At 41.7% G+C, this 144,179-nt stretch overlaps 1 long non-coding RNA gene across 1 annotated transcript; it reads right to left on the bottom strand.

The window, feature by feature from the left end:
- Positions 1-32,661: 32,661 nt before the first annotated feature.
- LOC125936170 (uncharacterized) lies at positions 32,662-94,210 on the bottom strand. Its single transcript, XR_007461950.1, has 3 exons — positions 94,090-94,210; positions 84,002-84,050; positions 32,662-32,809 (listed from the first exon to the last, which is right to left on the bottom strand). It is a non-coding gene; the product is annotated as an uncharacterized LOC125936170 (long non-coding RNA).
- Between the last annotated feature and the right edge of the window lie 49,969 nt (positions 94,211-144,179).

The following is a 144,179-nucleotide window of genomic DNA, read 5'->3' as shown; positions in this document are numbered from 1 at the left end:
CACAAAAACAGACACATAGACCAATGGGATAGAATAGACACTCTAGAATTAGACCCACAAAAGTATGGCCAACTAATCCTTGGCAAAGCAGGAAAGAATATCCAATAGAAAAAAGACAGTCTCTTTAACAAATGGTGCTGGGAGTACTGGAGTTATGCAACATGCAGAAGAATAAAACTAGACCACTTTCTTACACCATTCACAAAAATAAACTCAGAATGGATAAAGGACCTGAATGTGACAAGAATCCTTCAAAACCCTAGAGGAGAAAGTAGGAAAAAAACCTCTCTGACGTCAGCCACAGCAATTTCTTACTTGACACATCCCCAAAGGCAAGGGAATTAAAAGCAAACATGAACTATTGGGACCTCATGAAGATAAAAAGCTTCTGCACTGCAAAGGAAATAATCAACAAAATTAAAAAGCAACTGACGGAATGGGAAAAGATATTTGCAAATGACATATCGGACAAAGGGCTAGTATCCAAAATCTATAAAGAGCTCACCAAATTCCACACCCAAAAAACAAATAATCCAGTGAAGAAATGGGCAGAAAACATGAATAGACTCTTCTCTAAAGAAGACATTCAGATGGCCAACAGGCACATTAAAAGATGCTCAATGTCACTCCTCATTAGGGAAATACAAATCAAAACCACAGTCAGATATCACCTCATGCCAGTCAGAGTGGTCAAAATGAACAAATCGGGAAACTACAGATGCTGGATGTGGAGAAACGGAAACCCTCTTGCACTGTTGGTGGGAAAGCAAACTGGTGCAGCCACTCTGGAAAATAGTATGGAGGTTCCTCAAAAAATTAAAAATAGATATACCCTATGACTGAGAAATAGCACTGCTAGGAATTTACCCAAGGGATACAGGAGCTGATGCATAGGGGCACTTGTACCTCAATGTTTATAGCAACACTTTCAACAAGAGCCAAATTATGGAAAGAGCCTAAATGTCCATCAACTGATGAATGCTAAAGAAATTGTGGTTTATATACACAATGGAATACTATGTGGCAATGAGAAAGAATGAAATATGGCCCTTTGTAGCAATGTGGATGGAACTGGAGAGTGTTATGCTAAGTGAAATAAGTCATACAGAGAAAGACAGATACCCTATGTTTTCACTCTTATGTGCATCCTGAGAAACTTAACAGAAGTCCATGGGAAGGGAAGAAAAAAAAAGAGGTTACAGAGGGAGGGAACCAAAGCATAAGGGACTCTTAGAGAATGAGAACAAACTGAGGGTTGATGGGGGGTGGGAGGGAGGGGAGGGTGGGTAATGAATATTGAGGACGGCACCTTTTGGGATGAGCACTGAGTGTTGTATGGAAGCCAATTTGACAATAAATTTCATATTAAAAAATAATAAATAAAAATAAAGAGAAAAAAAATATATTTAATAAAAATATATTTTGAAAAATGTGTCAGACTCTTAATTTCAGCTCAGTCATGATCTCATGGTTCATGGGATCAAGGCCCACATAAGGTTCTATGCTGATAGCACAGAGCCTGCTTGAGTCTGTCTTTCTCCCTTTCTCTCTCTCTGCCTCTCCCTTGGTCATGTGTGCCCTCTCTCTCCCAAAAAAAGAGAGAATTAAAAAAAGTGAGAATTCTAAGAACTGGTAAGTAATATAAACTAATATACAAATCTTTAAAAATTCCTAAACAAGTTATATTTATGTATTTTATATATTTATCTTATATAGTTCATAATATACTAGATATATAATATATTCTATATCTCACAATAAAAGTTCTTACCAACTATAATAATTAGAGCTAATTAAGTCATTCTAATAATTTATTACTGATTTTGGAATTTTTGTGTGACCCTTTGTTTAAGTCAACTGTTACGAGCTACATGACAAATATTACTGAGCACCTGCTCCAGCTCAGGTATTCCAGTAGGTGCTGGGAATTCTACAGTGGAAATGATAGACAAGGTTCATATATAGACAGCCTTTGCATGATATAACACAGAAAGCTCATCAAAATCTCTCTTATTAAATTGGTGGCTATTAGGTACCCAGCACTGAGTCATTTTTGCAGTTGGAGGGAACATTGTACCTTAGCCTGCGTATCTGGCATGGCCACAACCTGGAGCCTTAGCTCCTGACAACAAGACTACCCATCTGCTTTCCCTGAAGTTCCCACCTGCAGGTTCACCCCAGGGCAATGGACAGGCCCAGCCCCTGCTGCCTTGCTGCTATTCCCCCTTTAATCTACACAGAGTTGCCAGGGGCCACCCACTTCCACTGGAGACCTGTTCCCAGGTTCTATTACCCATGGCCAAATCTAGTTACTTTTATGTCAATCAGACTGGAACCATTTCAATAATCATCCATGCAAGGAGTCTGATGTTTTTTGTAAAATATCATCCTGTGCTCACATGCAAACTTTATGCAGATCCAGATGGTTACTGACCTCTAAATCCCCCAGGATAAAATGATATGGGGGTCAATGATATGCTAGAAAACCACCTGGGAGCATGGATAGATGTCCCCTGTCCTAGCTGCCCTGGTATCCACAGCCTGGAATGTGGCTGTTGCTCTACAGACATCAATCAACTGATTGACACAACTTTCACCTCATTGATTCAATGGCATCAGAAGAATGGTTTAGCTACAGGTCTGTCCAAATCTTCAAGTTCACTCAGCTCTCTTATAAACAATAGTCTTTCCTATAGGAGAGGCTGCCAATACCTAATGGCTTGGATTACATCTCTCCTTTTCCTTTTGGACCTCCACTGCAGTCTTTTAAAAATATTTATTTGGGCTCCTGGGTGGCTCAGTCGGTTAATTATGTCCAGCTCTCAATTTTGGCTCAGGTCATGATCTTGCGGTTCATGAAACTCAGCCCCGTGTAGGGATCCTCACTGACAACGTGGAGCCTGCTTGGGATTCTCTCTCTCTCCCTCTCTCTCTGCCACACCCCGTTCACTCTTGCTCTCTTAAAAATAAGTAAATAAACTTTTAAAAAATTAAATAAAAATAAGATAAAAATGTGCACTGATCCTATTCTCACATCTGATGGATTTAAACTTTCAAATTCCACTGGGGGCTCTTGAAGTGCAAATTAAAGAAAGTAGTACAGTTGAGTTTACCATTTGAGAGGGATTGGAGCTGGGATGGAGATTGGACACAAATCAGATAGCACTATTTTAGAAAAAGCCTCAGGTTTGGAGGGTCTTTGTTCTGGCTTGTCTCACATGGGAATGATAGTATTATGAGCTGAATGTCTTAGGTAATTGATCCTACTCACAAATTACAGATGCAATAATTTTAAGGTTGGTCAATTAACTTATCAAGCCTGGGAAATGGTTCCTAACTCTGCAAAAAGAGGAGCTTTCATGAAGATGTTTAAAAAGCAAAGAGAAGGACAATGAATTCTCAGCTGCATTCCTCCAAGGTGTCACAAGTGTATCAGACATCAGAGCCCAATGAGGCCAAACCCAGGAGGTAGGGGAGAGCAGGGGCATCAACAATAGCAAAGCCGGTGGGGGCGGGGGGGCAGTTCCAGATCAAGGCAGGCAGATCAGATAATACATAAAGGAAGATAGGAAAGCAAAAGACCCTGTCTATTGTCCACATGCTCAGGCTGAATTATTCAAAGGCAGATTTTTAAATATGTATCAGCATTCCAGTAAACAGGGTAAGCTTGCTAATAACAGTGCAATTCAGCAATCGCTACTCCAAATAAATACGTTCGAAATGTCATTACCGTAATCAGATTAACTGCTGTCTTTCATGTTATGCCTTGAATAATCATCAAAATTATTCTTAGAGAATTTGGCAAAAAGCATTGTCTAGAAATGCACAGAAGAAATAACGGTGTCCTAGTATTTTTTTCTCTTTTAATAAGTTCCCTAAGTACTTGTAAACGCATTGATAATTTTTCTCCCACATAGGCAACTTCATATGACAAAACCAACTGTGTTCAGTTTCATGATTTCTACTGCCAGGATGTAATTTTTATGCTGGATTTTATTATTCATTACAACAGTTCACACTTTCTATGAGAACAATTGCTGTAATAGGTTAAAAGTCATTATTTTCAAAACTACCCTCAGAGATTAGCTGCTACATCACCTTCTGGACACTTGCACTTGAACATCTGAACCATAGCTCATAATTGTATTATTCACTAGGCTGATTCTTCTTGCTAAGAATGCCTCTAAATGCTTTTTCAATAGCCAGAGATACAGTCCTGTGAACCAAACCATCTCTACCCATTTTGGCATTGGGTGACAGCTGGGATCATTTGTAAGTAAATTGAGATCTAGTGATGAGTTTATTTTCTATTGTAGTTGTATTCATGATGTGAAGGCCATTAAAATTCAGACTTGGGTTATCTGGCAGTCAACATTTTCTTTACCTCAAGGAATTTAAGAAGAACAAGTACCATCGTGATCATTCATTGAAAGAATTTGCCTATCAAAAAAATGTTCTTTTGTGCTAGAAAATATTTAGGAGATTAATATTTAATAAACAGATATATTAAAGGAAACTTCAACACATCTAATGAACACCTACTCTCTTCCAGACAAAGGCAGGCACTTGTACACACACTAATAATCAGTCTGAGATGGGGAACGGAAGTTCTAATGTGACTTTTATTTATTTTGCTTTTTTTTGGTAATCACTTGATTTTTTTCACCATGCTTTTCTATATTGAAAACATCTAAAGTCATTATATTCAGTCCATATATAGGGACTACAGAAGGAAATAGTTGGGAATTCAGCCAATGGCGGTTGCCCAAAAGTAGCAATAGGAACAAATCACACAGACCTGCCCAAATAGTCTATTTCCTTCTGCAAAATTCACCCCTGTCCCACATGCACTTTTATTCTTCAGCTTCAACAATGACATTTCTTTGTAACTAGCTTTCTTAGGTACTTTGTGTCTTTGTTGGTCACACTTATTCCCAATAGGAATCCCTGCCATCCCGTAAGGTCTTGAAATGAAACAGCACAGTCTTCCTTTTCAATAGAAATTAATGGGGATCTAGAGCCAAAGTCATTACCAAATAGAGCAAAATGGGGGAAGTACAACCTGGCCCCAGGAGTGAGTTTGGAAATGTTCAGAGGTTCTTTCATGAGAAAAGTAGACCAATATCTTACTTTTCAACTTACAGTACCCTAACAAAGATCCTTTGACTCTAGTTTTTGGAACCACGAAGATTTCTTTGGGTTAACTAACCATTCCTCCAGATTTCTAGGATGAAAGAGGTATAGATGGGAAAGAAACCTTCAGTTAATCCATGTAGGCAAGTGACACAGGGTTCAGTAGAGGCAGGACTCAACCCAAAGCATGGGTGTCCTTGAGTGTAGTTCTATGTACCTTCCTTCATCCTAGTATTGTCTGTAATCTTTTACTATGTTGCCTCCCCCTATTCTCTTACTCCTGAAGTCTGTAAAATGTGCCCTCATCAAAACACAATTAATCCAACAACCCCTCCCACTTGGGTTTCCCAAGTGGTTGTGCACACCACCCCATGAGCTCAAGCTCTCAGCTGCCACAACCATGAGGCCATACTGGCCACACTTAGAGCTGCTTTGGCAATTTCCAATTGGAGTGGGGACATTTCTCCTTCCTCTTCCTCTTTCCTTGCCAAACCAATTGAGTTTGTTGTATCTTTTCTTAAAAGAAGGCAAGATGCAGTGTACCCAGGTTTCCTGGAATTGATTGTTCATTTTCACAGGATTGTCCAGTCAAATGAATTCTCATAGCTGCCAACAGAAGCTTTTCAGAAAAATTGGCCTCGGACGATATTTGTAATTCCCTCTACTCTTCAAGTCAAGTATTTCTTGCTCCTAAGTAGAAGCTTCCCACTTTCTCCAAAGCGTCAAGTTTTCCTCTCATCCCATGGGCAGTTTATTGATTCTTCCAGACTCTAAAGCCAGGCTTCTTCCATCCAGTCCTCTTTCCATGACCTTAGACCAAAGATGAATCATTGAACTGGAATCTCAAATTTATCAAACCAGGATGCTCAGCTGAATCTATACTACCTCCAACACACATCGCTTAAGGTCATATTCTGCATGTGGGTTAAATTAGCATATATGTGTTCATAAAAATCAAAGGGTCTTTGAATGAAGTATTCTTATATTCAGTGGGAATTTATTGATCATAAATTATATGAGGCTCTGAGCCATAAGCTTGGGCTAAAGCACGAAGGGCCATGCTTCCTGACCTCACAGAGCTCATAGTCCAGAAGAAAAGTGCATATAAATCTCCAGAATCCCATGGAGTGCAAACTATCCACTCAAAATATAACTGATATTAAAAATATTTCATTGGTCAAAAGGTCAAGTCCTCTGAATTCAACAGAAGCCACTTATAGATTGATTTTCCTAGAGTGTGTTTATTCCTGTGGGGGGAAGAAAACAGAATTAGCAGGGAATCCTTTTTATTGCTTTGTATTGAATTCAAAGACTACTTATGGGGAAATTCAAATAATAAGGTGAAAAACAGGAGGTTAAGGACAAAAACTAAGAGAACAAGTTGGGGTTAATATGTATAGGAAAACAAATATAGACCTAGCATTTGTGTGCAACTAATTATTGGGAGATCATGAGGTTAGGCAGAACAAACCACAGGTATCACTATGTATATCTTACCCCTGGAGCTCAATGTATAAATTTTGCCGAACATCCATTTTGAGCATGGCCCTGAGTGCGCTGGTAGCTTGCACAACCCATGTGGCCCTGAAGTCATTTTGTAATAAATGGCATCACTTCTGTAAGGCCATCCTGCAATTTAAAAAGATCCCAGCATGATTCCTCTTGTAAGGTAAGAAAATCCTTTTTGAAAGCCAATCTTCAGTCCACTATCATTAGAAGAGGCTCTCTGTTGGAACAAACACCCCCCAAACTTCAGCACGTTAACACAATGGAAGTTTTTTTTTTTTCTCACTCACATAATGCTTCCATAGAGGCAGCTTTCTATCTGGTGATTCTGAGACTAGTCTCCTTCCAGCTTGTAGTTTCACCATCCCTGAGAACCTGAAGTTCTCTCTCAATGCTTCTGCTACCAGCTGGTAGGTGGGAGGAGGGAGAGAATGTGGCAGATCCAGTGGGAGGTTTCTGTGGGCCAAACCCAAAAAGGCATACATCATGTCTACAGTTTTCTATTCACCAGAAGTCACAACCAAACTGAACTCAAGGAAGGCTGAGACACACTAGCTACTTGCCAGAGGAAAGGGAAAATGAGTCAGTGAAAAACTCACCAGTGTCTGCTAAATATCCTAAATGTCTCTACTGTGGTTTTCCTAAGAGAAAAAAAATGCATCTGCATATTAAAATTGTAATAAGCCAAATTCATTTATGAAGTATGTGCTATTGGAAATTAATCTTTAAGGGTCTTTATGGATTTGTTTTTAAATTAAATTCAAGTTAGATAGCATATAGTGTAGTGTTGGTTTCAGGAGTAGATCCCAGTGATTCATCACTTACATATAACACCCAGTGCTCATCCCAACAAAGCACCTTCCTTAATGTCCATCACCCATTCAGCCCATCCCCCCACCCATCTCCCCTCCAGCAACCCTCAGTTTGTTCTCTATAGTTAAAAGTCTCCTATGGTTTGTCTCTCTGTTTCTTTTATTTTTTCTTCCCTTCCCCTGTGTTAATCTGTTTTGTTTCTTAGATTCCACAAATGAGTGAAATCATATGGTATTTGTCTTTCTCTGACTTATTTTGCTTAGCATGATATGCTAGTTCCAGCCATGTCTTTGCAAATGGCAAGATTTCATTCTTTTTGACGGCCTCTGTGTGTGTGTGTGTGTGTGTGTGTGTGTGTGTCATTTTCTTCATCCACTCATCAGTTGATGGACATAATTTGGTTATTGCCAATAGTGCTGCTAGAAACATCGGGTGCATGTGTCCCTTCGAATCCGTATTTTTGTATCCTTTAGATAAATACCTAGTAGTGCAATTGCTGTGTCATAAGGTAGTTCTGTTTTTAACTTTTTGAGGAACCTCCATACTGTTTTCCAGAGTGGCTGCACCAGTTTGCATTCCCATCAACAGTGCAAAAGTGTTCCCCTTTCTCTACATCCTTGCCAACATCTGTTGTTTTCTGAGTTGTTAATTTTAGCCATTCTGACAGGTTTGAGGTCGTATCTCATTGTGGTTTTGATTTGTATTTCCCTGATGATGAGTGATGTCGAGCATTTTTTCATGTGTCAGTTTGCCATCTGGATGTCTTCTTTGGAGAAATGTCTATTTATGTTTTCTGCCCATTTCTTAACTGGATTGTTTATTTTGGGGATATTGAGTTTGATAAGTTCTATAAGTTTGATAAAGTTTGATAAGTCCTACACAGATTTTGGATACTAGCCTTTTGTCTGATACGTCATTTGCGAATATCTTCTCCCATTCCATTGGTTGGTTGCCTTTTAGTTTTGTTGTTTCCTTTGCTGTGCAGAAGCGTTTTATCTTTTTTTAAAATATAATTTATTGTCAAATTGGTTTCCATATAACACCCAGTGTTTATCCCAACAAGTGCCCTCCTCAATGCCCATAACCCACTTTCCCCTCTCTCCCAACCCCCATCAACCCTCGGTTTGTTCTCAGTATTTAAGAGTCTCTTATGGTTTGTCTCCCTCCCTCTCCGTAACTCATAACCCTCCCCCATGGTCTTTTGTTAAGTTTCTCAAGATCCACATATGAGTGAACACATATGATATCTGTCTTTCTCTGCCTGACTTATTTCAGTTAGCATAATGCTCTCCAGTTCCATCCATGTTGCTGCAAATGGCCAGATTTCATTCTTTCTAATTGCCAAGTAGTATTCCATTGTATATATAAACCACATCTTCTTTATCCATTTGTCAGCTGATGAACATTAGGCTCTTTCCATAACTTGGCTATTGTTGAAAGTGCTGCTATAAACATTTGGGACCTCATTAAGATAAACAGCTTCTGCACTGGAAACAGTCAACAAAACTGGAAGCTTTTTATCTTCATAAAGTTCCAATAGTTCATTTTATTTTGTTTCTTTTGCCTCCAGAGATGTATCTAGTAAGAAGTTGCTGCATCCAAGGTCAAAGAGGTTGCTGAATACAACCCTCAGCGCTTGCCATAACAAGTGTCCTCCTTAATGCCCATCACCCTTTAGCCCATCTCCCCACCCAACACCCCTCCAGCAACCCTGTTTGTTCTCTGTATTTAAGAGTCTCTTATGGTTTGAAACAGATGAACATGGGGAAAGGAAGGAAAAATAAAATAAGATAAAAACAGAGAAGGAGGTATTCATGGATTTGATCTTCAAACCAATAAACCAACTAATAAAAAAAAAGGTCAGGAAATTATTTTGGTCAAATTACTTTGGCATCACCTAGCTGACAGCCTAAGACCATTATCAAGTGCTGCTGCTACTGAACTTTGATTCGTGAAACATAATCTTCTTTCGGAAAGATCTCAACTAATCAGCTGGCAAACAAACAGTTGTTCATAAGCAGGGCTAAAGGAAGTACTGATTGTAATCATCTCCAAGATGGATTTTTAAGTGAGTCGGGGGGAGGGGAACAGGAAAGCTACAAAATAGTATGCACAGTACATTACTTGCATTAGCTTTTTATTACTGTGTAATAAATTACCACAAAGGTAGCAGCTTAAAACAACACAAATTTAGTATTTCACAGTTTCCAGGGGCCAGAAGACAGAGTATGAGTTGGCTGGGTCCTCTGTTCAGGGTCTCTTGATACCAGATTGAAATCAAGGTACCAACCAGGACTCCAGATCCCACCTGAAGCTCAGGCTCCTCTTCCAAGTTCACTAGTTGTTAGCAGAATCTGGTTCTTGCTGGCACACAGTCAGGAGTTGCTCTCAGCTCCCATGGACCACCCTTAGTCCCAGTAATGTGCTTCTCCCACACATGGCAGCGGCTGCTTCAAGGCCAGCAGGAGCATCTTCCTCTGCTCCACTATGGCGGAGTCTTAGGTAAGGAGACTTACCTAATCATGGGAGTGACATCTGTCATCTTCATCGTTGGCCACATTCAAAGGGGATTACTCAGGGTCCTGTAACACTAATGGTTATTTTTAACAAACAGGAGAAACGTATACTGAATATATATAAAATATATCTATAGGAGTCCAGGAGAAACTAAAACCAGGCTTGTCCTGGAAAGCAGAACTGGAAACCTGGAAACAGAGCAGGGGGATGTCTCTGCTGTTTTTATTATTCCTGTTTGAATTATTGTATCATATTCGTGTATTACTTGTTCACAGGAAGTAACCAAATAGAATAAGATTAGCTGGTTCGGGTCTTCTCTAGAAAGCGAGTACTGTCCTCTCAGGAGCCCACAGTGTGGCATTGATCTGTCCCAGAGAAAAGGTTGCAGGAGGGTGGGCACATGGCCTCTCCTAGTAGGTTCCTGCCTGAGTGTGTAGACACAAGCCCCTAATGATGTGGAAAGAAGACTTGCAACTGTCAAGGGCTTCTCTCTGGAAAAGTCTTTCTAAGTGCTTGTAGCTGCCTTAAATACAAACCAAAGTAGTAAAATAAGGCAACAACTTCTTATGTGCCCACATTCCTCAGTTCACCAAAGCTAGGTGAAAGATATCTTAGATGAGCAGGTGTCTCATTTTAACAGAACCTTTTAAAAAAATTTTAATGTTTATTTTTGAAAGAGCAGTTGGGGCAGGGGCAGGAAGGGGGACAGAGGATCCAAAGTGGGCTCTGGACTGACAGTAGTGAGCCCAATGTGGGGCTTGAACTTGCAGACTGTGAGATCATGACCTGAGCCAAAGGCGGATGCTCAACCAACTGAGTGACCTAGGTGCCCCAGCTGGTGTCTCATTTTGGAGACTGCCTTCCTAGGGGCACTTGGGTGGCTCAGTCTGTTAAGTGTCTGACCCTCAATTTTGGCTCAGGTCATGATCCTAGGGTCATGGGACCAAGACCCACATTGACTGGGCTCTGTGCTGAGGGTGGAGCCTCCTTAAGACTCTCTCTCTCTCTCTCTCTCTCTCTCTCTCCCCCTCTGCCCCTCTCCTCTGCTTGTGTTCTCTCTCTCTCTAAGATAAATAAAATGAAGGGAAAAAGAGACTGTCTTCCTACATGCAAATGTTTATGTTCTCATTTTTTTAGCATGTATTTTTCAAATTTTAAGTCCTTCCCAGGTGGAGTATTCAGTGCAACTAAAGCTGCACCTAGGACATTTGTCCTGTTGACTAATTTGGGAATTTATTTGGTTTTTACATCTGACTTTCTAGTGAGGGTGCTGATGGTAAAGCGAGTGAATAATGCTATATGGTAGTGTCTTTCTGTGGCTCCAAAATAGCCTTTGAAGGGGGAGTGCAGTTTGTCCTACTTTGTAATCCTAACCCTGCATAAGAAACAGGGATTTTCAATAACTCTATCATAAAATGCCTATAAACCTTTTTTAAATGTTTATTTATTTCTGAGGGAGACACAGAGAGAGAGACAGAGCATGAGCAGGGGAGGGGCAGAGAGAGGGGGAGATACAGAATCCAAAGCAGGCTCCAGGCTCTGAGCTGTCAGCACAGAGCCTGACGCGAGGCTTGAACCCATGAGCTGTGAGATAATGACCTGAGCCTAAGTTAGACACTCAACTGACTGAGCCACCCAGGCACCCCACCTATAGACTGTTTTGATCAGGAAATTAATAACCAGTTGAAGGACTTTAATGTTACTGCCTCTCAGAGGCTCTCATGGGGACAGGCACCATGCGTGTGAGGATAGTCAGTCAAGAAGCATATACAAGTGTGCTTTGGTTTCCATCAGAGGTTATGGGGAGGCTTGTGGGCAGCTCAGTTGGTTGAGTGTCCAACTCTTCATCTCAGCTCAGGTCATGATCCGAGGGTCATGGGATCAAGCCCCACATCAGGATCCACGCTAAGTGTGGAGCCTGCTTGAGACTCTCTCTCTCTGTCTCTCTCTCTCTCTCTCTCTCTCTTCCTCTGCCCCTCTCCCCTGCTGTCTCTCTCTAAAATAAAATTTAAAAAAAGATAATGGGAGACAGGATCCAACTAGCATAAATCCACATCTGCATCTGCTTTTCTCCCAGACACTGATATGAGTGAGGAACAGTAATTGACAGTGAACTAAGGAAACATCAGGAGAGCATGGGGAAGTGAACCAAGGAGAGGAAGGGACTTAGTAAAGGGGCATTCACAAGAGGGTTTCCACAGTGGGCAGTGGGGGCTCCATCCCTCTGGGAGGCCCACGTGACAGTGTAGAAAACACGGAGCCCCCTACCCAGGGGCACAGGAGCTGGCGTTTCTTCTCCAACACCTCTCCATTGTTATTTGAAGGCTGCTTCCAGGGAAGAGGAAATAATTGCTTAGTATTTCTGGCTTACCTCACACTATGGACCAGAAAATTCCCAGCCAAGAGGAGCAGATGCCTGCAGATGGAAGGCATGGGCTGGGTGTGTGAGTTGTGAGGAGCACCAAGGGGGTACAGGGGACCAGCAACAGTGTGAGCTGGCACGCTGTAGCTACAAATTAAAAATAAAAATTCTCTACCTTGACTGAAATTCAACCCCATGCTTTTTGTTTACTTTTATTTTTTTAAGTTTATTTATTTATTTTGAGAGTGAGTGGGGGAAGGGCAGAGAGAGAGGGAGAGAGAAGAGAATCCTAAGCAGGCTCTGCACTGTCAGTGTGTGGAGCCTGATGGGGGGTTTGAACTCACGAACCTCCAGATCATGACCTGAGCGGAAATCAAGAGTTGGATGCTTAACCGACTGAGCCACCCAGGAGCCCCTGTTTGTTTGCTTTCAAAATAATAGACTTCAGGTGTGGAGTTTGGTGAGCTCTTTATAGACTTTGGATACTAGTCCTTTGTCCGTTATGTCATTTGCAAATATCTTTTCCCATTCCGTCAGTTGCCATTTAGTTTTGTTGATTGTTTCCTTTGCTGTGCAGAAGCTTTTTATCTTCATGAGGTCCCAATAGTTCATTTTTGCTTTTAATTCCCTTGCCTTTGGGGATGTGTCAAGTAAGAAATTGCTGCGGCTGAGATCAGAGAGGTATTTTTCCTGCTTTCTCCTCTAGGGTTTTGATGGTTTCCTGTCTCACATTCAGGTCCTTTATCCTTTTTGAGTTTGTTTTTGTGAATGGTGTGAGAAAGTGGTCCAGTTTCATCCTTCTGCATGTTGCTGTCCAGTTCTTCCAGCACCATTTGTTAAAGAGACTGTCTTTTTTTTCCATTGGATATTCTTTCCTGCTTTGTCAAGGATTAGTTGGCCATACTTTTGTGGGTCTAGTTCTGGGGTTTCTATTCTATCCCATTGGTCTATGTGTCTGTTTTTGTGCCAATGTCATGCTATCTTGATGATTATTCCACACCCGAAAAACAAATAATCCAGTGAAGAAATGGGCAAAAAACATGAATAGACACTTCTCTAAAAAGACATCCAGATGGCTAACAGGCACATGAAAAGATGCTTAACGTCGCTCCTCATCAGGGAAATACAAATCAAAACCACACTCAGATATCACCTCATGCCAGTCAGAGTGGCCAAAATGAACAAATCAGAGACTATAGATGCTGGAGAGGATGTGGAGAAACGGGAACCCTCTTGCACTGTTGGTGGGAATGCAAACTGGTGCAGCCACTCTGGAAAACAGTGTGGATGTTCCTCAAAAAATTAAAAATAGATCTACCCTATGACTGAGAAATAGCACTGCTAGGAATTTACCCAAGGGATACAGGAGTGCTGATGCATAGGGGCACTTGTACCCCAATGTTTATAGCAGCACTTTCAACAAGAGCCAAATTATGGAAAGAGCCTAAATGTCCATCAACTGATGAATGGATAAAGAAATTGTGGTTTATATACACAATGGAATACTATGTGGCAATGAGAAAGAATGAAACATGGCCCTTTGTAGCAATGTGGATAGAAATGGAGAGTGTTATGCTAAGTGAAATAAGTCATACAGAGAAAGACAGATATCATATGTTTTCACTCTTATGTGGATCCTGAGAAACTTAACAGAAGTCCATGGGGGAGGGGAAGAAAAAAAAAGAGGTTAGAGAGGGAGGGAACCAAAGCATAGAGACCCTTAGAAACTGAGAACAAACTGAGGGTTGATGGGGAGTGGGAAGGAAGGGAGGGTGGGTGGTGGGTATTGATGAGGACACCTTTTGGGATGAGCACTGGGTGTTGTATGGAAACCAATTTGACAATAAATTTCATATTTAAAAAAATAAAATAAAATGGAAAAAAACAAATAATAGCCTTCATTTTTATTTAATTTTTATTTATTTACTTATTTTGAGACACACACAGAGAGAGAGAGAGAGGGAGCAGGGGATGGACAGAGTAGGGGCAGAAGAGAGAGAGAGATTCCCAGGCAGGGAAGCTCTGCCAATGCAGAGCTTAGTGTGGGGCTCGAACCCATAAGCCATGAGAACATGACCTGACCTGAGGTCAAGAGTCAGACGCCCCAATAGATTTCATTTTTTAAGAGAAGGTTTACAGAAAGGTTTACAGAACTTATACAGAACCTTTATGGCAAGTTTATAGCAAAGTTGATGAGAAAGTACAGAGTTCCCAGTAGCTCCTCCCCACAGTTTCCCCTATTATTTTTATTATTAGTGTGATTTAGGTGTCACAATTGGTGGTCCAATATTGAGGCATTATTAACTTTAGTTAATAATGCCTCAATATTGGACCACCAATAGTTTACATTGGTGTTCACCACAGTTTACATTGGGGTTCACTCGTTGTGTTCTATACTTTATCGGTTTTGATAAATGTGTGATGGCATATATCTGTCATTACTGTATCATACAGAACTCCCAAAGCTTTTTCAAAACTGCTAGTTTTAGTTATTCTCGCAGGAAGACCCTTCCCATGAAAATTTGAAAGAAATACGAATCCAATTTTGATTTGTTAAGGAAGAAGCAATTCTCCCGAAGCAATTATTTTGGCTGAAAATGAAATTCCCCTTAATTCTTCCAGAATTTCCAGAATGTGTCTGCTTTGGCACCTTTCCAGAAAATGGTCTGTTATTTACTGATTTGTGTCCTCATCCCATATTTGTATGTTGAAGCCCTAACTCCCAATGTGACTCTATTTGAGGTGGGGTCTTTAGGAAGGTAATTAAGGATATATGAGGTCATAAAGGTGGGGCCCTGATCTGATAGGACTGGGGTCTCTATAAGAAGAGGAGGGGACACTAAATATCTCTGTCTCTCTCTCCTCATACTGACAAAGGAAAGGCCATGTGAGGACACAGCAAAGAGATGGCTGTCTATAGGCCAAGGATAGAGTCCTCATTGCAAACCAACCCTACGGACATCTTGGTCTTGGACCTCCAGCCTCCAGAACTGTGAGAAAATTAATTTCTGTTGTTGAAGCCACCAAAGTAGGTGGTATTGTGTTATGGCACAGCAGCTCAGGCTGGCTAAAGCAGGGTCCCTTAAAAAAAAAAAAAAACTCCTAGCAAAAACGTTCTGTTCTTGGAGTGCCTGCATGGCTCAGTCGGTTAAGGGTCCCACTCTTGATTTCTGCTCAGGTCATGATCTCACGGTTCCTGAGATCGAGTCTTGTGCCAGGCTCTGCACTGACAGCGTGGAGCCTGCTTGGGATTCTCTCTCCCTCTTTGTATGCCCCTTCCCTGCTCTCTCTCACTCTCTCAAAATAAATAAATAAATAAAACATTAAAAAAACCATTCTGTTCTTCTCTTTGAATCAGGAAGAGGGTCTGAGGGGCCCAAGGGAAAGCCTGTGGCAGGGGTTTCTTAGACTGACATGGCAACCCTGAGTAGGAGCAGGACGAGCACAAGCTGTGGCCTGCACCCGGGTGGGAGTCTCCAGGTTTTTTTCTGCAGCCTGCCAGTCCTGGAGAGGGACACATCAACATGCTGTCAAGACAAATCCCAAGATCCTAAGTAAATCACAGAATAAGTCTGTCAGTCATCCTGACTGGATGACATGTGGCCCTAAAAGTACAACATCCATGAAATGTCACTGTGTCACTGCCCGATAACACACACCATGCCCCCTGCCAAGTCCTACCCCCTTTCTGGCACCTCCATCACCAACACTGCTGTGGTCTCGGGCCCAGCTGCGTGGCACCATTCTTCCCAAGAAATGTTATCTCTTGACCTTAATTGTAAGAAGCGATTTTGACTTATAAGCAGTCATACGCACAGATACCCCCTCACTGAAACACCTCATGTGTTGCATATTTCCCTACAGATAGCATGTCCCTTTTCCTGTCTCTGATTGTCACTCCAGACAGGTTCTTTATGAAACCAAGAACCCACTTTGCAAACTCCCATCATGAATCCCATGGGCATGTCCAAAGTTCCAGCTGGTGCTGTATTTTCAAAGCCATGAAGGCATTTGCCTGAGGAAACAGTGCACTATTTGGGTTGGCAGCGGCATTACTGACTATTCCAATGGTGAAATACGTTTAGCAATGAGGTGAACTCCTTGGAAAAAGGCATCGGGTTTGTTTACTCCAATCAGTAGATGGGAGATAAATCAGCATCACCTAAGCCAAATGCTGGACTCTTGCAGCAGGTGCAGACACAGAGCTTACAAGAAGCCGAAAATACATCCCACCCAGACAATTCTTGGTTTATTACGTCCTTTCCCTGGGTCTTAATAAGTCATTAAGTCTTTTTGAATCAAACAAGTCTCCTCATTTTGATGTTCCTATAAAACTTACTTCCTGTTGCTCTGAGAACTGTGGATAATGGCTCTGATACATGGAAGTTTGAATACACGTTGATAAAAATCAGATTTTCTGCATGCGATGGATATTAAAAATACCAAACTTCTATGATTTTTGAATGCTAAGCAGCGTCCACAGGGCCGAAGTGACCTTGCGGTGTGCAGGATGGAGAGAAGAAAGAAGACAGGGCAGATACCCTCATGTCTCACATAGTTAATAATTTGCCCGTTCAGCCTTCCACCACTGTGGTTTAATACAGACACTGACTGGCCGCAGTTGTCTTTGGGAAATACTCCTGAAAGAGGCAGTTTTCCAGCAGCCTCATCCATCTGCAGTCAGCTCGCTTTCTTGAGCTTCACAGGAGGTCCCACCAGACCAACTTTCATTTTGGTTTCCCTCCTGCAGCCAAGTTAATCTAAATTCAAGAACAATAGCATTCATATTTGTCCCTGTATGTCCAGGATTACCATTATTGAAAGGGGTTTCTACGATCAGCTTGTCACTTTCTTTGCTCCTTAATCTCTTTCTTTCTCTTGCTCAATGGCCTCCTCTTACTTTCTCTCCTGATGAGAGGATTTTTTTTTAGTCTCTCTCCCTCTTCCCTTTCTAAAAAACTTAGGAAGTTAAAAGGCCAGCTCAACCCGACCACCTGGGCAGCAGGAGGCTCTGTCACCAGGCACCCTGCCAGCAGCCAGCTGTGACATTGTGCCCTGCCAGAGGGATTGTCCTGGCTCTGTTGGCAGCCACCTCCCACCTGGCCAGTGTCCTATTCCCATTGTCCTCAACTTCCCTTGTTTAATGCTGTTTTGCAAATTACTAAGCATTGGAAGTCTGTTAATCACAGTTCATGTCCCATGTGAGGCCACACAGGAGAGGCAGAGCTGGGTGGGGAGGCCCGCTGGCAAGGGTGAATGTCTTGGTGGCGGCCCTTTCATACCCCTAACGAGATCATTACAGCTAACTAAATACAAGCCTGGCCTCATGACCCTCTGGGGAATCAGAAGGGCCCGTGAGGGATATCAATATCGTCCCGAAACCCCACTTTGCTGCCTTCCCATGCTGGAAGCTAACCATGTGATCAAAAGGTCTCTAAGCCCTGCTCTGGTTCCATCTGGTCCCCAGGGATCAGGCACCTGAGTGACACTGACTGTGGGCATGTCACCTGCCCCAGGGCATTCGGGAACTGTTCAGCCCAGCATAGCTCTGAGTGGACCACCTGGGAAGCCAACTATACCTTCCACAGAGTAGACAGAGCCTGGAGACATGCCTAGGCGACTCTTGGTCCTGAGTATGGGCCGAACATGATCTAGGTGGTAAAGTCCAGGAGATGGGCCAGGAGTGAGGGCTTTCTTGTTCACAAACTGTGGGCATCTTTGAAAAGATTGTCAAGAGTGTCCTTGGCATAATTAGGTGTTTTATTCAGATCTCAAGGTACCTAAACTGGCAGTGAATTTCTTCCTTCACTGGAGATATGAAGATGGCCACTTGGACCCACTCATGTAAGAAGGTAAAGTGTGGGTGTGTGCGTGAGAATGTGTGTGTGAGCATGTACAAGTGTGAGCATGTATGAGAATGTGAGTGTGAATGCAGGTCTGTGTCAATGTATGTGCACGAATATGTATGATTGTATGTGAATGTATACAAGTGTGAACATGTATGAGCACATGAGTGTGAATGTATGTCTGTGTGAACACATGTGCGTGAGTGTGTATCATCGTCTATGCACATTTGTGTGTGAGTGTGAACATGTGTGAGCACGCGACTGTGAATGTAAGCCTGTGTGTGAGTATATATGCCTGTGTGGGCATGTATACAAGCGTGAGTGTGTGTGAGTGTGTAAGTGTGAGCATGTGGGATGTGTGTGTGTGCGTGTGTGAAGAAAGGAAAGTCTCACCAGTGTTGTTTGCTATTCCACAGTAATGGAGTTTCAATGCAGCATTTCTGCCCACCTGCTTGATGATGACAATCCCAGTGTGACACGTAGATTTCCTATTGAAGGAAAGAGCTGGTGATCAATTATTTCTCTTTCCGTCTCTCCTTCCTTCTCAAAAGAAACGATGAAATGCTGCATTTAAATCTGTTGAGCTGGAACAAATAATGCAAGGAAACCGTATAACTGAGAGAAGAAAATAAAAGGCAGGCATGAGGTGAGGGAATGGTTCTTAAATCTAAAAAAGCACAAAAATGTGGCACCTGGGTAGCTCAGTAGGTTAAGCCTCTGACTTTGGCTCAGGTCATGACCTCACGGTTTGTGAGTTTGAGCCCGGCATTGGGCTCTGTGCTGACATCTCAAAGCCTGGAGCCTGCTTTGGATTCCAAAACAAATCTAACTTCTTCCATGATCCAAGATGGGTTGCAAACAGAAACAAACAGGAAAGTGCTGAGCATCTGTTTCCCAGGTACCACGCAGAACCACACATTGGTGGTATCCTTGGCTCTAGGAGAGGACATCTGGAGCAGCCCTCTCAAGAGCTCATCTAAGGTATTCTTGCTCCTCCCTCCCTATCTCTGTAGGGACAGGACTCAGCAGAACTCATGGCACCAGCAGGGGGCTAGTGGCTGGGGATGGGTAAGTGATGCCTGCTAGAGCATTGCTTCCCTCTCTGTGCAGGGGAGAGCCTGACTGGAGCTAAGTAATGTGCAAATGGTGGCATGATCTCCTGTACTCTCCTCGGCCCTCTTGTGAATTTACAGCCCCGCATAGGGTGTGTTAATTCTATGTTTCTGAGCATCTCATTGCCAGCACTGGCTCTGGCTGTAACAAGGAGAAGGTGAGCTCATGCAGAAAATGACTCTGTGGTTTGATTGTCCTGGACCAGACTCTGTGAGGAGGACAGCAAAGGGTTGGGCCTTCCCACCCAAAGCATTGGATGGTGGTTACTGAAACTGCTCTCCCTCATGGCCAAAAGGCAGATTCCCCAGGGCTGCTCAAATATTAACCTTCATGGCACGCCAGCCAAGCTGCACCATTTTCATTTGGATGATGGAATCGGACAGAACTTAAAACTTAAACCCTTCCTTGACCAAACTTGAACAAATGAGTTTTGCTCTCATAGGTTACGACAGGGCATTAATGGCAGCATGAACCATGAAATTGCTCTCATGGCCTGTGCCTCCCCATTTTGCTATGCAAGGTTGCAGGAAGCATCTTCTGCAGAAAGCCACATATGCTTTAAATAATTATTTAATAAATAAATATCATGGTTTTCATCAACCTAAAGTAGCTTTCCCCCCACCCATGACCTAGCAAAACAGCATCACTCTTCACAGAGCAATGGCATTTTTAAAACATTAAGCTTGCTTCCTCTCCTTGCCTGACAACCTCCGAGGAAATAGCTAAACCAGAACAGATAAGGAAAAGAGTAAAGGTTTTTCATTAAATCCCTTTCAAGTTTTATCTTGGGCGTAGGAATTTTCATGAAGTAGAAACACAATTTTCAGGTTCAGGGAACTGGAATATAATTTTGGTCAGTGTTTTAAAGAATATAGCTTTATCTGAGTGGGTTTATTATTTTATAATGCACACCTACTTAATCTCATGCCAGGCTCCTCTTCGTTCATTTTGCTATGGCCACTCCAAGGCTGATCCCACCCCAGGGCCTTTGCATTTGCTGTTCTATCTGCCTGCCTCTCTTTTTCCCCAGATCGCCACGTGGTGTCTCTTCCTCCCAGTCAGGTCTCAGCTCAATGCCTCCTATTTGAAAAGGACTTTTGACTATCATAGCACAATGAGCTCCTAACCCCACTCTGTTGTCTTGGACTTATTTCCCTCTTTCAATTTGTCTTATCTGATTGTCTTCCCATGCATTGTCTGTCAATGAAGGTCTCTTCCCTTATTCTCTTGGAACAAAAATGCCTGGTGCATAGTAGGCACTTGATAAATATTTGTTGGGACAACTCTATTTGGAAGATAAGGAGAAGCCACTTGACAGTTTTGTTTGGGGCTTACTTGGATATTTCTTGGTTCTCTATTGAAATTCTGTTTTATGGTGGCAGCAAGCAAACTAGTCCACTGGATTTGACCTTATGCAGGGCAAATTTTTATATATGTATAATTTTATATATATAAATAAAATGTGTATATATATATATATAATTTATATGTATGTATATGTATGTAAAATCTTAGTATCACTCACCTTTAATAACCAAATGTCTGCTGTGATCTTTACCCTCATGCTATTACCTATAAAGTTGAATCCATGTCCGATTGCCCCTACTTTAAGAACCTGTGAAAACATGTGCTACAAGAAGAGCTTTGAAGGATCATTTCAAAAATCTGTACTACCAAGTTTTTCTTCCCCTCCTCCAGAGCTTTTTTTGTACCATTTCCCATGCTAAAGTGGGCTTGTAGGGAAATAAAGTACTTCAGGCCATAACAGGTTTGGACCCACCATTTCGCCCTTCACCGTGGCTGGGCTATTCGTTTGAAATGCAGTTATGTTTATTTGTTTCTGTTTATATTTCATTTTAGGGTTTTTCCACATTGTTGTTCATTTAATGTTTTCCCCTGAGTATGAAAAAATTAACATGGTTCCAAAGTCAAACCTAGACTCCAAGATATCCTTTAAAAAAAAAGTGGTATTTCCAGCTCCCATGGCTCCAGCTCTCTCTCACCCCCACCCCTCCACTCCATTCTTACCCCACCAGCTCCTTCACCCTGTTCCAACCAATTCCCTGTAGGTAACTAGCCATGTCAGTTTCTGGTTTTATCCTCCCTGTATTCCTTTCTGCCAAAAAAAAATGCAAATAAATGCATGTTTTCTTATGTCTCTCTCTTCCTTACACAAAAGGAGGTAGACGATAGATACTCTTTTGCACTTTGCTTTCTTCACTAAACAGCATATCCTGGAAATCACGGCATAGCAGTTCACAGTAAACTTTCTCAATAATTTTTACAGCTTCCTAGTACTGCGTTGTGTAGATGGGCCACAGTTGATGCAAGCAGTCTCCTATGATTAAGCTTCCAGGCAGTTTTCAATATTTTGCAATTATAAACAATGCTACAAAGGATAATCTTGTGTATATGTATTTTTGGATTGTTAAAAGTGTGTGAGTTCATAGGGTTGGTACTGCTGCATAACTGGCAAGGGCCTACACAGTGTGTTAGCTATTGCTAAGTTTCCCTGCTCCAGAGTGGTAGCAAGTTATATTCTCACCGACACATGGAGACTATCTACTTGCCCCACAGGCTCCTTAACTGTGTTGTGGAATTTTTGAATGTTTTCCAATCTCACAGATGATAAGTGGTGTCTGTGTAATTTTAATTCATGGTTCTCTTAGTATGAATAAGGTTGAACATCTTATATTTAAAGACCATTTTTACATCTTCTTTTGAATTGTCTATTCATGTCTTTTACCTATGTTTCTATTCAATGCTGATCTTTTTCCTTCAAACGTTAAGAAATGTCCCTATGTTAGAGACACCAGTCCTATGTCTGTAATACATGTTGAAACCACTTTCTTCCAGTGTGCCATGGTCTTTTGGCTTTTGTTACAGTGTATTCTGTCAGAAAAAGTTCAAAATTCTTTTCCGTAATCAGTTATTGATGTGGTCCTCTGTTGCTTCTGGATTTAGGGACACAGTTAGAAGGCCTTTCCTTGAACTGCAAATCATATGGGAACTCATGCATTTGCTCCAAATGCTGGTATAGCTTCATTTTTACATTCAGCTCTTGAATCCTTGGGGGTAATTATTCCTGCATATAGTGTGAGATATGGATCTAATTTTATTTTTTTTCCAAAACTATTGTTTGTCCCGCACCACTGATTAAAAGCCCCATTCTTAAGAAGGGCCTTTGGGAGCAAGGAAGGGAAGAAAAGGAAGGGGGGTGGTGGATAGAGACAGGAAGACAAACCTTTACACTTTCCTCTTCATGTCCCTTATCCCAAACACATCCCAGATGAGGAGCACGCCCAGCAAGCGTGTGCCCGATTTGCAAGGGGCACCACAGAGCAGCCGTTTCTACTCAAACCTGAGCTTGTGTCCCAGACCTTATGGTTAACAGCCAAGTTCAGGTCACCAGGGGAAGAGAGGCTTGGGGTCAGTGGCTCTGAAGTGACAAAAAGTTCCCTGCAGACTTGATAGCATCCAGCTGGTCACAGCTAGCATTTCTAATTTGCTGCCCCCAACTAATCACCACATCTTTAACTGCAGAATTGGAAGAGTCATAAAAGTACACTGGTCCCCAGGGTCCAGGCTGTAAGGCTATATGCAGTGAGCTATTGTCTATGAAGAGCTTGGGAGCAGGGACCTTTGTCTCTGCAGGCATCTGGTCTCCCTGTCCTTTTCAGTGACTCACCTTCCCCTCTCTGATCCATTTTGGTTTGGAAGCTTAGACTGTGGAAGCTTCCAGAGATGTTCTGATTTTTGGTTTATTTTGTTACCTTGATTTCTCTCATGGGTCAGAATCTCGTTTCAAACTAAACTGTCATCCAGAACTATCACAGTCTTGCAAATAACTAACCTTCCCTGAGGACTTGCCCTAACCAGTTACTTTATGGACACTGTCTCCTTCACCTTCCCACACCCTGTGAGCATTGCTTAATTATTATATCTATTTTTCACATGGGAAAGCTGAGTCTCAGACAGGTTGCATTACTTGCTGAGGTCATCCAGTGGATGGTGGAGTTGATGGCGGAGCAGAATTTGAACCCAGCACCCACCTTCATACCTACTATGCCTGCTCACTGGTGAGACCTGTTTCTCAATGTCACTGTGTGTAATGAGAAAAAAAAAGTCTGGTGGATTTAAGATGCTGAATTTTCCCTTGCTCATTTCATTACTGGCAAGAGGCCAATTGTGTCCCCTCTAATTTACACCACAGCTCTGGGTTTTATGAATAAACTCAGGCCAACCCAGCAGGAGAGTCTGAAAGAAATCGACAGGTTGAACTGTCCACATGACATCCTCAAAAATTACTACTAGACAAAAGTAATATAATATTAAGTGTAAAAAATGATGTTTTAGGTAGACCAGGTACCAGTTATAAATTTAAAACGTAAATGGTGTGAGCTAGCTACACTTAAAAAGTCCTGGGGTATGGCAGACTAATGTTAAATATAAAATGTCTTTCTGTCTCTGGCATTCATCTGCCAGTCACATTGTTGGTTAAAAGTAGTCATTTTGAAAGCAGTAATTCATTCTCTACAGTCCTTCCTTAACACAATTTCAGCCTGCAATTTAGATGATAGGAAAATTACAACCTCAGTGCACTATATTATGTGATATAAATGTTATTTCAATTAAGCCTTGTAGGAAAACATCCACACACCACACACACACACACACACACACACACACACACACACACACAAGACCCAAATACAACTGGCCCATGATTTAGCTAAGTAAGTATTTCTTGTAAGCCAAGAGACTGTTGGGCAAAACCTGGAAGCAGGTAGGAGATGTCCTGAGAAGCTCTGAGTTTTAGTTTTACCGGTCATGATAAGAGTGTATTACACTGACCCGAACACCAAAAGGGTTACCAGCCAGCCAGCCATTAAAGCTAGAACCACAGAATGATCCAAGATGCCTTTTCCCTCATCCCCAAAGCCAGCCAGGCTCTGTGACTTGAACCTTCCAGATGTCTTGATTCTGCCCCATCCTTTGCACCCTACACCCATCACCTTTTTTTCTAGAGCATCAGGATCACTCCCTACCACTCTTCTTTGGCAATGTTATATTCGCTCCTCAGTTTATTCTTAAGGCTATTGTTCAAAAGATAGCTCTCAATCAGAAATCTAGGGAGGTTATCTCTAGTTCAAAGTCCTTCAAGGGCTCCCTGACATTGTTCCGTGCCCGAATGTCATTGTCAGGAATCCACCTCCCCAACTCATTTCCCACCTGAACTTTCCACTTGGACATTCCTTATCATCCTTTATCAGCTGGTTCAGACCCCTCTTCTGGGAACTTCACTCCCCAATGGAATAAACCTCTCTCTTTCTCTCTCTTTTTCTCTATATCTGCTCCATATGTCCATTGCAATACTTAACGTAATTGTGTGTGTTCGTAGCTGGATACTTCTTGGGAGCAGGGATTACAAGACCTGTTCCATTTCACAGCATTCCTGGTATATTGAAAAATAAGAAAAAAAATAGGAAATGCCAAAAAAATATTTTCAAAATATTTTGGGTGTTGCATGATGAATGTCCTCTTTTAATCTTGTTGGGTTAATTTTGTGATTATGTGTATAGCCTTACTTGGATATAACACCAAGAAGCTAAATATAAAGTCTTGTAAAGGGCAGTTTAAGCCAAATGGCTCTCTTGTTGCCTGCTGTGACCTCCCACACACAATAGGTCCTAGTCTTCATCATTCTCCATGTAGGTCACCCGGCCTGGTCTGGAACATCATAAGTAATTGATAAATGTTAGTTAAAAGTGCACAATTATATTATATAATTTAATATATATTTATATATATCAATACAATGATATAATGATATATAATTACAGATAATAATATATCATATTATAATATGTGTATTAATCATAACCTTTCTCTCCAGACAAATTAGACAAAGCTATCTACTATGATAAATAAGCTGAAAGGTATAAAACGACTTGAAGACTACACAGTTTTTCCCCCATGCACAAAGCCCAAAAACAGTGATCTGACCATCAGGCATCTGTCCTCCAAGCAGTAAATCTAGGGCCCAGGATCCTTCCATCCCTGGACTCTTCCACATGTGGCTTCTGAAGTTGTCTGCATCAAGTTAGAAAAGGGAAACAGAACATGGCTGTTTTTAAGTGGGAGATTTCTATTAGCATCTCGTTGGCAGAATGCAGTCACATATGCACACGTCACTGCAAAGGGTGCTGGGAAATGTAGCAAAGCTCTGTCAAGTAAGATGAGAAGACTGACTTACCAAGGGCTTAGAGTCAGCCTAACAGATTTTTTTTTTGTATATAAAATGTGTGTTTCTTATGGCAAAAGGCAATTGCAAATCTTAGCAAAGAAAATAAAACAGTAAAAACTATGATTTCCAGACTGTTTACTGCATACCAGGCTTTGGTCTCTGGATACATTGCCCCATTTTTGTTCTTGAATAACCTGGAACGTAGATATTCTTATCCCTTGAAAACACTGAAGCTCAGTCAAATTCCTGAGGTCACACGGCAGAGCAGGAAGTTAAATTTGTGTCTGACTGAGTTCAGAGTCCAGGGTTTTTCTTTGTTATCATGCAGTGTTTCCTACAAAAATTAACCTTCAAAATGGATTATAAGGTTCAACATATATTAGAGTGAATTTCAAGGAGCAACAATATGTAACTTGTGAGAGAGGAAAGAAATTTGGAGAAGACATTCACTTAACCTCTTTATAGGAGAAGATGACAGTTTAGAGAAGACAGACCTCTGATTGGTGGTATAGCCACAACTGACACCCACAGTCCTGACTCTCAGGCCTTCAAGTCTGTCTTGTCTAAAAAAGTCATGACACCAATAGATTAAGCAATAGTTGTATTGTTTGAAGCGGCAGGTGCGTCTGTCCACGTTAGAGACTAAACAGGTTGCCTGTTGTAGTATACTGTTCTAAGGTGCATCTTTTTATCTTAATGTTTATTTTTGAGAGAGAGAGAGAGAGGGGAGGGGGAGGAGAGGCAGAGAGAGAGGGAGACACAGAATCTGAAGTAGGCTCCAGGATCTGAGCTGTCAGTGCAGAGCCCAACACTGGGCTCCAACCCACTAACGGCAAGATCATGACCTGAGCTGAAGTCGAACGCCAACCAAGTGAACCATCCAGGCACCCCAAGGTCTTAATATATATGACCTTCAAGACACCTCTGGAATGACTAAGAGAGATGATGTGGAATGACCTCAAATTATCAAACTTTCTGATTACACATTTATTTGACTAGGAGAGACTCAGAACTTCTGCTTTCCAACATGGCAATGACCTTAGATTTCCTAGTTTGGGCTTAGGACGAGATTGTTCTTAACCTACCAAGGGACACAGTGGCTTGATTCATTGGGACTCCCCCAGTTTTCCTGAAGGGCGGGACCAGGACATTTCCATACTTTGCTTCTTCTTACCACTCACCATTCATACTCCATCAAAACTCTAAATATGACATATTTACTCAGGTAAGTGAATTTGGGAGGAGGAGATAGAAATGCCAGGGACATACACCAAGGAAATCAGAACTCCCTGCATAAATAAGAGAGACTCTAAATTTGCTTAGTCTCCATACTTCAATATATATATTTCTTATTCTAATACAGATGAAATAGTCTCTTCCTACCCTAGCTTGCCTGTCATATAGTCAGATCTGCTTTATAGAATTTCCAAGAATAATAGCTAATTATTAATTATCTGTTTCCACCTCCAGCCTGTGTTTGAGCTTGATTACTTTTTTGTCCTGATTTATAAAAGAACAGATTTTTATTATGGCCATATGTGAAAGTTCAATACATTTCACTGCATTTCATATTCCTCTTGTCGTATGAATCTAACATATTTAAATGGGGAAATAGCAAAAAGAAAAGAGAATGGCATTAGACAGGATTTTATTCTACCTTTGTGTCCTGCCTTATTCTCTTCTTCCAACCCAAGAACCATTTTTGACCAGGCTGAAAGTTAAGATTTCCAAAGCTGTAAGCAATGTTATTCATTCTGAAAATGAGTCCTGACTTACCTGGTTTTCAATTAGTCCACAGGAACTGAGCTATTTTGGATTCTGTTCAGACTTGTAAACCTTTCACTGCAAACAGGCACAGCACACTGCTGGAATGACAACCAGCTGAGGTTTTTTAGTTCACTAGGAAATGTGAGTGAATGTATGGTGTAAAAGGACTCAATTTTTGATAATGGATGTGCCTTTCTGAGCTTTTAATTCTGTGTTTAATTGTGCACAAAATTCAGTCTCTCAGATTTAGCATTGATGCTGGCCAGAATAATCAAAAGAGCGATGAAATGAATGGAATGCCATGGGACTTCCAACTTTGATTCAATGGCACCAAGAAAGCCCTCAAGTGAAGTCCAAGGTTTTAAAGTATATTTCTAATGACCATAAAATTGTGAGAAATTGTCTTGATTGGGCTAAGTGCCTTGCTGACATGGACGAATGTTAAATAATGAACAAGGAACTTTCTGAGTCCAGTTTTTAAGGAAAATCTGCCACATTCCAAGCCACTGAAGCTGGTCAGTTGTGCACTCCCAGCTTGACCTAGGTATGCAAAAGGGCCAGTGACAGGCTGTCCTTCCTCCACTTTTGTCTCCACTTTGTAACTCCAGCATCATGACAGTGAGACGCAGACCAGCTGAAACTCTCGTTCACCGTACAACTTCTTTATGATTAAACAAACAGAAATGCTATTTTGAAAAGACTCCCCAATCATGGTTTGAATACATGATTTTTAATAAACCATTTAGCATAAACCATTACTCAGTAACCATAATTTCCATGGAGAAACATAAAATGACTCATTTCATTAATTCCTGGTTCTTTTGTAATTCTTTCCATCTTGCCATTCTTCCTCTAATAAGTGAGATACACTTATTTCTTATTTCCTAGTAACTACGTTGAAGTTTAAAGATTATCTTCTCAGTATAACCTTGGCTCTGCCACACCTGTTGTGATCTGTAGTCTTTTTATTACTCTGGTCTGATGAATCTTTCACTGTTCTTGTAATAGTGAATACTATAACGTGGATCTTCACTGTTATTCTTTCTTTAAGAAGAAGGTAGGTGGGTTTTTTTTTTTAGTTTCCAAAAAGTTGAAGAGGTTTTGGCTGTCTTTTTCATATTAATTTCAACCTGAGGTTTATCTTAGAGAATAGGCTTCCAACCTCTCAATTCTTTCAGGTTTGCTGAGAATTTCTTCTTTTAAATCTTCTGTATATGTTTGAAAAAGGAAAGCATATTCCCTGTACTGTTGAGACGTCTGTGCGCATCTCTCAGATACAGCTTATTTGCGTTGTTTATTTGTGTTATCCTGAGCGATTTTCAGGTTGCTTTAATCTTTCTGCTTCTAAGAGTTGGGTTACAGTTCCTCATTAAGTAGATTTATTTATCCCTGCATCTTGGCCACCCTTTGCTTTATATATTTAAAGGTGAAATTATTAGATTCATGAATGTTTTATCATACGTACGGATGTTTCCTTTCTAAAAACCTGGCATGTCTATCTTTTCCTGTATGAAAACTTTTTTACCCCAAAGTCTACTGTTGTCTGCTATGAATACAGCTACCAGCTTTCTCTGGTTTAGTACGAATCCGGGGTCTTTCCCAGCCCCTTTTTTTCAACCCTTCTGTGTCATTTTGGAGTAATATGTAAGTCCTCTTTGACTTATTTTGTTTTTCAAAAAACACAAAGAGCTTTAAGACCCTTCAGTAATAAATCTAGCCTAAGGCTTGGAGATAAAGAGAACTGCCCTCAAAGTGAGGTTCTTCAAATACCTTCAACAACCTGAAAATCTATAGGAATTATGGAAACAAAATTAGTTTCTTCTTTATTTGCCCATCTGGACTTGGGAGTTTTTGAAAGCTGGAGACACTGACTTATTTTCTTTCTTATCTTTCAAGGAAGCTGGGAAAAAAGCTCTGGGATGCTCAGTCCTAAAGATCATTTCCCCAATACAGAAGGCAATAATGGTGTAACAGCTCTCCACGCCCTTCAGGGAGTGTTATGTTTAGAAGAGAAAGCATCCCTAAAAGCATTTGTGAGAGATGACTGAGTGTTTTTATCATCAGTGATAGGGACTTTTCCCCCATAAATATGTGGCATTCAATAACACAATCTCCCTTCCCAGCTACATGCACGCGTCCTTCAAAGCCACTCTCCCTCCAACCATGTGACCATTCAGCAGAGAAAAATCAGCCCGTTTACATAACAGCTGTTAGTGCGAGCGTTGACATATTACTTCAGGGCCTTCCGCCTATAATGGGTTTTTCAAATGTGTTGCCATGTTCAGTTGATTAGTTGTGGGTGATCTGAAATGTCAAACTATTAGCCTTGACAACTACTGCCAAGGTTACTATCTTCGGAAAATATCTTTTTAATAATATAACTGTTTGTAAGTGGAAAAGGTGATGCTCAAAATACAAAGTAACAATAAGTGTGGATTACCGAAGCACTGATGTCTTCAGTTTTTCATTCTCCTTGGTGATGCATGGTCTGGGGGCTTCTTTTTAATGAGCAAGCACCACCAGCACACCCCTAGGTTTCCAAGAGCTGCAGAGATGTGGATTTCAAGATAGGAAATAGAAGGCAGGGAAGAGAGGAAGACTGACAAAAATAGTTGGAGAGTTCTTCCAGTTCCTGTGGGTAAGATGTCGGAAAGTCACTTCAAAACCTGCCCACATGAGGATTTACAAACCCAAGATTTGGTATAGAGGAGGCCTTAATGTTCATATGTGCACATTTCAATCACCATGATGGTCTCAGCAGTCAGGAAACCTGGAAGGAGGTCAAATTACTCATTGGCCCCTTCACATATTTGGTCCTCCATGCTCTCCCGTACACCATCACCAAAGGGCACCCAGTGTTTTTACCAATGTCCTCCAATTAGTGATATTCCTAACGATAGTCGACTCTGTCTCGGACCTTTCCTCTACACATAAACTACACTTCACCACATTCCATTTCTTTTGCCCCATTCTTTTTTTTTTTAATGTTTATTTATTTTTGACACAGAGAGAGACAGAGCATGAGTGGGGGAGGGGCAGAGAGAGAGGGAGACACAGAATCTGAAGCAGGCTCCAGGCTCCAAGCTGTCAGCACAGATCCTGACACAGGGCTCAAACTCATGGACTGCGAGATCATCACCTGAGCCAAAGTCAGACATTCAACCAATTGAGCCACCCAGGTGTCCGTCTTCTACTCCATTCTTATACCTGCCTGCATGACAGTTATTCCCAATAAGCAAGCAGCTGTATAATCTGTCTTCCAACTGAGACACTTTCAAGAATGAAAGCACTATAATATTACACCAGGACATTGAGGTGGGCTAGGACTCTGCCAGACATACAGGATTATGGTCCCCCAGTAAAGGGTCAGCAATTGTCAATGTATTCGTCCCTCTTGGGAGAGATATTCCATTATAATCCAGGCTTCCTGGAAATTGCACTTCAGTCCAGAGACATCTGTTAGGCTGGGAAATGCTGGTGGAACAAACCAACAAACGCCTACCAGATAATCTACAATTACCAGAGAGATATTGATGCTTAGTGAAAGAAGTTGAAGTCCACAAGCAGACTCACCACCACCAGGACTTCATAGGCCTGTGCTGGGACCGACCCGCATAATCAAAATTTCAGCGAAAGGGAAAAAACACATATCATGTTGTTTTTGTGTTAAACAGCACTGAGAAGTGGTGATGTTTTCTTTTTCTTGCTTTCCACAACAAAATCAACTGAACTCTTCCACAGGAATCTGTATTATTCAGTGGGTGAAGTGGGGAAAGAATTTATACAGAAGAGAGGATGAAAGGGGCATTTATTTTATAATGCCCCTAAAATATGAGAAATGGTGCCTCTTTTCTGCATTATTTCTTAGAGCAGTGGCTCTAAAGCTATAATGCCTTAATCCAAAATAAAATTAGTAGCGGAGATCTCAGGCACAATGTCAGGCTGGTGGGGAAGATATTTGGACAGAGGGTCATTTTCTGTTATAGTTTAAAGGACCCTAAAGAAGGCTTCCAGCTCCTCAAGGAGGCTGAAACTGTGACAAACACTCAAAGACAAGTGATGTTTCAAATCTGTCGCCCCTCCCCCTCCCTCCCCAGAATACCTCGACACGTAGAAAAATGACTCTGATATATTTTTTCCCTGTAAGATATATGCAAATTTCAAAATGTGGTTTATTTAATCATCTCAATACAAAATGGTGGCTAATTAAAAAATATTAATAGGTATAGGTTCTGAAGTTTGTTACAGATTGTAGTTAAAACAGGCACATGGATAGAATTTGAAGAAGTATTGAGTTACACTGAATGAAGTCCAAAGATCACCAAACAAACTGCAAGATAGCTATAATTTTAAATGTGCGTTTTTGTTACTTGTTCCTAAGCAGGGATCCTGACTTCATTTTGTTGAAAATAGTCTCAAAATAATGTTTTAAATGCATGAAATACATAGAACTACAAAGAGAACCAATACCTTGCAATAGTTATCAAAGTATTTAAAAAAAAACAGATGTGTGATATGGCATGTGCATACTTCTTTATTAGTGCATTAAATAATAGTACCTAGTCATAAATTCAGTTATGTCCATCATTTTGACAAAACGATGAGCACAAATGTTGGTTTGATATCTCTGCAACAACCACAATGTGATGCGAAAATGTCTGATATCTATTGGTGACAGGTCACAGGCATTGTTGATACTAATGTAGTTTGTCTTCTACATTCATAACTAAAGGAAATGCTAAATTTCAGTCACAGTTTTGTGAAAATAGTGATATAATTTTTTTTCCTTCATTCAGGTTCACAGATTCTCTGAATTCCAGCCATGGACCTCTCTCTTCAAGGACCCGTAGACCTCAGGTTAAAAAGCAATGCAGTTCTTGTAAGGCAACATTTACTGAGCTAATGCCCTGCTTTTATTTATTTTTTTTGAAGTTTATTTATTTTGGGAAAGAGACAGCACGAATGGGGGAGGGGCAGAGAGAGGGAGAGAGAGAGAGAGAGAGAGAGAGAGAGAGAATCCCAAGCAGGCCTTGCACTGCCAGCAGCAGAGCCCAATGTAGGGTTTGAACCCATGAAACCACGAGATCATGACCTCAGCCAAAACCAAGAGTTGGATGCTTAACAGACTGAGCTATCCAGGTGCCCCTGGCCTGCCTTTATTTTTAAAGAAGGCACCAGGCACTTGTTTGTTCCATGACGTAAGTGTAAGCCCTTCCCACTAAGCCCCATGGAGGTCATCTCGGAAACACTGCTCTACTCAGTCTCCATCCCCCAATGGGGCAAAAGTGTCTAATCATAAATGTTGACAACACTTCTCCATGGCATACCAACCTCACCAATTGGAAATATCTGGAAAGTTTAATCATTTCATCATGGCAATAAAGTAAAACAACATTGTTCACATATATAGTTCCTTCTGGAATAACTGTTGAGCCTGGAAATTTCAAATTTTCCCAACTCTTGATCAGAAGCTCTGACAGAAAAGTTTTTTTGGTTGCTGAGTTTCTGAAAAAGAAAAAAAAAAAACATGGTCTGTTCAAAAAACTGAATCTCACTGAGCCTCAATTTCCACAGAAGTAAAAACTAGATAGTCGCACATATCCTTGAGTGGCATTGGTGGATGAAATGAAGCCATGACATGACGCATATACTCAGAAGGGTGCCTTAAACATAGTGACCAGTAAAGTAAGTGCCATTCTTCCTCTCTCCAAAACACAATCATCCGTGCCACCTCCCTTTTTGTTAGGTAGCTCCTTCTAGAAACAGTACCATTGTCAATTTCCTCATCTGAAAAATGCTGTGCTCTGTTCTTTAGATTTTTTATGAAAATATCAATTTGAAAACATATTTTCAGGAGCACCTGGGTGGCTTAGTCAGTTAATCGTTTTTCTTTTGATTTCAGCTCAGGTCAAGACTTATGGTTCATTGAGTTCAAGCCTCTTGTTGGGCTCTGCACTGATAGTGTGGAGCCTGCTTGGGATTCTCTCTCCCTTTCTCTCTGCCCCTCCCCCACTCACACACATGCATGCACATGCACATGCATGCTTTAACTCTCTCTGTCTCTCAAAAATAAATAAACATTAAAAAAAAAGAAAACATTTTTAAACCAATGCCAACTTATCAGCAAGGAATAGAGGCTAAGTTTCTGGCACAGAGAAAGAATCCCAAATATCCAGGAGAGGGGGAATCAGAGCAAGTGACTGATAAGAAACAAAAAGATTCTGTTGGTGGTCCAGTAACAAAATCACAAGGAGATAAATTGGAGTTCTCAACGCTGAACTAATTGGTGATTATTCTGTTCTCCATAGGAACAGTGCTATTGATTCAAATATCACAGTGCTATGTAAATTGCTGTGTTTTCCTTCTTTTATTGTTATTATTTTTGATGGAGGGGGCAGAAAGAGAATCTTAAACAGGCTCCATGCTTAGCTCAAGCCCAATGTGGGGTTTGATCCGATGACCATGGGATCATGACCTGAGCCAAAATCAAGAGTCAGTTGTTCAATAGACTGAACTACCCAGGCACCCCTCCTTCTTTTTTATTTTTAGTCTGGCAAAATTGATTGTTTGAAACATTGTACACCTTAAAACTAATATAACATTGTATGTTAATTATACTGGAATTTTAAAAATAAATAAATAAGTAAAAATTTAAAAATCTATTATTATGGTAAGAGGTGGGAGCATTGCAACAGAAAGAACTTTATAAGAGATGAAAAATGATAAGCATTGTCAGCAGAGAGTTAATTTTGACAATGAGGACACACCTTCCAGAGAAGCTTTGAGTTTCTTGAGCTACCCACTCTCCTTCCCCCAAAATGTGATCTCATACATAATTTTCCCCATAGAAATGCTAATGTCAGGTGAAAATCTAACTTTGGGATCCTGGAATTCCCACCAACAGCCAACATGCTTGCCCTACAATGCTACCAAAGAAAGGATTCCCTTCTAGATTTTCAGAGTGAGAGGTTCATTTTAAAAACCACCTATATTTGCTGAGATGAAGTATTCAGGGCATTGCTATTGTTTTTTCCTATCGGTTAAATTAGGCTTACTTATGTAAAACAAGTCAATGAAATTGAGGCTTTTTAAATTAACATTGTAGTTGTCTTTAGTTTGGCTTTCTGTGATGTTAACAGCTGTTTCTAGGAGAGCAAAGTTTAGTATTTAATTTATCCAGAATCCTCTCAACCCACTGAAGAAAAATGACGTATGTTTTCATTATATGCTGAACCTTCATCATCTTACCATTAGTACTAAATATATCCCACCCACATATAGAAAATGGATCAAAAATCAATGAAAGAAAGATCAAGATCATTAATACCATGTAACAACCATTCTACTTCAGTTGGTAGGTGGTTACTTATTGCCTTCCAACTTCTTAACCTTTATGTAGGGCACTGAGGGATGAATGAGGAAAAAAAAATTCAATAAAAATATAACCCTAGTTACCATTTATTGAGTATTTATTACGTGCCAGGCACTACTGCTCACACTGATTTCTTATTGCTCCTCTGGGAGGTAAGTATTTCCATTTTAGACACAAGGAGGCTTAGATTCAAAGAGATGAGAGAATTCTAACTCCCATAGCTGGTAAGTGGCAGAGCTAGGGTTTGAACCTATGCTCTTGACCATGGAGCCTCACATAACCTCTGTCCTGAAGAAATGTATACATAGCCTGGGGAATAAAACTCTATGTGCACACAAGCTGACTATGTAACCCACCTGGAAAACACTCAGAGGGCAGTCTGGAGATATAGAAAATAGGTTGGCTTTGAAATAAGCAGATCTGTTTGTGGCTTGGCTTCCAGAAGCATCTCGGCAGGATTTTAAAGCCCAAGTTTCTGACATTCTGCTGAGTCCCAGTCAGAGGTAACCTGATATTTGTATTTGAATTGTACTAATTTAGTGGAGGTAGCTTTTCCCATTTAGACCATAGCAAATAGGCTTTAAAAACTTCAAAAGTGATGGGGCAGTTAAGCGTTTGACTCTTGATTTTGGCTCAGGTCATGATCCCAGTGTTGTGGGATAGAGCCCCATGTCAGGCTCTGCACTGAGCATGGAGCCTGTTTGGGATTCTCTCTCCCTCCCTCCCTCTCTCTCTCTCTCTCTGCCACTCCCTGTTCATGTGTGTTCTCTGTCTCTCTCAAAATAAATAAATAAACTTTAAAAAAAACTTTCAAAAGTGATGATGTTCCCTTTTATATTCAGATTGACTTTTTATGTTCAGATATTCTAGAGAATTACTCAGTAATAACTATTACAGCATCTTGATGAAAAGATAATGGTATATCCATTGTGTGTCTTATTATGTGCCTTGGGTGAAAACTGAAGGCATGAAAAGGCTAATAACATTATCTAGGGTTTAACATCAAATCAGATGAAATTATAGGTGTGAGTTTTGCAGGAGTGGAGAGCACTACCCAAATATAGGACGTTATTATGAAGAATGCTGGTGCCCCATGATGTCTTGACCACCACACTCTAAGTACATTTTACTGACTCTAACTTAGGACATCCTACTCCAAGCCTGATTTTTAAACTTCATTCATTTATTTAACAAGTACTCATATGCCTGATACCGTGCTTTTGATCTAGGAGTCAGAGGGTACAGTGGAAAATAGAGAGAAAGCAGCAGAGACTGGTTTTTCTAAGTACTAGTGTAAATTAGAATTCAAGGCATTAGGAATTGTATACTAAGGAACATGCTGAGCTGAGAAACACTGGCTCCAGTTTGCATTAAATAAATGGGTATTGATTCATTGATGGGCTGAACCAGAGTCCCTGGGGCAAGTTGGGAAAGCTAGCCAATTTTAAAAAAATGCCAGACAAAGTAGTGGCCATAAATCACCAGCCATAAATACCTTTCTACAACAAGGTAACAAGGGGCATAAATAGTTTATAAATATTTTTTTTGTCAAATGATTTCTTTGTAACTCTTCCCAGGCAAGCAACGTCTATGTGGTCATAGACCACAGGCTTGGGATCCAGTTTTTCCTTTCTAAGAACTTGAAAGAGTTTTGTTTTTGTTTTAAAGTGTGACCCACCCCTAGCTCATCACCCAGCCAGCAATGTAGGATCATAGAATCAGCTCTCTTTACTTGGAGACTGAACTCATTCTGGAAAGGCTGGCTGGGCCTCTCCTCACAGCCACAGAGCCCATCCAAGCTCCAACATCTCCACCTTCAGGAAATAATGCAAAACTCGCCTCAGTGCCCAGCCCTTTTTGGATATAGGACCAAACAGCACACCCTATAGCAACTTCATCCGTGATTCCTTTTTCATTTCTTCCATCCCCAACCCCTCAGCAATATCCCCATTAAAAAACAAAAACAAAAACAAAAACAAAAAAACAACAGCCTGATTCTTAAGGCCAGTCTCAGGCCATTTGCTTCCCCTAGACATCAGAAAATGGCGGGAAGAAGAAATTCTCTGAAGAGCAGCATCTTTTAAGGGTCTTTCCAGACCATGCAGCTGACACTGAACACCTGATTCAGAGCCAGATCTCCAACTGCAATTCTGGAGGAAAAAAATAGAGCAATAATAAAGATTTGAGGATTCTACACGTTTGTCTCTCCACATCAAAAGTGTTGGCTAGGGATTCAGAAAATCGTGAAGTTAACAGTTGAATAATCTCAGAAGAGCTCAGACCAGCACTGAGGTATTCCAACGATGCACATTTCTCTTTGTCCTTTAACCAAGGTCTACAGGCTTTAGCTTAAATGAGTGAAGGATTCTACCGTGACACTCTTTCAGTAAGCTCCACCAACATCAGAGAACAAAGATCACCAAGCCATGATCACACTGCTTGTGGGACCTTATATCTACCCCTGGGGATATTCTATACCAGCACTGTCCAACAGAACATCTGTGGTGATGGAAATGTTCTTTATCAGTGCTGTGCACTGTAGTAGCCCCTGACAATGTGTGGCCCTTAGAGCACTTGAAATGAGGCTAGTGGGACAAAGCAACTGAATTTCTCATTTTCTTTCATTTTAATCAGTTTAAATCTCAGTAGTCTTGTGGAAAGACACAGACTGAATCAGGATTTTGCCACAGGAGACCAGGATGGTTTCCACCAGATGTGTCTGAAACAAACTGCTTCTTCTCTGCCTTCTCTCGGCTTCTATATGCTAATCCATTTCTCATTTTAATTTTCCCACACTGACATACTTTATAAACACACCCTCCACCCTACTAAAAACCAACCTCAGTAGGCAAACATCGCAGAAAGAACCTTGGGGTTCACAATTAAAGTCTTTTCAGGAGCTACATTTTTTCCCCACGTCCTCTATATTATCTAACTAGACTCAAGCTACCTAACACTCCATGAAACAACTTATCATTCAGCCTCTGTTGTCCAGGTGGAAAAATTTCCAGTAGCTCTGCAGCCCAGAACCCTACTAAGGGATATAGGTATAGCGCTTACCCATGGTTTCCTCCTTCAACAAAGTTCTCAGGGTCCCTCCTAGACCTGATGAATCAGAATGTGCTGAGGTAGATACCCCAAATCTTTACATTTGATGAGCTCTCCAGTGCCACAGTCACCACACACTTGCAACTGGGTCAGCCTTTGGGAAGTCCTGGCCCGTGGATCATTGGGCATGAAATTATCAACAGAGATGGCCTCCCCACTCCATGCGCAGAGGGATTAAGCAACAGGGAATTTCAGTGGTGCCATATAGGAAATGTTGTGGTTCCAGGGAAGGAAACCATATTCAGTTTAAGCTCTTATCAGGAAGAAGTTGTTTCCCTCTAAGGAATTTGGAATGCCCACTCTTCCATTGAGGTGTGGCAGAAAATTCTCAGTGCCCAGGCTAGAAGGTGTGAGAAAGCAGGTTGCCATACTGGCTGCCATTTTCAGGGTCTCAAGTAGAGCAGAAAGCTAACTGTGCATATGAGATTGAGAGCATGGACGGGACAAAATGAAAATGGCACTAACTCTCTGAACACGTCAGGAAAAGAGGAATTCCTGCCCAGCCTCTGCAATATCACCAATTCTTTTGTGAGAAGGTAATAGTAGTTCACATCAAAATCTTTTAGTTGGTTATATTTCCAGTTTAGTCTCTGTATGGTAAAATGCACATTGTTCTAATTCTCTGGGTGTGGGTCCAATTATTGTCATGCCCATTTGTCATCTTCATGGAAACTACAAGTTGATGAACCTTGTAAAAGAGTGCCATGTGTGGCTACCAGGATTCAATGAGCCATGCTCGATTCTGGAGTACAGAGCAAACCAGGCAAGTGACTGCCCACACAGAACCATGCATTAGGCTCGTTTCTATCAGGTCATGTGAAGACATAATATTAAAATGTTGAGAACTAGATATCAAAAGATGGTGCCTTTAGTTTTGAATATGTCTTTTCTCTCCTTTCCATTATATTTCTATGCCAAAGACTAAAATAGTTGCCCAAACTGTTCTGGCTCCATCTTTTCCCTCCTCTTGAGGAAATCTCTTTCTTGAGTGGTGGGAGTTTTCCAGCGTGGATAAGGAGAAAATGTATAACATCAACCACACTGGGAGTGGGTAAGGGAGCAAACAAACTAATTAGGTGGGACAATGTTGTAAGCCAGGACTATTTGTCTTAGATTTTCTTTGGTGTGTAAGAATTGAGGCTGAAATCAACACATTTGTCACTTCCTTGAATGTGGGTAGATATTAGAGACTCAATCTCTGGATCCCATTGCATGCCCTATAACTCAAGGACTTTCTCTTTATTCCTCCACTAGAAATTTATTGGGGTTTCCTGAAACCCAAAAGGGCTTCTCTTTCCCTGTGACTCTGACCTCTTGAAGAAGTTGGCCACTCGAGAGAGACGGAGATGTGGGCAAAACTGATGAGACACACGTATTGTTCACTCACCGACCGCACACTAAGATGCTCATAGTGATTCCATGCGCTCTTGTTTTCTGCCATTGAACATTTCTGTTCTTTCCATATTATGCTTCTATGCCTCTGTTATTAGATGAGTCTGCTCAGACAAGTTAGCTATCATTTATCTCACTTATAGTAACATCGAGAACACTATTAGTGTTGCTGAGAATTGCCCAGCTCCATGAAGATTCCTTAATAGTTTTGAAGGAAAGTCCCCCAAGTTACAGTGTATGGGGGAGAGAGTTCATACCAGTCTATAAATGTGAAGATCCTCAAGCATTGTGCTGCATTCTTTTTTATTCGTTTTCCCTGGAGTAGGTTAAACCTCTTGAATTAAGATCCATGCTCAGATGCCAATGGGAATGGAGTGTGCAGAAACTGATATGTTTACTTGAATGTGTTTATTAAGTATCATTTCTGCCTTCATCTTTTTCCTTGCCTTTTCGAGCTTTCAGAAAAGAATCTGGTATTTATGATTATTTTATCTTTTCCCCCAAATGTGCATGATGAGTCTTCTGGGAGCCATAACAAGTTTTTTCTTTCTTTCTTTTAAGTTAGTGCTCTGGTCAATTTGTAAACTAATGGTACTGGAAGCTTTAGTTGATTTCTAATTTTTTAAAAACAATTAAGAGATGCTACATAATGGTCTTTAGTCCCAACAGTAAAAAGAACTTGCATTGCTTTTTAGGATTCTAAGTCCACGTACAGACTGACATTACTGCTGTTCCCTCCTGAATCATGGAGGCAGGAGAGAATTGCAGTTAGAGGTAGAATTATAAGCAGGGTTTCTACTTTTGCCATGACTGCATTTGTGCGCCCCCTGCTGGCTTAGTTTATGGTAACAGCTGTTAAGGAATTTGGTCTTGTTTTAATATTTATTTTGACAGAGGCTCTAAGCAGGACTCCTGGGCATAGAGGAGGTAGCAGGGTGTGTGTGTGTGTGTGTGTGTGTGTGTGTGTGTGTGTATGAGACAGAGAGAGAGAGAGAGAGAGAGAGATACAGAGAGAGAGAGGGAGAGGGAGAAAGAGATGTAGTCCAGCTCCCACATTTCCATCAGCTCCTCCATTTCTTTTAAATATGAGCAACTAGCATTTCCTCAACCTTCTATAGGGTGTTATACAAATGCACATCCAAGACCCCTACTTCCAACACTGCCACTTCCAGTCAGACGACTGCTTTTAGATGGAAACTGTGGACCACCACCCCACTTATAATGTATTGAAAAATATCTGTTTAACTGTCTAGTTATATGAAATAGAAATGTGGCCAAATGGTGACTCTGAAATTTCCATGTGCCTCCAAAACGTTGCTCATCTTCCAAAGCAGCTATGCTCTGGTAACCAGCCAGTTCCCTGAATATGAACATCCCACCTCTAGGTAGTTGGCTGAAACCCAAGAAATGTTCATCTCTGGATTCCAACACTCCTGGGCACATTCAGAACATGGAGGACTAACATGGCAGGCACACGCTGGAATGAGACATTGGTAGTGTAAGTCAATGCTCCTATGGGGCTGAGGCCTCAGGTTGCCACAGTAGGAAAATAGAAACTCCTTGAATTGATGCAGAACTAATATGGCATCCAGTGCTTGGTCAGGTTTTGCTCCAGTGAAGCAGCAGGGCCCAGTGCAGTGGCAGCTTCTACATCTCCACCGTGGCCACACCCCAGTGCATGCTACCACTATGTCTACTGCATCCTAATAACAGCCTCACAATTGTTCTCTCCATTTTCATTTGTCCTCCTGGCAACCTGCAATTCCACTCTGAGTCAGAGTGTTCCTCAAAACACTCAAACCAATCATTTCACTCTTTGGATTAAAACTTTTCAAGGATTTCCATTGCTTTTAGAATAAAGACTAAAATCCCCAACCCTTAGCTCACAAGGCTAGTGAAGCCTCAGATTTATCTTTCCAATCATTCTCAAATCCAAAGAGCCTCCTCTGTTTGCATTGCTTATTTTGTGAGTGCATCTAACATTAGATTCTAAGGTCCATAAGGGACCTTATGTCGATATAGTCACTATATCCACAGTACCTACCTCAGAGCCTGGTAGGTTATCAATAATTATAACTACTTACTGAATAAATAAAAGAATAACTCAGGTGGTGGCATGCATAGCTTCAGCAGCATAGAGGCAGTGCCAAGAACAAGTAGCACCAGCCCCTTTGGGACTTACATACAGGAAAGAGCTGCCTTGGCAGGAACACTGGTGACAGCAGCCAGCTTCCTACTCTTGTGGCTTTATTGGCAGCAAAATAATCAGCCACAGACACTGCCAAGTGGGGTCAGAGCAGGAATGAAGAAAGATGGCGGGCACCAAGATTTAGCTGGGAGAACTTGATGCTGAGCAGAGCTCAGGCACCTCTTGGCCATGTGTGAAGAAATGCTGGGAGGAATGGAGTTCCAGAAATTTCCCTGGCAAGGGCTAGAGTTCCAAGAAATATGCTTATGCTTCTCGTTATTGCTTGCCAAGATTTTAGGAGTGGGCATTTCAAGTTACCAAGCAACAGGTATCTTTCTTTTACTAGAACATAGGGAGAGCAGTATAGCAGTTTAGAGAATGAACAACAAAGGCTCAATGAGCTTCAAGGGGTTCAGTCAATGTAGATCCATGGGATCCTACCACAAAAGCCTGCTTTGAGTCGCTGAGATATTGTCTCAACTGATTGAGGCATAAAAATGCTCACAACTTCAAAATGTGGTTTAACTGTATCTCAATCCTCTTTATAACCTATGTTTCTGGGACATTATAGAGTCTTTCAAATGTATTTTTCTTAGAGATCCTTTGTTATTTAAATGTCATATCAACTTGAGGGGCAGAGGTTTCCTTGCTTCACCTCATATATTTCATGGTAGCTGCAATAAGTTGTCTGAACCCTTAACAACATTGTCAGAGTCAAATGTACACTGTTATGTCACATTAAACTTGTTCATATTTCCTAGAGAATTTAGTAGGATTGTCTCTGGCATAATCAGAGATAACAGAAAGAGACCAATCTGGGGTCCTCCAACTGATTTGCTCCAAACATCACCAGTGTAGACACTAGAAACTACCATCTCACCCATCTCACTGCCCTTAGCACTTCCCTATGTGATCCACTGTGAATGAGGCCTGCTGGAGCTTTTCTTTCCTCTTCTTGGCAAGAATGACAGCCTCCATGGCACCTCCTCTATTATCCAGAGTCTCTTAAAAAGAGAAGCCACCGCTTTTACCCTGCTTCCAACTCCAGTGATATTCCAAAATAGCATGAGTCCTGAATTGTGCTCTGGGTACCAAAGGTCCAGTTAACTGCACACAGAGAAGACTCCAGATGACCACAAGGCTGTAATCTCTTGTATCAATCTAACCAAATTATTTAAGAGAAAAACAGAAAATGAATTAAAAAAAATGAGCAACATGGGGTACCTGAGTGGCTCAAGTTGGTTGAGCATCCAACTTCAGCTTAGGTCACAATCTCACAGTTAATGAGTTCCAGCCCTGCATTGGGCTCTGTGCTGACAGCTCAGGGCCTGGACCCTGCTTCAGATTCTGTATCTCTCTCACTCTGCCCCTCCCCCACTCTAACTCTGGGTTTCTCTCTCTCTCTCTTTCCCTCTCAAAAATAAATAAACATTTAAAAAAATTTTTTAAAGAGATGAGCAGTGCAAAGGTCTTTCCAAGCCTAGGAGGAGGGCTCAGTATGCTCTGAAGTGTCATATTGCTATTATTTCTTTTAACAAGTATCCTGTAAAACATAGGTAATAATAATAATTTATAAACATTGTAAATGTTTTTATAAGTAAATTTATATATACTTATATATTTATATATAAATATTTATACATATATAAAGTGATTTATAAACATTATAAATATTCCCTTAGAACATGAAGCTCAATATGTCAAAACACTTTCATTACCTAGCCTTTCCAAACACAGTCCACCCTCAACTGTCTGATTTCGGTTAATGATGTGACCCATCTCTCAACAAGAAGGCTGGATAGTACATTTGATTTGTTTCTTGCTTCCTTCATCCTACTGGTCCTATGGATAATTCCTCCACATCTCACTCACATCCACCTCCTCTTTTTCATTACCATTGCCACCTCCTGGGAATTCATTAAAAATACATCCAAACAGATCTTACTGAATTCAGTTCTTTCTTCTAGCAACGTGTCTGCATAAAACCACCAGATTAATGCAGTGTAGTTCTTCTATGGTTTGGTCAGGTCCCCTGTTCAAAAACTTTCAATAACATCCCATTGTTGATTTAATAAGCTCCAATCCGCTTGCAGATTGGGATTGCAAGACTCTCTGCAGACTGGTCACAATCTGTCTTTCTAATCCCTATATTCCAAAAGAAACTCATTACCTCTCATTTATAAGTCTTTCCCTTTGGAGTCTTATCTCCCCCTGATGGTAGACACTATGTTGTAACTGAGAGCACTTATGATTGAGCACCTCTAGATATCTCTTGGACAGGGGGTTAAGTCTTGCTTAACTAACCATTCCTCCAAGCAACTCCCCTATTGTCTCAGCATGAATTTCTTGCTTTCTTTGGTTTTCCCCAAATTCCTCAGTGGTACCCTCTGATGGTCTTTGTGCACCTGCCTCTCTTCTTAGAGAGTAGTCACCTTCACGGTTAGAGGCCACATTTTTATATGTTTCCACCACCACTGCCCACAGTATTTTACTCAGGAAGCCTTCATCATCTTAATAATTGTTTGCTAAAGGGAAGAATAGTCACTAGGTGATGCTCTCTGACATGAACGTCTTCCTTTCATCCCAAAAGCGAACAAAAGGGCACACCTACAAATGGCAATGCCATCCACACAATGGCAGGTATGCATCTCAATCCACAAATGTCCTTATGCACTGAACTAAGATGACCTTACTAAGAAATTGAAAGAGACATGTTTCTTTTCTCATTTTTCCCCAAGAAGCTAAGTGACAAAAATGAAGGATAAGAAAAAGTGGTTTTCTAAGCTCATGAAAAAGAGGAGTTGTAGATTGCCTTGGTCAGAGCCAACAGGAAGCTCAGGTGGGAAGAACATTGACTACCTTCATCTAGGAATTATTCCACCTATTTCAAAGGGTTCGTGTTCAAAATGGCTCTTGTGGACATTATTCTGCTTTTATTCCCTTTGGTTAAAAATACTTTAAAGTATTTTTCTAAAAATTTTTTTTAAAAATGTTTTGTTAAAAAGCCAACAAATACTTGGCTTTTATTCCCTTTGGTTAAAAAAAACAACTAGTAATAATGAACTAAAAATAATAATTCAGAGAAGACATTTTTCCAGCAGGAAATCCCTTTTCCTAACATAAGTCCACTGGAAAAAATTTCCATATGTATAGCAGCCTTTGCCTTGACTCATAGTTCCCATGTCTGTCGCTGTTAACACTGATTTTCAGGAATTCTTTCACCAACTGGAGGACAGTTAGCTAGGATTTGACAGAATCCTATTTTAAATGTGGTGCTTGAATCCACAGCCACTCTTACTTCATAAAGGTGATGATTCCACTATCCTGTCCTGTCATGGCTAGGATGCACACCTAGAAGGAGCCACCTGCTGCTGGGTCAAGAACCCACTTGGAAGAGTCGGTGTTGATGTAGCAGCTGTTCTTGTGGTTGAATCATCTCTGCCTGTCTCCTAGCCCCTCCTGATCTAAACAGTGATGGGCATTTAGATCAAACCCAAGGAAATGAGTTTTTGCTCTCTCCCCATCTTTCACTTCCTCCCTGGGTTTTCCTGCAATAGAAATCTCAACTAGGATTTCTACTAATATAAAAACTCTCAAGACAAGTTGAAAACTCAGAGATTTCTTAGTTCATTTCTTGTCCCTTGGTCCACCTGCTCTTAATCCATCTGACAGGTGGTTCTATGGACAGCTATGAAAGATTTCCATGGACACCAACAGTAACTTTCCCCTATTTTTTTGGTCTTATTTCTATAGTTTGTTTTGTATTATTTCTGATATGAGGCCACATTAAACCTTGTAATTTGCTTGTTTGACTGTCTTCATCTTTTGGCACTTAAATTCCATGAAAGCAGGACTTTGTCTCAGCTATCACTGTGTCCTCAGCACCTAGGACAGTGTCTGGAACACAGTAGGTGCTCAATCAAAACTTGCTGACTGATTGTGATCAACGAACAGAGCATCAGTACCCCCGCCCCATATTTCACACAAGATAGGGAACTATGCAAAATTATTGAACTAAGTACAAAATGATCTATCTATCCATCTATCTAACTATCTAGAGACAGACAAGCAGACTATGAGGAAAATTGAGACAGATCTGTGCCAGCTATGAGCACTAAGCAAAGTCAGTCTGCAAAAAAGAAACCCAGCCATCCAGACACAGCCTTTAGACCCATGTTTTTCCACTTTTGTGTGCACTAGAATCCCCTGGAGATCTTGTTAGAATACAGATTCTGATTTAGGATGTGTTTCAGAGAGTGCCCCAAATTCTGCATTTGTATCAAGGTCATGGAGGATGCCAATGCCACTGGTCTGTGAATCACGTTTTGAGTAGTGAGGCTGTAGCTGTAGATAACCAAACAATGTTTTAAAATAATTGAATCTTTTATCTTGAGAACAGAAGGCTGACCAGATAACAAAGTTGATTGTTTTCTTTTTTCTTTTCTTCCTTTTTTTTTTTTGCCAGATATCCTAACTCCAGAAAGTACAGAAACATATCATCACAAGAGAAATTATTCCAAATACAGAAATAAGCAGATTGGTAGTTGTCAGCCTGCTTAATACACTGGGGAAAAAATAGGATTTGAAAAATTATATGGAAGCAATTTCATGCCCATTAGACATTTTAACCTGTTTCTTTATGACCATTGATGTAAAACAAATATACTCAGATTGATCCGGAAGGGAATCTTGAGTCTTCATACATATTATTTCATTGCTTCACAGATGTTTGGAAGAAGAAGAGAAAAGTGATTCATACATGAAGAGTGATTGTCCTTCAAATCCACTCCACACAGAGATTTTCCAGTTCCTTTGCTGGTGCAGCCCACACACCATTTTGCTTCTTTGTGGGGAAATATAAGATGTATTCTTCGTTTAAGCTATTTACTATGGCTAAAATGATACTCGGCCCTCCAGATGTTGATGCAACAGAGAGCTAAAGAGAGAGAGACAAAAGGAGAACAGTTCTGCATCAGAGACACTGAGAGCTCCATTCATTGGAAAAGACCCGCTGACTTCCACGTTCAGCCCTACTATTTATTCTAGTCACCGGACTGTTGAAGCCACTGCCCCACTTTCTGGATGATCCCGGCTGGAGAAATAAGAACAGATTTATGGTACCCTTTAGGGTGTTCACCCTTTGTGAGGCCACAGAAGGGACACGAGTCTGAGGTCACTCAAAGCTCTGGCTTACTTTGGAGCCCATCCTCTCTGACAGCCAGGGCCTTATTTCCTTCCCCTGCCCAGCCCCCTTTTGTGGGGCACAGGGTCCTTCAATCTCCTGGTGTCTTGAAAACTCAGATGGAGGCCCCAGAAAGACAAAAACAAATATAAAGCATCTTATGGCTTCCCTTTATGGAGCTCTCTGTTCAGGGAGAAGGAAGTTATTTTGTCAAAGCTCACCTATCAGTTTGCCCATCTGGCAGGTGGAAATTAAACACAGGCAAGCGTCTTCTGAGAAAATGAAAGTGGACTCCAATTCCTCTCTTGATAAATACAGCCCACTGTTGGATATGGGGTTATTGTTCTCTGTCTTCTGGACACCAACATCCAAACTGCCCCACACACACTGACACAATCACACCCCTGCACACACTCATCCCTGCACACACACATCTCTGCCCCCACTCATACACATTTAGACCCTTGCACACACTTATCTCTGCCCACGCTTACACACTCACATGCCACACACACATCCATGCACACACATGCACACTCGCATCCCTGCATACACTCACACACACCCTTGCACACACACATTCCCTTACACGCACTCTCATTTTCACACATTCTCTGTGCACACACCACAGACTTTCAAATCCAGTAATGTCCAACCAGGTGCCCCAACACAAAAATGCCCCATCTGGGTCCCTACTTCTGTCTACTGTTTTCATATTTAAAACCACACAGTAGGCTTTCCTAGGATGGAAACTTAAAAGTCCTAAGAACATTTTTTTAATATTTATTTACTTATTTTGAGAGAGAGAGAGAGAGAGAGAGACTACAGGCATGTGCACACAAGTGGGGAGGGGTAGAGAGAAAGGGAGTGGGAGAGAATCCCAAGCAGGCTCCATGCTGTCAGCACAGCGCCCGACATGGGGCTTGAACTCACCAACCGTGAGATCATGACCTGAGCCACAATCAGGAGCCAGACGCTTAACTGACTGAGCCACCCAGGTGCCTCAAGTCCTAAGAAAATTTTTAAACAACTTCATAGTTCTGCAATTCTTAAGGTAATTTGGATTGTTTGCCCTCTAGAGTCTTGCCCCACCTGGATCTCAAGTTCACCTTCTTGCACCCACATCTCTTCCCCTTGTGCCACCTCCTCTTTAGTAACTTTCTTATTAAGGGAACACTGTCCCTCTCTTGCTCTTCCCATGGACTGGCATCCTGTCTCTGCAGCTGGCAGATGTCCCCAGTGCCGACCCTGCCTGGGTGTCTGAATAGTGCCTGCCTGCATGGCCTGCCTCTGTGTGCACATCATTACCCATCATCTGGGCCCATAGTCACCCCTTGATGGACATCCCCCAACCCCACTGGTTGCCTGGGTGACTGCTAGTTGCCTAGCACCGTATTTTACCAGCCAGATGGGTTTCCTGTCATCCACAGTCCTGGGTCTGTCCCTGACCTTCAACACCTGGGCCACCTGGTTTTATCTCCCAGGCCACCCCAACCCCCCATTCTGCATCCATCTATTTCAGGAGATAAAATCCTTACATAAATAACAGTAAGAGAACCCATTCTAATAACCTGCTCAGTATAATAATACTGCTGTATCATTTGAACTGAAGGACATCACCTACCAAGAAATGGATCACAAAAGGAGCCTCTCCATCTCTTTTTGTAGTCTGTAATTCTTTTCCCGACATTTGACGACAAGCAAAATCAGAGGCTTTGCATGACAAAGTAGATGGTTACAAAAGGCACACAAGGAATTCCTAAGGAAATTTTTTTAAAAAAGAACCTCTTAAAACAAATTAAGAAAATGTTTTGTCAATCCATTAATGGTCAAAGAAGCAGCACCCAATACTAAAATTATTTCATATCACAAAATAGAAACTAGCCACTGGAAATAGTTTTAATCAAAGAAAGGTATATACAGATATATTTACAAAATAGAAAAACAAAGCTATCAATAGCTTCTGCTAGAAGACATTTGATCTGCTGATCTGCTACTGTGAATCTGAGCTGTTTTCTGAAGCAAGATTGTCTGAAGATTCTAAATAATCCTTCTGAATCCACACTTTGGCTTTTAACCATGAAAATGACAAGTTCAGGTTGCTGGCAAGATAGGCATGTGTTTATATCAGTTACATCAGAAAAGAAGTGGCTTATTTTGAGAGAAGGAAGAAAGACAGGTGACTACCCACTGCAGGAACACAGAAGAAACACCAAAGGAAGGAAATGGGGGAAATGGTCAGGGAGAAGCTCACCATTTAATGACTTTGGGGGTTTTCCAACCCCTGATTCCTCCCATCAAGGCTGGGAGGTCACTGAATACATCTGTCACATATCAAGAATAGCATCCCTGCAGGGGAATGGGGCTCACACTGTCAAGGCATTTTACATTAAAAGAAAAATCATAAATGTCTACAGGAGTGCTGATGCATAGGAGCACATGTACCCCAATGTTTATAGCAGCATTTTCAACGATAGCCAAATTATGGAAAGAGCCTAAATGTCCATCAACTGACAAATGGATAAAGAAGATGTGGTTTATATATACAGTGGAATACTACTTGGCAATGAGAAAGAATGAAATCTGGCCATTTGCAGCAAAGTGGATGGAATTGGAGGGTACTATGCTAAGTGAAATATGTCAGAGAAAGACAGAGAAATATGTTTTCACTCATGTGGATCTTGAGAAACTTAACAGAAGACCATGGGGGAGGGGGAGGGGAAAAATAGTTACAAACAGAGAGGGAGGGAGGCAAACCATAAGAGACTCTTAAATGTAGAGAACAAAGTGAGGGTTGATAGGGGCTGGGGGAGAGGGGAAAGTGGGTGATGGGCATTGAGGAGGGCACTTGTTGGGATGAGCACTGGGTGTTGTATGTAAGCCAATTTGACAATAAGTCACATTAAAAAAAAACAAAAAAGACCAGACACTGGAGAGCTCCATCTCTCTCTCTCTGTCTCTCTCTCAACCAGTCTCCTTTTCTCTCTCTCTCTCTCTCTACCTCTATCCGCCATGGAGCATACAGTGGGTCAATATCTGCCTATAAGCCAGGAAGAAAGTCCTCACCAGAGGTGAATTTTCTGGTACCTTGATTTTGGATTTCCTAGCCACCAGAACTGCTGGAAAAGAAATTTCTGTTGGTTAAGCCACCTTAAAAAACAAAAAAAAAAAAAACCATAAATGTACATTCTGATGTGAAATGCTGCAATATTTCTAGAATGGTTAAAGCAACTATAAATCGTTTGAGTACTTAAAACAAAAATCTCTAAACTTCCCAGTCCTGGCCGGCAGTGCTCACAGACAAACAAGACAAGTAGAACTGCATTGTCACCTCTCCTGGGAAAGCCGAGCAGTGTCCCCTGCCCTGTCCATTAACCAGAGTTTACCAATCTGTTCCAGAGCCTGGACCGTCCACCAGGACTAAACCAGGGTCTATATTTTCTCGGCTTTCCTTAATGAAGGCACAAAATGAATGCCTTTTCTGCCCTCTTTCTAGCTTAATAGGGCATCTGACCTTGAACCTGCACAAAGCATCTGAAGACTAAAGCACCAAGTCATTGAACAGAAGCTCCATACCTCAATTTCCCACTCAAGAGGCTCCTCAGAAACCTTTTACTTGTTTCTGGGGGAGCCTCCCTGCTGGAAAAAGCTGCCAGTGTGGATAGAGGATGTCTGAAGTTACTTTTTTAACGAATCTACAAAATACTCCAGCCACATTGGGGCAGGACTTTTTCTGCATGCATAAGAAGGATTCTTTCATCTCTTTCTCCTTCCTTTAGCAGTTGTTCCTAATTTTTTGTCTGTCACTGATTCATTTTGATAACCTTATGCAGTTCAGAGCTCTCTCCCCAGAGACTGTGCCTGGGATACACACGCAGAGCATGTCACAGGCTCCAAGATGCCGAACCTTGGGTCCCATAAGCCCCAGGTGAAGGGTCCCTGTTCTTTGTCATAACTGTTGGGAGATAGGTACCTCTATCAACCTGGCATAAGAAAGCTGCCTAGGGACACCACATAGGTCGCATCATCCTGCAAAGCTCACCCTGCCGGTTTTGTTGTGGGCCTTCTCAGACCAAAGAGATTACCTTCTGGATTAAAGGGGGAAATGCAAACATGATTATGTGGTGGCTATCTGGAGCAAGAAGGAATTTCACACAGGAAGGATAGCCCAGAACCCTTCACAATTTCATTGCCCAGTACACTGTTTTCTCTTTTTCATTGTTTTATGTAGACACATGACACTGTTTGTCTGGATGCTTGTTACATTTATATAACATCTCCTCATCCCTGGGTTCATGACAGCCTGTTCTCAGGCTGTATAACTATTTTGCTGGTACTTTTGGGCAAGGGGGGCATTCTTCCCAACACAGCAAATGAGCAACTCCAATTGTGAAACAAAGGGACAAACACACAAACCAGTAATGTTACAAACACAACTTGAAAATTAGGTTAGACAACAGTGCAGAGAAATAGTCTTCAAGGGGTGTTTTTCAGGGGATGAGAATTCTTTGAGCTTTTCTATAAAATACACAACAGTTATGACTTTCTGTGTGTTCTCCCTTGACCCTCTTAGAGGATCACTTGTGGAGCCTGAAGGACCCAGTCTGGAGAGTTAAGATCTTTCCAAGCTGGGGAGGGACCACCCAGGGGGAAGCAAGGGCTGCCAGGATATAGGGGGCAGGGGTCAAGATGGCATGTGGAGGGATTGGCGGGGGAAAGTATTAATGACTGTAATAATGTCTGCCACTTAGTGGGTGTCCACCATGGGCAGACCTGTCACTCCCTCTAAAAGTAGGTAAAGGAAGGGGGTTGGGTGATGGGAGAAGCAGGAGGAAGGACTTGAAGAGTGCTGTCCTGCAGCTTCCCCTCCTGACCTTTCCTTGGGAAAAGGAGAATGTTCTAGAATGTTCCAACTGGGGAGCCTGACGCCAGCCCAAGGCCTCCAGTACCCCCATCAGGCACTCTGTCACAAAGTCAGAGGATGCAAGAACATTTTTGCAGTTTGGGAAAATAAATTATCCCCACTTCCATAATATCTTTGAGAAATGTCTAAAACCTGAAGTCTAAAACCTTGTTAACTTTCAAACTTCATACTGATGGAATATTATTTTAATGCTTCACTGTCAAACCTTGTGAGGTTTCAGGTTGTAATAGTGGAGTGCAGCCAAGGACTGAGCCAGCACCGGGAGAGCTAAGGCTTTGGGGGAGTTGCTTAGCCAACCAGGAGAAAGGGGATGTGTGCTGTCGTCACCCAACACAACATCACTGGGGATGTGCCTGTATTTTTCTGTCCTAAGTCCAGGGGTCCTGGGATTCCTCCCACTCCAGACATTGCTCCTAATTTCCATGTGGCCTGGAAACCTTTGTAAAATGATTCAAATATTGACAAATGATGTTTTCTTCTGGTTGGGAAGGAAGCTTAAGAAATACTATGTCTAAAGATGTATTTGTTTATTTGTTTATCTATTTGTTTATTTATTTATTTGAGAGAGAGTGCACACACACACACACACACACACACACACACAAGAGCAGGAGAGGGGCAGAGAGGGAGAGGGGAGAGAGAATGTCAAGCAAGCTTCACACTGTCAGCACAGAGCCCGACGCGGGGCTCAATCTCACAAACTACGAGATCAAGATGAAATTAAGAGTCTATTGTTTAACTGACTGAGCCACTCAGGTGCTCCTAAACATGTATTTAAATGAACAACAAATCCTCCATTTAAACAAGATAAAGTAATTGACAGCAAAGCCCAGAAAATGGCAGAGGAAGTGGGCACGTTTCTGTCCATAATAAACCAGAAATGAGAAATTATTTTTTAATCATTTCTTTATCATGCAAAATGTACATGAAATGTAAGCTGTAACACACACATCTTCATAGTCTTCTGAAGCTCCTGCTCTACCAGGAAACATCCTGGGGAGCCCACCCTCCCTTTCCCTCCTCTAATACATGACACCGAGTGGGGCATGGGGCATAGGTGGGCATGTTCCTTAGCTGAATACTTGGCTGTTTGCAATGCACACTTTTCCTCCCCAGCTACAGTGTAAGCTTCTCAGACACAGGGGATCTCTTTTGTCTTTTCTTGTATCTTCAGCAGCATCCCACATTGTTTTTCAGCTGTTGTAATATACTTTCCTCTATAGTAATACATTCTTGTAAAATTTGTGTTTTATTCAAAGACATTCAAACGTGGCACCTGTCATACCATACCAAACCCTGCAAAAGAGTTTGAAGGGGGAAAATGAGTTTTTGGGACTGTGGACTTTGCCAGGGGTTTGCATTCCCCTCTCACTCTAGGAAGGTGGCTCTGGAATCAGAAAAGCAGAGCTTGGTTCTCAGATCCATCCTTTATAAGCCATGTGATCTCAAGCCTCAGCTTCCCCACCTGTAAGACAGAAATGTTGATAGCTGTGCTATGTAGCTCATAGGACTATGACAAAACACAAGTAATCTCATGTGAAGAGTGCTCTGTGTATCACGACACTGCTCCAGTGAAAACACTGGAGAGTAGCGTGTTATCCTATGGGTATAGTTCACTCAGGGCAGTGTGCCTACCCACTGTCCAATTTTTATTTACCAAGAGGAATAGAGTGCCCTGAGATTTCAGAGCCTTATAGATCTGAATGAGCTGTTAACCACCTTGTATGTCATGGCTTCTCAGCGAGGTGAAGTGATTTTATGTCCTGAAACGTAATCGCTGAAAGCCAGAGAGGAGAGAGAAGAGTGCCACCTGGAAGGTGAATCAGTGTCAGGACTGCAGACAGAGAGGGAGCAGGCAGCACTGGACTTTGACCCAGGAAGAACTTGGACATGAAGCTGGAATGTAGGTCTATTCCAAGGCTGGATTGATAGCAAGAAAGGAGACTCATGTAGGGTACAATTCAGGTTCCCTGAATTTATCACTTAGAGGGTCTTGTCCCTGAGTCTAACTAGAATCGAAATGGCTTTGAAGGCCAGGGTCTGAATGGGGGATTTAAGAGAGAACTCAGGCTATTAAGGCAAGTCTTATACTGCCTCTCATTGGGTTTGGTCTGGGACCTAAGACATGGCTAGGGTAGGTTGAGAAGTAGATTTACTTAAGAAGCTTGAGGCAGGACTTCTGACAAGTGATATTAACAAGCAATGGTCTACTAGAAATTTCAAAACAAGGTTTAATTCCCAAAGAGGATGCAATGATTTAAAGATCACTAGACCACAGAAACTGAATTGCAGCCTTATATTGTAAAATCTTTGATTTTGAGCTCCCAGCAAGTTAAAGGTATTATGACTGGCAAGGAAAACATATTCATTTATTTTATTTGCATAAGAAGGTACCTGTGCCCATTAAAATTAGTTTTAGCTAGTGGTATGGAGTGGACCGGATACCCATCCACTGGAGCTATTCCTCTTAGCAAGGTTCTGGGTAAAGAAATTTCTCACCGGAACTGGTCAGCCATTTCATTCTTACGCTGCTTAACAAATTAGCCCTAACTTAGTGGTGACCAGAGCAATGGGGGTACCCAAGCCAAACATCCCTTGTCCTCCAGCAGGTTATCCTAGGCTTGCTCATGTGGAGATAAGGTAGGATTCTAAGAGGGATAAAGGAGGCATACAAAACTTCTTGAGACCTAGGCTCAGAACTGACACACCATTGCTCTGCCACATTCTATTGATCAAAGCAAGTCATAAGACCAGTCAGGGTCAAGGGATGGGAAAACAGACTCTGCTTTTCGGTGGGAAGAGTCGCAAAGTCACAGTGAAAAGGGCACGGATACAGGGAGGGGAATAATTGCAGCCATTTTTGGAAGGAATTTACCAGAGCCTCAACCCCCAATATATCCCAAGTTCTGGTTCACACCAATGAGCTCTGCTCCCTCCCTATAATGAAAATGAAGAGCTCGACCTCAATCCCCACAAAGCATCTCTCCCACCTCCCTGGGTCCTCCAGGAGTTGGGTTGGAACCTTCTGGCTTAATTGGAACCTTCTGGCTTAATTGACCTTCTTATGGCATTTGCTAGCTCACAACCTTGTGCAGGAGGACTTGTGGCTCTCTGGAGATTTTACTCTCCTGGAGGAGGAAATCATGGACTCTAAGGGCCTTATACTTCCCAATGTCACATGAGTGGTCTGTACAGATGGGAGCGGCCTCACAGCCCAGTGCCCTCTCTCTGCTGTCTGCTCTCTGCCATGTTGTCTTGTGTAAAAGCTTCATGCCCGAATGTAAGACAATACAGAAAGTGCCTGCCCATCCCAAGGTCTATCTGTGCATTCAGGAAAGGTAGGAGGAAAAAGATTATAGGTTATGATGGTTAAGTTTATGTGTCAAGTTGGCTGGACCATAGTACCCAGGTATTTGGGCAAACATTATTCTGGATGTTTCTTAGAAGGTATTTTTGGATGAGATTAACACTTAAATCAGTAGACTATGGGTCCAGCACATTGCCCTCCATAATGTGGGTGGGTCTCCTCCAATCAATTGAAGGTCTTAAAAGAAAAAAAACTCATCTCTGCAGAAAAAAAAAGGAATTCTGCCAACAGATTGCCTTTGGACTAAAACTGCAAATCTTCCCTAGGTCTCCATCCTGCTGGCTTACCCTGCAGATTTTGCAGGTTTTAGACTTTCCAGACTCCATAATCATGTGAGCCAATTTCTTAAAAATCTCTCTTTCTCTGTCTACACACACACACACACACACACACACACACTGTTGGTTCTGTTTCTCTGGAGAACCCTAAGACAGGTATGAAAACAGTGAAAGAATAAGCTCCATCATACTACCCCGGATTCTGAATAAATAAATAATAAGAATAAATAAGTTTAAGAACTGGATCTAAAAATTTCTAGTAACATTTCTAGTATCCTGAGTTAAATACTACTTTTTAGTAGGTTAATAGGGGAAAGAAACAAACAAAAAAAAATGTGCACAAGGAAGGAAGAAGAGCAGAAAGAAAACATTTGTAAATTCTATTCTCATATATTATTCCAGTTAAATAACTGAAGTGAATCAAAGCCAAGGGACGATATTTTACATTGATAGTCATGATGATGTGACCTATTTATGATTTCATTTTTGCGGCTGGGTGGCTCGGTTAAGCGTCAGACTTCAGCTCAGGTCATGATCTCGTGGTCTGTGAGTTCGAGCCCCGCTTTGGGCTCTGGGCTGATGGCTCAGAGCCTGGAGCCTGCTTCCGATTCTGTGTCTCCCTCTCTCTCTGTCCCTCCCCCATTCATGCTCTGTCTCTGTCTCAAAAATAAATAAACGTTAAAAAATTTTTCATTTTTATTCCCATTACTTTATGTTTGTTCCTTTATTATAGGAATGATTGTTTAAAAATGGGATTTCTTGTGACATTTTCCCCAAGGACTCAGTGTTTTACTTACACGTAAGTCATGTGTTTTGCCAAGAACAGGGAATCAAAAATGAACATAAAAATATATATGACCTTATTTTCATTTCAACCATCCTGGTAACCAAGATTTGGAAACAAAATTTTAAAAAAAGTAAACTTTTTTTATTTATTTATTTTAACATTTATTTATTTTTGAGACAGAGAGAGAGCATGAACAAGGGAGAGAGACATTTATTTATTTTGAGACAGAGAGAGAGGGAGACACAGAATCTGAAACAGGCTCCAGGCTCCGAGCTATCAGCACAGAGCCCGACGCGGGGCTCGAACTCATGGACTACGAGACCATGACCTGAGCTGAAGTCGGACGCTGAACCGACTGAGCCACCCAGGTGCCCCTAAACTGCCTTTAAATTGAAGATTTTTTTTTTCCCCCAATGATTGCAATACAGCTGCCATAAATCTTTGAGTTGAAGAGTAGCAAGTTTGCCAAGAAGGGAGTGAGATGGGAAGAAACCAGAAAGATCCAGAAGCAGAATCCACCAGGTTGGGCCCGATGAGCCATCCAAGTCCAGTGAAGGGAAGGAACTCAGGGAGACCACCCTCATAACTCAGGCCTTCTGAGCCTTGAGTCTCTGCTAGCTGCTTTGCTGGGTGGTCCTTTCCAGACCTGAAAGCCTTGGGTATAGCAATACTCTCTTGAGCCCCTTATCAGAAGGACTTCTGCATGGATGACTAAAAGGCCTTTTAATTCAAAAGCTCTTCAGGAGTAGTAAATAAACCTAGAGTGTCTTTACCCTAAAAGCTTGATGGCTGGAAAGAAGGCTCTTTCATTTTCTGGTCCACACTGCCACCTGCTGGTCTGGCCATCTCTCTACGCTAAACATTTGTCGTTTTCTCCCTGTGGATCCAGCCGTTTATATTTTACTCAAATACTCATATATCAGAAGTGTTACCTCACTATATTTCCCATAACATTAAGGAAAGCACTTGATAAACCAATTCATGGAACACAAGTTACTCATGTGGACTGTGGATGTGAAGTGAAATAACAGTCATGAAGCTCAAAATAGAAATAGTTGACTCTGAACATCCCAAGTCTCATTTGGATAATTAATACCTACACTTGTTGGTTGTCTGATTGCCCAGTAATTATAGTTTAAGTTAAACAGGTAAATCTGATGGGTACGTATCTGTTTGTGGACGGGGTTAACAACGCCTGTTGATTAAGCATCTTCTTGTCGTTCCTCTGGAGCTCCATGGTAATTAGTGGGCTGTTATGGGGTTTTTATATATGCAAATAAATATTTAACACGAAAATGTCTCTGGATGACAGACAACAGGTTCATGAGAAGCAGCGATTTATCATCAGCACGGACTACTTCAGGGACATCACTTAATACAGGTAGTCAGGAAACTGTCAACATTTGTTTGGAAAGCCATTACAGAGGGTTTTTGAATAATTTACCTATGTAGCTGCCAAACACATAATGAGTTTGCAAAGTCCTTCAGAGGTTAATTATTCTTGTCCTCCCCCTTTTAGCCTTATTTTTACTCTCTCTTCTTATTGCCTCTCACCACTAAATAAATAAAGGAAAAGAAACTAAGGAGGGTTAAAGGGATGGGAAAAGAGAGAAAAAAGAAAAACACACTCCTGAGGTTCCCAGGGGTAACTCTCAAGCCGTTGTGTACATTTAGGTGAAATCCCTAGCCCCCTCAATAATATATTCTGATGGGTGGGGGGACTTGGATATCCCTGTGTTTACTCTTTCAAGATAAAAAATACAGGAAGTGTTTTCAATGAACAGAGAGCTTCTAATAGTCTCTGGTGAATACACAGCATGTGTAAAGCTAAGTGTGTTTGTGGGGCAGGGGAGAAAGAAGTGGTGGCTTGACTGAGTCGTAGGCTCTCAAATGATCAGACACCAGATCTTCAGAGGGACAACTGGTTCTTCAATAGCTGCCCCTAATTTTATGTGCCCCAGTGATATGATTGCTAACGGAGGTGGAAACTACACGGCCAAAGGGACCAGGATCCTTCTCCACTTATGCTAAGATGATCAACAGGCCACTGGCAAGTTCTAAAAGAAGCATGACTTTAGCTGAGGCCATGTCCTGCTGTCCCAAACCCACAGCTCCTTTGGACAGCGGGACACAGTGTGCAGGAGATGGGCATGAGGCTCCAGGACGCTGGATTCCACTCCTGGCTCTGACAGGAATAGTGTGTGCCCTTGCACCATTCCTGCATGCCATCAGTTGGAATTATTACTGTGCCCCTGCTCTTCAACAGTGAGAATAAAGCAGCCTAAGTAGCTGCACCACTTTTTACATCAAGAGGACCTTTTAAAAATTCTTTTTCTTGAGAGGCTGGGGTGGCTTAGTGGGTTAAGCGTCCGACTCTTGGTTTGGGCTCAGGAAGTGATCTCATGGTTTGTGAGTTTGAACCCTGCATCAGGCTCTGCACTGATAGTGCAGAGCCTGCTTGGGATTCTTTCTCTCTCTCCCTCTCTCTCTCTCTGCCCCTCCTCTGCTTGCGCTGTCTCTGTCTCTCTCAAAACAAATAAATACAATTTAAAAAATCCTTCTTCTTCTCCTCAGGATAAAAGAAATATATAACCATGGATAAAGAAAGAAGTGAGAAGAAAGCAGAAAAAAAAAGTGGAAATGCAAGGATGTCTCCTCTAGCTCCCCTGCCAGTGACAGCACATCATCGCTCTTACCCTGCCACCACCTTGCTTTCAAAAAGAGTTGCCTCATGGGGCGCCTGGGTGACGCAGTCGGTTAAGCGTCCGACTTCAGCCAGGTCACGATCTCGCGGTCCGTGAGTTCGAGCCCCGCGTCAGGCTCTGGGCTGATGGCTCGGAGCCTGGAGCCTGTTTCCGATTCTGTGTCTCCCTCTCTCTCTGCCCCTCCCCTGTTCATGCTCTGTCTCTCTCTGTCCCAAAAATAAATAAAAAACGTTGAAAAAAAAAAAAAGAGTTGCCTCTTGCTCTCAGTTTGCCCATTTTCTGCTCACTCCTTAGCATCCATTTCTTCTCTCAGACCTTGCGCTCCATTCAGCTCGATCCAATGGACATTCTGTAAGCCTTGCTCTTGACTGTCCAGCCACATCTCCCCTTCACGGCTGAGGCCCCATGTGCCCCTGGTTTCCTCTTGCTTCTCTGTTTCCCTCTTCATCCTTATTTGGAAGGAATGTCCTTGTCCACCTGGTCATAATCTGGTGGACCCTTTGCTTCCCACTGGGCACCCTCTCCCTAGACCAGAAGTTCCAGCCCTGTCTGTAACTAGAATTGTCTGGGGTCTTTTTAAATCTACTTATCCCTGGTAAATCTCAATATTTTTTAAAACTTCCCAGCTGATTCTTACACTCAGCCAGGATGAACTCATGAACTCCTGGGCTCTTCCCCATTTACACTAAGATTATCAGCAAGCCACTGTCAGTTTCTAAAATTAGCAGAACTTCAGCAGTGACCCCGTCCTGTGGCCCAAAACTCACAGCTCTTTTGGGCAAGGACCCAAAGTTGGTTCTCAAAGTTGGCTGAACAGGTGGAATCACCTGGAGACTCATAAAAGTTTCTGGTGACTGGATCTTACGTGTCAGGGTTTGAGGCATCTCCTGGGATGCAGGACTTTCAGAGCAAATCTGGGAAAGTCCCAGACAGCCCTGGACAAGCTAGAACAAGTTGGTTACCCTATCCGGATCCTGGCCCCAGAGATTCTGATGTAATGGTACAGGATGGGCATTGGGGATTTAAAAAGCTCCCAAGGTAAGTTTTGTTTTGTTTTGTTTTGTTTTGTTTTGTTTTGTTTTTTGTGTTCAGAGAGAGAGAGAGAGAGAGAGACAGCAAGTGCTGGGGAGAGGGGCAGAGTGAGAGAGAGAGAATTCCAAGCAGGCTCCACACTCATTGCAGAGCCTGGCATGGGACTTGATCCCACGACCCTGGGATCAGGACCCGAGCTAAAATCAAGTCAGAAGCTCAACTGACTGAGCCACCCAGGTGCCTCTCCCACGTAAATTAAGCGTGAAACAAAGTTCAAGCTTTCCCAAGCATCTGAGTCTCCTTGGAGGGCATGTTAAAATGCAAACGACTGACCTCACCCAGCAGTTTCTGACTCTAGGTCTGGGATGGGGCCAGAAATTCTGCATTTCTAACACATTTTCTGGCTGCTGCTGCTGCTGCTGTCCAAAAATCACACTTGGGCACTCCCATCTCTGACTTCAGCTTGAATCCTCACAGTAACATCCTCACAGTAACAAAGACAACAGGTGCATCTCTGGCACAGCCCTCCTTCCAGTTCCAGGTTCATGTGACCAGCTGTGCTGGTCATGTGACTTCTCCACTGGGTGCTTTCAAGGCACCACAAATCCAGAATAATCCCAGTGGAATTCATGGTATTCTTCCCCAAGCCTGTTTCTTCTGATGGTCCCCATCTGCCATAACTCAGACAACTAGGTGGCATCCTGGAACTGAAATCACCCTCTGTCCATTTCCAGACCTGAGTCACCACCATATCTCTCAGTGACTAAGTCAGATGTGACAAAATAACTATTTCTTTAACTTTACACATTATTTTTATTTCACAAATACTATTTCTATAATCTTACAAAGAATTGATCTGCACCCTGTGCAAGCAACACCCTGTGGTCTGGCTGGCCCAAGACCCTCTGTGTCGTGTCACCTTCTGTGGATGGCCAGCTGATGCCATCCTTCATTTCTGCAAGCCTGCAAGGATGAGAAGGTGCAAACAGAAGGGTTTGACCTCATATCTGTGTATAATTTAGCTCCTGAGGTTACTGTTTGGAATTTTTTAGAGTATTTCATTCATTTGAGCCACCCTGGAACTAACATATTCTAGTTCTTAGCTCTTCCCTCTCTGATCCAATTTATATGATTATTCTAAGTCAAGGGACCCTGAAGCCACTCAAGCTTTTATCTACCTAAGAGTCATCCTTCCAGGGCATGGAATTATTTCCATGCCCTGGAAGGATGACTCTTAAAATATTCATGTAATATTCATGTAAAATTAGGTAGCCATTTAAAAAGTGCTTGGCTCACCATAGACTACAAGCAGTGTTAACGCCTATCTAGAATATGAGAAGAAGAAATACTTAAGACAGTCAACTTAAAATTTCACTTCCCTTCATATAATGCTTTGCAGTTTACAAAGTGTTTTTTTTCCAATTCCCATCTGAGTCTCAGAGTTGCCCCAGGAAGGAGGCAAGACCTTTATCATCATTATTTCTCTATTGTTGATGAGCTCACTGAGATCCCATTAGGGTAAATAAACAGCTTCACCGGGGTCACACAGCTAAGGAGCAACAAAACCAGATTTTAAGGTGGTGTGCCTGCCAATGCCAGGCACTCCCCATTGTGCACCACACTGCCTCCCTGAATTTATCATATCTGAGTGTGTCAAACCAGACTGAATCTTCACACATTTCCCCATGACTGTAGTAGTATGCATGTTAGCTTGGGTTCTCCAGAGACAAGGATTCCAGTGCAAATGGTTTATTTGGAGGGGGTGGGGTGTGCAGAGAACAGGGCACATCATGTGCACATCACACCCTGGCTCCCTTTTCTCCAGCCCCTGCTCCATCGAACCTCTGAGAGCCCATGTACTGTTTTGTACCCATCATTCTTTGAAGTTACTGGGCTTTTACTTAATGCACATGTCTGTCTCTGTGAAAGAGCCACATGCCCCCAGAACAATTGGCAGGGGCCATTGCTTTTCAAAAATTGTCACAAGGGTGTCCTTATGGATGGCAGGGGGTAGGTGGGTAGTGAAATGGCATGGAGATTTGGCAAATAAAAGGTACAATTGTTAAGCTTTGGGCTCCTCAGGGCAGCCCTACAGGGATAGTTGGGAAGCAGCCTAGAGCACTCTCCCCAGAACGATCCCACAGTTTGGGGGGGGGGGGGCGTTGATTCCCTGGCATTTCCAACCTGCGGGGCATGCACAGAGAGGTCTTTGAGGCTCTAAGCAAAGTCCAGGATGTGGACCACTGGCCTGGCACTGTCCATTCCAACCTGCCTTTTACTCCTCATCCAGCTTTGTCTCCCAGCCCAGGTGAGCTTTCTTATACATGCCTGTCACTAACCACAAGAGGCACTAGACAGAATAGGATGGGTAGCTCCAGGTAAAACCATTCCCCACTTGTAGACAAACAAATCAGCAATGAAATATCACCTCTATTTTTCCCATGGATCAATTAGGTAGAGCTCATGGTACACAACTTAAGCATCCTGGAAATTTTCTCTGTAAGAAGAATTCTTGCAAACCCAATACTTTACCCAGAGGTTTCTAAAAGGACACCCTTGTGACAATTTTTGAAAAGCAATGGCCCCTACCAACTGTTCTGGGGGCATGTGGATCTTACACAGAGATAGACATGTGCATTAAGTAAAAGCCCAGTAACTTCAAAGAATGATGGGTACAAAACAGTACATGGGCTCTCAGAGGCTCAGTGGAGCAGGGGCTGGAGAAAAGGGAGCCAGGGTGTGATGTACATGTATGTTGAGGGGACACCTACTATGGAAACTGCATCCCCAGCTGAGACAAGTCCCAGGCTCCAGGCAGATCTGCAACTTCATTTTTCATACCTTCCTCCCACCTCTCAGTCACTTAATATTGGCATGTATTTTCTGGGGCTCCCTCTGCTCCCTTCCCTTGAACTACAACTCTCCAGAGAACCTCTTCATTTTAGGTTCTCCTCTGCAGAGCCCTGCCCACCCTGAGAGCCATCTGATCTGACAGTAATCAACATTTGTTCATAACGAGAGAACATGGAAAGTGCTTTAGTGGGCCCTCAGCCTCAGTAAATGCCTTGTGAATAGGACCATGCTCTATTTTCCATTTCCCCTCCCCACTGACCCCTATTGCATCCCCATGTCTTAATATATCTCAGTGTTAGGGGGAAAGCAATCCTGGCAACCAAGGAAGAGGAGCCAGGATGCAGGGATGGAAAAAAAGAAAGAAGGAGAACCAGTATTTAGAATCAACTGTGTGCTGAGAATGTCACATGCATATCTTGTTTCTTGCCCCAAGCCTGTGAGCGAAGGTGTTACAGATGAAGAAACTGCAGCCAAGACTTGCCCAAGCTACCACAGCCAGGAAATAGGGTTAAATCACCACTAGTCTTTCCAAAGTTTAAATAAACAACTAAAGAGCTTAACTCTTCCCAGAAGTATTTGAGTCTTAAAAACAGAACTTATGGGCAGAGTTTCAGATAAAAAAAAAAGTAATCTTTAACTGGCTTAATTAGTTCGAGGGGACAGTGAGAGTGGCATAAGTGGACATCACATAGAGAAAGGATAACTCAGGGAGGAAGGTGATTTGCATTTGAATTTTGCATTTGAAATTATACATTTAGTATTAAATGAAACAGCACCAAAGAGCAAGGGTGCTGGGTCGGATAGTGCTGTTTGATTGCTGTCCCATTAACTTAGGCAACCCGGCACCTGGGACCGTGTGCCTCTCAGGTGTCCTGTCTCGGGGAGCATAATTGACTGAGAGCTCCAGGTACTGCAGCTGACTCCATGTCCTGTGTCAGCTAATGACTAGGTACAGCAGGGACACTGAGGCAGGTCTCTTCCTTGAGACCAACGTAATTTGAGCTTAAAGACAGACTCCCCATCAGATGTGCTGAAGTGCAAAGATCTTTCCTGTCCAATCTCCCTTCCCTCCTTCTTTCCCTCTCTCCTCCACAGGGGTCAGCCCTGCAGCCTCCTCTGGCTCTCTTCCCATTTTTTCCCCAATAAATCTCCTACAAATCTAATTTCATCTTGGCATCTGTTGCTGGGAGGGCACGGACTTAATATGGTCAATAAGAGGAAGATATTAGAAGACTATGTAGGTCTAAGGAAAAATCTTAACTGCTTGCCTGAGTTCCAATTGCCCTCACCTGCTTTTCTTTGTCTAAAAGCTTTGTCCGGCACCAGAGCTCCTTTGCCTGCCCCCAGCAGGCCAGGAGAGCCTGGGAACAAGCACAGCCCATTCCTTGCTCAGCAGTCCTGTTAATGACTGAAGAGTGTCAGAGTATAAATACCCCAAACCCCTCATCCCTCTGGGGCATTGCTACACTCTTCCCCAGAGACATCAGCAAGATTGAGCTCCAGAGGCCCACAATGATTCACCTGGTAACACAGCCATTGCTGCCTGTCTTCTGTTCTTTGTCTCATTCCCTCATTCACCTTCCAGGGGTTTTCCTTCATCTCCAAAATGAATTACTTACACTCAGATCCTTGCTCAGTGTCTGTCTGGGGAGAACCCAAACTACATCATGGTGTGTTGATACAATTGGATACTATACTGCAGTGATGATGAGTGATCCATAACTGCATTCAACAATACAGCTGAATCTTATACACGCAATATGGAACAAATGAAGCCAGATACAAAAGAGGCCATACGCCACCACAGGCACACCCACTGACATAAGAGTTTCAATAAGAACAAATAAGAAACTGTAAATAACGGGGCACCTGGGTGGCTGAGCCGGTTGGGCGTCCGACTTCAACTTAGGTCTTGATCTTGCGGTTCATGGGTTCGAGCCCCATGTCAGGCTCTATGCTGACAGCTCAGAGCCTGGAGGCTGCTTCGGATTCTGTGCCTCCCTCTCTCTCTTCCCCTACCTTGCTTGTGCCCTGTCTCTCTCTCTTCGAGATAAATAAACATTAAAGAAAAAAGAAAATGTAAATACATAATAATTCTAAAACAGAGAGAGCACACAAGAGCGAATACACTATGTGATTCTACTTTAAGTGCAACAGAAGACCAAGCAATTCATGCTGTCAGTGGCCACCTCCAGCGATGGGTGGTGACTGGTGTATGAGGAGGCCATCTGGGAATATTCCCTTTCTGGACCTGGGTGCTATTGACGGGGTGACTTTAATTTTAGAAAATTCATCAAGCCATAAAATTATTATTTTTCACATTTCTATGCATAAAGAAATGTTTAAAAAAGAAATAATGAGGAAAAAAAAGGTTATGTCATTTATTTGTTTTTCCATCTGTCCACCCATTCATGCATCAAATAATCAAACACTGAGCTCCAACTAGGCATAGGTATCTTTACCTCAAGAAACTTGGCCTCATGAGGGAAACAGGCAAGTAAATATGGTATGAGAGTTGTATTTTAACATGGAGATATCTTGTTCTGGGCCAAAGTTATCATACGCATGATATTGAGTGACAATCCTGGAGAATAGCACTTCTTTGACATTTGAGAACAAAAATATAAAAATAAATTCTGGATCTAATATACTTTACCCCTTAAATTTCAAAAATAAGTTGTTGTTGTTGTTTTTTAACCTGGAAGAGAGATGGGAATTGAGAGGCAGAATCCCAAGGGACATCAGGAGCTGTACTTCCTTTATGGGTGACTAATTTATCAATAATAGGGAGCCAAATAATAGGGAGGCAAAGTCGTGCACCTGGTCAACCTCTCCTCTTACGGTATCAGGTTGGCAATTCTTAGGCACCTCCTGAGATCAGACTGGAGAAAGAGTTAATTTTCCTACCCACTAGAATGCCTCCTGCCAGCCCGCGACCTGATCCTTTGTGGGAGGTGCTGGGCTTTGGAGAGAGCACTGTGAATCCATCACTATTAAAGTCTAGAAACTGAAAAATGCTCATTACACATGGGTAGTAAGTAGTTCTAGTTGTCCTCCAGCAGAGGGCACTAGAGAGTCTGGGAACCGATGACCAAAGTCAAATTCAATAAACCAACAATGCAGTCTCACTCCCCAAGGCTTTTTTTCTCCCCACCAACCCGGCCCCTCCTAATTTTCCACCTCAGAATGCAGCCCTTCCAGCCCTGCTCTTGCACGTCCGACACAGCAGGAAACAGACCTTGGGACATTTTCTGAATCAAAAACATGTATCGTGTTTATAAATGACAGTCATTGCCTTGTGGGTAAGGCTTTGAACTGTTGCTTGGTGAGCACTTTATGGTGATCCATGGGCACCCTCAATCTTCCACAGATCACACTTTCGCTACATATTTCAAAGTAAATCTCCCACTTTTTTTTTTTTTTTACCAACTTAGCCTTTTCTCTTATTCTTATTTTCTCTCCTTTGAGAAAAAATAGGGGGTTAAAGGGGAAAGTAGCTATGTAGGACAGCACCAAATACTACTACTAGAAGGATTATTCAAATCTTCACTTAATAAAGTAAGTTATTTTGACATACCCTGATAGTATTATTATCTCAAGTAGTACTATTCTTTGAATTGATTCCTTAAAAATTTTTTGTTAATGTTTATTTATTTTTGAGAGTGAGAAAGAGCAGGGGAGGGCCAGAGAGAGGGAGATAGAGGACCCGAAGCGGGGTCCTCACTGACAGCAGAGAGCCGGATGTGGGGCTTGAATTCATGAGCTGTGTGATCATGACCTGAGCTGAAGCCAGACACTTAACTGACTGAGCCACACAGGCACTCCTGATTCCTTTACTTTAATGTATGCAGATGATCAATGATTTTATGCAACATTTGCAAGAAGGAAGGAATTTTAAGAAATTAATCATTGTCTTCTCATTTTATTTGTCCTAACTTGTCTTTTTCTCTCTGGAGGCTTGCAGAATTTTCTCCATTATTGGTGGTTGAAGGGAATGCTAAGGTGCCTCCCCTCCAGGAGCAAGATGCTTGTTCCCCCAAAGGTTGGGAGAACTGCTGTCACTGCTCACAGCTGAGACACTCTGGGAACTGACCTCTGCCAGAGGGACTATTCTTGAAGGCAGCTTGCATCCATTGTCTGGAGGTAGAAGGATGGGTTACCTTTCCTCAATTCAGGATGATATTGAAAGAGACATTCCAGCTCCAGAACTCCCTGTAGGATCAGCTGAGGCTCGGCCTTGCCATACAATACCTACCCCACCCTACTCCCAGGACATGCCCACCTTCCCACCTGACCTCCACAAGAAGAACTAGGGTCAAGTCACACATAATCCAGTGGAGAAAGTGCTGGGTCTGCTGGGTAAAGAGAGGCACTAGCTAGTGATGGAGCTGCAGGACCCAGCCATTATGTACCAGCAGGAGCCAGGAGGCTAGTCATGGGACTGTGCCCTGAGGAGACTGGACCCAGGTGGGTAGCTCATGAATTTGGATAAGGGAGACTTCATTTGCATGGGCATGCTCACTCAAGACATGGGATTTAACATCCAGCAAGGATCCCAGCAAGTTAACACACTGCTAGGGTGACTTAGAAGTCTGTAAGAAGTGGTTTCCCATACTAAGTGCAGTAGAAATGCCAGAACTAGGATCGAATGGCTCAGTGAAGTGATCACACTGGAGCATATATACTGTGTAAAGTCAGAAACCTACAAGATGACCAGGTGCTGTGGACCAGCCCAGGGAACATGCCAGTTACCAAAGCAGTTAGGAGTGTGCTGCTGAAAGGGACCCCGAATCTTCAGGAAGCTTCATAGCAGCTATCCCCCGGAGGGCAGGGCAGATGGCAGGAAGTGATCTTACAGAAATGGGCTCCCTGATAGCAATGATGATGAAGGGATCCCGAAATGACAGAAGCCAGGTGGCAGCACTTAGGCATTAGAAGTTATTAGGTGGGCCCAATTATTGTAGTGAGTGGCACGACTGGCAGGGCAGCCAGGGTCCCTTGAGAGCCATGGGGATGACCAATAAAACATGGTGTTTTGAGGGGTGAAATAATTGGACAGATGTGTCGGTGGTCTGTAAGACCACCCTCAGATTCAGTGATTCACTAGGACTCAGAGAACTCAGAAGAGCTGTTATACTCACGATTACAGTTTATTACAGTGAGAGGATACAGATTAAAATCAGACACAGGAAATGGCACATAGGCCAGAGTGCAGGAGAGACCATGTGAGAGCTCCCAGTCATCATCTCCCAGTGGAGCCATAGGAGCAGTGCTTAATACTCCCAGCAACACATATGGAGTTGTGCCAACCAAAACTTGAGCCTTGATGTCTAGACTTTTTCTGGGGGGGTCGGTCATGTAGTGCTGGGGTGCCCACATGACTGGGACGTTACTTGCTTAGTCTCCAGCCCCTCTCCCAATCAAATTGATACAATGTTGCCTAAGACCCCCACCATAAGTCACATTGTTAGACAAACTATCGGTGAACCAAAGCCCCAGAATAAAGACACTTTTACCAGGCAGAATATTCCCAGGGCTTAGAGGTTATCTCCTAAGAGCCAACCAAGGACCAATTTCTTTGGAATATGCGCAGTTTGAACATTCCAAACTTGCTGAGTTAACCTATTATTGCACCCGAGGCCAAGAGTTGTCCCGCTTACTTTGTACAGCTAAAAAGAAAGCAAAGATGGTTGATCAGGAGACTGAGAATAGGTTTCCAAAGAAAGGTCACAATCTCTTGCCAGTTTCAGGATTTGGACCAATTCTAAATCCTGAAGCACACTGAACAAAGAAGAGGCTAGGTCCCTGGGTGGAAGGACTCTTCTACTCTATGACAATTGTATATGCCAGTACTTAAGTGATCTACAGCCACTTAAACTCAGGTAATTGTAAACTGGAGAAAAGGAAATAACCAAACTTTTAAAGGACTATTAAACACAGGGTCTGAATTGGCACTGATACCTGGGGACCCAAAACATTACCATGGATCCTTGTTAGAGAGGATGCACATAGGGACCCAGCTACATATGGAGTCCAAGACAGATCCAGCTCACAGGTGGGTCCACTGGACCCATTGACTCACATGGTGGTCATATTCAAGTCCCCGAAAGTATCATTGGCGTGTATACACTTGGTAGTTGGCAGAACCTTCAGATTCCTTCCTTGAACTGTAGGGCAAGAGGTGTGATAGTGAAGAAGACCAAGGGAAAGACCTGAAAACTGCCTTGTCTCAGGCTGATCAAAGAAAATTTAAATACCCACATTCCAGTGATAAAGGCAGAAATTCATGCCATTCTTAGAGATCAAAAGGATGCAGTGTAGGTGGTCCCAACGATATTCCCACTTAATTCATTAGTCTGTCACTTAATAAAGCAGACAGGTCTTGGAGGGTAACTGTGGACTAACATAAAATTAACCAAATAGTAACCATGATTATAGTTCTTTGCCAGATGCAGTATTTTCCTAGAGCAGATTAGCTCAGGCTAAGGTACATGGTATGTACCTTTGATCTGGGAAATGTGTTCTGTTCCACTTCTATTCAAAGAAGGGTCAGAAACTCCTTGCATTCACAAGGAACAAATAATTTATACATTTACAGTTTTTCCCTGGAGCAGTGTTAATTCTCCCACCATCTATCATTACCCTCTGAAGAAATATAGGAAATCTAGACATCCTGCAGAGCATCAAATTTGTCATTGATATTAATAATTTAATATTAATCAGACTAGTCAAGCAAGAAGATCAAGGCATTGGTTACACAGGTACATCTCAGAGGGTGACAGATAAAATATATGAAGAGTCAAAATCTTGCTGTATCTATAAAACTGTTAATGGCCCATTGGTCTGGGGCATGCCCAGATAACCTTCAAAATAAAATAGAAACCATTATAACATACACCCTTCATCACTACGATGAAATCACAATGCCTTGTAGGACTCTTTGGGTTCTGGAGACAGTATATTCCACAACTGGTAATTTTCTCTGATCCATTTATTGAGTGATGTGAAAGAATACCAACTCTGAATGTGGTCCAGAACAGGAAAAGACTTAGCAGCAGGTGAAATCTGCAATGCAAGCCACTTTGCAGCTTCTACCATACAACCTAGTAAACCTCACTTTTCTGTGGAAAAGCTGGCATGCAAAATTCATGGTAAGATCCAATGGGATGACCACAGTGTAGATTCCTAATGTTCTGGAGTAAGGCCATATCACCTGCAGTAGAGATCCATATACCATTCAAATAGAGATCCTGGTGTGCAAATTCGCCTGAGTAGAAGTTGAGTGACATGTGGCCTAGAGAAGGTCACCATGAGCTGGGATCTGTCAAACCTACTAAGTCATAAGGTAGGCTGGTCCCAACAACAATCCGTTGTAAGATGGGATTGGTACATACATAACTGTGCGTGAGTAGGAAAGAGGGCACAAGCAAACTGTACAAGTGTGGTGGACTACACTCCCATGTCACTCAATATTTTTCCAGGTGAAAGAAGAGGGAGAAGATTGAGTTTGGTTCATGGATGGATGGACTTGAATATGAATGCAAGATGAAAATTGGCTGCACATATACTATAGCCCCATTCAGGGTAGTCTTGAATGACGGCAGTGAAGGGAAATTCTTTCAATAGGCAGAACCTCAGGCAGTGTGGAAAGAGAAGTAGCCTGGGAAAATTTGAATATACATGGGCTTATGGCAGTGGTAGATGATTTGGCAGATAGGTCAGGACCTATAAGGAGGAAGATTGGGAATAAAGAGCTCTGGGGAACAGACATGTAGGTGGGCACACAGGAGTGGGCACCAAGTATGAAGATCTTTGCATCACATATTAATATCTACCAGAGAGCATCCAACCTAGAAAAGGCACTAAGCTACCAAGTATATTTCAGTCAGTTGATATCAGTTCCAGCCTCTGTCATTGGCTATCCTGGTGCTAGCATAATGGGTACCTGAATGAATAATGGTGACAGGGATGGAAGCTATTCATGGGCCTAACAGCAAGAGTTCCAAATGACAAAGGCTGATCTACTGCCAAAGCCAAATGTCCAATTTGCCAGGCATATAAACCAAAGCTGAGTCCCTATTTTGGCACCATTACTAAGTGACCAATGAGATAGTTGGTGGCAAGTTGATTGCATTTGACCCTACTCTGAAAAAGCAGTGATTCATCTTGACTGGAAGCAAAAATATTCTCGGTATGAATTTTTTTTTTCCAGTCTGTAGAACAACTTGGTCAGCACCAGTATCCATCTTACATTATTTGATCTACCAACATGGAATACTACATTATACCACCTCAGACCCAGAGATCCACTTTGTAGCAGAGGAAAGACACTTGGTGGTGGGATCCAGTAGTCCTGTCTGCACCACTCAGAAACTGCTGGCCTTTTTTGAGAGGAGGAGGGAGTGGGGACCAGCTCATGTTTAATCATGACATTTTTTATTTTATTTTATTTTATTTTATTTTATTTTATTTTATTTTATTTATTTTATTTTATTTTATTTTTTGTGTTCTTTATTTTTTTAATTTTTATTTTTTTAGTTTACATCTATGTTAGTTAGTATATAGTGCAACAATAATTTCAAGAGTAGATTCCTTAATGCCCCTTACCCATTTAGCCCATCCCCCCTACAACAACCCATCCAGCAACCCTCTGTTTTTTCTCCATAGTTAAGCGTCTCTTATGTTTTTGTCCCCCTCCCTGTTTTTATATTATTTTTGCTACCCTTCCATTATGTTCATCTGTTTTGTGTCTTAAATTCCTCATATAAGTGAAGTCATATGATATTTGTCTTTCTCTGACTGACTAATTTCGCTTAGCATAATACCCTCTAGTTCCATCCATGTAGTTCAAATGGCAAGATTTCATTCTTTTTTATTGCGGAGTAATACTCCATCGTATATCCATCGTGTATAGATATAGATGTAGATATAGATATAGATATAGATATAGATATAGATATAGATACAGATATAGATACACACAACATCTTTATCCATTCATCCATTGATGGGCATTTGGGCTCTTTCCATACTTTGGCTATTGTTGATAGTGCGGCTATAAACATTGCAGTGCATGTGCCCCTTTGAAATGGCATACCTGTATCCCTTGGATAAATACTTAGTAGGGCAATTGCTGGGTCGTAGGGTAGTTCTATTTTTAATTTTTTGAGGAACTTCCATACTGTTTTCCAGAGTGGCTGCACCAGTTTGCATTCCCACCAGCAGTACAAAAGAGATCCTTTTTCTCTGCATCCTCACCAACATCTGTTGTTGCCTGAGTAGTTAATGTTAGCCATTCTGACAGGTGTGAGCAGGTATCTCAGTGTGGTTTTGATTTGTATTTCCCTGCTGATGAGTGATGTTGAGCATCATTTCATGTGTCGGTTGGCCATCTGGACGTCTTCTTTGAAGAAGTGTCTATTCATGTCTTTTGCCCATTTCTTCACTGGATTATTTGTTTTTTGGGTGTTGAGTTTGAGAAGTTCTTTATAGATTTTGATACTAACCCTTTATCTGATATGTCACTTGCAAATATCTTCTCCCATTCCATTGGATGCCTTTTGGTTTTACTGATTATTTCCTTTGCTGTGGAGAAACTTTTTATTTTGATGAGCTCCCAACAGTTCATTTTTGCTTTTGTTTCTCTTACCTCTGGAGGTGTGTTGAGGAAGAAGTTGCTGCAGCCATGGTCAAAGAGGTTTTTGCCTGCTTTCTCCTGGAGGATTTTGATGGTTTCCTGACTCACATTTAGGTCTTTCATCCATTTCAAATTTATTTTTGTGTATAGTGTAAGAAAGTGGACCAGGTTCATTTTTCTACATGTTGCTGTCCAGTTTTCCCAGCACGACTTGCTGAAGAGACTGTCTTTATTCCATTGGATATTCTTTCCTGCTTTGTCAAAGATTAGTTGACCATACATTTGTGGGTCCATTTCTGGGTTCTCTATTCTGTTCCATTGATCTGAGTGTCTCTTCTTGTGCCAGTACCATACTGTCTTGATGATTGCAGCTTTGCAATATAGCTTGAAGTCTGGGATTGTGATGCCTCCTGCTTTGGTTTTCTTTTTCAAGATTGCTTTGGCTATTTGAGGTCTTTTCTGGTTCCATACAAATTTTAGGATTGTTTGTTCTAGATCTGTGAAGAATGCTGGTGTTATTTTGACAGGTATTGCATTGAATACATAGATTGCTTTGGGTAGTATTGACATTTTAACAATATTTGTTCTTCCAATCTGTGAGCATGGAATATTTTTCCATTTCTTTGTGTCTTCTTCAATGTCTTTCGTAAGCTTTCTATAGTTTTCAGTGCATAGATTTTTCACTTCTTTGGTTAGACTTATTCCTAGGTATTTTACGGTTTTTGGTGCAATTGTAAATGGGATTGATTCCTTGATTTCTCTTTCTGTTCCTTCATTGTTGGTGTATAAGAATGCAACTGATTTTTGTGCATTGATTTTATATCCTGCCACTTTGCTGAATTCACGGATCCATTCCAGCAGTTTTTTGGTGGAATCCTTGGGTTTTCCGTATAGAGTATCATGTCGTCTGTGAAGAGTGAACGTTTGACTTCCTCCTTGCCAATTTGGATGCCTTTTATTTCTTTGTGTTGTCTGATTGCTGAGGCTAAGACTTCCAATACTATGTTGAATAACAGTGGCGAGAGTGGACATCCCTGTCTTGTCCCTAACTTTAGGGGGAAAGCTCTCAGTTTTTCCCCATTGAGGATAATATTAGTGTTGGGTCTTTCATATATGGCTTTTATGATCTCGAGGTATGATCCTTCTATCCCTACTTTCTTGAGGGTTTTTATCAAGAAAGGATGTTGTATTTTGTCAAATGCTTTCTCTACATTTATTGAGAGGATCATAGGGTTCTTGTCCTTCCTTTTATTGGTGCGATGAATCACATTGATTGTTTTGCAGATATTGAACCAGCCCTGCATCCCAGGTATAAATCCCACTTGGTCATGGTGAATAATTTTTTTAATGTATTGTTTGATCCGGTTGGCTAATATCTTGTTGAGGATTTTTGCATCCATGTTCATCAGGGAAACTGGTCTATAGTTCTCCTTTTTAGTGGGGTCTTTGTCTGGTTTTGGAATCAAGGTAATGCTGGCTTAATAGAAAGAGTTTGGAAGTTTTCCTTCCATTTCTACTTTTTGGAACAGTTTCAAGAGAATAGGTGTCAACTCATTCTTAAATGTTTGGTAGAATTCCCCTGGAAAGCCCTGGACTCTTGTTTTTTGGGACATTTTTGATTACTAATTGGATTTCTTTACTGGTTATGGGTCTGTACAAATTTTCTATTTCTTCCTGTTTCAGTTTGGTAGTTTATATGTTTCTAAGAATTTGTCTGTTTCTTTCAGATTACCCATTTTATTGGCATATAATTGCTCATAACATTCTCTTATTATTGTTTTTATTTCTGCTGTGTTGGTTTTGATCTCTCCTCTTTCATTCTTGATTTTATTTATTTGGGTCCTTTCTTTTTTCTTTTTGATCAAACTGGCTAGTGGTTTATCAATTTGGTTAATTCTTTCAAAGAACCAGCTTCTGGTTTCATTGATCTCTTCTACTGTTTTGGGGTTTTTTGTTTTGTTTTGTTTTGTTCTGTTTTGATAGCATTAATTTCTGCTCTAATTTTTATTATTTCCCTTATTCTGCTGTTTTTGGGTTTTATTTGTTGTTCTTTTTCCAGCTCTTTAAGGTGTAAGGCTAGGTTGTATATCTGAGACCTTTCTTCCTTCTTTAGGAAGGCCTGGATTGCTATATACTTCCCTCTTATGACCGCCTTTGGTACATCCCAGACATTTTGAGCTGTGGTGTTATCATTTTCATTAGCTTCAATGTACTTTTTAATTTCCTCTTTAACTTCTTGGTTAGCCCATTCATTATTTAGTAGGATGTTCTTTAGTCTCCAAGTATTTGCTATCTTTCTAAATTTTTTCTTGTGATTGATTTCGAGTTTCATAGCATTGTGGTCTGAAAATATGCACAGTATGATCTGGATCTTTTTGTACTTGTTGGGGGCTGATTTCTGTCCCAGAATGTGATCTATTCTGGAGAATGTTCCATGTGCACTGGAGAAGAATGTATATTCTGCTGCTTTAGATGAAATGTTCTGAATATGTCTGTTAAGTCCATCTGGTCCAGTGTGTCATTCAAAGCCATTGTTTCCTTGTTGATTTTTTGTTTAGATGATCTGTCCATTGTTGTAAGTGGGGTGTTGAAGTTCCCTACTATTATGGTATTATTATCGAAGAGTTTCTTTATGTTTGTGATTAATTGATTATATATTTGGGTACTTCCACATTTGGAGTATGAATGTTTACAATTATTAGGTCTTCTTGGTGGATAGACCTCTTAATTATGATATAATGCCCTTCTTCACCTCTTGTTACAGTCTTTATTTTGAAGTCTATATTGTCTGATATAAGTATGGCTACTCTGGCTTTCTTTTGTCAACCATTAGCATGATAGATGGTTCTCCATCCCCTTACTTTCAATCTGAAGGTGCCTTTAGGCTTAATGTGGGTCTCTTGTAGAAAGCATATAGATGGATCTTGTTTTCTTATCCATTATGTTACCGTATGTATTTTGATCGGAGCATTTAGTCCATTGATATTTAGAGTGAGTACTGAAAGATATGAGTTTATTGCCATTATGTTTTTTGTAGAGTTGGAGTTTCTGGTGGTGTTCTCTGGTCCTTTCTAGTCTTTGTTGTTTGGGGTCTTTTTTTTTTTTCATCTTTTCTGCCCTCAGAGAGTCTCCCTTAAAATTTCTTGTAGGGCTGGTTTAACGGTCACAAACTCCTTTAATTTTTGTTTGTCTGAGATACTTTTTTTAAAAATCTCTCCTATTTTGAATGACAGCCTTGCTGGATAAAGAATTCTTGGCTGCATGTTTCTCCTATTCAGCACATTAAATATATCCTGCCACTCCTTTCTGGCTTGCCAAGTTTCAGTGGATAGGTCTGCTGCAAACCTGATCTGTCTTCCCTTGTAGGTTCAGGACTCTTTTTTACCTTGCTGCTTTCATAATTCTTTCCTTGTCTGAGTATTTTGTGAATTTGTCTATGATATGCCTCGCTGATGGTCAGTTTTTGTTGAATCTTGTGGGGGTCCTCTGTGCTTCCTGGATTTTGATGTCTGTGTCTTTCCTCAGGTGAGGAAAGTTTTTCACTATGATTTGCTCACATAACACTTCTACCCCTTTTTCTCTGTCTTCATCTTCTGGGACCCCTATGATTCTGATATTCTTTTTTAATGAGTCACTGATTTCTCTAATTCTTAAATCGTGCTCTTTTGCCTTAGTCTCCCTCTTTTTTTCTGCTTCATTATTCTCCATAAGTTTGTCCTTTATATCGCTGATTTGCTGTTCTGCCTCATCCACCGTTGCCGCTGTGGCATCTATTTGAGATTGCAGCTCAGTTATAGCATTTTTTATTTCATCCTGACTAGTTTTTACTTCTTTAACTCCACAGAGAGGGGTTCTAATCTATTTTTGACCCCAGCTAGTATTCTTATTATCGTGATTCTAAATTCTGGTTCAGACATCTGGCTTGTGTGGGTGTTGATTAAGTCCCTGGCTGTCATTTCTTCCTGCTCTTTCTTTTGGGGTGAGTTCCTTCATTTCACCATTTTGAAGGGAGAAAAGGAATTGATGAGGTAAAAAAAATTAAAACTAAAAAATTAAAAACCACACACAAACACAAAAGTGAAATAAATGAGGGTTGATTCTAGGTGTGTTTTTGTCTGGTTATTTAAAGGAGCTTGATAGATTAGGGAAAAAAAGGAAAGAAAAAGAAAACATTTGAAAATTTGAGAAAATGAATACAATCAAATATAATAAAATGAAATGATGGAAGTAAATAGAATTTGAAAAATTTACAAAAAAGTAAAAAATATAGTAGAAAAAATAAAGAAAAATATTTTTAATAAAAATTGAAAATAAAAATAGATTTTTTTCTCTTTCTGTATTCAAGAAAAATAAAAGAAATGAAAAAGAAGAGAACAAAGAAAATTGAGTAGATGGATCAGCAGACTGAAATACAATTGAAATTACATCTGTTTCCCCTAGAAGTCAACTATGAAGCACTTTATAGTCCAAAAACTAAGCAGGCAGAGAGATTTGTGGTGTTCCTGAAGAGTGAGTTTGGCCCAGTAAGGTGAGGCTTACTGTAACAGCTCTGTTCTCCACTAGATGGCGCTGATTAGCTTACTGGGGTGGATTATGGCGCTTGTAGGTGTGTATCCGCATGCTCTGGAGGGGTGAAAATGGTGTCACCCAGCTACCCAGTCTCTAGTATCGGAACTCTGCTCTCCTCGACCAGCAATTGCACACCCGTCCTTTGTCTCCAGCTTCCATCCACTCCCTGTTTTTACACTGTCCGTGTCCAATCTGTCAAGTTGCCAGGCAGCTCCTGCATCTTGAGTTTTATCTCAAATGTGGCTGTGTTTCCTGACTCCTCACTTCTGAGGGACTGTGGCTTTAACCCGTTCTGACCCTCTGTGGGAGGGTCTCACCGAGCAATGGCCAGGTGCTGGCTGCACCCAGGAACGTTCATGAGACCATGCTGCTGTCAATGCCTAGATGCTGTGGCTGGGTGCCAGCCAGCCCCAGAAAATGTTCATACAATCGTGTAGCAGCAGCATTTCAGGGATATAGGAAAATCACAACACACATCTGGCACCAGGCTTCACCCTTAATGACCTTGTCCCAGCACCAGAGAATGTGGTTGTTCTCTGGGGTCTGCTGGGACCAGGTGGCCACACATCCTCTACCACATGTCTTTCCATCAATGGGACTGCTTCTCCCTGTGTGGCCCAAGAACTTCCTGGACCCCACTCTGCTCCTGGGGATTCACCCTTCTCACCAGAGCACCACCAGATATTGACCTACAGATTTTCAGACTCTGCACTTCCCCTGTTGATAGAGTCTTAATGGAATTTAAACCCTCTCCTTTATCCTTTCTTCCTTTGTAGTTCAGTCCCTATGGCTGTTTCCCCTTTTCCACTTTCTCTCCAGGTGCTTTGGGGGGGTGCTTTTCCCATACTCTACCCCCCCATCTCTGTCCTCTCTTCACAAGCAAAAACAGCTCCCTGCCCACCGCAGCTTCTCTCTGTCCCAGTTCACCTCTCCATGCTGCATACCTGCTGAGTTCCGTGGTTCAGGTCATGCAGATTGTTGTGTTAATCCTCAGATTAACTAGTTTTCTAGGTGTGCAGTTTTCTAGGTGTGCAGGATGGTTTAGTGTTGATCTGGCTGTATTTCATGGATGCGATAGGCAAAAAACAAAAAACAAAAACAAAACTCATGCTGTTCTGTCATCTTGGTTCCTCCCTGTCTAATCGTGACATTTTAAAATTGGACAAGTGTTTGATATCTAACCACCCCACCACCACCATAAATTGATTCAAGAGACTTTTGAAGGCACAGCTAAGTCTCCAGCTTGGAGAGGATGCCCTACTACAATGGGATTCCTGTCTCTAGGGTACAGTCTATGTCTTGAATCAAAGACTATTACATGACACTGTTTCCCCTATAGACAGCCAAGGGATGAACATAGGCATGTGTTCCAGTGAGCAGCTTGGGGATTTCGTGCTTTTAAACCTGAAACTTTAGACTGTCATGATCTAGAACTGCACCACCCAACATGGTAGCCACTATTCAAATGTAACTCTTTAAATTCAAATTAAACAAATAAAAGTTAAAATTCATTTTCACAATCCTTTTGGCCAGATTTCAACTCCTCAATAGCCACATGTGGTTAACAGCCACCACATTGGGTGGTGCAGGTATAGAACATTTCCATAATTGCAGAAATTTCTATTGGATAGCACTGGTTGGAGATCCTGTTTCCCAGATTGGCAGCACTTCTTCTAGGAGAAACAGTAAGAGTTCCACTAAATTTAAGCTGCAGTTACTGCCATGTCACTTTGAATTCTATGTGCCAAGAGCCCAACAGGCAAGAAAAGAGGTCACTGTCCTGGAAGGTAGACTATTCATGTTCCACAGAGAGACAGGGATGCTGTTATACAATTGAGGGCAGGGCATAGTATGACAGCCAGGTGATCTACAGGGCCATCCCTTGGTTACCTACACCCATCCTAATTTTGATGGTAAATGAAAAAATGCATCCATACCCAAGAAAAACCAAGACCAGGGCTCAGAGCCCTCAGGGAAAGAGTCTGGGTCACTACACCAGAGAAGCAATCTTAGGCCAGCAGAAGTGCTGGAGGTAACAAGAGGTGAGGGTATAAAATAGAGGAGAGAGAAGCTGAGAATCAGCTACAGGCTCAAGACCAGTTGGAGTGGTATTACAGCTGATATCATTACCCTTCCTTTTCTATGTTTTCCCAGGAAAAGTGCCCAACCAGAATCCCAGACAAGCTTGTTCCTAGATGGGGTGAATGTCTATTCATTTAGCAAATGGATTTGAGCAGCACAAAGTGGTGCACCATCAGATTCCCTTTATTTATTTTTAAAAAAATTTTAAATTTACGTTTATTTTTGAGAGTGAAAAAGACTGAGTGAGAGCAGGGGAGGGGAAGAGAGGAAGACACAGAATCTGAAGCAGGCTCAAGGCTCTGAGCTGTCAACACAGAGCTGAACACAGGGCTCGAACTCATGGACCACGAGATAATGACCTGAGCTGAAGTTGGACACCCAAGTGACTGAGCCACCCAGGCACTCCATCAGATTCCCTTTAAAACCTAGGCCTCTTTCCCTGCTGCTAGAGGTATTGATTGCCAATGGCTAACAGCTAAATGTCTCTCCAGGAGTTGCCTTGGCTAAAGGAAGCCACTTTGCCCGAGGTTACAAACACTCCCTGAAGGCAGCCCTTCTCCAGTGACTTGTCAGTAAAGAGGTACAAAGGTCTAGCCCTTTTGAAGACTTAGATCTTTAACCCTGGAACCCTTTCATTCATTCATTCATTCATTTATTTATTTATTTATTTTCAATATGTTCTTTCTTAAAAAAAATGAGCATAGTTGACACACATCTTACATTAGTTTCAGGTATACAACATAGTGATTCAACAAGTTGATACATTATGCTAAGTTCACCACAAATAGCTACCATATGTCCCTGTATATCACTATTACAATACCATTGATTATATTCTTTATGTTGTGTCTTTTCTTCCAGTGACTTATTCATTCCATAACTGGAAACCTGTATCTCCTACTCCCCTTCACCTGTTTTGCCTTTATCCATGTTGTCTCAAATGGCACAATCTCATTCTTTTTATGGCTGTGTAATATTCCTGTGTGTGTGTACGTTGCATCTTCTTTATCCATTCATCTATTGATGGGCACTTAGGTTGCTTCCATATTTTGGCTGTTGTAAATAATGCTGCAATAAACATAGGGGTACATATGTCTTTTCAAATTAGTGTTTTTGTTTTCTTTGGGTAAATACCTAATAATGGAATTATTGGCCCATGTGGTAATTCTATCTTTAACTTTTTGAGGAACATCAATACTGCTTTCCACAGTGTTTGCACCAATCTACATCCCTACCAACAGTAGAATGTACAATTTCTCTTCATCCTCACTGGCACTTGTTATATCTTGTCTGTTTGATTTTAGCCATTCTAACAGGTATAAGATGACATCTCATTGTAATTTTGATTTGCATTTCCCTGATGATTTGTGATGTTGGGCATCTTTCCATGTGTTTGCCAGGCCATCTGGATGTGTCTTCTTTGGAAAAAAACATCTATTCAGGTCCTCTGCCCCCCTTTTTTTATTATTTATTTATTTTGAGAGAGAGAGAGAGATTGAGAGCAGGGGAGGGATAGAGAGAGGGAGAAAGAGAGAATCCCAAGCAGGCTCCACACTGTCAGCACAGAGCCTGACACAGGGCTCAATTTCACAAATCACGAGATCATGACCTGAGCCAAAATTAAGAGCCAGACACTAAACCAACTGAGCCACCCACGTGCTTGCCCCTCTGCCCATTTTTTTTCATTGGATTGTTTGTTTTGAAGTTCCTTTCTTTGTTTTTTCCAGAGTCAGTTTTTCCTTTGTTTTGGCTTTTCTCATGCATACAGCTGATTTCTGTCTGCTTGCTGTTGAGACGGCTGGTCAATATTCTGACCAGACTCTCTCTTGGGTGGAAAGTGCACCTGAGCGCTATGAATGATAATGGACAGATTTTGCTCTAGGATACTGTGAGGGACATTTTCCATTTGCCCTTCCTTCTACCCTGTCCCAATCCCCTCCTGATTTCTGCCTCTCAATTGTGTTTGGTCAACAAGGCACGCTGGTAAGAGATGAGAGGGAAGGAAGAGTGTAGTCTGGGTACTTTCCTGTTTTCCTCCTTGTGTATTGTTTCAGGTTGTCTGCACTCATCAACAGAAGATCTCAGATCTTTTCAAAATGACCCAACATCCACCTTTGGCTGACTGCTCCCTGCTCTTGTCTCTTAAAGCCAGGGGTTATGACAGCCCTGCTGCTTCTGGCCTTGGGACCAGCACCATCCTTTGTCTTCGCACCACCCCACATTCATTTTCTTTATTAGGAGTTCTCTTAACTTGATGTCCCTGGGAGGCAAAGCCTGAGGCAACAGGCTATTTTTATTAGAGAGCTCAATCCTAGAACAGCGAAATAAGGAAATTGGGCTAAAGAGGGGAAGCCAATACTAGGAGATATGATGGTGCCGGCTGGTACTGAGTGCAGCTGGTTGCTCAGTTTCACAGGACTGTGTTCTTAGATGGGATACAAGTAGGTCAGGATGACCAGGGGAAGACAAAGGCAAGAATTTAGCCACCAGCTCCCAGCTTCCATTTGTCAAAGAGCAACTCGGCTAGATGTTAATGTCTCTGCACTTTCAGGAGGCATGTGGTGGGCTCCAAACATGATCTCATGGTGTTCCAACTCAGTATGCTAATTAAACACTAGGGTAGGAAGTAAAAGGTGTGCTATGCAGGTATGAGGGTAAGTGCTGGCAGATTGTACCAGTGTGGTGGTACTAAATGTTTGACAACTGCCTCTCCCAGTTCCGTGGTGTAAATACTCACCATGGTTGACTTCAATGTAGATGTGGAGAAGGGTGCCCTATAAGGTGTGTTTGTCACACAGATACAATAGAATCATATACAGATATAATAGAATACACTCTAGAATATATAGACTAGTAAAATAGGTAGAAAGTAATGAGTTTGGAATATTTATTACCTTTGTTTATATTATAATTTATTTAGTCACAAGTTTATATAATTTAATTTGTTAAATTATGGCTATTTTAACTCTCCCAAGCTAGTAAGGATTGGCTCCACACATTATTGAACTGCACCCACAATAAGGAGGTTGGAGCCAGTCAAGTGGCCACTGCAAGAGTGGACAAACCAAAAAACATGTAGGGCCCAAAGGACCTGAAGCAGATGCATGAGAGGAGTCTGGTAAGCTTCCTTACAGGTAAACCCACCGTGCGCTATTCTAATTGGGATGTCGGGACCTGATGATACAGTCGAGTAGGTTTGGGCCAACCGGCAAGCTACACACTCTGCAGAGGCCAGAATTAGGGAGGCTTTACTCAAGAGGTACTGACATCCACTCATGAGAGCACACCCTTCCCTGTACATGCAGATTTTTCAGAGAAGAGTCCCCATGTTTTGAGAGGGATTCTGCTCTTGTGAGATAGGGACTCTCAGGAACAGTTATGTAAATATTCCTTCACTTCTACTTTGTCCCCACCTCCACCAAACCTTCCAGTTCCAAGACCGAAACCCCTGGAATACCAATAACCATTCTGGCCCCTACTTCCCAACAAGGATCTCTTAGGGTGAGTGGGAAACTGCTTCTATCACTCTGTTTTGTCAGTCCACACACTTCCTGTGTTTGCCAGTTCCAAGAAAACTGTTGGAATCTCTCTACCTACCACCCATCAGTAACTTTCTAGGTCTCTTTAATTTTATGGGTAAATTTATCTAATTTTTTTGCACTATTAAACTTTTACCTCATTTGGAAGTTAGGAAGCATACAAGACAAACTACCTATATGTGATACCATTTGTTTTTAACTGAGAAAGGCTTACATGTGATTAAGTAAAGCACATGAGTTAATGTTCATGAATGTGACTACTTATTTATATCATTACTTATGAGGGAGAGAAAAGCAAGCAGACAAATTAGTAAACACCTTTGAACTCGCAAATGATTACCTGTTTCTCAGCAGACAGCACTATAAAAAACTTGACTCAATGAAAACATTTCAGTGCACTTGAAATCTCAAACATGGACTTGATTTCTGACCTATGGCAACTCATTAAACTTGATTGATGTGCATACTGCCCATCTGTTAAATACGCTAATGGTACTTCTGAACATGGCATGAACTTCAATTATGGAGATTGTTTCCAAAGATTTATTGGATAGTTGTTATATATAAAGCCCTGAATTAGGATTTAACAAATTAAAAAGAGGGATAAAAACAAAGAGAGAGAGAGAGAGAGAGAGAGACTGAATTCCTGTCTTTAATATAAAAGATGCCTATTTTGAATAAGGAGAAGTTATGTTAATTGACTGCTAGAGATTATGAAGAATAATAGAAAAATGGCATATCTGTCAAACCTTAAAGTGACATCACTAAAAGTTTGCCTCATGTTTTCATCCTATCTTAAATTCTAACCTCATCATTGTATTAGAGGGACTTAAATTTTTTTTTCTTATTCAAATGTAATTAACATACAGTGTTATATTAGCTTCAGGTGTACAATGTATAGTAATTCAACACCTTCTACACACTACTCAGCACTCATCGTGAGTGTACTCTTAATCCCTTCACCTATTAATTATCCAACTGAATTATTTCTTTTCTTTCATCTTTTCTTAGGAAATACAGCACTGTAGCCATTCATATAGAGTGCTAATTCACCCACAGACTCACTTTTTCTTTAAAGCAGCTTTTGTCTATTTTATAAGGTGCTTTCTTAGCAATGGGAGCTTGCAAGACTAAGGTTAGCAGGTACAGCCTGACTCCTGTGACCAGGGGTCTCTGGGAGAAACCAATCCAATCATTACATTGTTTGTAAAGATGTTTCTCTTCCTGGGGACTGAGATAATATCTGCAAATTATCACATCTTCAAAATAAAGGTCCATGTGCCTAGAGGGAGGCTGTGTCACATCCAAATGCTGTGCCACTGTGGCTTAGAACTATGGTGACCTGCCAGGTGCCCAGAGGCAGCTGAGGTCAGACCCCATACAGGTGCCTGTCCATTTGTTCTGACTCCTGGTGCATATACATTGAAGATCATTATAGAGCTTTTTAAAATCCACCAAACGAAAATATATCACTGCCCCCTTGTTTTTCTGCTCTTGTGTTAGAGTAAATTGAGAAAATGAGTCTGGGGATTCTAAAGTGCAATAAATTAGCTGGATGTTAGAAATGTACACAAAGGTAGGAGTGACTGTTTCAGCACAAACCAGAATGAACAAGCTATCCATTTTAAGAGGAAAATTATAGGCTCACATCTATGAATATATTCGAGTTTAGGTTCTCTTACCAGTTCCTGGATGGTTTTCAGGGCATTCATATCCATGTATTCTGTCAGGCTAAAACAAACATTTTTAAATATTAAAATGCTCCCTTTTTTCCCCTCCCATCATTTTCAAACCTTAATAAACCATCAGTCTCTGCTTTGTGGAAAGGAAACCCAAGCAGAGAAATGGAATGTATCTCCTAAAATTTTTTCAAACATCGTTCCAGTGTCTCCTGGAAATGGGGTTATCAAGAGCCTTGTCTGGATTTCTGAGTTCAGTCCACTGTCTACTCTTCAAATTAATGAAATATGATCTCTTTCCTTGCAATGAGTTTGACATTTCCTTGCCCGTTACGTTGCTCAAGGTCTGAAGAATAGTAAGAAGTAGAACTAGAGAGTCTGATGCCAGAAATCCTGTCCTTAACCATGCTAAAAGGCTGGGTGGAGAAAGCGATCAGGCTTGATGATAGATTCTCTCTGGGAGGAAGTAGAAGATACAGATCATTGGAATTGGCATGCTGTCAAAGCTGGATAGGAATCTGAGATAAGTGCCTATTTGGTATTATCTTAAGTTAGGACTAAAAAATAAGTGACACAAAAGCTGAAAAGGAAGATTGGAGCCAAGCATGGACCCTTCAATGCCAACCATATCCATTAGCAATTGGATCAGCAGCTCTAAAAGAGATCTAAATCCTGTGGCTTGTGAATATATTAGGTGATAATTCTCTCATGGATAAGAAGTCAGGAGGTCAGCTCTCTAGCACTGATATAACAGTTTCAGGGACCCAGGCTTTATCTGTCTTTCTGCTTCTCCACCCTCAAAGCTATATGTTGGCAGTAGGAGCTCCCGCCATCTTGTTTATGTTGTAGGTCTGATTCTGAGAAGAGAAAGGGTGATAGGTCACACCCCTCCAGGTGAGTTATCACCCCTAAAAGAGTTTTCTTATGAAGGTCCCAGGGACTCCACATACAGCTCATAGACCTGGCTGCAAGGGAGGCTGGAAAACGCCATCTTTTCACAGGGTATTGCTTCCTGGATAAACTCAGTGTTGTAAGACATGAATGAAGAATGGTTTTTGGGTAGGCATATTGGGTGCCAGTCTTGACCTCACCAGCCTAAGGAGTACGGACCATTTTCTCTGGCCATGGGAAGTTGGTAGAGCATTCTGAGGAGAGAGAGAAGGGGATTGGGTCAAAAAGATGAAATGGCAGAGTGTGTAGGGAGCAAGTGGAAAGGGGTGAATGGGGGGCAATGCTGTGTGAATGGACATGGAAAGGAAAGTGGACAAATACACTCCAACCATTCACAGCCACCTGGGAAACTGAGGCAGCTGGATGGTACTGCTTTAAGAAATGTCTTCCCTGTAGCAGTTGATGTTAAAACGCCTGACAGTTAACTGAATGTCTTCAGATAGAATATGAAGAACGTCAGCTATCATGTGATTAGCAGTTTTATCTTTCTATTAAAACAAATAAATTCCTCCCATAAAGCTACCCTAAAACACATTCTCTTCTGTCCTTTACACTCATTTTGACCCCAATAAAATCTTTTATAATTGAATAATATTGAAACCCTCTTCAATTTAAACTCTACAACTGAACTCAGAAATTTTGTCATCCTTAGCACATCAACACCAACTCAAATGGAATTTGTAGTCACAATTGAACAGGTATTTGGGTTAGTGAGATGTTCACGAGCTTTATGACTCAAAAAACAAAGCCCAAATGAACAAAATAAACACAGCAGTTATAAATAAAGAGTATGGGCTAATGTGCACATTTACAACAAATCATGGAATCCGTGTGTATCTGATGTGACTTTTGAATACAATTATTATAATGCTTACAGATTTCTTTCAAGATTTACTATCTGGATTTGGAATTTTGGGATTTCTGAGATGTCTCAGTGGTTTATGGAGACAAAAGGATGAAATATTTGAAACTGGAGTTGTTCTGTAAATGGCGATGGCTTCCTGCCTTGGCTCTCCACACTACGGATATTTGAAATTGAAGGATTTGTGTTTGAATTACAATAATTTTCTTTTGTAAAGGGACACATAAGTGGTATGGTGTTGTTCATAGTCATAAACACCGAAAGTCAAAAGACTGGCACTATTGCAAAGGATAGTTAGAAATGGTGTTCAGATCACAAAACTCTCTGAGTACTTTCAGGGACTGAGCTACATGGAAAAAGGTATCTCCATGTTGGCACTTTAGATGTCAGCAAAAAATAAATCAACCCTGGGCATCTGGGTGGCTCAGTTGGCTGAGCGTCCAACTCCTGATTTTGGTTCAGGTCATAATCTCACAGTTCATGAATTTGAACCCCATGTTGGGCTCTGTGCTGACAACATGGAGCCTGCTTTAGATTCTCTCTCTCCCTCTCTCTCTGCCCCTCCCCCCCCCAAAATAAATAAACTTAAAAAAAATAAAATAAATCAACCCATACAACACCTCATGTCTGCCACTGACTTATCCCCTCACCTCAGTAAGACTTATATACTTTCGACCCATAAAGGCATCTTATCTTTTGTGTTTTAAAACTCAGGTCTCTTGTGAAAGGACATGATTTCACTTCCAAATACACATGTAGAAGTAGAAAAGAATTTTGTTCATTACTTTACTCAATCACATCCATCCCGTGAGGAAGAGTCTTGGTTTGAGATGGGAACTTTGGTCTCTTTTTTATTTGCTAATTATCAATATTAAATGATTCTATTTGACAATGAATTTATGGCACAAAGTCTATTTTCATTCAGTGAAAAACTGAGATTTACAAGTTCCAAAATCTCTGCAGATCAGTTAATGATGTGGTAAACAGGGTTTCACAGCTAGACAGATGGAGGCAGCTCTTCAGCACCAACAGCTGCAGAGGCGAGGGCTGGGATTGCAGGGCTCGCTCCAAGGGATTTTATTGCAAATTCTAGCAGTAAACACAGCAGATACTTATCCATTCTCAAGAGCGATGGTTATTCTTTCTAACAGATATAATCCAAGTTGCTGACAAAAACACTCACATTATTAAAAAAAAAAAACAAAAAACCTAGCAGAGGTCAGGTGAATTTTTGGTGGCTGAAGGTCGAGTTCTTCTCTGGCTTGGCTCTGCCCCTCACCCATCACGTTCACGCCAAATTCTATCTGTAGAATATCTTTTTCAAGGAATAGGAGGCCAAGTGGTGCCATCTTTTGGCTTTCTGTAACATACCAACTCCTCCACAAAGCCATCACAAATTAACATAGCACCCAAGTGATATTGATGTGCTTGCCATATTAAGGTAGCTCTAATATAAGTCCCCTGAGGGCCACCTGGGTGGCATCAGTCTTCTGTTCAGGACATAATCGCACAGTTCATGATTTTGAGCCCCACATTGGGCTCTCTGCTGTCAGTGCAGAGCCTGCTTCAGATCCTCTGTCCCCATCTCTCTGCCACTTCCCTGCTCATGTTCTCTCTCTCTCAAAAACAAGCATTAAAAAAAATAAGTCCCCTGATCCCCCTTCCAACCAGAGGGATGCCCCTAAGCCCAGCTTACGTAGAGGATTTAATTTATCCTAAGCTGGCAGAAGAGGCTTATCTCTACATCACTACAAAGCTGATGAATGAGCATACCTGAGGACCAGTCACTAGCCAGACATCTGGGCAGCAATGAGTCTGCTGGTCTTTGGAAACCCAAAGACAGCCAACCAACCTCTAAAACTTTTATGATGGCAAGGATGAGAGCCATTGTCTGGAGTATAAGTGAGAACCCTTCCCAGCCCTGCCATGACACCTAAAGCAAACATTTGCTTCCTGCCAGGAGTGGATAGGAAGAGGGCAATGGCTCAGTCAAGTCCCACAGGCTTCCTTCCTCAGCATCAAGAGGGAGTGCCAAGAGTGGTTAATGTGGGGACATGGTATGGATTCTTGCCTTCAGTCAGTAGTAGCAGGGGAAACCTACATCTTACTTGCAATGTGCTCTTTGGAGAACAATTGCAGTAAAAAACCCAGGAAGAGGCTAAAACAAATACAGTGGTATTTGTTGATTTGGTAACTCCTAACTGGACACTGATTTGACCCACACATCATGCTAGGCACAGGGGATACAGCTCTGAGTAGAAACAGATCCTGACCCCACGGGGCTTCTAGTTGGCAAGAAAAGAGAGTCACTGAACAGTGTGGCCAACTGAGATCAGCCATGTTGGGTGGGAGCTCTTAGTGGACATTGTGTGCCACATCCTCTCAGCCTACCTTGTGCTCACTTGCAGCTGGCACCAGTTTCTATGCACACTAACAGCTTCCTAGCTCCAGTACCTGCTTGCCTCTCCCTTCTTAACCTGAAGGCTGCAAGACACTGCCTGTAGTGCAATGTTCAACCAGTTGCTGGGTAGTTTTCCTGGCTTCCTTCCTGTTCAGAGGGGCAATTCTGAGGCATGCCACACACAGTCTCCTAGAGGCCCCCAACAGGAGTGAGCCCCAATTACCCATAGCAGTAATTCACCCATTGACAATTCCTGTATTGATGTCCCCACCTCAGTTCTGCACTTCTTCCAGCACATCCTGGACTATCTCCCAGTTAGCTGCCTGGCTCAAATCCTTGTCTCAGGCTCTGCCTTTAGGGGTTGATCTGTCTCAGGCTAAGGATCCGAAATAGCACAGGGCACATAGCACTTTTGAACAACTTAAAAGATAGCACTGACATGCTGGTTGGGCAGCCAGTGCCAGGGGTGCCCACACAGTCAGCAGAGAGTTGCCCAGCTTGGATGATGCCCCACCCGCTCCCTTGAAAAAGCAACTCTGGGGGCACCTGGGTGGCTCAGTCGGTTGGGCGGCCGACTTCGGCTCAGGTCACGATCTCGCGGTCCGTGAGTTCAAGCCCCGCATCGGGCTCTGTGCTGACAGCTCAGAGCCTGGAGCCTGTTTCAGATTCTGTGTCTCCCTCTCTCTCTGACCCTCCCCCACTCACGCTCTGTCTCTCTCTCAAAAATGAATAAACATTAAAACATTAAAAAAAAGAAAAGAAAAGAAAAAGCAACTCTGTGCAGGTGACAGTCTGATGAGTTTTACACAGAAGTCCCTCTGTGAAGACTTACAAAGGACCTGGGGAGTTTGTACGTCTAAAGTACTTCAGATGTTTTATCTTTTTCCTGCTGTCCATGGGATGGGTACCTTTCAAGTCATGCCTGTGGGGTCCCCTGACACTCACCCCAATGTCCAGGCCTTGGAAAACACATCCCCTCACTTCATCAAGACATGAAGCACAGTGGCACAGTCTTTTAGGCAAACTCTGTAGGGCCAATAGTGTTTCAGAATTTAAACAGTTCAGACATTGGGAACGCAAAACCTTACATATATACCATATATGACATATCTATTATCCCTGGCAGAGTATGAGGCCGTATCCCCTAACTCAACAGTTTAAAATTTCTGCATCTTCATGCTGAACACGTTTGCCCCAACTCTACAATAACTTTTGGTTCTCAGACCATACCAGATCTTAAATTGCAGGTGTAGGATTGTGGAGCCAGTCAACGTTCCACCCAACCAAATCCTGTCCTCTCAAGGTACACTACCTGCCCTTCCTCTGCCTTCTGAAGGACTAACGGGACTCCATCTATAAGTAAAGTACAGCACCTCATATGACTCCATCTTCTTGTTCTCATTGTTTTTCATGCCTTAGTCCTATCTTCCATTTCTACTGTAAACATCCTTGAAGGCAGAAATCGTGTTTGTGCAGTATGCTGAATTTGGCAGAACTCTCTCAGTTGTAGAAAAAATGGATTCATTTCAAATTTTTAAAATTGAAGTATAGCTGATACATGCTGTGACATTAGTTTCAAGTATATAACATAGTGATTGGACAAGTCTATACATTACTCTGTGCTCACAAGTGTAACCACCAACTGTCACCATACAATGCTATTACAATACCATTGATGATATTCCCTATGCCATGCTTTCATCCCTGTGATTTATTCATTCCATAACTGGAAGGTGTCCCTCCCACTCCCCTGCACTCATTTTGCACATCTCCCAGCCCCCTCCCCTCTGGCAGCCTCTAGTTTGTTCTCTGTATCTATGAGGCTGTTTCTGCTTTTTTTTGCTTGTTTTATTTTTTTAGATTCCACATATACATGAAATCATATTTGACTTTTAAAAACTGAATTTCTGCTCTCATAATTGAAAAATGCAGGAATAGCCTCTGAATCAGGTCCAGCTGGATCAAGGGGCTCTATTACTCCATCAGGATTCTTATCTTACTTTCCTTTCTGTGTCTGTGGGCACTGCTCCTTCTCGGTTGGTATCATTTTGATCAGGCTTTCCCTATGTGATTGTTCCTAGACACTGGAGGTTTACAACAGCTAGTTAAGCAATCCCCAAGAAGAAATACCTTCTCTGTTCCCAAGTTTTCACAAAAACTCCCATCAATCATTCCCATTGGTCAGTTTGGTCCTAAACCAATCTCAATAACCAAGGGTGGTAGTATTCTTCTTGACCAGATGTGGGTCCTTGTTTCCCCATGGAACAAGTGCTTTCAGACATTGTTGGTAGAATGCAAAATGGTACAACCCCCCAGAGAGGTGCAATTACATATACATTTCCCCTTTGACTCAGAAATCCCACCAATGCAATGGCAAGTGAACATAATACGTGTACACAAGGTTATCTATCTCAGAGCTACTCCCCATAACAAAAGATTAAAAATAATTAAATGTCCATGAACAGAGACTTATTTAATAAACTAAGGCACATCCATAAATGGAGCTGCTAAAAGAAATGAAGACTATTATGATGGTTAATTTTATACATCAACTTGATTGGGTCATAGGTGCCCTGATATTTGGTCAAACATTATTATAGCTGTGGCTGTGAGGGTGTCTCTGGATGAGATTAACATTTAAATTGGTAGACAGTGAAGCAGACTGCCCTCCTCAACGTGGGTGGGCCACATCCAATCAATTGAAGGCCAGAATAGGAGAAAAAGGCTGAGCCTCTCCTGACTTAGAGAGAATCCCTTTTGCCTCTTGGCCTTTGAGCTGGGACAATGCTTCTTTTCCCCTGCCTTTGAACTGGAATGTTTGACATTGAGACGGTGCAAGTAAATATCAGAGTTCTGTGTTTGCTGAGCCCCTAATACTGGTCACAGTTACTCTCAATACCACTTTCTGAAATCAATGAACATGTTAATTAATCTACATATGAATGTTGATACTGCTAGAGTTATTCAGCCTGGAAAACAAGAAGTTACTCAGATTGGCATCAATCTGTACAAGAGACTGAAAACAAGAGCAAAACAGTCATCCCACTCAGCCCTGCGAGATGGTGAAAATCTGAAAGGCAGAAAACTATGCAGGTTCAGAAACATCTAGCCAAGGTCTAGGAAAAAACCTGTGAATCTGAAGCAGGGACTTGTCACAGCCCTTCTTCATTTTTGAAGCACAGCAGACTCAGAATACACAATGTGCAAGGTTTGACACAATATCTTCCGATAAATTAGACTGTTTTAAACTCATCCCACTGTTAAGCTAGCTTGCACCCAACTGCTTACCTTCCTTCATAGATTTTCAAATCATGAGGCTGCAAGGGATTACTCTAATGTTCTGCAGTAATCCATCATCCTATGCAATAAAGCATCTCATGATAAATCACTAAAAATATCTGCTGCTTCATTAAAAGCAAATCTGTGTTTGGTGACGCATGCACAAGATGACAGAGTGGTGGCTTATGATGGGCCTTCCATCCTGCTGGTCCATGGCAAAGTTGTAACAGGTGCAGCCAATGCACTAGTGACACACCAGACCCTTAAACACAGGGATCCAGACCCCACAGTCCCTCTAAAGTGGCTTTAGATGATTATGCCCCAAAGGGAAACAGGTCAGAGTTACTTCTGGTGTGGTTTGAGTCCATTTGTATTTTGTGATTATGCACAAGGTCCCTGAATATGGCAAATATTACCTATTTGTAGTGGACTTAAAATAGGTAAATGGGAACCTCACTGATAAGACTAAACCCAGCCTCAGGGGCCAGAAATTCCTTGAGGGAGAACCCTCAGAGTCAAAGTCCTGATTAAGGAGGACAGGGGTTCATGTAGCACTCACCAGAAGATTCTCAGTCTCAGGAAAGGTGACATTCTTTGTCCTTGGATGGGACAGTCCCAAGGCATGTCCCTACTGAGACTGTGCCCCAGTTTCCCACAGTGGTAGCCTCTTCATTAAACACACACTGTATTGGCTTCCCCCTCTACTTTCCTTTCCTTTTCCACTTCTTAGCTTCCTGGGATGAGCGGCTTATACTGAAATATTTTTCTCAGGGTCTGATTCTCAGAGAACCAAATCAAGATAGTCCCAGAGGTCTACAAACCCTCTGAGCTCAGTAGCACATGAGAGTTCTCCTATCAGACTCTCCGACAAGAGAGAGTCTGGTGGAAACCATGTTAGTACTACAATGAGGTGAACCAGAACCATAGAGACAGAAACAGCAAGAATGGTAATATGGGGGCTGAATTCTGTTGAGCCAATTGCAGACAGAGAGACTGAGATTCCATTTGACTGCAGGTGTGCCAGTGAGCCCACCTGAGATCAGCAGAACTGTAGGCTTCTGGAGCAATAACAAAGGGTGGTTATTTGGACCACAAGAAGCAATGGTAACTGCTACATACACTCCTTTTTTTTTAACTGAGATATAGTTGACAAAAATCGCATGTATTTAAAGCATACAGTGTGATAATCAGATATACAAAGAAAAAATGCCCCTATGTGTTACCAAACAAGAAAATTGTGGAAGGAGAGCACCACTGCTTCAAATGAGGTGGAGGGTGAGTGGTGGAGGCCAGTGTTGACCTGCAGTTTTTAAGTGGAGGTGATCTGATGGTGCCAGGTCAATGTGATGCGAGAGAACCAAAGGAAGGTCTGGCAGCAGAAGTAGCTACTAAAATACCAGAGACTCCAGAATGAAATACACCAGCCTGGTAGTACCATCTACCTCCAAACTGTAACTTCTTGGTTCTGAAAAATTCTCCATGAGGCATAAAATGGGAGAAAATATTTCCAAAACATGTATATGAAGAAGACTTGTATCTAGAATAGATTTCGCGACTCAATATTAAGACAACCCAAGCTCTTTTTTTAAGGGCAAAAATTTGAACAAGCACTTCCCCAGAGAGGTTTAAAAATGGCAAAATAAATGCATGAAAAGATGTGAAACATCATTGGTCATTAAGAAAACACAAATGAAAAATCCTATGGAGACACCACTACAAATCCACAAGTACAGCTAACGTGAAAAACACTGACCACACTGAGTACTGGCAAGGATATGAAGAAACTGGATCTCTCCCACTCTGCTGATAAAATTGGCAAATAGTACAACCGCTTGGGAAAATGCTTTGGCCATTTCTTAAAAAGTTATATGCTTCCTATATGATCTAGGTTTTCCATTCCCAGAGAAATGGGAGCATGTGTCCATGCAAAGATACAAACGTGAACATTCACAGAAACTTAATCTAGGAGACGCAAACTGTACAAAACTGAAGTGTTCATCAACACGTGAATAGATAAACAAATTTTAGTATATCCATATAAGGGAATAATACTCAACAGAGAAAAGTAACAAACTACTGATACACAAAAAGTTGTATCTTAAAATTATGGTGAAAGAAGCTATACTACACATACTGTACATCCTGTTTCCATGTATATAAAATGGTAGGGGATGCAAAATTCACTTAAACTGACAGAAGGCAGACCAGTAGTTACCTGGTGACAAGATAGTTGAGGGAGAGAAGGATTATAAGGGCATCAGGGAACTTTTGAGAAGGATGTCTATGTTCATTATCATAATTGTGATGATTTCATGGGTATATACATTGTCAGACTCATCTGACGGTGTTTGTTAAAAAAAAATTTTTTTTTTCTCCTGGCGTGCCTGGATGGCTCACTCAGTTTGGCATCCAACTCTTGATCTCAGCACAGGTGTTGATCTTGGGGTCATGAAGTCTGAGCCCCATGTTGGGCTCTGCACTGGGCATGAAGATAGATAGATAAATAAATGTAAAAAAAATTTTTCCTCCTCAGGCTGATAAAAGGGTGTGGTACCTGGCATACTTGATATTTTTATTCTGGAAAATTCCAATCCTTACCTGGAATTCTTAGAGAGGTGTTCCACCAAGGCTTCCAAATTGTCTTTTGTAGCAAAGTGGAATGGAGTAACTTTGTCTTTTGAGGTGCATTCTGCTGTAGGCCTGGCAACTTTGGAACCTAGAATCAACCTCTGTCCCCAGCAGATGAGGAAAATGAAAGGCAATATTACTCATCCTGTTGCATCTACACGACTCCTGAAACAGAATGCTACGGGCACCAGTGACACAGTCACAACAAAGTTTATTGCAATGAGAGGTAAGGCAAACCTATCAATCGGGACCGACACTCTTGACCAGAGTGTGGTCTCCAACAGCCAGGACACAGAGTTTTTATAGCCGACCACATTGTCTTATTATCACCTGGGAATAGAATGAAGGAATAGTTCCCAGGTAGAAACAGTTCAAACAGGCCCTTGCCCCATTCCAATCAGACACTAATCACATCCCTTGATTGATAGGATAAGGCTGTTATCTCTTAACCTATAGTGTTAAAACAAAGCTGTTATTTCTTAAGGCTACAGGTTAGCCCTACACTACAAGTTAACCCCCTTTTCTTGTCCGTGAATCAATCCCTTGATTCTTCATTAGGAACTAAGCGGACATAGTTGAACCTAATCATTTACCAACTTGCCTCTTGACATACTGTACTAACCAATTGATAATGCATGGGCCGATAGTTAACCCAAGAAGTAACAATAGTAGTGGCCCAGCTATGGTGGTAAGCAGTGATGTGAGCCAGGGGGACCAAGAGGGATACCAATTATTGCTGGCCTCCCTGGCACATTCCCTGGCTCTAAGATTGTTCCTTACTAAACTGAGAGTGTCTCAAATTGCTCCGGAATTGTTGGCATGAGACATTATGCACCAACCCTGCCCTTAGAGGTCCCCTAGGGTTAAAATTCGTTGTGAACCCCAAGGGCACAATGACATCATTCGGAGGCCCCAAGTGTGCCCAGTAGCTCAGAATGAGGAGAAAATAGATGAGCTGGTGTTGGGTTACATTTTCCTTGGGCCTCACATTGGGCGTTCAGGGTTCTAAGGAGAGTAATTAGGGTGTCAAGGTCCCGTCCTGTTAACCAGGGGGCTAGTGCCTCACAACCCCATTTGGCACATTGGCCCTCTCCTTCACATTCATTTCTTCTATTTGCATCTTAGCCAAATTTCACTCTAGTGCCCTATTTCCACATCCGCAATTTTTCTCCCCAATGTTCCTGAGAGCTCTTGCCCAGGTTTGCAACCCCCATTCTTCTCCTACCAGTTCACACAGGTCGAACAAGAAATAAGGCATAGTACGAGAGGCGTTAGACGTTACCACCTTCCCTGTGACAGTGTCTGAGTTCCCATTGGTATGGCCAAAAAGACAAGGGGTGCAGTTCCACACAGTCTCCCAAGCTTATTATACAAACCCAGACAAGTATTATTATTCCTGCATCAGTCTTATCTTTAAAGGATCCTCTGGGTGCCTTTTGACCTTCCATCACTGTTCATTCTCTGGCCCCGTATCAGTCCTAGGTGTTTCTGCCTCCACGCAGTTTTTCTTAACCTGAGAGTGACGAATCCAGGTTTGGACACCGTCTATCTTCATGGCTGTTGGTGTAGTCAGGATCACGGTGTGCAGTCCTTTCCAGCACTGCTCCAGGGTTTGAGCTCATGCCTCTTGACCCAAACTCAGTCTCCTGGTTGAAAGGGGTGGGGAAGAACAGGAGGATGGGCAAAGGCTTTTTTCAAGGCCTTAGTTGTTTCCTTTTGTACAAGATGCAGGGCCATGAGTGAAGCCAACAAGTGGTCCTGTTCTAGCTGTTCTTTTATGTTGACCCTAGCCTCGGCAAGGTAGGTGGAGGTCTGCCAAATAAAATTTCGTAAGGGGACAATCCCTTGAGTACAACGCGCACGCAAAAGGGCAAAAGGCAGAACATCAACCCAATTTTTGCCAGTCTCAAGGGACAATTTGGTTAAGGTCTCTTTTAGAGTCCAATTCATCCTTTCTACTTGACCCGAGCTCTGGGGTCTATATGCGCAATGTAATTTCCAATCTATTCCCAATGCTCTAGCTAGACCCTCCAATACCTGTGCCATGAAGGCCGGGCCATTTTCCGATCCTATGCTCAGAGGCAGCCCGAATCTAGTAGTTAGTTCATTTAGTAATTTTTTAACTGTCACCTGAGCTGTTTCTGATTTAGTGGGGAACGCCTCAACCCACCCGGAGAAGGTGTCCACAAAAACGAGCAGATATTTGTATCTGTATTTCCCCAGTTTAATTTCAGTAAAATCTACTTCCCAAAACCAGCCTGGCTCAGTTCCTCTCTTTTAGCCTCTGAAAGCTTATTTGCACCCTGATTTACTTGGGCACAACTCACACATCTTTCAACCATCTCCTCAATCTCTTTTCCCAGGCCTTGGACCCTGAACTTTTTCCCCGCGCCAATTCCTCCATCTTTGTTTTTCCCAGATGAGTCCCTTGGTGGAGCAGACACACCATGCGTCACCCAAGTGCCGCGGGTAAGAGTAGCTTACCTTCAGGATCCTGAAACCACTTTCGTCCCGGTATTATACTTCCTGCTTTTCTTCAAATCCACTCCAAATCTTTAGGAGTGTAATTGGGCTCCGGCGGAAGCAGGGGGCCTATCAAGATCAGTAGTGCCAAAGCACTTTTACTTTCAGTTAAGGCAGCTTCCCAGGCTGCCGCATCAGCCAGGCGGTTTCCGACTGCCTCTAGGGAGTTGCCTTTTTGAGGTCCCGGGGAGTGCATGATCACGAGTCTCACAGGTTCCCAGATGGCTGTTAGAAGGTCTAGAATTTTGGCTTTTTGATGTCCTTGCCCTCCACCGTGAGGAGGCGGCCACGTTTTTGATAGATGGACCCATGCACATGTGCAGTTGCAAAGGCATAGCGGCTGTCCATATAAATATTAACTGACTTGTTTTTACTGAGTTTCAGGGCTTTAGTTAGTGCGATGAGCTCTGTGCGCTGGGCTGAGGTTCCCCAGGGAAGGCAAAAATGTAGAGGGGGACCTAGTCCTTCAGGCAGCAAAGTAGCTGGGTTTAAGGCTCGGGGGGCACAAAAACGTATCTGGGGCTGGTCGAGCATCAATGCCTGATACTGGGTAATCCGAGTATTTGATAGCCACCATTCTGGGGGAGCCCGCAGTAAGGCCTCCACTTCATGGGGCCCCATAACAGACAACGTCTGTCCCAGGGTTAGTTTATCTGCGTCTTTGACTAGTAGCGCGGTGGCAGCAATCTGTTGAATGCATGTGGGCCACCCAGAAGCAACTGGGTCTAGCCTTTTGGATAAATAGGCCACTGGTTACTCTGGCGTTTACTGCTCTCAGGTCTTGAACTGGCTGAAAATTGGAAGAGTTAGACTTTTGGACAGGCAGAAGTAGAGTATTCCATGGTGACTTGCATGGGGTCAGAATGCCCGAGTTGTGCAAATGCTTGATGTGAACAGCGATTCCCCACCTAGCCTCCCGGGGCATAGAATATTGTTTTAGTCTTACTGGAAGCGTGGACACCTTAAGTTCCACAATTATTGGGGCTTGATGAATCACCAGTCCAGGTGGATTGGTCTCGGCCCATACCTGGGGAAAGTCTGCCTGGAGACTTTTAAGGAGGGGATTGACTGTGTGAACATTTTCATTGGGCACCGAGGTAAGTAGGCCCTCTTCCCCAAGTGGCACAGTCACCATCCCTATTGTTGGGTCATCCTGGCCGATTTTAACATGCATACCCCCTTCAGTGAATCTCAAAGAAGCAGTTTATGTAATAAGTCTCTACCCAGTAATCCAGGGTAGGGGCATTCAGGCATGATTAGGAAAGAATGTGTAACAGTTTTACAGCCTAAATCTACTTGTCCTTCAATGGTCCATTTACAAGTTTGGGACCCAGTCGCTCCTTGCACCAGGGTTGCTCCTTGCCTGGTGGGGCCAGGATCTTGTTTTAGAACTGAAAATGTTGCCCCAGTGTCCACCAAGAAAGTCTTAGGTTGGCCCCCTACATTAACAGTAACCAACGGCTCAGAAGGGGCCACCAAGCGTGGCCCCATCAGTCAGAATCAACTTTCATTATCGACGCCTGGGGTGGCCGTGTTTTACGCTGGGCTAAGTTGGGGCAATCCTTTTTCCAGTGTCCCTCTTGCTTGCAATATGCACATTGGTTTTTTTCCTAGTGGTGCTCTAACCCAACTGACTTGTTTTTGTTTTTGTTTTTCTTTTTGCCAGACCAGAATTCTTTGGTCACTTGGGGTCCCCTTCCCTCGCGGGCATCCAGGATGGCCGCTACCACCTGAGTCAATTTTTTTGTCTGTCTCTCTTCCTGCAAATCCCTATTGTTAAAAACTTTTTGGATTATTTCAACTAACTCAGATAAATTTTTTTCTTCGAACCCATCTAATCTTTGCAATTTCTAATCGCTTCTCGGCCTTTTGGCTAAGATCAAGTGTAATCTTTGCAATTTCTTCCGGATGTCTGGGGCTGCCTGTGAGACAAAGGCCAGGTTTAATGCCCCTCTATTTTCAGGTGCCTCAGGGTCAATAGGGATAGAGGTACGGTACGCTTCCATGAGCCTTTCTAAGAAGGCTGAGGGGCTCTCCTCGGTCCCCTGAACTACCTCAGTTACCTTAGATATGCTTGTGGGCCGGCGGGTAGCCACTCGGAGACCTCCCAGTAGAGTCTGGCGAAATAGGGTCAATGATCGCCTACCGTGAGGAGTGTTTGGATCCCAATCTTCAGGGTGCAAGGAAGGAAAGACTTCCATGAGTAAGGCGGGATCCTTGGTGGGATGCCTGTTTGGCCCCATCACCAATTTTTGGGCCTCGCGACGGATCTCATCCCATTCCTCGGTACTGAAGAGAACCTGCAAGAGCTGCTGGCAGTTATCCCAGGTTGGCTGATGGGTCACAAATGTAGTTTCAAGGAGAGAAATTAATGCTTGGGGTTCTTCTGAGAACGGGGGGCCCTGAAGCCTCCAACTATAAAGGTTGCTAGTGGAAAAGTGCACACAAACCATAAAGGGTTGGACATCACCCTGCAGGGGTGGCCCTGGCTAAAGGGGTAAGGCAGCGGGAGGGGGGATGGAAGGAGGTTCCTGACCAGGTGTGAGACAGGCTCAGGGGAGTGTCCCGACTTGGGCTTGCCTCCTGGTCTGAAGCATCCGGACCCGTATTCTCCAGGCGAGAACTATAGGGCCATTTACAAGTTTCTTATTCTTCCTCCGGTGCAGATGGTAAAGGGGGTGGCTGCTTAGTCCCATCAATATTCTTATCAAGTGGACAGCCTTTAAGTGGAAAAACCTGTGCTTTAGGGAGGTGAGGGGGAAAGAAAGGTTTTAGCCAATCTGGAGGGTTTTCGATGAGGGTTCTCCATGCCTCAATGTATGGGATTTGATCTTCGTGCCTAGAATAGACAATAGCATGAACCTTATGTACCAGAGTAAGGTCAAAGGACCCCTGCGGAGGCCATTCAACCTGAAAGCTGGTCCATTCCACCTCGCAGAGAGTTCAAAGGACTGGCTTCTTGACATGGAAGCCGAGAATTGAGGCAGCTTTCCCATAGTCCTGGAAATGGGTTAGTATGAGACTCAGAGGGGTGGGGGTACTCTGATTTTGACCCATGACAAAGATAGGCAAAACTGAGAAGGACGCACAATCAACAGAAAGAAAACAATTAAGACAAAACCGAGAATGATGCACAATCAACGGAAAGAAAATAATTAAGACACGAAGAGAACACAAGTTCGAGATCTCGAGGCCAGTAGGCCACAGCAGCCACATAAAAGTAGGATCCTTTCTAATAGAAACCAAACCAAATGGGACCCACTGGCATTCTGGTAGGAACCCTGACTCTGGGTCTATAGCTGCGTCTGGCACACCCTTCTTGAGTCATTCAAATGGCGCACCCCAATCCTTACCTCTCCCAATCCTGAGCCTCCTTTCAGGGGTCAGCGGAGCAATCCGAGGAAAGGGCCCTGTTTCAGACCTTTAACTTTCCCAGCCAATGCACCAAATGTTGCATCCACACGACTCCTGAAACAGAATGCTACGGGCACCAGTGACAGTCACAACAAAGTTTATTGCAATGAGAGGTAAGGCAAACCTATCAATCGGGACCGACACCCTTGACCAGAGTGCGGTCTCGAACAGCCAGGACACAGAGTTTTTATAGCTGACCGCATCATCTTATTATCACCTGGGAACAAAATGAAGGAATAGTTCCCAGGTGGAAACAGTTCAAACAGGCCCTTGCCCCAATCCAATCAAACACTAATCACATCCCTTGATTGATAGGATAAGGCTGTTATCTCTTAACCTATAGTGTTAAAACAAAGTTGTTATTTCTTACGGCTACAGGTTAGCCCTACACTACAAGTTAACCCTTACAGTCCAAGGTCACTTACCAGGTCACAGCCAACCAACCCAAAGGTTTGTCTTCCCAGATCCCAACTGTGGACCTGTGCCCTGGCCACCTGGTCACCTGGCTTCCCAAGCTCCTCGTACTGTCCATTGTTTTTCTGGTGTGTGTTTTCCCTCTGAGTGCTGGATTGAGACCATTTTCTCTAAAATTCAGAGTTTTTAAGGATGCTCTTGGAAACCAGTCTCCATTTTCAGTGCAATGGTATTCCTCCTTCCATTGTATCCCCAGGTCACAGATAAACTGCTCTTTCATCCTTCTGAGCCGCTTTGATCATTGGTGCCTTTATCCCAAATCTATACCCAGCCAGTCTCACCCTTCTGGAGTCCTCGTGAGCCCAGACTCTGTACGAGTAATCTGTGGATCAGTCTGACATACATATGCTTAGCCGGAGTCATAAATGCCTTCATTATCCTGGACCACCCAGCTAATATTTTGTCTTCAATATGAATGCCTGGCTCCACAATAGCCCTGTTGTTCTACACCCTTAGGCTGTGGCGAAGCCCAACCATAATCTCCCTGTTCATAAAGGACCCACAGGGTTCAGATTATCCTTTCTACTTTTGTGAGCACTTGTAAAATCCTTTGGGAAATCAGTGTAGTTTACAGCAGTGTCTTATGCCACTCCTCTCTCAAGCTCCTCCTGGCTGTTCGTGGGGGATTTCCAAGTGACTCTGCGCACCACACACAGAGTGGCCTCCAGCGCCTGCCTCTGCCCACGTGCCAGGTCTGACTCAGGGGCTCAGGCTCCTGCCATATTCCCTTTCTGCCTCTGTCATCCCTCCTAAAAGGTGTTTATGTCCTTCACACATAACAGAAATACAGGAGGACATGAGAGAGAAAAGCCACCAGCCTAATGAAACTCATACAGTATTGACCCCCTTCCATCCTGCCTCGACATAGGAGGAAAACAAGAGGAGATGCCTGCCTGTGCAGACAAAACCCTGCCCTGGCTGTTTATTTTCCTGACAATAAAAATGCCTCTTTGTTGTTTCCAAACTGTTGCTGAAAATTCTGTGTTAGATGCTGAAAAAACTTGTGTCGAATTGTCCACTGTTACTTTGTTTCTCAGTGTTGTCTGTGGACATGTGACATTGGCATCACCAAGGAGCATGTTGGAAAGGCAGAATCTCAGGTCCCTTCCTAGTGTTACTGAATCACAATCTGTAGTTTAAGGAGATCCCCAGGAGATCAGAGCCTGAGAAGATCTTCTTAAAAAGCTAATTGGCCAGCTTGTTACAATGAATGGGAAAGGGCTTGTGGTTTTCTGGGCCTTGTTGGCAGTTTCTAGCATTCTAGAATTTCCTAAAGGGTTGATTCCTTAGCGGTCCTGGTGGGAAGAAAGTAAAGAACACCGTCCAGTCTGGGACACAGAGTGTGTATTTAGGGCTGGGGTCAGGTGACATAGGAAAGCCACAGCTGATATCAGTCCTCCATGGCCTTGGGAAAAGCCACCAGCAGTCACCCATCACACAACTCCTGGAGGTGACAGCTGTTTTTATTAATCTTAATAAACCTCAATCACATGCCATGAAAACATTTCTATTTAAAATGTTTCCCTTTACAGAGGTGGTATTTGTTCCTTCTCTTTTTAGACCAGTTTTTACACACACACACACACACACACACACACACACATATCCAAATACATACAGTCAACATGGACTACCAGAGAAATAGAAGGGAAAAGCTTTAATTCATATGATGCCATCTCCACCAAGCATTACTCAGTTATGACTCTCCAGGAGAAGTCAAGTTAACGTCACTATTCTCGGGGTCTCTCCTTTGCTCTGCTTCCTCATTTCCCTCTAGACCAGAGGCTCCAAACTGAGGGAGATTTTGTTCCCAGGGGACATTTGGCAGTGTTTGGGGACATTTTCGGTTGTCGTAGCTAAGGATACAGAGGTGCTGCTGGCATTTGGTGGGTAGAGGTCAGGGATGCTGCCAAATGTCCTACCACACAGAGAATGGCCCCACAATAAAGAACTGTCTGGCCCAAAATGTCAAAAGTGCTACAGTCAAGAAATTGCTTCCAGACAGCTCCTGGTCTAACCATATTCCACGGCCGTCTTACCATTTATCCTATAATGAGATCCCACAACCTGCCCTGCCCAAGCATAGCCATCTCTCTCTTTCCTTGGGGAAGATGCAAGGGGCTTAATAATAATCGTATGTCATGTATATTAAATGTTTAACCAATCCAGGCATGGTTCTAGGTGCTTTCCAAGTACTTGCAGCCATTACTCTTTATAGCAAACCTGGGGGCTACTGTTATTATGTCATTATTATATCACCCCCATTCAACAGAGGAGGAAACTGAGGTCTAGACAATTGAAAACTTGCTCAGGTCCCCCTGGAGCCAGGATTTGCACCCAAGTCGATTGTCTCCAGAACCCTCCTCTTAACCACAACACCATTTCACCTGAAATACTAAATACTTGCCAGGGAACTGAGGATGACTTTCATAGGTAGTTTGTTGCCTACCTGTCAAGACTTCAGGAGACCCAGCTCTGTGGACAAGGCCCTTCCTTCTCAGGAGAACGTGCTCTTTTTTACACATGTGGCCTCCCCCCAGAAGCCAGGTCAATCATGGGAAGTAAAAGAGGAAAGAACCAGCATTCTTTATGGTAAATCCAGAGGTGAGGAAGTTTAAAATGTCTCTGCCTGCATTTTTCCCTTATTATGCAGTAGGCAGTGCGCATGTGGGTGAGATGAACAGAATCAGGATCCCCCAGCTTGTGGCAGCTGATGGAAAAAATAGAGAAATAGTCTGAAATCTGGCAGCCTGACTTGTAAAAGGACCAAAGAATGAGCGAGTGGTGGTGGTTGTTTTATTAGTGTCTGAGTAAGAGTGTGTAATGCTGACTGATCTGAACTGAGAAGTTCCATTCTTTCTGGGAGAAAGACTTATACTCACTCCACTTGAGGAAAAGATTCAAGAGAAACAAGGATTTTATTTTGGAATAGAGATTTACAAAAATACCAGCCCCTTTGAGTGTTTCGCCAGCCACAGGGCTAAGTAGGCCCTTCCTTTCTGCCCCACCCTGTGCCCACAACCCCTACCCAGCCCACACTGCAACCAAGACAATACTGGTGTTTTACAAAAGACAATCAAAAACAGTGCAGAGTAAGTATGGTTATCCACCAGCTTTTATGGAGAAAAATTAAAGTTCAAGTATTTAAGTAATTTAATACAATTTATTTTACTGGCATGGGCAGAATTGTTTTTGATGATAAGAATGTCAACCAACACCAATAATAATGCCAACCAGGAATGGACCAATTTTTGAATGTCAGGCACTATCCTCACAGTTTTATATTCATATCTCCTTTAAACCACAAAACAACCTTGCCACCATATGGATGAATAAATTGAGGTTCAGAAAGGCATAATAATTTTCCTAAAGTCACACAGCTGGCCAGGTGGCAAGGTTGTTAATTCATATGTCATTCTAATGAGCAGGCTGTTCTGTGGCCCCCTTGATCACTTACAATGCCATTAAGATGCTTATAAATTGGGCGCCCACAATCCAATGGCACCGATATTGTAGCTTCTTCCTTCTCTCAGTCTCTCAGTCACTCAGTAACCTTCCCACATTCCTGGACCATAAGTCTGCTCTGTGGAGAACAAAGTTGCCATGGAAGGTGCTCTGATTGGGCAGTATGTTGGGTACAGCCACTTGGGTCAGGGACTCTCAGGGGAGAAGGGAGAATTTTGTTCCCTTAGAAAAAAGAAGACACACAGAGTTGTCTTGCCCTCAGGCAAAAGGGGATTGAAACAAAAGTACCAGGAAGAAGAGAACGGTAGAGGAAAAGGAAGAATTTGCCATCATTATTTTGGTATTTTTTTCCTGGGATGCTTTACCTCTGTCTTAGTGGATTTGGGCTGCCATGACAAAATACCAGAGTCTGATTGGCTTATAAGCAGAAACTTATTTCTCACAGCTCTGCAGGCTGGGAGTCTGAAATCAGGGTGCCAGCACAGTTGGGTGAGGGCCATCTTCCAGGTCTCTGACTTCCTGTCGTATCATGAGGTGGTGTAAGGCGCAAGGGAGCTTGCTCAGATCTCTCTTATAAGGGCCCTAATCCTATTCACGAGGACTCTGCCGTAATCACCTCCCAAAAGCCTCACCTCCTAACCAAAGGTTAAGTTTCAACATATGGGGAGGGGGACACATTCAGACTACAGCAACCTCTGTGTCAGTGGTTCTCAAGAAGGGGATGATTTTGCCAATTAGGGGATATTTGTCAATGTCTGGGAACACTTGGATCACAGCTAGAGGGTGAGGGGCAGTACTACCGGCATCCAGCAGGTAGAGGCCAGGGATGTTTCTGAGTATCACACAATGTACAGGACAATCCCACACAACACAGAGCCACCTGTCTCAAAATGTTGGTAGTGCCAATGTTGAGAAGCTCTGCTCTAGCTTCGTGAGCACAGATCTAGCACAGGATATTTGGGCCAAAACCACAACTTACCATGAACCTTGAGAAAAGCATCCTTCACTTTCGCCTGGCCCCATTTCTCTCTCTGTCAGCAAATGAATGGGGATTCAGAAATTTACAGACCCTCTTTGTTCCTCATCCCTGAATCTGAACATAAAAGGAAAGAAATTGATTCCCAATGCTCACGGGATCACAAGTCCATTGCACATTGGCAGATACCATCGAAGTTGTGACTTGTTTACTTTTCCTTGTGGAAACAGGAATCTGAGAAAAAAGTTAGTCCGGCAAACTATAGGGGGGAAAAGGAAACGGGAACATTCCAGAAAGATTTTTCAGGGGTTACCTCACTCTGATGTGGCTAAAGTAAAATGTACAATTTTTAAAAGAAAAGTAAAACATGAAAACCCCCAACAAACAACAGATGCCGTAGGTGTTGTCTGGGGACCTGGCAACCTGGGGACTTTGGCAACCTTGTCTTTGCAAGCTGAGAAAGATGCAGCCCGGCTGGGAGCCCCAGAGCAAGGGACTGCCTGCTGGAGGAGCCCCACCCTGAAAGGAAAGGCCAGACCTGGCACCTGCGCCTTGCTCAGTCTTTGGCCAGGGGCCACCCCCAGAATAGCTTATAAGCCAATCACACTCCTGCACAGCATCTCCTTTCCTAAATGGGGAACTGAGTTGTGTCCCAGGCTTGATCCCTAGAAGCAGACCCTGAGACAGGGTTTTGTGTGAAAAGGATTTATGATGAAGGATTCCCAGGAAAAACCTGGAAGTGGGATAGTACACCACAGAAGGGAGCAAAGCTAAACCAGGTGAATTCTCGGGGGAAATCCCACTGAGGGTTACTTTGGCTCAGGCCTGGTGAGGGCATGCTGAGAGTTGACCAATGCGGGGGTGGCAGACCCAGTCTCCACCCCTGCACCACCCCGTGCCTGCCCTGGGTGAGTCACTTGTCAGGGCTGCCCCTAAGGGCAGTAAATTCCCAGGCACTTCTGTTTTCTGCTCTGCAGGCAAAGTGAGTTCCCACAGTTTAGGAACAGCCCTGCCAGAGACTCAGGCTGGCTGTAGGAGGTGAAAACATCTCAAGGGTAGGTGTGCTTGAAAACGTAAAGGGCCAAGGAGCTCCGACAACACCCAAACCAGACTGAAACCCAAATTTATAATGATTGAGGCATAAAAGGAAAATCAAGAATGGAACCAATAATTTTTAACGTTTGCATAACTATTCACTTAAAAGTCAATCTTGACATTTAGTTTTCTTTAAAAATACCAGGGACAGGTAGGGAAAGGTTAGTAAAAGAGCACAAACTTTTAGCTATAAGATAAACAAGGTCTGAAGATCGAATGTAAAATATGGGGACTACAGTTGATAATGTTGTATTATTTACTTGAAATTTGCTAAGAGGGCAGAGCATAAATGTTCTAGCCAAAAAAAAAAAAAAAGATAAATATTTGAATTGATGGATGTGTTAATTAACTAGATGGTAGGAATCCTTGTACACTGTATCTATATATCAAATCACCACAATGCACATTTTAAGTATCCTATACATTTATTTGTTAGTTATACTTCAATACAGGTGAGATGCCTGCCTGAGATATTGGAGGGGCCATGCAGACACAAAGACTGGTCAGAGTCTTCCTTGAAGAGTAATATCTATGGAAAGCAAATAAGCCAAGGGGGTGGATGGGAAGCCACTTGTTTCACGAACAAATTCAATGTATTTCTCATAGTTACAGTAATGGACTTTGCCTTGGTGAGGCCTTTGGGTTGTGAAAAACAAAGTCCATCAGTGACTTCAACAGGCAGAAGTTATTCTCAAAAGGCTTTACCTCAAAGTAATACTGCAGAAGCTTGTTTACAGACTTAGTTTTCTTCCTTTCGATGTTTTTCCCTTTGGATTTCTAGATAGAAGCTTCCAGAAAGAAATTTTAGATCTCTTATTTCTTAAGTTCTTGTAGGAGTGGGAAATGGATCAAAGATGTCTCTGCACCACAAATCAAGGATCAGATCTGGATTTCTTACAATGAGTTTGATCATTGTCGATAGTGGGACCAGATAATTGATCCAAATGCTGTCCCCCTTGACATCCCAGTTATCTGTCTGGATGGTTTGTGAGCTTCACCAGAAACTGTCAAATCTCCACGAGTACTATATAAGCACATGTGGTATAACTCAATCTGCTTTTTCTTTTATTTTGTTTATTGTTTCTTATTTGCTTTTTGATTTTTTAAAACCGTTTTGAATATACAGAATAATTGAGAAGGAGTACAAAGAATTCCCATATAGCCCTCTGACCACACATTCCCTGATCATTGACATCTTACACTAGTACTAGACATTTACTACAATTAATGAACCAATATTGACACTTTTTTCTTTTCTTTTCTTTTCTTTTTTTTTACTGTAGAAAGAGAGAGAGAGTGTGAGCGGAGAGGGGCAGTGGGAGAGAGAGAGAACCTCAAGCAGGCTCTACACTCAGTGCAGAGCCCGACTCAGGGCTGGATCTCACGACCCTAGGATCATGACCTGAGCCGAGATCAAGAGTCAGGCACTCAACTGACTGAGGCACCCAAGTGCCCCCCACACATTCTTATTAAACAAAGTTTATAGTTTATCAGGATTTCCTTAATTTTTAACCTAACATCTCTTTTCTGTCCCAAGATCCCATCCAGGACACCACATTACACTTTGTCATCCTGTTATCCTGGGCTCCTCTTGACTGACAGTTTTTCAGACTTCCTTTGTTTTTGATGACTTTGATAGCTTTGAGAAGTTACTGGCCAGGTATATTGTAGGATGTCCCCCTATTAAGATTTGTCTGGTGTTTTTCTCATCATTGGAATGGGATTATGGGTTTTCAGGAGGAAGGTCACAGAGATGAAGTGCCCTTTTCTTCACCTCATATCAAGGGCACACACTATAATCACAAATATGATTGCTGATATTGCCTTTGAGCACCTAGCTGAGGCAGTGTGTGTCAGGTTTCTCCATTGCAAAGCTCCTCTTTTATTTCCTCTTTCCACACAGTGCTCTTTGAAAGGAAGTGCTGTGTGCAGCCCATACTTAAGGAGTAGAGAGTTGTCTCCACCACCTTGAGACTGGTATATCTACATAATCTACTTGGAATTCTGCCTGGGCGATTTGTCTCTTCTCACCCATTAATTAGTTGATTCATCATTTACTTATATCAGTTTGGGTTCAGATACTTATTTTTTTATTTTACTACTGCTTTATTTAATACCATTTTATTTGTTTTGTTGCTCATATTGTTGTAGCTTTGGCCACTGGGGGCTCTTTCAGCTTTCAGCTGTCTTCTATGGTCTTTTGACATTCCCACTTCAGCGTGTTATATTTTTTAGTGCTTACTTATTTTATTTTTTTTAATTAAAAAACATTTTTTTGAGAGGCAGGTGGGGGAAGGAGCAGGAGAGGGGCAGAGAGAGGGGGGTACAGAGGATGAGAAGTAGGCTCTGCTCTGACAGCAGTGAGTTTGGTGGGGGCTTGAACTCACAAACTGAGTTGAGGCAAAGTCTGATGCTCAACTGACAGAATTACACAGGGTCTCCTTTAATTTTTTTTTTTATGTTTATGTATTTGCTTTTGAGAGTGTGGGTGGGGGGGGGAGGGAGAGAACAGAGAGAGAGAGAGAGAGAGAGAGAGAGAATCCCAAGCAGGCTTTGCATTGTTAGTGCAGAGGCCCACACGGGGCTTGATCCCACCACCTGTGAGATTATGACCTGAGCTGAAACAAAGAATCAGTAGTTTAACCAACTGAGCCACCCAGGTGCCCCAGATGCTTCCTTATTTTATAGCACTACAAGGCTCCAGACTCATCTGGTATATTTCCCACCCCAGTTATAAAATGAGCCCTGATTCCTTTTATTGGAGAATGGTATTAGAAACCAAGATGTGGGCAATAGGTGTTCTTATTATTAAGGGTATCATTGCTTCTAGGCCATCTCAAGTGGAGAGAGCAAAGAAATACATGTAAACACATATGTAAACATGTGTATTTATACTGAGTTAAAACATGAGTTCTGGGGTGCCTGGTGGCTCAGTCGTTGAGTGTCCAACTTCAGCTCAGGTCATGATCTCACGGTTCATGGGTTCGAGCCCCGCATCGGGCTCCATGCTGACAGCTTGGAGCTTGGAGCCTGCTTCCGATTCTGTGTCTCCCTCTCTCTCTTCTCCTTCCCTCCTTGCACTCTGTCTCTCAAAAATAAAAATAAACATTAAACAAACAAACAAACATGAGTTTTTACTGACCTCTTTAACTACAAGCTATTACCATGTGGCTCATTCCAGCCTCCTCTTCTTGTTCATCTGTAAATTCCCACTCCAACAATGAGAAACTGGCTCCCATCATCACCATGCATTGGCTTAATTGTTCAGTTCCATATACATGTATAGCAGTATCAGACTTGTTAAACTATCCCCTATGGAAAACAAGTTTTTCAAATAGAGTACAATGGTTTTGTGCATTTCCTTGTCCCTTTAGAATTACAGACTCCATTCATCTCTAAAGTGACTAAGGTCAACACCTTCCCTTACACCACCACCCCCCCCAACACTCTCTCCAGTGAAGTTATTTCATATTAGGTAGATTCATAGATTTCATAGTACAGTTAGATTCTCTTGTCATAGTACACATTTTCTCTTGGGATTCTGCTTAATTTTTTAAAATTTTTATTTAATTTATTTTTTTATTTTACATCCAAGTTAGTTAGCATATTGTGTAACAGTGATTTAAAGAGTAGATTCCTTTATGTCCCTTACCCATTTAGCCCATCCCCCTCCCACAACTCCTCCAGTAACCCTCTGTTTGTTCTCCATATTTAAGAGTCTCTTATGTTTTGGTCACCATCCCTGTTTTTATATTATTTTTGTTTTCCTTCCATTATGTTCATCTGTTTTGTCTCTTAAAGTCCTCATATGAGTGAAGTCATATGATATTTGTCTTTCTCTGACTAATTTCGCTTAGGATTATATCCTCTAGTTCCATCCACATAGTCGTGAATGGCAAGATTTCATTCTTTTTTATTGCTGAGTAATACTCCATCATATACCACATCTTCTTTATCCATTCATCCATCAATGGACAATTTGGGCTCTTTCCATACTTTGGCTATTATTGCTAGTGCTGCTATAAACATTGGGGTGGATATGCTCTTTCGAAACAGCACACCTATATCCCTTGGATAAATACCTAGTAGGGCAATTGCTGGGTTGTAGGGCAATTCTATTTTTAATTTTTTGAGGAACCTACATACTGTTTTCCAGAGCAGCTGCACCAGTTTGCATTCCCATCAAGAGTGCAAAAGAGATCCTCTTTCTCTGCATGCTCACCAACATCTGTTGTTAATGTTAGGCATTCTGACAGGTGTGAGGTGTTATCTCAGTGTGGTTTTAATTTGTATTTCCCTGTTGATGAGTGATGTTGAGTATCGTTTCATGTGTTTGTTGGCCATCTGGATGTCTTCTTTGAAGAAGTGTCTATTCATGTCTTTTGCCCATTTCTTCACTGGATTATTTGTTTTTGTGGTGTTGAGTTTGATAAGTTCTTTATAGATTTTGGATAGACCAATTTCCCTGATGAACATGGATGCAAAAATCCTCAACAAGATATTAGCCAACCAGATCAAACAATACATTAAAAAAATTATTCACCTTGACCAAGTGGGATTTATACCTGGGATGCAGGGCTGGTTCAATATCCACAAAACAATCAATGTGATTCATCACATCAATAAAAGAAAGGGCAACAACCACGTGATCCTCTCAATAGATGCAGAGAAAGCATTTGACAAAATACAGCATCCTTTCTTGATGAAAACTCTTAAGAAAGTAGGGATAGAAGGATCATACCTCGAGATCATAAAAGCCATATATGAAAGACCAAGACCCAACGCTAATATCACCCTCAATGAGGAAAAACTGAGAGCTTTTGTCCCTAAGGTTAGGGACAAGACAGGGATGTCCACTCTCACCACTGTTATTCAACATAGTATTGGAAGTCTTAGCCTCAGCAATCAGACAACACAAAGAAATAAAAGGCATCTAAATTGGCCAGGAGGAGGTCAAACTTTCATTCTTTGCAGATGACATGATACTCTATATGGAAACCCAAAAGATTCCACCAAAAAACTGCTGGAATGGATCCATGAATTCAGCAAAGTGGCAGGATATAAAATCAATGCACAAAAATCAGTTGCATTCCTATACACCAACAATGAAGGAACAGAAAGAGAAATCAAGGAATCAATCCCATTTACAATTGCACCAAAAACCATAAAATACCTAGAAATAAGTCTAACCAAAGAAGTGAAAAATCTGTGCACTGAAAACTACGGAAAGCTTATGAAAGAAATTGAAGAAGACACAAAGAAATGGAATAATATTCCATGCTCACAGATTGGAAGAACAAATATTGTTAAAATGTCAATACTACCCAAAGCAATCTATGTATTCAATGCAATACCTGTCAAAATAACACCAGCATTCTTCACAGAGCTAGAACAAACAATCCTAAAATTTGTATGGAACTAGAAAAGACCTCAAATAGCCAAAGCAATCTTGAAAAAGAAAACCAAAGCAGGAGGCATCACAATCCCAGACTTCAAGCTATATTGCAAAGCTGCAATCATCAAGACAGTATGGTACTGGCACAAGAAGAGACACTCAGATCAATGGAACAGAATAAAGAACCCAGAAATGGACCCACAAATGTATGGCCAACTAATCTTTGACAAAGCAGGAAAGAATATCCAATGGAATAAAGACAGTCTCTTCAGCAAGCGGTACTGGGAAAACTGGACAGCAACATGCAGAAGAAGGAACCTGAACCACTTTCTTACACCATACACAAAAATAAACTCGAAATGGATGAAAGACCTAAATGTGAGTCAGGAAACCATCAAAATCCTCGAGAAGAAAGCAGGCAAAAACCTCCTTGACCTTGGCCGCAGCAACTTCTTACTCAACACGTCTCCAGAGGCAAGAGAAACAAAAGCAAAAATGAGCTATTGGGAGCTCATCAAAATAAAAATTTCCTCCACAACAAAGGAAACAATCAGCAAAACTAAAAGGTAACCTATGGAATGGGAGAAGATATTTGCAAAAGACACATCAGATAAAGGGATTCTGGTTAATTTGCGTCAGATTTGTAAATTTGAAGTAGTTTTTCTCTCCCCTTCAGATTGCATCAAACAGAAAACACAACTAGCAAAATCATTTTCACCAGTAATCTAGCAATATAAAAAAGTTGGAAGGTGTAAAGCAGGTCACGTGTTAAGAAGATTGACAAATTGTTTAATTCTTATGTAACTATGTATTCAGCTTTCCTTTGAATCATAAAATGATAAAAGTGGTCACTACCTCTCAAGGTTTTTGTAAGATTTAAATGAGTTTAATACACCTAGCATCCTCAGAACAGATAATAGCACCTAGAAAATGCCCCTGTTATTATTGCCACCAACAAGTATTCAGTGGAAGAGCACTGTGGCATGATTAACACCTTAAAAGATCATTTTGGAAACTGAAGGTAGGAAGTTAAGAGGCTATTGTTGTTAGAAATCTGAGTGAAGGATAGGGGCAGAATGGGGTCAAGCAAGGAGAAGAGGGAGAAGATTAGTTGCCACTGGATATGATGAGCTATAAGATAGAAAGAAAAAAGTGAAGGATAATACATAGTGTTTGTCTTAAACAACCAGGTGCCAAAATAGTAGTGCCATTTACTGTGGGGAGAAGACTGAGGGCCTTGGTTTGGATAATCCTGAAAGCAGAGCCTACAACAAGGACCTAGGTGCCCAGAGTTATTTGGAAGGTGGTCCCAGGAAACTAGAGTGAGGAATTAGTGATCTGGAAAGAGAAGTCTAGAAAGGATGTGTCATTTGGCCATTATTGGGATGACCTATGGGGATGAGTCATCACTATGGGTCACTGAATTCAGTCCTACTTTGGATTCTCTGTGTAGGACATGCCTCAGAGTTGTTCCACCAAAGGATAAGGGGTTGGGATGTTTACCCACCAGCCCCTACTCTCTTTTGTGGAGGGGTGCTGCTAGAGGCACGAACTTCCCCTACTCCTTTTCCTTTCAGCACTTGCTGTGTATTATGTGGGCTTCCATGGCATTGAAGAAAGCTGGGGCAGAAAAGTGCAAAGGTGCTATGATGGCAGAAGCAGGAAGCTCTTGGTGTGCACTGTCACTGCAAGAACATCAGAGATGGGCACAGGCACCCAAAAAGTTGGCTATCCTGAGAAAGAGCAGGATGCCAAAGGTATGGTAGAATACAAATTAAGGCTTTTAATTTTCAATTCAATAATTATTTATTGATATGTATTATACATAGAGTATTCTGCCTAGGTGCATGGGAGATAGACATGGGATAGATACTACAGAGAGTAAAGTCAGGGTCCCTTCTTTCAGGAAATTGTATCTAGTAATATAATGTAATTTAAAGTCTTATGACATGATGTGACATGCTTTAGAGCACTGGTTTTGGAGTCACACATGTTAGGGTTAAGCATGCCATTTTCAATCTAGGTGAACTTAGGATATGTTACTTGATCTTTCTGAGATTGTTTCCTCATTTGTAAAGTGGGATGGCATTAGCTCCCTCCTCAGGAGTTTGTGTTGATACTACATGCAATGATGGACACAAGGTGGCAAGCCCAGGGTCTGGCACAAGGAAAGCACTCAGTAACTATTAGCTGCTCTTATTGTTGCTGCTGCTAAGAAGAGAGTACAATATTTGTCATGATCATTACAATGCAAAAAGATTTTCATAAGGAGGCAAAATCTTATTTCTTAACCCTCTCCTAATTCATTCTAGTTACTTCTAGAATTGTAAGAAAGACAAACAATAGGCCTAATACATGATTACTTAATAAGTTCTTTATACCTACGAAGAGTCACCCAAAAGGAATCATTTAAAAACATTTCACTTTCACTCAGTCTTATCCCTTTCCAACCTGAGTTTATTCATTATAGCATTAGAATCCCCCATTTGTTTTTTTTAAATAACTTTTAAGTTTATTTATTTATTTTGAGAGAGAGAGAGAGAGAGCAGAGGAGGGGAAAAGAAAGAGGGAGAAAGAGAAGCCCAAGCAGGAGGAGGGGAAAAGAAAGAGGGAGAAAGAGAAGCCCAAGCAGGTGCCTCACCATCAGTGCAGAGACCAATGCAGGGCTTGAAACCAAGAACCATGAGATGATGACCTGAGCTGAAGTCAAGAGTTGGATGCTTAACTGGCTGAGCCACCCAGGCATGTCAATCTCACATTTGTGTCAAGAAGTGGACTATATAAAAAATTTTTTCACAAGAACTATCACCCAAACTACCATTATTTAATTGCCCTGATGTCTTTATAGCTTATCTTTATCATTTTTAGTCTTTCCTCTGTAGATTGAAGTCAGTGGCTCTCAATTTAGAGGTTATATGTGTGCATATATTTATATATGTATTTAAATGAGTGTGTTTAAGTGTGTGTGTGTGTGTGTGTGTGTGTGTGTGTGTGAAAGAGAGAGAGAGAGAGAGAGAGAGAGAGAGAGAAGCTGTATCAGTTACCCACCACCATGATTATGCTGCATAACAAACTATTACAAAACTTAGCACCTTAAAAAAGAAGCATTTATTTTTTCACATGTCTGAGGTTCAGTGATTCAGACTTGATTAGGCTGGACAATTCTGATTTAGTGGGACCCACTCACAAATCTGGGGGACAGTTGGTGTTGGTTGATCAGAATGGCCATGGACCTAGCTGGAATGACTGGGGCATTTGGACTCAGCTCCACACTCCTCATCCTCCAGCAGGCTAGCTACAGCATCTTTTCATGGTGAAGGCACAGGAGCAGGACAGGAAGAGAAAATAGAAAAGTGCTCTCTACATGCATCATATCTGCTGACATCCTTTGGCCAAAGCCAAATCAAAGGATGGGAACAGAGACTCACCTTTTTAGTGAGACAACTGAAAAGGCACATGACAGAGGGCCTGGATACAGGGAGGGGTAGAGTTCTGAGGCCATTCTCACCATCTGTCATGGGATAAGTATCAGAGCCATTGTGGGAATGTTTTCTAATTCCCCACATTTCCTCCCTCTGCCACAGGGACCCTGACACACTCTGGTCACCCCACATTGTTGGGTGGGAACCACTTCCTCACAGGCTCTATACAAACAAACCTTCCTCTCAGACCCATTCAGATTCCATGTGTGTCATGGACTTCCATTCGTACAAGAATTTTTGACTGTGTTTAATAACGGAAATACTTATGGGACAATGTGCTAGGTCTGGGGACCCAGAAATAAGTAAGAGCCTGTTGCTGGCTCCAGGGTACATGAGAGGTGGAAAGAATAACATGACAAACAATTCTAATGCAAGACAGCAGGGGACATAATAAAGGACAAGGCAAAGTGCTATAGTGGCTGGGAGATTTGGTGGAAAGACTTTTTTTCATTCATCTATATGTTCTGCTTTTACTTCCAAATGCAGTTTGAAAAATAACCTCCAGTTTCTTCAATAGATATGGAGCAAGGAAAAAAAAGAAGATGGTGTTGGTGGGAATGCAGACTGGTGCAGCCACTGAGGAAGATAGTATGGAGAATCCCCCAAAAAATTAAAAATAAAGATATGATCCAGTAATTGCACTACTGGATACCTATCCCAAAAATTCAAAAATAATAATTTGAAGGGATACGTGCACCCCAATATTCATAGCAGCATTATCAACAATAGCCAAACTATGGAGAGAGCCCAATGTCCATTGAGAGAGCCCAATGTCCATTAACTAATGAATGGATAAAGAAGATATGGTATACACACACACACACACACACACACACAATGGAATACAATTCAGCCATAAAAAAAGAGAATGAAACCTTGCCGTTTGCAATAACATGGATGGATCTAGGGTATAATGCTAAGTGAAATAAGCCAGTCAAAGAAATACAATTACCATATGATTTCATTCACATGGAATTTAAGAAACAAAGCAAACAAATGAAAAGGAAAAAAGAGAGACAAATCAGAAATCAGACTCTTAACTATAGAGAACAAACTGATGGTTACCAGAGGGGAGGTGGTGGTAGGAGATGAGTGAAATAGGTAATGGGGATTAAAAGTAAACTTAGCTTTTTAAAAATTTTTTTAAAATTTTATTTGAGTGAGAGAGGGAGTGAGTGAGCAGGGGAGAGGGACAGAGGGAGAGAGAGAATCCCAAGCAGCCTTCACAATCAGCACAAAGCCCAACACAGGGCTGCATCCCACAACCTTGGAACTGTAACCTGAGCTGAAATCAAGAGTCAGACACTCAACGGACTGAGCCACCCAGGAGACCCAACAGCACACTTATCTTGATGAGCACTTGAGTAATATATGGAAGTGTTGAATTACTATCTTGTACACCTGAAACTAATATAACTCTGTATGTTAACTACTCTGGAATTAAAATACAATAAATATGATACAACACAATAAATTAAGTAAATTTAAAATGAAATGGAGGGGAAAACATACAGATTAAAAGAGATTTAAGAGACACAGAATTGCAACCTAACCATGGTGTGACTCTTATTTGAATCTTTATTCAAACAAACTGAAAAAATGATGTCATTTTTGAGATGGTCTGAAATTTAAATAGTAACATTAGAAAATATTGTTAATTTTTTTGGTCAGAAAATGGCATTATTGTGGTTATGTTCAAGATAGTGCTTATTTTTAGAGCTATATACTTAAATGTTTATGAATGAACTCATATAATGTTTAAATTTTGCAACAAACATAATATGGGATGGGGTGTGAATAGACAGAACCAGCCTTGGGTTGATGGAAGTTAGGGCTGGTGGTCAGTACATGGGTGTTTATATGGTTCTGTTGACTTTTGTGTATGTTTCAAATTCCTTACAATAGAAAGTTAAATAAATAAACCCATCTTTCCTGGAAAAGTTGATGGAATGAACCCACTTGATTCTGATTGTTTCCAGGACACGCTGCATTCATGGTTCAGTCCACACACACAATCACCACTGAGCAGAGGCTTGGTGTTTGTCATTTATATATCTCTCTTTCACTGGTCTGGTACCCAAGGATTCCAGAAGTATGTGGAAGTAGTGTCTTGGTCTTAAAGGAACGATAAGTCTGGTTAATCTCCCTACTTTTTAGAGTCCTCTTGGGTGGCCCCTACCCTTATTCACCAATTCCTGCCAAGCAAGGTCTTGTCAAGAATTCCTATGACTGTGGCATTCTTTCTTAATGATGGAGGGCTATAGACTCTTAGACACAGTCTTACAAACAGAAAAAAAAAAAAACAGGAAAAAAATTAGCCCACCCATAACTCTCCAAACTTCTCCCCAGAGATAAAATCATTCCTTTACGAATTATTATCTTAAGCTTAAATGCCTGGACCATTTCATGTTGGAAAAGTGCTAATATTTTCTATCCTTTGTCAAGACAGTCTTGGACACTGATAAAACCAAATCCTTTTAGCTGATCAGGGAGTCATCAGGTCCTTGGCCTGAGACAATAAATATTACTTGGAATTGAAGTTTTTTTATTTTGTTTTAATGTTTATTTATTTATTTGCTTTTGAGAGAGAGCGAACACAAGTGGGAAAGGGACAGAGAGAGAGAGAAGAAGACACAGAATAGGAAGCAGGCTCCAGGTTCTGAGCTGTCAGCACAGAGCCCTATGTGGGGCTTAAACCTACAAACCATTAGCAAAGTCGGACCTGAGCCGAAGACCTGAGTGAAAGTCGGACGCTTAACAAACTGAGCCACCCCGGTGCCCCGGAATTGAAGTTTTAATAAGAATAAGCAGGCAAGTACAGTACAGCTCATGATGCTTGAAGCGAGAAGCTGACGCTGCCTTGTAACTTATGTTGACAGTCTTAATGCTTTGTTCTCTTCAGTATCTTGGACACGATGTCCCAGAACATCAGTCCTCAACTACCTGCCGACCCCATAGATGCAGCTGCACAGGGAAAAATGGACCATTCCTTCTTGCAGGACCACCTGCTTGTCCAACACCAAGTGTCTCTAAAATGCTTCCTTTTGACACACTTGGGGGTTCAGTTTGAAGGGATAAGAAATCAGGTTATGAAAACTGAGGATGGTTGGTCTCACATGGAAACCTAATACCTGAGGATCATCTAAAATAGAGGCTAAAGTGTATGGGGAGATACCCTAGGTAGCTTTCAAGCCTGTAATTTCATTACTGTTGTCCCCATGGCTTAGCCACTTAGGCCTTCAACAATTGGCCTGATGTGGGTACTTGAGATTCTGATACACAAATGCAGGTGCCTTCAGGAAGCAGTCAGATAATGTCTAGGAGTAAAGTAGTGAGAGCAATGTATTCCATATTAAGTAGGCATGGTCTTTGTTTCTAAAAGATCGTGCATTCTCCCATTTTTGTTGAGACATATGGCTTTCTGTATCTATCATTTTCCCTCTTTGGGAGAGACATGTGGGCATAAAAATTATTTTATTTTCTCTTTCCTTCTATGTGAAATAACAGAGCAACCAAGGTGATAATTGACAACTTATATGCAGCCTAGACAAATAGAAAGGAGTGTGCGGGGGTGGGAACCAGGGTAAACTGGGGGTGGTGTGTTACATTTTGTCAAAGATAAACAAAGCCAGGTCTGGTTAAAGTGGTAAGGACAGACTTTAATCAGTAATAACTATTACAATAGGGAAAAGTGTGCAGTGTGCAGTGTGAACTGAACTCAAATTTGACTTGTATGAGGGGACTAGCCTTTTAAGGGGTGAATGAAGGAATGTGGGGGGCAGTGAGTGGTGTCTCAGTAGAGTAAGGCAAGTGAAAAATTATAAAAAGTGGGAAGGGAAGATGTTGTATGTGAGATGCATCTGAGTTTGTTAACTGACACTTGGGGAAATTAGGCTCCTGTCCTCTGACAGAGACTGGGAGGCAAGGGCCCTACCCTCAGGTAGTGGCTGGAACAAACAGGAAATTCTCAGGCAGGCACTTTAAGGGGGGCTGGGTCATCCTAGGTATATGGCCTTGAGCTGTTAGAAACCATGAATGTTTTTTTCAACTCTTTATAGGCCAGGGTTGAGCCTAGTAGAGAGGAGGGCTCAGATGAGCCTAGCTAGGATTTGGCCAAGGACTGGATATTAGTCAATCTCAAAGCTATGTCCACTGTTTAGCTCAAATAATTATTACCATTTAGGACCCAACATTGCCAAGTCTTCCACCTGCTGAAGAAAAGCTAGAAATGTAGACATTTGCACAAAAATTCCCAATTTTAAACTTTTGGTAGCTTATTCCAATACCCATATTTTTAATTTTAGCAAGACAAACAAAAAAACCTGTCTGTGGGTTAGCCATGGCCCTGGGACCACCAGTTACAGCCTCTGTGTAAACTAACTGGGGGAAAAATTAACCCTTGACCTTCATTCTTTCCTCATGAAAATGTTGCTGTTTGAGAATGGCACTTCCCCAAATCTTTGTGTGTGTTCAGTTTGATTTATTAAATATAAATAAAAATGCTTTTTTTGTGTATCAGCTTTACACCCAGGGTGGGGCTTGAACTTACAACCCTAAGATCAAGAATCATATGGTCTACTGACTGAGCCAGACAGGTGCCCCAAAACTGCTTTCTGACATGTGAATTTTCCCTCCCAGGCAAGATCTAGAGGAATGTTTCCCTATTTCAATTCTATGTCTTATGAATCCTTTTCCTTGAAGAACTTGCCTTTATCTCATAGCTTTGGGCAACAAGTCTACTTTGCTGAGAAAACTTGGCAGAAGATTATATTTAGAAAAATGTAGAGCCAGGCAAATTCCCCTATCAGCTGCACTAAAACCCGTGATCCCACAGGAGCCAGAGCTGACATCCTACTATTTCTGCCTGCCCTCTGATGGACTTTTTATTAAACATATAATTGGGTACTTCTGGCTTGGGTACTCTGCCCAAGAGAAGTTTATAAGCACAGATTTAAAAGAGCATAATAAATACCTCTTTGTATTAATTGGAATTGCCTGATTTCATTGTTACCTTAGATGCCAGAACATAAAAAAAAAAAAGGTTATTATGAATAGCAAAAAAGGGAATTTAGTTCCTTTTCTCCCTCCCATGTAAGCTGAGAGTTCATTTCTCAACCTCTTATCCTTGTATATACCTACTTGTAAGCAGACATTTGTTATCATTCACAGTGATGTATGCTTTTAGCTTCGAAGGAAAGCTACCTAGTTGGGCTATCCTCAAGTAACAGGGGTTTATTCCAAGAAAAGATGAACAAGGACAAGAGGAATCTTTTGGGAACTCACAGACAGTTGTACAGAGTGAGGGACTCACTGAAATGTAAGGTTTTTGTCTGGAACCAAGAGGGGTTCCTGCCCCCAGGATTCAGGTCCATTGTGGCCCTTAACCCCCAGCCCACAGGAGGAGTCAGCCCATCCCTGGTCTTTATGGGTGTTATGGACTGAATTGTGTCTGCTACCCCCAAATGTTGAAGTCCTAATGCCCAGTACCTCAGAATGTGATCTTATTTGGAGACGGCTTTTAAAAAGGTAATTGAGTTAAAATGAGGTCATTAGGGTGGGCCCTAATCCAATATGATTGCTGCCCTTATTTGTAAAGATTAGGACACACATCTCTGGAGGGAAGATCATGTAAAGAAAGAGAGAGGATGTTTACAAGCCTAGGAGAGAGGCCTCAGAGGAAACAATCTTGCTGACACCTTGATCTTGGACTTCAGCCTCTAGAACTAGGTGCTTGCTAGAAGTTGCTATTGTAGCTGCTACATCTTACCCCTGTCTTACCCCCTGCCATCTTACCTCCCTTCTCTAGACCATGGTTTGTGCTGACCCAAAGCCTCTGCTTATTGGTAGTTGCTGTAGCCTCATGGCCCCTCCTGTTGGGCAGGGTACTCAAACCAACCCTCTGAAAGGCTACTGAAAGTTCAGGTTTCCTGCCTTCTTCCAATTGTGTGGTCAGGAGGTCACAGGATATGCTCCCAAACTACCCAAGGCTCTTTACCTTGGTGTGAAACTATAGAAAGACTCCCCTTAGAAAGGACTGTGTGTGTGTGCATGTGTGTGCACACGTGTACTTGCTGTCTGTACGTGTGTGCATATGTGCATGTGTGTATGTGTGTACACAGACATGTGTGAAAGATGCTTAGATTTGGGCCATTGCCACACTCATTTATTCAAAAGCAAGTTTATTCTAGAAAATGCAAACTAGCCTATTGTGACAATGAGGTGGGAGTGGGGGAGGGAGGGGTAGATTGCAATGTGGTTTGAAGAAACCTTGTGGATAAAGAAAATGTTTTGATTGTGGGGTGCCTGGGTGGCTCAGTCAGTTGAGCATCCAACTTTGGCTCAGGTCATGATCTCATGGATTCACGGGTTTGAGCCCCACATCGGGCTCTGAGCTGACAGCTTGGAGCCTGCTTCAGACTCTGTGTCTCCCTCTTTTTCTCTCTGCCCCCTTCCCCACTTGTGCTCATGCTCTCTCTCTCTCTCTTAAAAATAAATTAAAATAAACATTTTTTTTAAATAAAAGAAAATGTTTTGATTGTGGCCATGATTTCATGAACGTATTTGTCTTTCAAAAACTCATGAAATCCTAATCCTGACAACATGCATGCTATTATTGTATTAAAGCCTCCCCCCAAATTCCAAGCAAAACTTTTTTTTAACTCCATTTCAAGAGGTTAGTTTCCAGATAGTTGGCACCTTGCGGGATGACAAGGCCTGAAGGCTTCAGCCAAGCTCTAGAGACAGCTCTGCACAAACGCCCCTTTGTGACAAGAAAGGTATTGCTCTACCTTCCTTGGCCTGGCAATCAAGTCGATAGGCAACTGGCTGCATGGGGAAACAATTGAGCCAGCAGGGCCAGATGGAGGCGTTGAGTAACCGTGAATGAGGAAGTCTCAGCTGATTACAGTGATTACTGTTTTCATGGTGTCTGCAACCTCCGATTCAAGCAGCGCAAGAAAATGCCCTCTGGTCAGAGCCCTACTTTTGTTCCTCACCACTTTATTCAGGAACTAAGTTTTCTCAATATTCTAATACGAACACAGCTCAGTGTCCGCTTTGGTGTGCAGGCTTTGATGGCCCCCTATCAGCGCAAGTATTTAATGAGGCAGTGTTGATTGCATCAAACCTGGAACAAATCTTGCTAGCATCCAGAAGGGACATGCCCAGCACATGCCCAAGGCCTTGCTTCACTCTTGCTAGTTTTATCGTATGCTGCCGTGGACATGAGTAGGTGGAACTACTCCATCACTGCTAATTCAAAAATAGTAGCGTTCAGGGGCGCCTGGGTGGTTCAGTCGATTAAGTGTCCAACTCTTGATTTTGGCTCAGGTCATGATCTCATTGTTCTTGAGTTCGAGACCCACACTGGGCTCTGCGCTGCCAGTGTGCTTCTGATTCTCTCTCTCTTCCTCTTTCTCGGCCCCTCCCCCTGCTTTCTCCCTCTCAAAATAAATAAACTTCAAAAAAATAGAACTCAAAGATATAAGCACATTTTTAAGAAAAATCTTAAAAAAAACAGACACAAATTTTCACCAAAACTCCTTTTTAACAAACTTTGTATTGAGATATAGCATATACAAAAAAAAAAAAAAAAAAAAAAGTGCACCAATTATACTGGAACAGACTGATGAATTATCACAAATAGCATACCCCTAGGTGAGCATCCAGGTTAAGAAGTGAACAGGATCAGCGTCCCAGAAGACCCCTCCTGCCATCTCCAGTCACTGTCTCTACACACCATACCAAAGGTAACTACTATCCCAACTTTTACAGCATTAAATAATTTCAGTTCTCCTTGACATTCTTATAACTGGAATCCTACAAGACAAATTCCTTTGTGTCTGGTTTATGTCATTCAAAATTCTGTTTGCAAGATTTATCTGTATTTTTACTTATAGGTGTAAATATTGACTTCCATTGTTGTATGATACTCCATTCCATGACTGTACCACAATTTATGCCTCTACTCTTGCTTGACATTTGGATTGTTCCAAGTTTGGGGTTAATATGAATAGTGCTGCTGTGTACATTTTAGTACATTTCTTTGGATGATGAACACATGTGCAGAATTTTGCTGAGTATAAATCTAGAAGCTGAATTGTTGACTCAGATGTTCAATTTTAGTAGATTCTACCAAATAATTTTCTAAAATGGCTGTAGCAACATTCATTTCCACCTTAGCAAGAGTTCCAGTTGAGGGTCCTCCTCCTCACCAGCATTGATTTTTTGAATCTTTTTCATTATTGTCATTCCAATGGGTTAGAAATTCTTCTGAGAAAAACAAAAATCATAAGCTGGGAAAGAATAGTCACCATAAATATGTTCTCAACATGAGGCAAATTTTGTTTCCTACAGAATTAAGTGTGTAGAAAAGTTTTCTGGTTTCAGACAGTCAATTATATACTTAATATCAGAAGACTCCCAAATGTAATGATGCTGAAGGCTCAAGCGTGTTCAATGAATAATCATAACTCAGTGGAAGGAATAGAAGTTGGTACAGCCACTGGGAGGGTAATTCAAAAGTAGCCACCAAAGTTTTAAATGTGCATTGACATGGCAACTCTCTCTTGGGAATAATAATATGGAAATTCCTAAGTATACAAAGATTTTCATATAGATACATTCCTTTGCTCTTGTTTGTGATAGCAAAACATTAGGCACCACCTAAATGTTTGTCAGCATAGAAATTCTTTAATATATTATGTTATGTTCATACTATGACATATTGCACCACCATTAAAAATAATGATGTAGAGAGAAGCCTGGGTGTCTCAGTCAGTTAAGTGTCCAGCTCTTGATTTCAGCTCAAGTCATGATCTCATGGTTGGTGAGATTGAGCCCTTTGTGGTGCTCTGCATTGACAGCACAGAGCCTGCTTGGGATTCTCTCTCTCTGCCCATCTCCCCTCAACCCTGCACATGCACATGCTCTCTCCTCTCTCTCTCAAAATAAATAAATATTTAAAAAAACAATAATGACATAGATACTGTGTACTTCTATGGGAAAATGTCAACAGTGTATTAAGTAAAAGAAAATTTAGAAATGGTATGTGTGGTATGACTTTACATTTGTTGGAAACAACAAACAAACAACCAAGGAAACACTATAAACTAACAGGGATTTACTTCTTGGGAACAGGATTAGAAAATTAGAATAGCGATGTGCAATCTTAATCTTCTATATTTTTGTTCTTTTTCAACTTTTTGCTATGATAAAATATTATTTGACAATTTTTAATACATGTAACCTTTCCAGTATAAAACAACACTAATGAGGGTATGACTTTGATATGCGTTCTTCATTAAGGTGATGGGCTTTACTAACCCAGGTACCCTAAAACTTCAATCATTTACTCTGGTGGTTGGGTTAGATTAAATTATTGCTTAACAGGTATTCATTCCCCCACCTCCAACCTTCATGGGAACAGCATACTTCTCCATCCCACTGATGTTGGTCATGGCCACATGACTAGCTTGGGTCAATGGAAATTGGGCAGAAGTGACAGTGTGTCAGTTCCAGGGCTAGGCCTTAAAAGGCATCATGTGTTGGGGTGCCTGGGTGGCTCAGTCTGTCAAGCATCCGACTCTCAGTTTCAGCTCAGGTCATGATCTCACAGTTTGTGAGTTCAAGCCCCAAATCAGGCTCTGTGCTGACAGCGTGGAGCCTGCTTAGGATTCTCTCCCTCTCTCTTTGCCCCTCCCCACTTGTGCGCTCTCTCGCTCTCTCTCTCTCAAAAATAAATAAGTATTTTTAAAAAGGCATCATGTGTTTTCACACATGTATGTTTTCATCCCTCTGGGACGTTCTAGTTTTTGTAATGAGAAAATCATGCCCCAGGTAGACCTGCCTTGCAGTGAGAAACATAGCATGGAATTGTGCCAACTGACCACATGATAGCATGGGAATGCTTATTGTTGCATGCCACTGAATTTGTTTTGTTTTGTAATTACTACTATGTTGATATCTGAGACATTCACTAACAACTTTCTTGATTTTTTTGCCTCATTATCACTTTTTTTAATGGGCTCACTTTTAAAAACTTAATTTCCTATTTTAGCTCTATCATAAGCTATAATAATGAAATATAGACTTTGTGTGCTAGTTTTATATTAAATACATATTAGCATAAGTATATAACTAGTAAAATTTTTTAAGTTGATCTTTCTGACTCCCTTGTATTATCTGGGCCACACCAGATACCAGATATAAATACCACATTTTCAGAAATACTGACATAATCCATAAATATATTCACTCTCCTCTCTTATTTTTTAGTAATTGTAGGCATTTGCATGATGAAATATAGAATCTGTGGTCCTGGAACTAAGCATATGTCTGGCTGTCAAAAGTGGAGATAAACCAATGTTCTTGGTGATTTTATCACTAGGCATACAGTAAATAACTGGGTTGACCAGCTCAAGCTCTGAGTGGGGCAATATGTGGTAAAGGGAGACCTTAGTTACTTGTCAATGTGCAGTATTTGCTCCATGTTTCCTTATACAAATAAGTTTGTGACATATATTATATTAAAACTCAAGGTTTTCTCCTATTCCTGGGAGCAGTATGGAGACACCTGCAAATTGGCAACAAAAATTCAGCCAATTCAAAAGCAAAAGTATTTGAGCTGTACCAATGGCCAAGTATCAACATGTGATAAGTGATGACTGAAAAGGAGCCTGCCATCTCAAAGAAGTCTCTGCTTAGTTAAGTAAGCTAGCTTTGAGCAGTTGTTCTTGGTGAGTTTTACTCTTGTAGTTTGACATCTAGAATTATTTTGCCCACCACCAGCAGTATGAATACCACACTTTCACAAATACTGCCCATAAGTAATGTCTTTTTGACTTTTTGAATTCTTTTATATGGCTACTCAAGGATGGCTTGTTACAACTGGCATTCTCTGTTATGACAAAATGAGTGAACTCAAACTCTCAGCATATACTTGCTCGTGGCTGGGATTTCCTGAGATCTATGATATGTATATCATACTTCTCATTTAATTCCAAAGTCACGTAAATGTATCCAAATGTTGGGCAAAATTCCTGTTCCTTGCAGCTCCTAAAAAAACATTATTCCATACTTAGCACAAAATGCTTTCATGATAGACTCATAAATGAAGGCCTTTCATAACTGTGGGTTCCTTCTGGAAAAAAAGAACCACTGAGACTCTTTTCAGAACCTGATACTGGAACATGGACTTTGTCTATTGAGTTCTGAATCTTGGAAGAATTCCTCAGGGAGTCACAGTCTTCAGTCCCTTTTCCTCCAACTCTGGCAGGCAACCTTGGAGAACATTCCCTTTCCTTTAAATGGGAGCTGGTTGGTCACAGGCTCATTGTAATCTGGGATTCCACAAAAAATTCAAGGATAGGAGATTACAGTGCATCGGCTCTTCAGCACATGTTTGATTTCCTATATGTAGAAAGTTTCCAGACATGGTATATGAATTTAATATAAAGTATATTTTGCAAACAAATTAAAAATACATTCTGGAAACTTCCTCAACTTGGTGAAAAACCAACATCTTGCCTCATATTTACTGATGAAAAGCTGAAATCTTTTCCCCTAAGGTCAAAAAAAAAAGACAAAGATACTTTCTCTTGCTGCTTCTATTCAACAATGTATTGGAGATTCTAGCCAGGGCAACTAAACAAGAAAAAGGGCATAAGTAGTATTTCACATCAGAAAGGAAAAAGTAAAGCTATCTCTGTGTGTAAGTGACATGATCTTGACTATAGACAATCCTAAGGAACACACACACACACACACACACACACACACTCTAGAGCTAATAAACAAGCTCATTGTATTCTGAAAACCATAAAATATAATTGAAAGAAATTAAAGAAGACAAATAAATGGAAAGGCATCCCATCTTTGTGAATTGGAAGTCTGAATATTGTTAAGATGACAATACTCTTCAAAACTGATCTACAAATTTACTGTTTTCCCTACAAAAATCCCAGTTGGCTTTTTTTTTCCACAAATGGGCAAGTGGATTCTAAACTTCCTATGAAAATGCAAGGGATCCAGAATAGCCAAAATAATGCTGAAAAAGAAAAATAAAGTTAGAGGACTAACACTTCTTAATTTTAAAACTTACTACAAAGCTATGGTAATCAAGACTGTGTGATACTGGCATAAGGACAGATATATAGATCAATGAAATAGAATTAAGAGTCCAGAGATAAATACATACATTATAATCAATTGATTTTTGACAAGGATGCCATTGTAATAGTCTTTTCAACAAATGGTGTTGAGACAAGTGGATAGCCACATACAAAAGAATGAAGCTGGACTCTTAACCTTAAATAAGATATAAAAATTAACCCAAAATGGATCAAACACCTAAATGTAAAAGATAAAGTATAAACCTTTTAGAGGAAAACATACATGTAAATCTTTGTAACCTTGGGTTAGCGAATGGTTTCTCAGATCTGATAGCAAAAGCACAACCAAAGGAAAAAAAATAAATTGAACTTCATCAAAATTAAATTAAAAAAAATTTTTAATTACAAGTTTTGTATTTCAGAGGCACTCTTGAAAAAGTGAAAATACAACCCACAACATGGGAGAAAATATTTGCAAGATATGTATCTGATAAGGGACTTGTATCTAGAATATATAAACAGCTCCTACAACTGAATAATATAAAACAACTAACCCAATTTAAAAATGGGCACACAATTTGAATAGATCTTTCTCCAAAGAAAAGATACAAATGGTCAGTAAACACATGAGAAGATGCTCAACATCTTTAGTCATAGGGGAGTGCAAATCAAAAGCACAATTAGATATCATTTCATACCCACTAGGATGGGTATAATCAAGTGACCAAAAATAACAACTGTTGATGAAATTTGATGGTATTTGAATTATGCCAACGTTAAAAAAATACGTCTGTACTTCCACATTGCATCATGTATGTGTGAAAAAGTACGTTGTGTTTATTGACCATTCTGATGACAGACACTCTTCCATTTCATTCTATATAGAAATTCCAGAAATTTCACATTCTTTTACCTTCCAGCTCTATATCATCACAGAACTTTACTTTTGGCACAAATATATTAGTCTTTTGTAGCTTAAGAACTAAGTACACTACAGTCATTGTGACCACTTGAATTCGTGTGAACTAATTTTTCAAATTTCCTGTTGAATAAAATTGTGTGAGATGTTGCTCTTCATCTATTGTGAATCAAATTTCTTAGGTGCCAAAAGTACAATCTTGACCAATTATTCAAGTCAACTCTCACTTCTGAAAATTTACACATTTTATGTACTGCCACTTCTATTATCCTCTATCATGTCATGCTTACACACCCTCAATTACCTAAACATATCCTCTATTAACAGATAGAATTCTTTTAATAAATCATATATTACAGGCATGAAAGACATTTTAGCATTAACTTGAAACTCGTTGGAAGTTAATGCAGTTGTGTTTTATGTAGCTTAACTGCACTTTTTAAAGAAGGGAATTAAAAGCAACTACACCAATCCAGTTTTTGTTGAAGTTATGTCAGATAGTTTCCTATTTCCAAATGTTTCTCAAACTATGCTATGAATTGAATTGTGTCCCTACAAAATAATATGTTGGAGTCCTTACCCCCAGCCCCTGAGAATGTGATCTTACTTGGAAATAGGGTCTTTACAGAGGTAATCAAGTCAAGATGAAGTCATTAGTTTGGACCCTAACCCAGTCTAACCGATATCCCTACAAAAACGAGGTTAGGTACATTGACAGACATGCAAAGAAGGAAGATGGCATGAAGAGACACAGAGAATGTCAAGTGAAGACAGGGGAGTGGAGTGATGCTTTCTGCAAGCCAAGAAGCACCAAAGACTGCCAGCAAACCACTAGACACTAGGAAAAGACAAGAAAGGATTCTCCCCTAAACATTTCAGAAGAAGCATGGTCCCGGCAACACCTTCATTTTGGACTTCTCACCTCCAGAACTGTGAGAGAATAAATTTCTGTTGTTCTAAGCCCCTCAGTTTGTGGTACTTATTAGGGCAACCCTGGGAAACCAATAAAAACTAGTTTCTTTGTTAAGGGTAGTGTGTGTGTGTGTGTGTGTGTGTGTGCACGCGCGCACGCACACACACTTTAAACAAATCGGCACTATTTTGTTATTTCAAGTCCAAATCCCCTTCTGCTATTTTCAGCTCAATTGCACATACAAACAACAGGGCTAAGCTAGTCTCAGAAGCAGAGTCAATAGCCTCCTACAGTGATGTAAATGACAAAAGACTACATCTGTCTGGAAGTGTAGAGTTTTGTACTGCGGTTACAATTACTCTTTGGGGGTAGTGTCTTTTTTGAAATTGCCTCTGTAAAAGGTATAAGGACCCTGGAGGGTGCCCCATAGTTACTTGCTTCCTGGGGAAAAGATAGCAGGATGTCCTAACCTGGACTGTCTGGGAATCAGATCCAAGTTGGAGCTTGTGTGTCCAGGCTTTATTGGAAAGTACAATCACAGAGCAGCGAGAGTGAAGGGACAGGAGGAGCAGGGCAGGGAGGGTGGGACACATTACTGAGCTGCTCATAGTTTCTTAAGAAAACATAGCTGACTGCTCGGTGTTGCCAGTGGTCTCTCAGAGAGGCTGTGAAGTACACTTGGCCCTGGGACAGTCTGTCAAGAGGAAGAAAGGAGAAGCATTTACTGAGACTCCTTTTCATCTCTTCTTTCTCACTGACCTACGTTTCCCTCACAAGATGTTAATTCCCCTGCATTTTTGGTGGTCTTACCTCAACCCACTAGGTAGCCAGTGAGAAAAAAATCCCATGTCCAGTGTCGTTTCAATCATCTATTGCTTCACAACAAACTACCCCAAATCTTACGAGCTTAAAACAACTTAATATATTTTGTTTACAATTATAGGCTGATGGGTAGTTCTGCTGGCCTCTCCTGGACTTACTCATGTGGCCACATTCAGCCAGCTGGTTGTCTGAGGCAGGGCTCAGCTGGGACAGCTGGTTTGACTGCAGTTCCCTCTTTGGTGTCTTTTATCCTAATCTTCCCAGCAGATGAGGACATGGAAGAGGCCAATGGAAGATGATGAGAATAGAAATAGGCAAGGCTATGGAGGCCTGGGCTTGGGACTTGTCCACATCACTTCTGCCACATTCTATGGTCAAAGCAAGTCACAGGGCCGGCTCAGAATCAGGGAGAAGGGAAATAGAATTTAGCTATTGATAGGCACGTAGATATTGAACCTACTATATATGGTGTAGTACTTTGGAATTCAGTAGTGGTGGGAAGAAGCAGGTCAGATTGTGTGGGTGTCACCCCTGCTGTGGCTCCTGCCCCAGCATGAGGCTCTGATGAAGACTGTCTTATCCAGGGGGCACTGAGACAACCAGAGGTGTTAGGGGACCAGGGAGTAGCAGCTGTGGCCATACTTCCCATGTCTCGAGGGCTACAAGAGGGGAGGAATGTCTAGGGGATTCACATACTATGCCCTGTCCACAGGACTCATAGATATAGGATGGTAAACATTGACTGAATCAGAGGGAGTTCTGAGAAGATTCAGGGTATGATTTGGGAACTAGGAAGAAGGGTCTAAGTAGTGAAGAGGACATTCAGTACAACCGGAGGGTCACCATAGTCATGAGGAAGCAGGGTGCTTGGCATATTAAAAGGAAGACAAGGACACCTGTAAAACAAATTTTTCCTGTTGCTTCACATTTTGCCTGGTGCTGTTCCTGCAGAAAATATCTAAGCTTAAACCAAAGTATCAGGAAAAAGATTCTTTAACTCATTCCATCATTAGCTTTTTAATTTTAGCATAATTTCAATATTCAACGGACTTCTGAGTTTTGTGTCAATCTTAGCATGTGACCCCAGAAAAGAACCTGAGACAAGGATGAGGGTGAGGGTGCAGGTGTTTACTTTTGAGATGACTTCAGGTAACATTGGTAGGAGAGAGAGGGAGAGAGACAAGGAAGGGAAACAGCCAGCGAATGCTGTATTATCCACCAGGTTAATGATGGGCATGTGCAGCTTGCTTTTCCCAGGCACTTTGGGAGGCTTGTGGGGCGCACCTCAGCATTACTTAGTGAGTGGGCAAGGTTGCCAGAGTACTTATTCATCAGGTCCCACCAGTCGGTGGAGGACGACTCCTAAGTACACAGTGGATCCAGAGGCCTCAGAAGGTCCTCAGGGGCTTATAACTGGAAGATTTTGGGTTGGCATGCCCAGAAATGGGAGTGCTGAGAAGATGGGGGTGTCAGGAGGGGAGACACCAGCAGTGTGTGCTCTAGTGACCATTCATGTCTTTAGAAACACACTGTATGAAATTAACATCTGGAAGTTCAAATCTGCACTCTGACCAGAGCTATCACCCCAATAATTTCTTTCCATATATTTCTATCCTTCCCAAATCTGCACCTCTGAAAACACAGATTACAAAAGAGTGGCTTTAGAAGCATAGTTTCTCAGGGCACCTGGGTGGCTCAGTCAGTTAAGCGTCTGGATCTCGGTTTCGGCTCAGGTCGTGATCTCATTGTTGGTGAGTTCCAGCTCTGCATCAGGCTCTGCGCTGACAGTACAAAGCCTGCTTGGGATTCTCTCTGTTCTCCCTCTTTCTCTGTCCCTCCCCCACTCATGCTGTCTCTGTCTCTCTCTAAACACGTAAATAAACTTAAAGAAAAAATCTGATAACCTTTAAAACTAACTAAATAAGTAGATAGATAATAAAAGCATAGGAACTGCAATGCAAGTCACCCAGGCAACATGTAACGGGGGTGAGTACTTTGCTCTAGGCTGAAATTACTTAGTTCTTGTTTGATTATGCAGAGATCAAGTAGTAGGTGGCTTGTAACCTCCCTTGGTGTTGTCAAACTTTCACGAAACTTTCTGGGTTGGCACTCTTAGCTTCTTGCACACCACAAGATGATGCAAATGGAAGCCCCCAGGGCAAGGATTGCCTGGGCTCATTAGTAGCATTCAGTGAAGAGTCCTGAGCCATGTCGGAGTAGTCTTGCCCTTGGTTTATCGACTTTCTTACTGCACTCTCATATGCTCTGCCTTTGCAAGACTGTCCATGAGTCTAAAAGGCAGTTGTGCCAAGTTTCCAGAGGCTGCCCTAGCATGCTGTCAGTAAACTGAAGCTTCCACAGGCAAGGAGATCATATTTTTCCTTGTCTGAATATGTTAATAATGTCCTAATCCCTCCAAGACCTCTCAATGGCCTGAGAGGTTCTGTAAAACTGACCATTCGGTTTTAGCAGCAACACAGGGTTTGCAATCAGGTAGGTGAACTGTCATTTAAGAGCATGAAAAGAAAGAGCAGAGAAGAGAAGAATGTGGGGTTTTAGGAATCCAGAGAAAAGGAGGAAAAAGGAGAGAGAGAAAGAAAGAAGGGGATTGAAAGCAACAAGATAAAAGGTTTTACATGAAAGTGTACCTTGGCACAGGTAGATACCCTTTTGAAATGGATATTGTCTCAATGTGGATTCCCTCAGAAGCTGATCCCAGGATAAGCATCAGAGTGCAAAGAATTTACACTTCACAGTAGTGAAGGTGAGGGAGCAGGGAAGTGATACAGGACAGGAGGGGTGCCAATCAAAGATGTTATTAAGCCAGCATCCACGGTGGGCAGATGGAGCTTAGGCCTTGGGTGGAAGACCCACCTGAGAAGTATCCCTCCTGAGGGCGAACGATTGGCCTATTTATACACCATCTTAAGGTAACCATTGTTTGACAGCTACTCCCATGGGGTCTTAATTCCTCTGGCGCTTCTGGTCCTTTGCAAGGAGATGCTCAGTGGAAATGCAGTGAGTGCCACTTGGAAATGAGGCCAATAGGTATGAAATAGGAAGACTGAGAGAACCACAGCTGTCTGCCCAGTTTTCTTTTTAACCTCCTCCTCTTATAAACCTCTATTATTGGTACTTCAAAGGAAAACAATGATACTGGGTTTTTTTTGCTTGACTTGAATTGATTTCAATACTTTGCTATAATGTCCCAGATGTAGGTGACCTGAATCCTCTGCCTTGAAGCTACACTCCCATTAGGAGAGCAGAGCTTGGGATGGACACTTCTGGACACAGCCATGGGGTTACCTCCTAACTTCTGGTAAATTGGCCTCAACTTCAGTTTCCCTAGACAAAAGAAAAAGTAGCTATATGTATTTCATATGAATGCCTTTCAGAAAAAAATCCTCATTGCTTGAGATGACTCATTGCAGGTAGACACAACTGTCCTAAGCAAATAAGAGCCAAAAAATAGGAGATTTAAAAATTATATTTCTTATAGAATAGGCTATGGCTTACTGTGGTTGTATTTGGGGTCACAGCCAAGGAAATTGTATTACTGAAATAATCAGAGCATCTTGTATGGTCTCACTTAAAAGATGGCCCAAAACACGAATTTCAAGGACAAATTTAATGTATTCCTAAACATGATATGACCCAATGATAGTATCAAAATGATGACTAAGTCACTTGTTTCAAATACTTAGTAAGTAGACTCCACACCCAATGTGAAGCTTGAACATGAGACCCTGAGATCAAGAGTCACGTGCTCTACCAACTGAGCCAGTCAGGCACCCCTCAAATACTCATTGATTTAGCACATATTTGTTGAGAATCTTGTAATTGCTGATCTTTATTCTCTGTGCTACGGATATAGCAGTGAACTACATCCACAAAGACTCTACCTTGGTGAAAGTATCACCTATTTGTGCAAAACAGACAGTGAATAAATAAGCACAGGGTGTCAGATGGAAAAGAACAAAGCTGAGCAAATAAGAGCTAGATGTAGTCAAGTTGGGAGCTGCAACGTTAAATAGTGTGGACAAGGGAAGTCATACTTGAGCTGGGTCTGGAGGGAAGTGGGAGAGAGCCAGTTGCCGCTCTGCTTTATGCAGCGAGAGCTTGTGTGAAAGCCCAGAGGTGGGAGTGTGCCAAACCTGTTAGAGCTGCAGCTAGAGGCTGGGGTGGCCAGGGATGAGCCGCTGCAGGGTTTTGATGGAGGAATGGTGTGATATGAATTCCTTTTCAACATGTACACATGGGCAACTGTGAGAATAGTCTGGGCTGGGGAGGGGAGTGGGGGCAGTGGGGAGGCAGGGGTGTTTAATCTTCATTCTTAGTGTGCTCATTTTAAGGGTAGTAATAATGGAAGGAACTTCTGACAGCTGGCCAAAGGTGCAATTCAGAGAGAGTCAAGGGCTCCTTTACACCAGGAAACATATCCCACAAATGCCTCTTTGCATTTGATGATTCTAATCCACATACATGGCCTCAGAGAGTGAGACACTAACTTTAACAGGGAGCCCAAACCTGATTTGTAATAAACCAAAGACCTGACCAAAGGGGATATACAGGTGGCAAATAAAATATGCAAAGATGCTCCACAATGTATATTATCAGGGAATGCAAACTGAGACAATGATGAGATCCCACTACACACCTGTTAGAATGACCAAAATCCAGGACACTGACTACACCAAGTGCTGGTGAGGGTGTGGAGCAATAGGAACTCTCATTCATGGCTTGTGGGAATGCAGAATGGTATAGCCACTTTGGAAGACAGCTTGGGTGATTTCTTCTAAAACCAAACATATTCTTACCATGTGACCTGGCAGTCATATTCTTTGGTATTTACCCAAAGGAGCTGAAAACTTATGTCCACACAAAAACATGCATATGAATGTTCACAGAAGCTTTATTCATAACTGTTAGAACTTGGAAGCAACCAAGATGTCCTTCAGTAGTTGAGTAAATAAATGGTGGTACACCCTGACAATGGAATTTTACCCAGCCCTGAAAAAATGAGCTATGAAACCATGAAAAGACACGGAAGAAATTTAAATGCATGTTACTAAGTGAAAGAAGCTCAAATGAAAAGATTTTACATACCGCAGGATTATAACTATATAACATTCTGGAAAAGGCAAAACTATGGAGACAGTAGAAACATCAGTGGTTGTCAGGGATTAAGGAGTAGGAAAAGATGAATAGGGGAAATATAGAGGATTCTGCATGATACTATAATGGGAGGTATATGCCATTATACATTTGTCCAAAACCATAGAATGTACAACACCAAGAGTTGACCCTAACATAAAGTATGGACTCTGGGTAATAGTGATGTGTCAATGTACATTCATCAATTTTCACAAATATACCACTTTGGTGGGGGATGTGGATAACGAGGGAGGTTATACATGCATGGGCATATATAGGAAATCTCTGTACCTTTTGCTCAATTTTGCTATGAATTTTTATCTGCTCTAAAAAATAAAGTCTATAAAACAATTAATTAAAGCAGTCTGACTCACATATGTGAAAATAAAGGAAACCTCATTAAAGATGGAGTCTGGAATCCCTAATAGGGAGCTCAAATACTACCCCTCACCTTAAGAAGCATACCTTGCATTCCCCAACTGGAGGAAGCTTATTTTACATAACCCAGCAACAAGAAGGAAGCATTTCCCCTTGCCCAGCAACAGCCTAGCCAATGAGAAACTGCCATGCTCAGCCAAGGAGAAGCCATACAGCTCCTCCCGGCTTCCTGTTTTCCCCTATAAAAACAAACCCCTCTTTTCTGTTCTCCAGACTTGCCTCTGGTTCTCCATAGTTTGCTTGTCCCAAATTGCAATTTTCTGCTATTGGAGAATAAACTCATTTTGCTGGTAAAATAGCTGGCTCTTTTGTTTTTTTAAGGTCAACACATATAAAATGTTCTCACTGATTAGCATGAAGGGAGAACTGGCATTTGATGAGTTGCTCGGGGCTGGACACTCACCGGTTGTTTCCTTGTCACCAAAACTCTTCGGGGTGGGATAGAAAGCTATGGATACTCATTACCCCCACCCCACCCAGCTCTCGCACCAGTCCTTGGGCAGGAGGGGTAGATCCAGCTGGTTCTAATGGGAATTTTTCATTGGACTTAACGTCCATGAGCTTGGCTCTCTCTGGCCAACTACAGTGAAGTTCTCTGGTGCAGACTGGAGAAGATAGAAAAAAAATATGCTCTGGGAAAAGCACCTGTGCACTAAATTTTGGTAATCCACTCCATGGAATTTTACACAGCCACTTAAAATAATGGCCCTGATGACTATGTAGCAATGTAAGAAATGCTTTTGGGAAAAAGAAAACAAAATACAAACTTGAATAGATGCCACAATTACCAAGATGCATTTTAAGAAAATAGACAAGAAAAAAAAAGGCAGGAAGAAAAAATGACAAACATAATAGGGATCATATTACAGAAGTGTCATAGGGCTGTTATCACTATGAGTGCACTTTTTTTCTCTGAATTATTTTGAACATCTTGCTTTTCGATTTCTTCTTTGCTACCAAAGAAAGTCCAGTTTCCAAGAACTGACAGTTTTAGAGAGTTTGACTGTCTGGCTGTGGGCAGCCAGGGGGTCTGCTCTCTTCTCTTCTGTGTCTGGAAGCTGAGCCTCTGGTCTCTATTGTGAAGATTCCCTTGCCCCACGTGAGAGGCCAAACTTTGAGTCACTCTATCCCTTTCAAGTTTCTTGAGAACAATATAACCATTTCCTGGCAGTAATCACCAGTTGTCAGCAAATTAAACTGACAAAGATACATGATATTGTCTTTCCTGCTTCCTTCTTACTCTTCAGAAATGCAGTCAAATGGGAATTTCAAAGGTCACCTTTCTTACCACTGATTTCAATATCCTTCTAACAACCTCAGATGCTCCTCTGCAAAGGTAGTGAATGAACAAGTACTGCTAACAAATGTCAAGGGAGGAAATTAAAGCTCTTTTCACTGGGAAGAGGAGGAAAACTAAATGGTTTATAAAGAAGTTTGAGTTAACATGCAAAATCAAAAGCGTAAGACATTTAAGTACACACGTTTGTGCCTATGCAGAGGCTGCCATTTATGTCCGAGTAATTCAATGTATATATTTTGGTGAAGTAATATATATGCTCACTCAGAATCTTAATTTTTCCTCCTGTAAGAATTTTGTAAAACTTGCTGTCCAAAAAAGACTGCTAGCCAGCAGTACTACAATGATAGTCGCTGAAGTCACACCACCAAAGATATTTGATCTATAACCAAGTTGCCACAGTGCCCCAAATGCATGTAAAGAAGGATTGGATTTATGAAATCTTTATTTTCTAGATAAATATCTAGTAAGATGCTCCCATATAACAATTGTGGATTTTTATGGCTACTTCTCGTTCCTCCCTCCCTGTCTCCCTCCATTCCTCCCTTGATTTCTGACTAAAAATTAAAAGAATCATTAATCACTTGTGTTCATACTACTATATTTCTCATAACACTTAAATTATTGAGAGTATTTAGCAGGCAATTTTTTTGTTAATTTTTCAAAGGTAAAAATGCAATTACTTACACTCTCCAATATATTTTCTCTTGTCCTTCTTGTCCTGCCTTGATTTTCTTACTTAGCCTTTGTCCTTTTGCAAATAGGAATGTGGGAAAGCTACAGCAAGATTTGGGGGGAAGTATAATGAGGCTCCATCACTAATTAATACTTTAATTAAAGTGGTCATTGGAAGTGTTCTCCTAATGAACTGTTGCATCCCAGGGTGAGCCGTGACCTCACCCTTTGTTGTCGCTCTTATGTGGCTCTGCTTCCATCTTTAGTTGTAAAAAATAGATCCCAGTGTAAGTTGGCATATGCATGTGGTTGCAATCATTTTTTGGCCTTCCTACAGAAGCTACATAGTTCCTTCTCTGTTCTGAGCCAAGTTGGCTTGTCTTCCTTTCTCCCTTCCATGGTTCTGAGGTTGGACATGGCGGGCATGTTGATGACTGTGATTTGGATTAAACATTTCTAAGAGTTGTCTTTAAGAAAATTACATCTCTCAGGGGCTACCCCTGTACCCCAGCATCCCTGCCATTGGAACATGACCATTGCACTGCTGTAACTGCAGGCTGACTGCCTGCCTGCTCCTTGCTCTGATCCCCAACGAAACTTTCTACAGACTTCCTCCTGTCCAAGCATTGACTGAGTCATGTGGCATGAATATTCCAGATATTTAGACCAAATCTTTTAACACTTCTTCTAAAAAACGATATCTGAGCCCTTATATTCACCATTTTGTATACAATGAACACAGCAGGAATTGTATAGGCACATTCAATGAGCAAGTGGATCCAACAAATTCCATTTATTCTGGCAGTAGACACCCAGAATTTATAAACAGTGCAAATGTTGCAACTAGGTCCATTCCCAATAGCTTACTAGTTCCACTATAGCCATTTACATGCAATAACACTTACAACAAGATTCAAAATATCCAGATGTTTGTGAGAGAAACAATTTGGTATCTCTGTTTTTGAGTAATTTGCCAGTGTAGGGAATTGTCTGGGTCATAGAGTATATATTTATCAACCCTCTTAAAGTCCTTGGCTGGGTCTGGAAATTAAATTGATAAAGATTGGGGGTGCCTGGTTGGTTCAATCAGAAGAGCATGAGATTCTTGATCTTCTGGAAATTAAATTGATAAAGGTTGGGGGTGCCTGGTTGGCTCAATCAGAAGAGCATGAGACTCTCGATCTTGGAGTTGTGAGTTCAAGCCCCACTTTGGGAGTAGAGATTACAAATAAATAAATAAATAAATAAACTTTAAAAAATTAATGAAGATTAACACAAGAAAAGTATTCAAGCTTATTTAATATAAGTTTATTTAACATACGTTTTATGGGACATAGGAGACTTTAAAAGGAAGTGAAGACCCAAAGAAACCATGAGATCTATGTACCTTTATGCTAGGTTTGATGGAGAGTAGATGGTCATGGAGGAGTATGGTAGGTTAAGGAGTAAACTGTGGGAAACTTATCAAGTCCTGCTTGTTAGGATTCTTTCAGTGTTCCTTTCTCTTCAGAGATAAAGAGCTTCCTTTCTTACAGGTCTAGGGAGGACACCTCTCACACAAGGGTTTTATGGACTATTTTGGGGAAGAAGGGCTGGAGGAGGAAGTCAAAGTGGCCTTCCTGTCCCTGTCATTTTCTCAGACTCCTCAGCTTAAAATATTCAACATGCCAAGGAGCTGTATTTGGGGATATTGTGTCCTGAACCCCATCAAAACACGATGGTTATTTTTTTTTAGCTTATTTATTTTGAGAGAGAGAGTATGTGCAAGCACAAGCATGGGAGGCGCAGAGAGAAGGAGAGAGAGAATCCCAAGCAGGCTCATGCTTTGAGCACAGAGACCAACATGGGGCTCAAACCCACAAACTGTGAGATCATGACTGGAGCCAAATTCAAGAGCCAGGTGCTTAACTGACTGAGCCACCCAGGTGCTCCCACCATGGTGATTCCTGAACTATCAGCTATTGACACTATATTTCCTAAAACCATTTAAGGTGACATTTCTACAGGATCTAAACACCATCACCAGTTAGAATAAATGTTTCATGTCAATTGAGGGAGTTGCTGGAGTACAGATTTGAAGGGGAGAAGAAGGTTTTATAGAAATACAACGACTTTTGGGAATGCAAGCTGGTGCAGCCACTCTGGAAAACAGTATGGAGGTTCCTCAAAAAAACTAAAAATAGAACTACTCTATGACCCAGCGATTGCGCTACTAGGCATTTATCCACAGGATACAGGTGTGCTGTTTCGAAGTGACACATGCACCCCCATGCTTATAGCAGCACTATCAACAATAGCCAGAGTATGGAAAGAGCCCAAGTGTCCATCGATGGATGAATGGATAAAGAAGATGTGGTATATATATACAATGGAGTATTACCTGGCAATCAAAAAGAATGAAATCTTGCCATTTGCTACCACATGGATGGACTGGAAGGTATTATGCTAAGTGAAATTAGTCAGAGAAAGACAAAAATCATATGACTTCACTCATATGAGGACTTTAAGAGACAAAACAGGGGCGCCTGGGTAGCTCAGTTGGTTAAGTGGTCGACTTCGGCTCAGGTCATGATCTCGCGATCTGTGAGTTCGATCCCGCGTCAGGCTCTGTGCTGACAGCTCAGAGCCTGGAGCCTGTTTCAGATTCTGTGTCTCCCTCTCTCTGACCCACCCCCATTCATGCTCTGTCTCTCTCTGTCTCAAAAATAAATAAACATTAAAAAAAATTAAAAAAAAAAAAGAGACAAAACAGATGAACATAAGGGAAGGGAAACAAAAATAATGCAAAAACAGAGAGGGAGACAAAACAGAAGAGACTCATAAATATGGAGAACAAACTGAGGGTTACAGGAGGGATTCTGGGAGGGGGGATGGGCTAAATGGGTAAGGGGCACTAAGGAATCTATTCCTGAAATCATTGTTGCACTATATACTCACTAATTTGGATGTAAATTTTAAAAAATTAAAAACAAAATTTAAAAAATGACCTTTTATTCTGTTTTTGATGATAAAGGATTTATGTTTTTAAAAGATAAAAAAAAAAGAAAAGAAATACAACAACTCTTATTGAAGTGTAAAAAAGAAGTACATGTCAAGAGTAAATGGTTTGCTGAATTTCTCAAACTGAGCACACCTTATAACCAGCACCCAGATCAAGAATCAGGAAATTCCCAGTCCCCCAAACCCTTCAAACTCCATCCCAGACACTACTTTCCAGCAAGGGTACCGTATCCTGACTTCCAACAGCTTACATTAATTTTTCTTTTTTTGTACTCTGTGAGAATGGCTTCTTTCATTCAACATCATATTTGTGATAATGCCCTGGTTGCATGTACTTGCAGATCATTCATTTTTATTGCTGCAGAGACCTGCATTTCCATGATGTGAATTGACTACAATTCATTCTACTGTTGCTGGCAGTTTGGTTGTTGTGTTTGGCTATTGCAAATAGTTCTGCTACTAATGAACATTCTGGATGTTCATAACTTTGGATGCACATATATGCTCATTTCTAAAGAATATACGTAATATAGAATTTCTGGGTCATAGAGTAGGTACATGCTCAGCTGTACTCAGTACTGCCAAACTGCTTTCCAAGGTCGTGATGTGTCAATTTGCCCTTTTACCAGTGGTTCATGAGTTTCAGTTGTTTCACATCCTCACCAACACTTGGCATTACCTATATTTTTCATTTTAGCCATTCTGATGGTGGCTATAATATGTACACCCCTGATGAATTAATTAATTTGGAATATCTCATATGTTCATTGACCATTTGCATATTCCTCAGGGGGCAGATTTTTAATATTTCCAAGGAGAGTTTGCTTGTGCTATAAAATAAGGAAGAAGAAACATTTTCAAAACGCAGAACTAAGCTTTTGCCTTTGCTTAATTTTTTATCCAGGTGTACACACACAGGTGTATATCTGTTTGCTGATGGGAAACAATCTAACTTTAGATAGATTAATGAAGTGACTTCTATAGTGGTGCAGGAAGAATTAATAGGGGACCAAGAAGCACCCAGGAATCCACAGGAGTGAGGAGCCACTGTCATCTCAGTCTTAAAGAGGAAAAGAGATGGAAAAGTGTCCCAAGAGCCCACTAAGAATGGCTCTAGGGAGGAGAGCCTTCTGGTAGAAATTGTAGAGGGATATAGCCACTGCCATAAAACATTGCCCAGAGTGAGAGGAAATGGGGAAGAGATACCTTAACCTCTATCTTCCCATGCCCTTCACTCCCTTGCTGGTACTTGCCATTGGCCAATCCAACCAGAGTCTAGAGAACAAGGGAGCACTGATGATACAACCCAGGGCCCAGGGAAGGAGAACAATAGAGTGGAGTGGACCTGACTGTGGGGGATGGAGGTGGGGCAAATAGATCAAACCAATGCATGCAGGTATGGCAGTGGGCAGGGTGGGGGGTGGGGAAGAATACAATCCCAGAAGCCCTGGGCTCTGTCACTCACTAGCTCTGTGTCTTTGAGAAGAGAAATAACCTTCCTGAGCCTCATTATCCAGATCTGTAGAGGGGAGTTTTGCCTAAACAGTCTATAAGTTTCCTTTTAGTTTCAAGATTGTTTTTTGAGCTCCTGCCATCTTCATCAGGATGGGCTAGCCAGGTCCCCATAGGTCCCCACCACTTCCTATTATGCTATACAAAGGCATTTGAGTTTGTAAACTATGGCCTAAAGTTTCTAGGGAGAACAAGATGTCAGTTAAAAACCTCTCCTAGTAAATCTTATATTGCCACCTATAAATATTTTTCTGCTTCCTTAAAAAGTACCCAGTGAGAAATAAAAGACAAAGCTACTCTGGATTTCAGAAGTTCCATTCTTTTTCAGCAGATAGCTATTTAGATGCAAGGCACCATCAGGGAAGATTGATGTGGCACAAAATGTACCACGGTACTGAAGACACGAAGAATAATGTAAGGCAGAGGTCCAGCCTTATATGCTAACCAAATATGAAGGAAGGTGGAACAGATATATCAAAAAACATCACTGCAAGGGTGCCTGGGTGACTCACTTGGTTAAGCGTCCAACTCTCGATTTCAGCCCAGGCCATGAACTCACAGATGGTGAGAGTGACAGTGCAGAGTCTGCTTGGGATTCTCTGTCTCCCTCCCTTTCTGCCCCTCCCTCATTCACTCAGCCTCTCTCTCAAAAATAAATAAATAAACTTTAAAAAATCACTGTAAAATGTAACAGTGGCCATTCAAACCTAAAACATGCACAACCTAAAATCAGTAATTTCACTTCTAGATATCTCCACTAAAGAACCCCTTATGTATGTGTATCTGTTTTGTTTCAGCTAACTTGAGTAAGGTAGCTTCTACCACTTATTACCTACTTGTTACTTCCCTACTCATTATTTATTCTGTGTGACCAGAGCATATTAGTTGATTAATGATTTATTTCAACACTGTTGAAATGGAGACTCCTGTAGAAATGGAGCTCCTTTGAGCTTCAGTGACAGGCTTGATTTCTACACCTATTTGAGTGTTTTCATTAAAAGTCATGCCATGTAGAGAAATTCAATGCCAGGAAGTGTTGCCTAGGCCAAAGGGAAACCCGGAAGGCCAACTGCACCAGCCAACTCCTTTGCAGACTAATGGCCAACTTCAGGTGACCTTGCTCACTGCTCTGGTTTCTCCTATCTGTGCCTGCAGCTCTTCATTGTAGATCCTGAGGTCACTTTCATTCATAAAGAGCCTCAGGGGGACTTTAGATCTCTTTTCTGCTTTGGGACCATCTAAGGCAGCTGCCTTATTCTCTTATCAACTGCACTTGAGTTATTGGTGTATAAGAAAGAGATATTTGTATATCAACCCATAGAGTGGTTTGTTAAATGAGGCTGATGTTAAATTGGCATTTAGAGCCTCAGGCAAGTCAGTGAATTTATGCAATGAAGGCTTTATTTAACCGTGTATCTTTTCATCTGTCTTCTAGTTTGGAAGTGGAAACTCAATCTGATTTAATAATCAATAAATAGAGAACACTACTGAAATTGCAAGTAGAATTATGCTAAAGTATGATGGCATTGCAAAACATTACATTTCCTCTGACCACTTGATATGGCAGGATTTTTGGAGCAAGTCAGTCAAAGCATGGAATTTTAGCCTGGTTTCAGCTCTCCAGTTTTGTGTAACACAAAAGGTCAGCCTTAATTATTAAGGTTATTTGTTCCTTAAGAGGAAATTATATAGTTAAAGAAACACAACATGGATAGATCTTACAGACATAATGTTAAGCAAAAGAAATCGAACACAAAAGGCTGTATACAGAAGGATTCCACATGTATGAAGTTCAAAAACAGACAAAGCTTATCTATGCTGATAGAAGTCAGAATAGTGGCTGCTTTGAGGGGCTATAGGAGAGGACATGAGATAGTCTTCTGGGTGCTTGAAATATTCTATATTTTGATGCTTTTGTGGGTATAGACATATGAAAAATATATCAGGCTGTATGCTTGCTATTTTTGCCCTTTGCTGTATGTAAAAACATGAAGTAAATAAATAAATAAAGTAAATACATAAAGCAAAAAAAAAAAATTAAAGAATTGAGTAAAAACCACATGGCACACAGTGGTAGCTTATGACTACTATTTTGCAAGTAATATATCTGTAATTCAGACTTATTCTTGACTATTTTAAGGGATTATGACAACAAAGAAAGACAATCACCAATAGTTTGAACTGCATTTAGAAAGCAATTTTTAGAAAACAATTTAGAAAACAATTGATTTAGATAATTAATAAATCAATTTGTTTTATATGAATCTCTCAGGATGAACAATAATGAAGAAGGATAGTTTTTACTAAGCATGATTTATTTCTCAGCCATATGGATAGTAATCTCACTGCCAAAGTTATTTGATTTTAATGATTTGGGTCATATAGGATGCTCTATG

The sequence above is a fragment of the Panthera uncia genome (genome assembly GCF_023721935.1).
Source record: "Panthera uncia isolate 11264 chromosome A3 unlocalized genomic scaffold, Puncia_PCG_1.0 HiC_scaffold_11, whole genome shotgun sequence".
Lineage (NCBI taxonomy): Eukaryota > Metazoa > Chordata > Mammalia > Carnivora > Felidae > Panthera > Panthera uncia.
The sequence above is the reverse complement of the archived record's forward strand: the minus strand, read 5'-3'. Positions and strand labels throughout refer to the sequence as shown.